The 144,179-nt window shown below is 43.6% G+C and overlaps 1 long non-coding RNA gene across 1 annotated transcript; it reads left to right on the forward strand.

Annotated features, from left to right (window-relative positions):
- The first annotated feature begins 4,411 nt into the window (after nucleotides 1–4,411).
- On the forward strand, nucleotides 4,412–82,524 carry LOC138361181 (uncharacterized). Its single transcript, XR_011226834.1, has 3 exons — nucleotides 4,412–4,849; nucleotides 7,436–7,478; nucleotides 82,481–82,524. It is a non-coding gene; the product is annotated as an uncharacterized lncRNA (long non-coding RNA).
- Nucleotides 82,525–144,179: the final 61,655 nt, after the last annotated feature.

Raw genomic sequence — 144,179 nt, forward strand, 5'->3', positions numbered from 1 at the left:
TAATTACGAAGCAATAAGATGCTTATCTTAAGATACTAACAAGGTTAGGTAAGGTCCGTGTTTTCTATGAATCTTTTTAAGGGTATCTATTATGTTAAGTATGTCACCTATGCACATATTTAATAAGTCAATATTGACTTATTAAATTTGCGAGAACGGGTTGCATATGTTGGGTATAAAAAATTCGCAATTTCAAACTACGAATACGTGCAGAGAGCCAGAATTTGGCTCCAAATATGGCTCAGGCCTCGAAATTGGGGATGTTTGGGATATTTTGAAAACTGCTGGGAGGTTTGGGACAAATGTGACCAAATGCCGCTTTCAGTACTTGGTATATGTTGGGTATAAAAAGTCGTAATTTCAAACTGCGAATACGTGCAGAGAGCCAGAATTTGGCTCCAAAATATGGTCTCAGGCCTCTTAATTGGGTTATTTGGGATATTTCGAAACTGCAGGGGAGTTTGTGCAAATGTCACTCACTGCCGCTTCAGGACTTGGCATATGTTGGGTATAAAAAGTCGTAATTTCAAACTGCGAATACGTGCATAGAGCCAGAATATGGCTCCAAAATACGGCTCAGTCCTCGAAATTGGATGTTTGGGATATTTTGAAAACTGCAGGGGGGTTTTGGAAAATATGACCAAACGCCACTTTCAGAACTTGGCATATGTTGGGTATAAAAAGTCCGTAATTTCAAACTGCGAATACGTGCATAGAGCCAGAATATGGCTCCAAAATACGGCTCAGGCCTCGAAATTAGGATATTTGAGATATTTTGAAAACTGCAGGGAGGTTTGGGACAAATGTGACCAAACATCGCTTTCAGTACTTGGAATGTGTTGGGTATATAAAGTCGTAATTTCAAACTGCGAATACGTGCAGAGAGCGAGAATTTGGCTCCACAATATGGCTCAGGCCTCGAAATTGGGATGTTTGGGTATATTTTGAAAACTGCAGGGGGTTTCGGACATATGTGTCCAAACGGCGCTTTCATTACTTGGCATATGTGGGGTATAAAATAGTCGTAATTTCAAACTGAGAATACGTGCAGGAGAGCCAGAATTTGGCTCCAAAATATAGCTCAGGCCTCGAAATTGGGATATTTGGGATATTTCGAAAACTGCAGGCGAGTTTGTCCAAAATGTGACTCACTGCCGCTATCAGGACTTTGCATATGCTGGGTATAAAAAGTCGTAATTTCAAACTGCGTATACGTGCATAGAGCAGAATTTGGCTCCAAATACGGCTCAGGCCTCTAAATTGGGATGTTTAGGATATTTTGAAAACTGCAGTGGGGTTTGGGACAAATGCACCAAACGCCGCTTTCAGTACTTCGCATATGTTGGGTATAAAAAAGTCGTAATTTTCAAACTGAAAATACGTGCAGAGAGCCAGAATTTGGCTCCAAAATATAGCTCAGGCCTCGAAAATTTTGATATTTGGGATGTTTCCAAAACTGCAGGGAGTTTGTGCAAAATGTGACTCACTGCCGCTATCAGGACTTGGCATATGCTGGGTATAAAAAGTCGTAATTTCAAACTGCGTATACGTGCATAGAGCCAGAATTTGCTCCAAAATACGGCTCAGGCCTCGAAATTAGGATGTTTAGGATATTTTAAAACTGCAGGAGGGTTTTGGGACAAATGTCACCAAACGCCACTTTCAGTACTTTGCATATGTTGGGTATAAAAAAGTCGCAATTTCAAACTTCGAATACGTGCAGAGAGCTAGAATTTGGCTCCAAAATATGGCTCAGGCCTCGAAATTGGGATGTTTGGGATATTTTGAAAACTGCAGAAGGATTGAGACAAATGTGACAAACGCCGCTTTCAGTACTTGGTATATGTTGGGTATAAAAAAGTCGTAATTTCAATCTGCGAATACGTGCATAGAGGCAGAATTTGGCTCAAAAATATGGCTCAGGCCTCGAAAATTGGGATGTTTGGGATATTTTGAAAACTGCGGGGAGGTTTGGGACAAATGTCACCAATCGCCGCTTTCAGTACTGGCATATGTTGGGTATATAAAGTCGTAATTTCAAACGTCGAATACGTGCAGAGAGCCAGAATTTGGCTCCCAAAATATAGCTCAGGTCCTCGAAATTGGGATATTTGGGATGTTTCCAAAACTGCAGGGGAGTTGTGCAAATGTGACTCACTGCCGCTTTCAAGTCTTGGCATATGCTGGGTATAAAAAGTCGTAATTTCAAACTGCGTATACGTGCATAGAGCCAGAATTTGGCTCGAAAATACGGCTCAGGCCTCGTAAATTGGGATGTTTAGGATATTTTGAAAACTGCAGGGAGGTTGGGTCAAATGTCACCAAACGCCGCTTTCAGTACTTCGCATATGTTGGGTATAAAAAAGTCGTAATTTAAAACTGCGAATACGTGCAGAGAGCCAGAATTTGGCTCCAAAATATGGCTCAGGCCTCGAAATTGGAATATTTCGGATATTTTGAAAGCTGCATGGGAGTTTGTGCAAAATATGACTCACTGCCGCTGTCAGTACTTGGCATATGTTGGGTATAAAAAGTCGTAATTTCAAACTGCGAATACGTGCAGAGAGCCAGAATTTGGCTCGAAAGTATGGCTCAGGCCTCAAAATTGAGATGTTTGGGATATTTTGAAAACTGTAGTGGGGATTGGGACAAATGTGACCAAACGCCGCTTTCAGAACTTGGCATATGTTGGGTATAAAAAAGTGATGTGGAAAGCATGGGGGATTTTTTTTATATTGCAGAATGGTGACTGGGGCTAGTGCGTGATGCTTTCCTACTAATCCAGAACCCACTCAGATGCACCTGCTATATTTAGATCAACAACACTGCTGATCTATGATTCATCCAGTGTCTAATGTCACTTAGTGGAGAGATTTAGCAAGAGGTCAGCAGCAGATCAACTTTTTCTAAATACCATGTTGGCGATCACAGCAAACAATGAGGGTGAAAAAAAGTTCATTTGCTGAGAGATTGTAATTCAGTAGAACTCCATTCACACTGACTGATGCCAAAATCTAGTACATCCATATCAGCCTGGATAGCTCCAGGGAGCCTCTGGCTCTCGCCATGTAAATGATGTTTCATTACATTCATTTTTTTTTTTTACCCTGTCTGTAAGACATCGTTTTCTACAGATAAAATAATAACTATTTGGTATTTTTGAACATCATTCTCATAAATTTCTGCTCTGTTTAATTGAAGCCTTTTTATTTCTGCCATCCAACTATTATGAAGCTAAATGAGCTACGTAACAGCAATCCACGATTAGCAGAACTCACTACCAAACAGGTCAGTAGGAGGGATGAAGTTTGATGCAAATGACAGATAAGGACACACTTTAAAAGGATTCAGTATAAGTAGACAAATAAACACACAATTTAACAGGAGCATCTCTAAGCAGTAGCGTATATACTAAGCCTACAAACATAGGATTATGCCTAAACAGTAGGAGTGAGTGCTCCCAAAGACACAAAGCCAGTGTTCTAAACACTTATATTCGTCGAGCCCTTACCCACTGCTCAGAATGGAGCAACGTGAGTACGGAGTTTGAAAGTTAACTGAAGTGTTGGTGAACAATGGATATAGCAACAAAGAAATAAACGCGACAGAAGATACCTGGTTGATACCTGGTACCTGGTTGATGGGGTTCTGGGAGTTCTTCTACTCCCCAAGCCCGGCCCGAGGCCAGGCTCGACTTGTGAGAGTTTGGTCCACCAGGCTGTTGCTTGGAGCGGCCCGTAGGCCCACATACCCACCACAGCCCGGTTGGTCCGGCACTCCTTGGAGGAATAAATCTAGTTTCCTCTTGAAAATGTCCACGGTTGTTCCGGCAATATTTCTTATGCTTGCTGGGAGGACGTTGAACAACCGCGGACATGATGACACCAGGACCAGGTACAATCCTGAACCTAGAACAGAAACCACAACACCTCCAATAATAATATATTACAAATCGGATTTGGAAGGAAGGATTGGGCTACAGGAAGAATTGGTCAACAAGAAGGATTGGGCTACAGGAAAGATTGGGCTACAGGAAGGATTGAGCTACATGAAGGATTGGTCTACAGGAAGGATTGGGCTACAAGAAGGATTGGGCTACAGGAAAGATTGGGCTACAGGAAGGATTGAGCTTCATCTCCAAATGTATATTTGCCAGATAATTTGGCACTAAAAACAAAACGCATATATTATTGTTTAGACTAAATCCGCTACTCATTACTTTCCTGAAGTTGTCGTATATACACTACAAAATCTGCGTGTAAATCACGACAATTAACACGTGATGAAAATGTGACAGTGTCAGACCACGAAGGAAGAATTGAAACAGGAATTTCCTTAAGTATTTTCGTATTTAATAATACATCTTCAGAAGGGTGTTTCAATTCTTCCTTCGAGGTCTGACACAGTCACTACAGAACATGAATGTATTTCAAATCAAATCAAATGTTTATTTAGGTAAGGTACATACATACAAGAGATTTTACAAAGAGTGATGGATTTATGGATAGGGCTAGTACATACAATGCCTAAAGCCACTATTACGCAAAGCGTTTCGGGCATGAAACGTTGCAACAATGAATAATGAGAGCAATTATTATATGGATGGCGTAATAACAGGGGAACATTAGCGCCTCTGGTGGTCAGATGCTTAACTGTATTAGAGGTTGACAGTTTAGATATTATAGTGAAGTAAGGGTGAGTGGCGCGTCTGGGAGTCCCACTTCTTAACGTGTGGCTCAGTTGTCGACCAGCCGCCGCCTGGCAAGGGTCACGTTGATTACCAGTGTGCAAAAAATAAATGTGTTACAGATATCATTAATCAATCATAATAAAGAAAGCATTGTTCGAGGTGTGTACTTCATGTTGTTATTCGTTATTATTTTGTATATTATATGTATTTAGACAAAATATAGAGGAGATTGTCAGGTGGCAGCCATAGGTGTACCCGCTAGTTAAGTCATTAGGGCGCTTGTGGTGGCCTTAATAGCCATGCCAGTAGTTAGCCAGCAATCTTAAGGTTATCTTGAGATGATTTCGGGGCTTAGCGTCCCCGCGGCCCGGTCCTCGACCAGGCCTTCTTTTTCTTACACATCCCCAGGAAGCAGCCCATAGCAGCTGTCTAACTCCCAGGTACTTATTTACTGATAGGTAAACAGGGTCATCAGGGTGAAAGAAAGTGCCCATTTGTTTCAGTCTCCACCGGGGATCGAACCCGGAACCTCAGGATTACGAATCCGAAGCGCTGTCCACTCGGCTGTCAGGCCCCTTAAAACAACCCAAAGAGAAATCTTCGACATATTTTGATGAAAATCTGAATGAAACGAGAAATTTTGGCCACAGATTGTGTGACGATGGTGGGGGGGGGGGGATTGAGGGGGTGCAGGTTAGTACGATGAGCATGATTCAGGATGATGGAAGGAGAAGGGCTCCTATGATGAATTGACCTAAGGGCCACCATCTACAGTGGCCTCGACGGGGACAGGATGGCGGCACCTTGTCAAAGGTCAGCCTTCCTACTCCCTCCACCCTTATTTTATTGAGGATTTGTCTTGTGTATATTGTGAACAAGAGGAATGACTCGGCATTTACGACTTGAGTGGTTAAGCGGGTTCATGGGTTAATAATCCCCTATGGGGGAAACAACACATCTATTTTCTGTGTTACATTGTGGCTTGTTGAGCTTGAAGCTGTTGTCCAGCCTGTCTGTGTCAAATATGACATTTTAGAGAAGTGGTCTGTATTAATAGCCTCCAATTTGGTCAGTATTATAATTTTTTTTTTTAATTTGTAATACTGACAAAGTTGGAGGTTATAAATACAAAGCACTTCTCTAAAAGACTTTACAAAGTATAAAGCAATGCATTAAAATAGTATTACAAAGGCCTCGGCTGTTATTTCATTTATTTATATATCTATAAGAAGTTACATTGGGTTTCTGAGAGTACACTGGCATGATGTGTTTACATTCTTGTAAAGCCACTAGTACGCATAGCGCTTCGGGCAGGGCCTTAATCTAACAGATAATATTAAGTAGGTAATTTCTAGCAAAATTTATAGGCTAATCTATCAAAATCTATAACAATTTAAACATTTATAGTGTTAGTCCTTCAAAGATTCGTGGTAGTGACAGTTGAACAAGTTCTGGCATGATTGTTGATGCTGTCTTGAACTTTCTCCAAAGCGGAAAATCATTGATGTGTTTTTGAAGTGAAGTTTCCATATTAGGACACAGTAGGCCAGATGGGACCACAACAGAGACTCGTACAGTTCAATATTCAATGTTGTTCGTTTAAGTCAATGATTCGTTTAACTATTCTTAAGGATTGTTTTCATATTAACTGTGAGTCCCAGATGTTCAATGGCTGGTACATCATAACTCCTAGGTAATATTGACTTAAATTTACCAGAGGGCCACCATTTCTCCATAGTGCCCTCTACGGCAACAGGAAGCCGGCGGCTTGTCAAAGGTTCCCCTACGGTTCCTGAGGAGTTTGTCTATCTGTATTTTAAGGGCGCAAACTGCTGCATTATGACATTAAAGGTAGTTTGATAATATGCACAACGTGTCTTGTAGCTAAGGTAATGGTGACTTGTAATGTTTAGCAACAAGTCGCCCTAGATTGTTTAGTGTGTTGACGACGACATTTCGATCCTGGACCATTCTCAAGTCGACTTGTGAATGGTCCAGGACGGACCGAAACGTCGTCATCCCTTCACCTGCTAGTGTGTGGTCTGGTCAAACTACTTCAGCCACGTTATTGTGACTCATCGCCTGCACTTAGTATGTTAACGACTGGGGCGATGGAGTGGTCATATCAGGATGGCAATTGTGCAAATAAGTGTGGAAGATAATTGTTTCCATCTTGTTTACTCTGCGATATGAAATGGTTTCACCTGTAAATGGTAATTTTTAACAATGTAATCACTAGGCTTCTAACGTTGGTTTGGTGCTCAGAGACCATATTCTGTACTTAAGAGGTTTTAAGCATGTTATTAATATAATTTAGGCCAATAAACAGCTAAATAAATTAATAATACACAGTACGTTTATCTAAGGTTAGCAAAAGGTTTGTTTTTAGTGGAAGACCCTAATAAGATAATGTGTTTCTATGTAACTTTAAAAGAACATTGATGCTTAACCATAGCCTCATGAGTCAGAGACAAAAATGTACTCCGTTAGGCTATTGCAGTCTTATCAGTCTTGCCTACTCGCTATTGTTGATACAATCTGTTATTAATCTCCATTGCAATTACACCTTTTCCAGTGATTGGTTCCAGTGTTCTTGAAATTCATAATTGTATTTTCCTACTCGATTGTATTTGAAATAAACTTTATACTTACCCTGGTGCTACATAGCCTTCCCGGTTTGGTGCATTCTTTTGATAATTACTTACTTATACTTGCCCTAAATATATGTAAAAAATATTTTTTCAGGAGTGTGGCCCGTGTGGACAAGTGTTGGATCAGAGGAGTCAAGGTAAAGTGCTTATTTAACAACTAGTTCTGGGGAGGAGCGGGTGGAACTAGATGGACGTAGTCAACTTCACATTCTTGTTACACTAACACTGGTTTGTGCCTCGGAGAGGCTGCAGGATCCAGTAAGTTCAGTAGAACTTCGGTTTCAACTCCTTTTGACCATGTCGTAGCTCAGTCGATTACGGCAGCGTCTGGGATGCTCTCGGACGCAGGTTCGAATCCTCGTCCCGGCCCTTGTGGATTTGTACACTCTTGTTAGCAGGCTGAGAGCTTTTCTTTCCCATAGATTTATTTAAAGAAGAGTTAGCAATAAGTCGGCTGGGTTTATTAACGTATTGTTTTTAGGCCCCATTTACATTATGCCGTTCAGTTTTGGTCGCCATACTAAAGAATGGACATAATTCACTAGAACACGTCAGTTAGGATGACAAAGTTAATCCCGCAAATTAGAAAGCTTCCGTATGAAGAGATGTTGGAAAAACCTTAACGTGACATGATTGAAGTGTACAAGTAGATGAATGGGCATAACAAGGAAGCTATTGATAAGGCTTTAAATGAAGATAAGTTTAGATTTAGGAAATACCTGGGTAAATACTGGTTTGGTAACTGGGTTGTGGATTTGCGGAACAAATTACTGGATCATGTGCAGACGACGAGTCACAATAACGTGGCTGAAGTATGTTGACCAGACCACACACTAGAAGGTGAAGGGACAACGACGTTTCGGTCCGTCCTGGACCATTCTCAAGTCTATTGTGGATCATACTACTGGATCACTGGATCAGTTTCTTGACTTACGTTCTACTAGTTTACACTCGGAACGCGACTCTCCAATCAGTTTACATCTGTATCCTCAATTGCTGCTAGGTGATCAAGGGCAAACATTTAACCTTGAATGTTTAATCCAAACCAAATGATGGGTAGCAAAGATGTATGGTAAGGTAAAAGTTGGGTGGCGAGGCAAGTTTTGGGGTGGTGAAGACTTAGAATATTGTTCAATGTGGGTGACAAAGACTTGCTGTGAAGAGTAGGTAAAGAATAAATTGAGAGATAGGAGAATTATCTTAAGATTAGGCTTGGACTGGCTGGCATATGCATTATATATCATTAATGCATACGCCAGGGGGGGGGGGGATGGGAGATCTCCCCAAAGGCATAAACTGCTAGGTCAGGTAATCCACAAACCCATATCCAATGACTCCAAGGTCATGGGAAGCTTGACCTTCCCCTGAAGTTGCACCCACCGTTATATCTGTCTGTATGGCCTGTTTTGCCGCAGTTTGCACAGTGTGCTTCATTATGGCAGGCGAGGCGACTGTGCCCCAATAGATAACAAGCGTAACATCGTTACACAGGGAAGTTGTAGGGCTGGACCTGATACGAGGTTCTGTGAGGTACCACCCGATCAGGGAGGGGCCCATCGAACTTTACACAGACCATGGATGTCGGGTTTGCTGCTCCGCGAATCCCGGTAACTTCCAATAATCCCGCTGATGCACCCCCCTAACACATGCAGAGCGGTCTGGATGTTATCCACATCAACACTCTGGTCATTGGGCCAATCTTCCCATACCGGGCCCGAGACTGCTCCTGCGACAATACCTGTCGGCACCTGACGGGCCAGTCCCCCAACTTAATAATGTCGGATACACGGATGTGTGATAGAGCCTCCTTTTTGATGTGTAGCTTCAGTGCTGCACCCCTACCCAGGGTACACGCGGTCTCAGGCAGGCAATGTGGCCACAATACCGAAGCCTCAATTGCTGCACCTAAGGTACGAGGATTTGCAACCACGCACTGAGCTGATTCTGACTGGATTAGGACAACCACAAACGAGGAATGAGGTACCACAGGAGAAAGGTCTTCTGAAGGCAAAGACATTCTCTTAGCATCTCGCTTTGGCGCAGCATCAGCCGACTCATTTTCCAGCAGACGTTTTCCTCTCTGGAACTTGCTGTCAACGTACATGGCGCCCCCGCTCGGGGAGGCGTCCATTAGTGAGGCTCCGGCCTCCCCCGGGGCTGTGAGCCCCTGGGTAGCTGCAGTGAGCACACACTGGCCCAAAAAAGCCATCTGAATTCAAAGATGAGTCCCAGGCGAGGTGTGGAAAGAAAGTCCAGCCAGGGGCGTTCAATCTGCGCGCCGAGATGGCCGACCTTCGGGCGGGAATCTCCTGCACAACCAAATCTTTAGTGTGGACCCCCTCCCCGCTCAGCTCGTTGTTGCCCTTGTGGGGGCTTAGTGGGCGGCTGCCAGAGTGTGATGCTCCTTGGGACAGTCCTCTGTCCTTTTCTAGCCTTGTGCTCCTGCTGCCGTCCTCTCCAATTCTGCTGGGCACCTTTTCCTTTTCCTTCTGTTTCGTTTTTCTCCCCCCTCTTCTCCTATCTGCTTGCCGTTTCCTGCCGACCTTTTGCTTGTTCTGGTTCTTCCCTTGGACTACTACTATTTTGACGCCCGGGTGCTTGAGGAGGCATACTCTTGCACCCGTAGAACTGTAGTACCCGACGTCGAGAGCGAGGGGAACCTTTTATTGTCAATCCTCCTTTCGTCACTGAACCCGATCTCGACGGACTGTCGGTTTCTTAAGGTGGCGTTTGTGGGGCGTATACTTACGACGCACACCTAGGAGGCCCCGGCAAGATCGGCGATAGCTTCTTGTTGGGTGTCCTGCCTCTAACTGTGGCTCCATGGTGGGTGTGGGGGCACATTCGTGAATGAATTCTTCTTTTCGTCATGATGATAAACCCTGTTTCGACTGCTTCTGGTTTACCTTCTCAGGCTCGTGGGGTGGGCGACCAAGCCCCCGAGTCGGTCCGTATTGGATGACCGGGCTCTGTAGCCTCCGCTGCATTGGGCCCCGACCTTGCTCCTCCTTTGGCTTCTCTGACTCCTTCCCCTGGCTCCCCTCCCTCCTCTGTGGTTGGGTCAAGCCCCAAGCCCCCAGTGGTGACTACCTCGTCCCCTGGCGCGGCTCCTTCTCTAGTTGTAACTACTGCGCCTTTTAACCCCTCTCTCTCTGGGGGTTCTCACCGCCGCCCTCGCTCGATTCCTTCCAGTTCTGCTACCTATCAAGCCTTGTTTGGTCCCGCTTCGTGGGCCAAATATTTTGATCTCCTCCCTCTTGATTCTGCGCCTCCTGACGATTTCTCCCTCCATCGACATCTCGTTGATTCCGTGGATGCCTCTGTTACCTCCAACCCCACTCGTCTCGGTACATGTGTCGTTGCTGCTCCTTCTCAGGATGCTGCTTCCCGCTTGGCTGCCTTATCCTGCCTTGGCGAGACCCCTGTTCGGGTCTCGAAGAACGCTCAGTTGAATGCCAGTGTTGGCACTATTCTGCTCCCGCCCCATGTTGCGACCGGTGTTCGGGACCTGCGCGACTGCCACGACGATATTCGACATATCCTCGCTGCCCAGGGCCATTCTATTCTCCAGGTGGACACGTTTACTCGTCCCCCTCGTGGTAGTCGCCGTCAACCCCTCCGGGTTGTGAAGATTACCTTTGATGGTAGGACCCTTCCGCCCTCTGTCATTCTTGCTGGTGCCAGGTGCTCTGTCCAGGAGTATATTCCTTCTCCTCGGCTCTGCAACAAGTGCTGGAGGTTTGGGCATGGTGCCCTCCGCTGCTCCGGGACTGTCTCTCTCTGTCCTTTGTGTGGTGGCGAAGGTCACTCTAAGTCGGAGTGCACTTCTCCCCAGGCTCGTTGCCTCAACTGCGGTGAGGCCCATCCTACCTTCTCCCGCGCGTGTGTCCATTACAAGCTTAAGGCGGCCGTCCTTAACCTGAAGCACCGGGAGCGTTTATCTTTTCCTGAGGCGAGGCGCCAGGTTCGCTGGCTCCCGCCTTATGCTAATATCTCTTATGCTCGCGTGTTGTGCTCTTCCTCTCCTCGTCCTTCCCGCCTTCCTCAGACTCACAACCGTTTCCGGGCCTTGGACCCTGATGCGCCCACTGCCCCCTCCTCTGTTCCTTTGGGTTCTGTCCCGAAGGATCCTCCTCCTGGTCCTCTGTCTGGGGTTCCCCTTCCTTCTACCCGGTCTGTCGTGTCTCCTGTGTCTTCTTCCTCGTCTCCCTCCGTTCCTCCTTCCCATCCTTCCCCTCCGTCTCTTGACTCTCCCCGCCGCCTGTCGGTGCGGGCTGATGTCCATCGCTCTCCAAACGGCTGTCGTGTGTGCTCTCGTTCAGCTTCTCCTGTTGAGACACTAGAATCCGTTGCCCAGTACGTGGTTGCTGGGACACCGGTCTCTTTACGTCAGAAGCGTAAACCTGGCTCCTCTCCTTCCTCCTCCCCAGCAGGTAAGAAGGTTTCGCTTTCTTCCTCGGCCCCTACTTCTGCCTCTCTCGCTCCTTCCCCTCCCATTTCGGTGGTTGCGCCCCCTGTTCCTGCTATGGAGGTTTCTTTAGCCCCCGCTTCCCTCTCAGTTGCTGCCCTTGCTGAGGTACGCTCCCCTCTTTCTACCCCTCCTCTTCCTGCTGCTGTCCTTGACTGCTCCTCTCCGTTGTCTCCTCCTCCTCCTCCTCCTCCGGACCCCGCCCGTCCACCTCTGATCTGTTCTCCCATTTCCTTCCCTCCGTCTTTGCTCAGTTTACCCATGCCCCCTAACCCTGACTTTGCTGACCCTGATCCCAACCCTGATATTCTTTAAAGTGCTCTGTTGCTCTTTCGCCTTTGTTTCTTCCTTGTTCTCTGTTTTTGTCCTTTCTCTTCTCGTCGTTGTCCATTCTTCAATGGAACGTTCGAGGTTATTACGCTAATTTCCTCGAACTCCAACTTTTGATTTCGCGGTTTTCACCCCTTTGTGTCTGTCTCCAGGAGCCGATGCTTGGTGCTCGTCCTGGTCGTTTTCGTGGCTATTCCTTTCTCTCCCCCCTCCCCCAGCCATTGCTGGGGCTTCTAATTCTTCTGCTCTCTTGATTCGGGCTGATGTTCCCTTTGTTCCTTTACTTTTTCCTTCACCTCTCCATTGTTCTGCTGATCGTGTCTTTGTGGGGAAATGGTACACTGTTTGTTCCATTTATCTCCCCCCGAGTGTCCCGCTTTCTCTCCTTGATTTGAAACACCTAGACTCCTTACTGGAGCCTGTGCTCCTGCTGGGTGACTTCAATTGTCGTCATTCTCTTTGGGGTGGCGTTCTGACGAATACCCGGGGTCGCCTTCTTGAGCCGTTTCTCCTCTCTTCTTCCCTGTCTCTTCTGAATTGTGGTGAGCCCACTCATTTGGACTCTCGGACTCGCACCCTTTCTTGTCTTGATCTTTCTCTCTGCTCTTCTTCTCTTCACTTAAATTTCACGTGGCAGGTTCTTGATGACCTCCATGGAAGTGATCATTTCCCCATCCTTGTTTCCTTTTTCTCTTTTCGCCCTTCCCTCTCTTTCCCTAGGTGGCAGTTTGCTAAGGCGGACTGGACCCTATTTACCCTCAGTGCTGCTCTCTCTGACCTCTCCCTTCTGCCTCTCTCTCGCGCTCTCCTCCTTTTTCATGACACTGTCTTCAACGCTGCCCTCCGCTCTATCCCTCGCTCTTCCTCCCGGGGTCCACGGAAGTGCGTTCCCTGGTGGAATGCGAACTGTGCTCGGGCTGTCCGCTGTAAGCGTGCAGCCTGGAAGAGGCACCGCCGTAGGCAGACGACCGATTCTTTTCTTTTCTTTCGGAAAGCGAGTGCGGTGGCCCGTAGGGCCATCCGTACGGCTAAACGTGAATGTTGGGCATCTTATGTCTCAACAATTACGTCCGAAACTCCTCTGGCCCAGATCTGGAAGCGTATCCGCAAGATAGCGGGTAAATTCGTTCCCGATGTTTCACCGGTCCTTCACCTCCATGATACTCTTGTGGCGGACCCGTTGCAGGTCGCTTCCGAACTGGGTTCCCACTTTTCTTCTGTTAGCTCTGGTCTTCATCTTCCCCAGTCTTTTCTTCTTCGTAAACCTGTTCTTGAGTCTCGTCCTTTAGATTTCTGCACTCGTCTTCAACTTCCCTATAATGATCCCTTCTCTCTCTCTGAACTTCGTTCTGCCCTGGCCCTCTGCGGTTCTACGGCGGCGGGCTCCGATGGTATTCATTATGAGATGCTTCGCCATCTCCCTCCGTGCACGTCTCAGTATTTACTGAGTCTGTATAATCGGATCTGGGAGTCGTCGTCAGTCCCTGAGGACTGGCTCGATGCCGTTGTCCTCCCTATTCGCAAACCGGGGTCTCTGGGTACTTCCCCTAAGGACTTTCGCCCTATTGCTCTCACAAGTTGTGTCTGCAAACTCTTTGAACGTATGGTTAACGTTCGTCTGATGTGGTTCCTGGAACACCATCACCTCCTCTCCCCTTCTTAATTTGGTTTCCGCAAGTGCCGCAGCACGACAGATGTCCTGGTGAACTTGGAGGTCTATATTCGTACTGCTTTTGTTGCGAAGACCTCCGTTGTTGCCGTCCTTTTTGACCTGGAAAAGGCTTACAACACCACTTGGCGATATCATATTCTATCTCAACTTCATTCTTTTGGCCTTCGTGGTCGTCTCCCTCTCTTTCTCCGCAGCTTCCTCTCTCGTCGTTCCTTTCGGGTGCGCCTTGGTACCGCGCTCTCTGCCTCTTTTCAGCAATATGAAGGTGTGCCCCAGGGTAGTGTTCTGAGCACTACTCTTTTTCTGGTTGCCCTCAATGGTCTTCTTTCCTCTCTTCCTTCTGGTGTCTTCTCCGCTCTCTATGTCGATGATCTTACCCTTTGCTGTCAGGGTGATGATTCGCCTCTCCTTCAGCGCCGGCTTCAACTTGCAATTGATGCCGTGTCGTCTTGGGCCACCGATCATGGCTTCAAGTTCTCTACTTCTAAGACTTGTGCCATGACTTTTACTCGGAAACGGGTTGTTCTTCGTCCCTCTTTGTCACTTTATGATCATCCCCTTGAATACAAAGAATCCGCAAAGCTTTTGGGGTTATTCCTTGACACTCGTTTGTCTTGGTCTCCCCATATCTCTTACCTTCGTGTTGAGTGCTCTAAGGCCCTTACCCTCCTTCGGGTCTTGTCCCATACTTCTTGGGGAGCGGATAGGCGCACTCTCCTTGCTTTACATTCCTCTCTCGTCCTGTCTAAGCTTGATTATGGTTGCCCTGCTTACTCGTCTGCTTCTCCTACTCTTCGCCGTCTTGATGCTTTGCACCATACTGGGTTGCGCCTCAGTTCTGGTGCCTTTCGTTCGACTCCCATCCTTAGCCTGTATGTTGACGCTGGCTTCCTGTCTCTCCAGGACCGCCGTGATCGCTACTGTCTTCACGATCTTGCGGGGTCCTTACAACATCCTTCCTCTCGCCTCTGTCGTGCTTTAACTTTTACCCCTCCTGCGGTTCCTGTTCCTCTTCATCAGCTCCCTCTTTCTGTCCGGTTATCTCGCCTGCAGGATTCTCTTTCCGTTCGTATTTCTAATGTTTCTCCTCGTGTTGTTCCTTCTTTGCCCCCGTGGAGAGTTCCTCTTCCGCGGTTTTGTACTTCCTTGACCCGTATCACTAAAGCTTTTACCCCTCTCACGGTTCTAAAACGCCTTTTCCTTGAGCACTTTTCTTCTCACTCCCGCTCCGTTTCTGTCTTCACCGATGGGTCTAAGTCGGCGGACGGTGTTGGCTACTCTGTTGTTTTTCCTGATCGCACTTATATGTGTCGCTTACCTCCGGAGACTAGCATCTTTACAGCGGAACTTTATGCTATTCTCTATGCTCTTCGTCTCCTGCTTTCTCGTTGTCAGTCTTCCTTTGTAGTTGTTGTTGACTCTCGTAGTGCCCTCATGGCTCTCGGGTCCTTTAATCTGGTTCATCCAGTAGTTGTCGAGATCCAACATTGGCTGTTTCTTGTTCACAGTAAATTTAAGTCGGTTGAGTTTTGTTGGGTTCCCAGCCATATTGGTGTGTCTTTAAATGAGCGTGCGGATGCTGCCGCCAAGGAAGCTGTCCGCTCTTGTCCCATCTCTCGTAAAGGCGTTCCGTATTCCGACTTTTACCCGGTTATCCATTCCTCAGTCCTTACCCCGTTGGCAGGCTTCTTGGTTGTCTGTTTCTGGTAACAAGCTACGTACTCTTAAATGTTGTGTTTCCTCGTGGCCGTCCTCCTTCCACCGTAACCGGCGGTGGGAAACAGCTCTGGCGAGGTTGCGTAGTGGCCATACTCGCTTAACCCATGGTCACTTGATGGAGCGCAGCCCTGCTCCTTATTGTCCTAGTTGCATTGTCCCTCTTACGGACGTGCATGTCCTTCTTGAATGTCCTGACTTCCAGGACGAGCGTGTCTTGCTTTCCGACCGTCCCTCGCGGTCACTTGTCCCTCGATAGAATTCTTGGTGACTCGGATACTTTTGATATCGTTCGCCTTATGCGTTTTTGTTCTCGTATTGGCATCCTTGGTGATATTTAGCGCCCTCTGATTATTTTGCGCATTTGATGGTGCTACATAGCCTTCTCGGTTTGGTGCCTTCTTTTGATAATTACTTACTTACTTCCTTATTCGTCAGCCTACTTCCAGCTGGAAATGTGGACGAGAGCACAGTTGACGGCCCATCAGGTTATCTTGAGGTGCTTCCGGGGCTTAGCGTCCCCGCGGCCCGGTCCTAGACCAGGCCTCCTTTTTGTTACACATCACCAGGAAGCAGCCCCGTAGCAGCTGTAACTCCCAGGTACCTATTTACTGCTAGGTGAATAGGGGCATCAGGGTGTAAGAAACTCTGCCCATTTATTTCCGCCTCCACCGGGGATCGAACCCGGAACCTCAGGACTACGAATCCCGAGCGCTGTCCACTCAGCTGTCAGGCGCCAACTGCGTCGGGGTCGAAGACAGCTCGCCAATATATGTCAAGGCACTCACTATTAGCATTAAGGCACACTCCTATTTTGTTTTCCTTAGTGTTGACTGTAGTGTGACTGCCACCATTCTAGTCCCAGACAGTTACGCTTAAATTCACTCTTTAACTCCTTAGAAACCTATTTGCTATTTTTTAATGGCTATTGTCGAACAGTTTTTCTTGACGTGGGCCTAAATTATGACATCTCCTGTAGGTATGCAACAGAGCTCCCTGACGGCTGAGAGGACACTGCTCGGGATTCGTAGTCCTAAGGTTATGGGTTCGATCGCCCGGTGGAGGCGGAAACAAATGGACAGTTTCTTTCACCCTGATTCACCTGTTCATCTAGCAGTAAATAGGTACCTGGGAATTACAGCTGCTACGGGGCTGCTTGCTGGGGATGTATAACAAAAAGAAGGCCTGGTCAAGGACCGGGCCGCGGGGACGGTAAGCCTCGAAATCATCTCAAGATAACCTCAAGATGCTGATATATCTGAAGGTTCCTGATGCTGGGCGCATGCTTCAACTTATTCATTCATGCAAGCAGTAGAGAGAAGTTCCGTACTACATTTCGCACACAGCCATAACCACTCTACTTGGCCTAGTAAGCAAGGCCTAATTTACTTAACAGGCAGAATGATTTTCTTAATGTTCAAATAATTATTTCCAAATTATTTAATTCTAAATTAATTTTTCATTCCAAATACAAATTATTTGTATATTACGTACCTTAATTACCGACGTTATCGTGATAGGTTAGATTAGGAGAGTTAAGTCGCTTAGGTTAGTTTGGCTCTGCTCGAATTGATTACACTCCCAAAAATTTTCATGTATAATGAAACTCTAAACCACATCATTTCATGTTTAAAAATGTATGAAAATTCAACTTTCAGGAAAATTCTGCTTGCTAGGCAACTCCCGCTATTAGGCACGACATATATACAAACAAAATAGATAATAACTGTACGGTTTATTTATCGTACACAGGTGGAACCTTCATGGGAATATGGATGGGTATATCATGGGTATATGTATCTACACCTTCATGAGTGTAGATGGATGAGTAGGAAAATGGGTCAAGCACGCGCACTGGGTCAAGCACGAACGCTGAGTCAAGTGCACACACACTTCCATCTGTTTACGTACATTCATTCACACAGGTGCTCAAATACAGAAAGAAAAAAACACCGATGGAAAACAAAGAATACACTTAGTTTCTCTCAGGGAGGCTCACATCCACACTGAAATCTCCGGCCATACTAGCGAGCTCCCTCGCTCCATCTCTCACTAACGTAACTATACATCTGCGTTATCAGCGGGAACTTCCAACAGGGCTCGTTATCTTGTCCCAGATCGCTGACCCGCCAAGGCAGATGCCAACTTGCCTCAACACTACACAAATTTCTGCTCATTTGTAGCACAGGGAACGTGAGGGGCGAATGTAACTCAAAGTCGCTGCACGATTTTTCTTAAGTCTCTTGAAGAGGGACTTAAGAAAATCTGTCTTCGTGAATTTTGAAAGATGGTCGTAATTCGCAGCTCTTGTAAAGTTTCGTCTCTTAGTGTGGAGTGAACGGAGATATGATCTCCAGTGTGAAGCTACCATCAAGGGACGAGAATGTAGACATTTAGTTACTCTGAACTGGATAACAATGTTAAAGAACGTTTATTGAGCCAATAAAATACATCTCGAGGGGATAGAGTAGCTTAGGCAATTTCTACCACCTCATAACACTTTTGTATCAGTATAAACATTTAATTATTAACTTGGTACAAAATAGAAGTAAAACTTGGTGATTGGTAGACATAAATAACATGAAAGTCCGCCCCCCCCCCTTCTAACAAAAACAGTTAGTCTTAATGATCATAACTCACGCTCACCTTATAATCTCAAAAATTATAAGCTAACTCTGCAATTTATTTCTCCAAGGGTGCCCTTCTACTTGAGGTTAATGTAATGTTGAGTTTGCTCAAATTATGCTCCATATTGCATATTATGTGTGTACTCCTGTGGTATATATATGTATTTCTTTTTAAATAATTAACCCGTCAACGTCAACTGTGGTGGTCAGTTTATCATTTTATTTTTACGTTGCCGTTGCCTGACGATGCCGGCTCTGTGGCGAGCAGTGGTGCCCTGACTTATGTCAGTGTCCATGGTGCGCCCCTGGAGTTCCCTGATGACCTCCTCCGGCGTTACTTCGGGGGTTTTGGTACTGTTGTCAGCGTGCGGGTGAACACGCTCTCCTCGGGGCGGTATGCTGGGAGGCGTACAAACATTTGCACGTTGGGGATGCGCCTGCGGTCGGATATACCTTCTTCTGTCCGGCTTATGGGGTACTACGTCCGGGTGTATTATGCCCGGCAGCCTCGTACTGGTTTCCGGTGTGGCCTGTTGGGGCATCAGGCTGCCGGGTGCTCTGCGGCCCCTGCAGCTCCTGTCAACTTGTTCCGCGACGAGGATTTCCCGCCGCTCCCTCTGGCGGCAGTCTCCGGTGATGTTGATGAGGTGGTGCGCGTCCCGTCTGCTGCTGCAGCTTCCCCGGCGGCGCCTGCCATTCCTCCGGTGGGGGCGAGTGGCGACTTCTCGCCTCAAGAGTTCTACCATCTGGGTCCCCAGTTTGCAGGTGTTTGTTGCCCCGGTTCCAGATGTTATGGCGTCCCCGGTGGATGGACGAGACCCTTGGCAATGGGTGCTCTGGGAGGCGTTCAATGTGAGGTTCCCGCGGGCCAAGTTCCCGGGCAAGTATGTGCTCTGATTTCTTGTGTGTTTGCTCTGACATGCTGTGTGTCCTTCTGGCTGTTTGTTTGCCCTGTTCTATTATGTGCTTCTGCCTCTCCCTTTGTGCGTAGCTTTGCCGTGTGGCATATTAGTTTCTAGTGCTTGGCGTCACTCGTTTCGCGTTTTGGCTTAGCATTTCGCCTTTCCTGGCTTTGCGATTTCACCCTTCACGGGTACGCCGGGGCGCATCCGATCCCACGATCGTCGTTGCCCCTAACTCAACAACGACAACACCGTAGAGGGTCCCCTCCACCTGGACTAGGTACAGGGACCTTCTACAGTGTAAGTTATTTTTTGGGGATGTATTCTGTGTATGAGGAATTTCAGTGTTAAAGCATGCCTTCCGAGTGTGTGTGTGTGTGTGTGTGTGAGAGAGGCGTGGTTAAGTATTTTAGAAGTGTAGAGAGAAGTGTACCACTCACAGCTTTAAAATCTCTAATACAAACAGTTGTGCAATGCATTTTAATAGGAAACATTATCCACTAGGCACCATTGCGCAATTATATTACTTGATACTATATGGATTATGCAGAACTGCTTAGAATGATCTTTAACACCTGGCTATATTGGTCATGTCATGTTAAATTTGTGCACTCTGAATGCTCAAAGACCCTTTCTTTATTCAGTGTTGTCACATACCTCATGGGGGTGTGGATAGGCAAACACTGAACCAGTTAAACTTGCCTCGTAGTACTTTCATAGCTCGGTAATTTGGAATCTGTTAAGCAGAATCTCCAAATAATTTTACCTTTAAAGTGAATTACTATTTGGGTTTAAAAGGTTCTACCGAATGAGTAAGTCGGATTAAATAGTCTAACACCAGAAATGTTATTCGGTTTGGTTGCCTAGAGCACATACAAACACTAGACATTACCAGGCAATCCAGGCTTCCTCTATACCTTACATTATGCTGTAAACATTGCCACAACCCTGTAATTTATTTATTTAAATGGCCACGGTGAGGCATACAAAACTGCAGATTATAATGTTGTTAGTTATCCACTGGGCTGAATGAAGTCCTTTGACACCTGTATCGTGCTTCAATTTACTCACTGGATCACCCTGTCACTGGACTCGTCTGTAGGAAGTATCTCAAATTATCTTGGATCATTAATAGATGACTTGGGGGGTAGAAGAGAGTTGCAGTGTTTGTCGTGGCCCTCAGTTGTTCCTGGTTTTAGAGTCGACTTAGTTTTCGAAATATTTTTGTTGGCCAGTGTTGAATTTTTTTGGAAGTGGGTATGTTTTTGTAAAGAGGGCAGGGAAAGGAGGGGGGGGGGGTTCTCCGAGCTTGGATACACTTATCTAAATGATTACTATGAGACTACTGTATTACTATACACCAGAGATTTATACATTAGAATAACTACCTTCTTTTCCTTAAAGTCAAAAGGTCGGTTGATTTTTTGTTCTCGGGGTTTTGTTAGTATTGTTTTTTCACTGCATCACCCCCTCCGTGGTGCCTCCTTGCCGTGGTGCCTCCTTGCCGTGGTGCCTCCGTGGTGCCTCCTTGCCGTGGTGAGGGGCTCACGTACACCTCCCAGGGACCGGTGTGGGTTGCCTTTGCCCCCTCTCCTGCCCCCTCTTTGTGTGGTGTACGTGCAGAAGGGACCCACGTAGGGGCTTTGTGAGGCATCGGACCACCCGCTGGAGGGGTCGCCTGTGAGGGGCCGCCCTGAGTGGATGGTTGGGTGTCCAGGCTGGTGCGATAGGGGGACTGGGGTCTTAGCACCAGTGTGGGAGAATGAACGATGTAGTAGGACTCCCCTGTTGAAAAGGGGGAGCACCGTTGGGGCTTCCTACACTGGCCAGCGCTCGGCCTCCCTGGCTGCCCTGGTAGGTGGTATCCCTTGGTTCCAGGTCCCAAACTTTTGAAATTGTTTGCTGCATGGATGACGACACGACTTCTCTCACCCAGGCTCATGGTGTGTGCGACCAGGCCCGTGAGTCGGACCGTCCTGGAAAACCGGGATCTGTAGCCCCGGCTACAGGGCCCGGTTTAGACCCTGACCGGGCTCTTGCTCCCTGCTCCCCTCCCTCCTCTGTGGTTGTGTCGAGCCCCAAGCTTGCTGTGGTGACCGCCTCGTCCCCTTGCACGGCTCCATCTCTTATTGTGACTACTGCACCTTATGATCCGTCTCTCTCTAAAGGTTCTCATCGCTGTCCCCGCCACGGCCGCTCTCGTATGCTCCCTTCCCATACCGTGCTTTCTTTGGTCCTGCTACGTGGACTAAGTACTTTCACCTCCATCCTTTAGATTCGACTCCTCCTGACGATTTTATCCTTCATAGGCATTTTGTAGATTCAGTAGATGTCTCTGTTACCTTCAACCCCACCTGTCTTGGTACCCGTTTCGTTGCTGCTCCTTCTCAGGATGCGGCCACCCACTTGGCCGCCTTATCCTGCATTGGTGAGACCTCTGTTCGGGTCTCCAAGAAAGCTCAGTTAAATGCCAGTGTTGGCACTATTCTCCTCCTGCACCATATTGTAACTGGTGTTAGGAATCTAAAAGACTGCCACGAGGATATCAAGCATAACCTCGAGGCCCAGGGTTATTCTGTCCTCCAGGTGGATACGTGTACTCGTCCCCCTCGTGGTAGTCGCCGTCAACCCCTCCGGGTTGTGAAGATTACCTTTGATGGTAGGACCCTTCCGCCCTCTGTCATTCTTGCTGGTGCCAGAAGCTCCGTCCAGGAGTATATTCCATCTCCTCGGCTCTGCAATAAGTGTTGGAGGTTTGGGCATGGTGCCCTCAAATGCTCTAGTCTTTTCTCCCTCTGTCCCATGTGTGGAGGCGAGGGTCACTCTAAGTTGGTGTGCACTTCCCCCCAGGCCCCCCGCTGCCTCAATTACGGTGAGGCCCACCTTACCTTCTCCCACACGTGTATACGTTACAAACTTGAGGCGGCCGTCCTAAACTTGAAGCACCGGGACCGTTTGTCTTTTCCTGAGGCTCGGCGCCAAGTTCATCGTCTCCCCTCTTTCGCTGGTGTCTCCTATGCTCGCGTGGTGCGCTCTTCCTCTCCTCGTCCTTCCCACCTTCCTCAGTCTCACAACCGTTTCCAAGCCTTAGACCCGGACATGTCCACCACCACCTCCCCCGTTTCCTTCCTTTCTGTCCCGTAGGGTCCCCCTCCTGGTTCTCTGTTTAGGGTTTCCCTTCTTTCTACCCAGTCTGTCATGTCTCCTGTGTCTTCTTTCTCCTCTCCCTCTGGTCCTCCTTCCCTTCATTCTCCTCTGTCTCTTGGCTCTCCACGCCGCCTGACTGTGCCGGCCGATGTCCATCGCTCTCCTGGTGGTCGTGTTGTTCGCTCTCGCTCTTCTTCTCCTCCTATTGAGACGCTAGAGTCTGTTGCCAGTACATTGGTGCTGGGACGCCAGTCTCTTTGAGTCAGAAGCAGAAACCTGGCTCCTCTCTTTCCTCCTCCCTGGTAAGTATGAAGGCTTTGCTTTCTTCTTCGCCCCTATATCTGATTTTATCGTTCCTTCCCCTCCCGCTTTGGTGGTGGAGCCCCCTGTTCCAACTGTGGAGGTTTCTTTAGCCCCCGGTTCCGTCTCAGTTTCTGCCCTTGCTGAGGTGCACTCCCCCTCTTTCTGCCCCTCCTCCTCCTCTTCCTCTTCTCCTCCTCGAGACCTTGCTCGTCCACCTCTGGTCTGCCCTCTCACTCCTTTCCCTCCTTCTATGCTCAGTTTACCCATGCCCCCTAACCCTGACTTCACTGACCCTGATCCTGTGCTTCTTTAACGTGCTGTGTTCCTTTTTCACCTTTGTTTCTTTTTTGCTCTCTGTTGCTATCCTTTCTCTTTTTGTCAATGTATATTCTTCAATGGAACATACGTGGATATTACGCCAATTTCCTTGACCTCCCACTTCTAATTTCACAGTTTTTGCCCCTTTGTGTCTGTCTCCAGGAGCCGATGCTTGGTGCTCGTCCTGGTCGCTTCCGTGGCCCCCCCCCCCCCCAGCTGTCGCTGGGGCCCATAACTCTTCTGCTCTCTTGATTTGCTCAGATGTTCCCTTCGTTCCCTTACTTTTTCCTCGCCTCTCCACTGTTCTGCTGACTGTGTCTTTGTGCTTAATGGTACACGGTTTGTTCCATTTATCTCCCCCCTGCTGTCCCACTTTCTCTTCCCCATTTTAAACACCTCCTGGACTCCTTGCCAGAGCCTGTGCTCCTGCTGGAAGATTTGAATTGTCGTCATGCCCTTTGGGGTGATGTGCTGACAAACACCCGGGGTCGCCTCCTTGAAACTTTCATCCTCTCTTCTTCTCTGTCCCTTTTGAATTCTCGTGAGCCCACTCATTTGGACTCTCGGACTCGCTCCATTTCCTGTCTCGATCTTTCTCTGTGCTCGTCATCCCTTTCCTTAGATTTCGGGTGACAGGTCCTTGATGACCTCCATGGCAGTGACCATTATCCTATCCTTGTTACCTTTTTCTCTTTTCACCCTCCTCTCTCCTTCCCTAGGTGGCGGTTTGCCGAGCCTGACTGGCGCCTCTTTACTCTCCGTGCTACTATTTCCGACCTCTCCATTCTGCCTCTCCCTCGCGCCCTCCTTCTTTTTCATGACATTGTCTTTGACGCTGCCCTCCGCTCTATTCCTCGCTCTTCCTCTCGGGGAACACAAAAGTGTGTTCCCTGGTCGAATGTGGACTGAGCTCAGGCTGTCCGCTGTAAGCGTGCAGCCTGGAAGAGACATTGCCGCCGGCAAACGGTTGAGTCTTTTGTTTTGTTTCGGAAGGCGAGTGCGGTGGCCCGTAGGACCACCCGTACAGCTAAATGTGCATCCTGGATGTCTTATGTCTCCACCGTTACGTCTGAAACTCCTCTACCACTGGTCTGGAAGCGTATCCGCAAGATAGCGGATAAGTTCGTTCCCGATGTCTCGCTGGTCCTTCGCCTCCGTGGTGCTCTTGTGGCGGACCTGTTGCAGGTCGCGACCGAACTGGGTTCCCACTTTTCATCTGTTAGTTCTGGTTCTCATCTTCCCCAATCCTTCCTTTTTCGTAAGCCTATTCTTGAATCTCGTCCTTTAGATTTCTGTACTCATCTTTGCCTTCCTTATAATGATCCCCTCTCTCTCTCTCTCTCTCTGAGCTTCAGTCTGCCCTAGCTCTCTGCGGTTCTACGGTGGCGGGCTCCGAAGGCATTCATTATTCATTATGAAATGCTACGCCATCTCCCTCCGTGCACGTCTCAGTATTTACTGAGTCTGTACAATCAGGTCTGGGAGTCGTCGTCAGTCTCTGAGGACTGGCTCGATGCTGTTGTCCTCCCTATTTGGAAACTAGGGCCTCTCAGGTCATTCCCCAAGGACTTCCGCCCTATTGCCCTCACGAGTTGTCTCCAAGCTCTTTGAATGTATGGTTAACGTTCGTTTGATGTGGTTCTTAGAGCACTATCACCACCTCTCCCCTTCTCAATTTGGTTTTCGCAAGTGCCGCAGCACAACGGATATCCTGGTAAACTTGGAGATCTATATTCGTACTGCTCTTCCTGCGAAGACCTCCGTTGTTGCCGTCCTTTTTGACCTGGAAAAGACTTAGACATTACCTGGCGGTATCATATTCTGTCTCAACTTCAATCTTTTGGCCTATGTGGGAATCTCCCTCTCTTCCTCCAGAGTTTCCTCTCTCGTCGTTCCTTTCGTGTGCAGCTTGGTTCCACTCTCTCTGCCTCTTTTAGGCAGTATGAGGGTGTACCCCAGGGTAGTGTTCTGAGCACTACTCTTTTTCTAGTTACCAAATTTTAAGTTTCTTTTTATACCCAACATATGCCAAGTACTGAAAGCGGCAGTGAGTCACATTTTGCACAAACTCCCCTGCAGTTTTCAAAATATTCCAAATATCCCAATTTCGAGGCCTGAGCCATATTTTGGAGCCAAATTCTGGCTCTCTGCACGTATTTGCAGTTTGATATTACGACTTTTTTATACCCAACATATGGGAAGTACTGAAAGCGGCGTTTGGTCACATTTGTCCCAAACCTCCCTGCAGTTTTCAAAATATCCAAAATATCCCAATTTCGAGGCGTGAGCCATATTTTGGAGCCAAATTCTGGCTCTCTGCACGTATTCGCAGTTTGAAATTACGACTTTTTTATACCCAACATATGCGAAGTACTGAAAGCGGCGTTTGGTCACATTTGTACCAAACCTCCCTGCAGTTTTCAAAATAACCCAAACATCCCAATTTCGAGGCCTGAGCCATATTTTGGAGCCAAATTCTGGCTCTCTGCACGTATTCGAAGTTTGAAATTGCGAATTTTTATACCCAACATATGCCAAGTATTGAAAGCGGCGTTTGGTCATATTTGTCCCAAATTGGGATGTTTGCAATATTTTGAAAACTGCAGGGGAGTTTGTGCAAAATGTGACTCACTGCCTCGTCCAGTACTTGGCATATGTTGGGTATAAAAATTCGTAATATCAAACTGCGAATACGTGCAGAGAGCCAGAATTTGGCTCAAAAATATGGCTCAGGCCTCGAAATTGAGATATTTGGGATATTTTGAAAACTGCAGGGAGGTTTGGGACAAATGTGACCAAACGCCGCTTTCAGTACTTGGCATATGTAGGGTATAAAAAAGTCCCAATTTCAAACTTCGAATATGTGCAGAGAGCCAGAATTTGGCTCCAAAATATGGCTCAGGCCTCGATATTAGGATGTTTGGGATATTTTGAAAACTGCAGGGGAGTTTGTGCAAAATGTGATTCACTGCCTCTTTCAGTACTTGGCATATGTTGGGTATAAAAAGTCGTAATTTCAAACTGTGAATACGTGCAGAGAGCCAGAATTTGGCTCCAAAATATGGCTCAGGCCTCGAAATTGGGATGTTTGGGATATTTTGAAAACTGAAGGGGGGATTGGGACAAATGTGACTAAACACCGCTTACAGTACTTGGCATATGTTGGGTATAAAAGAGTCGTTATTTCAAACTGTGAATAAGTGCAGAGAGCCAGAATTTGGCTCCAAAATATGGCTCAGGCCTCGAAATTGGGATATTTGGGATATTTTGAAAACTGCAGGGGAGTTTGTGCAAAATGTGGCTCACTACCGCTTTCAGTACTTGGCATATGTTGGATATAAATAGTCGTAATATCAAACTGCGAATACGTGCAGAGAGCCAGAATTTGGCTCCAAAATATGGCTCAGGCCTCGAAATTGGGATATTTGGGATATTTTGAAAACTGCAGGGGAGTTTGTGCAAAATGTGACTCACTGCCGCTTTCAGTACTTGGCATATGCTGGCTATAAAAAGTCGTAATATCGAACTGCGAATACGTGCAGAGAGCCAGAATTTGGCTATAAAATATAGCTCAGGCCTCGAAATTGGGATATTTGGGATATTTTGAAAACTGCAGGGAGGTTTGGGACAAATGTGACCAAATGCCGCTTTCAGTACTTGGCATATTTTGGGTATAAAAAGTCGTAATTTCAAACTGCGAATACGTGCAGAGAGCCTGAATTTGGCTCCAAAATATGACTCAGGCCTCAAAATTGGGATGTTTGGGATATTTTGAAAATGGCAGGGGGGATTGGGACAAATGTGACCAAACGGCGCATTCAGTACTTGGCATATGTTGGGTATAAAAAAGTCGTAATTTCAAACTGCGAATACGTGCAGAGAGCCAGAATTTGGCTCCAAAATATGGCTCAGGCCTCGAAATTGGGAAGTTTGGGATATTTTGAAAACTGCAGGGGAGTTTGTGCAAAATGTGGCTCACTGCCCCTTTCAGTACTTGGCATATGTTGGGTATAAAAAGTCGTAATTTAAAACTGCGAATACGTGCAGAGAGCCAGAATTTGGCTCCAAAATATGGTTCAGGCCTCAATATTGGGATGTTTGGGATATTTTGAAAACTGCAGGGAGGTTTGGGACAAATGTGACCATATGCCGCTTTCAGTACTTCGAATATGTTGGGTATAAAAAAGTCGCAATTTCAAAAAGCGAATAGGTGCAGAGAGCCAGAATTTGGCTCTAAAATATGGCTCAGGCCTCGAAATTGGGATGTTTGGGATATTTTGAAAACTGCAGGGGAGTTTGTGCAAAATGTGACTCACTGCCTCGTCCAGTACTTGGCATATGTTGGGTATAAAAAGTCGTAATATCAAACTGCGAATACGTGCAGAGAGCCAAAATTTGGCTCCAAAATATGGCTCAGGCCTCGAAATTGAGATATTTGAGATATTTTGAAAACTGCAAGGAAGTTTGGGACAAATGTGACCAAACGCCGCTTTCAGTACTTGGCATATGTTGGGTATAAAAAGTCGGAATTTCAAACTGCGAATAAGTGCAGAGAGCCAGAATTTTGCTCCAAAATATGGCTCAGGCCTTGAAATTGAGATGTTTGGGATATTTTGAAATCTGCAGGGGGGATTGGGACAGATGTGACCAAACGCCGCTTTTAGTACTTGGCATATGTTGGGTATAAAAAGTCGTAATTGCAAACTGCGAATACGTGCAGAGAGCCAAAATTTGGCTACAAAATATGGCTCAGGCCTCGAAATTGGGATGTTTGGGATATTTTGAAAACTGCAGGGGAGTTTGCGCAAAATGTGACTCACTGCCACTTTTAGTACTTGGCATATGTTGGGTATATAAAGCCATAATTTCAAACTGCGAATACGTGGAGAGAGCCAGAATTTGGCTCCAAAATATGGCTCAGGCCTCGAAATTGGGATGTTTGGGATATTTTGAAAACTGCAGGGGGGATTGAGATAAATGTGACCAAACGCATTGGCATATGTTGGGTTTAAAAAAGTCCTAATTTCAAAATGCGATTACGTGCAGAGAGCCAGAATTTGGCTCCAAAATATGGCTCAGGCCTCGAAATTGGGATATTTTGGATATTTCGAAAACTGCAGGGGAGTTTGTGCAAAATGTGACTCACTGCCGCTTTCAGGACTTGGCATATGTTGGGTATAAAAATTCGTAATATCAATCTGCGAATACGTGCATAGAGCCAGAATTTGGCTCCAAAATATGGCTCAGGCCTCGAAATTGGGATGTTTGGGATATTTTGAAAACTGCTCGGGGGGTTTGGGACAAATGTGACCAAACGCCGCTTTCAGTACTTGGCATATGTAAGGTATAAAAAAGTCGTAATTTCAAACTGCGAATACGTGCAGAGAGCCAGAATTTGGCTCCAAAATATGGCTCAGGCCTCGAAATTGGGATGTTTGGGATATTTTGAAAATTGCAGGGGGGATTGAGACAAATGTGACCAAACGCATTGGCATATGGTGGGTATAAAAAGTCGTAATTTTAAACTGCGAGTATGTCCAGAGAGCCAGAATTTGGCTCCAAAATATGGCTCAGGCCTCGAAATTGGGATATTTAGGATATTTCGAAAACTGCAGGGGAGTTTGTTCGAAATGTGACTCACTGCCGCTTTCAGGACTCGGCATATGTTGGGTATAAAATGTCGTAATTTCAAACCGCGAATACGTGCATAGAGCCAGAATTTGGCTCCAAAATATTGCTGAGGCCTCGAAATTGGGATGTTTGGGATATTTTGAAAACTGCAGGGGGGGATTGGGACAAATGTGACCAAACGCCGCTTTCAGTACTTGGCATATGTTGTGTATAAAAATTCGTAATTTCAAACTGCGAATACGTGCTGAGAGCCAGAATTTTGCTCCAAAATATTGCTCAGGCCTCGAAATTAGGATGTTTGGGATATTTTGAAAACTGCGGGGGGGTTTGGGACAAATATGACCAAACGCCGCTTTCAGTACTTGGCATATGTTGTGTATAAAAATTCGTAATTTCAAACTGCGAATACGTGCTGAGAGCCAGAGTTTGGCTCCAAAATATAGCTCAGGCCTCGAAATAGGAATATTTGGGATATTTTGAAAACTGCAGGGGAGTTTCTGCAAAATGTGACTCTCTGCCTCTTTCAGTACTTGGCTTATGTTGGGTATAAAAAGTAGAAATTTCAAACTGCGAATATGTGCAGAGAGCCAGAATTAGGCTCCAAAATATGGCTCAGGCCTCGAAATTGGGATATTTGGGATATTTCGAAAACTGCAGGGGAGTTTGTGCAAAATGTGACTCACTCCCACTTTAAGGACTTGGCATATGTTGGGTATAAAAAGTCATAAATTCAATCTGCGAATACGTGCAGAGAGCCAGCATTTTGCTCGAAAATATGGCTCAGGCCTTGAAATTGAGATGTTTGGGATATTTTGAAAACTGCAGGGGGGATTGGGACAGATGTGACCAAACGCCGCTTTTAGTACTTGGCATATGTTGGGCATAAACAAGTCGCAATTTCAAACTGCGAATATGTGCAGAGAGCCAGAATTAGGCTCCAAAACATGGCTAAGGCCTCGAAATTGGAATATTTGGGATATTTCGAAAACTGCAGTGGAGTTTGTGCGAAATGTGACTCACTGCCGCTTTCAGTACTTGGCATATGTTGTGTATAAAAATTCGTAATTTCAAACTGCGAATACGTGCAGAGAGCCAGAATTTTGCTCCAAACTATGGGTCAGGCCTCGAAATTAGCATGTTTAGGATATTTTGAAAGTTGCAGGGAGGTTTAGGACAAATGTGTCCAAACACCGCTTTCAGTACTTGGCATTTGTTGGGTATAAAAAGTCATAATTTCAAACTGCGAATACGAGCTGAGAGCCAGAATTTGGCTCCAAAATATGGTTTAGGGCTCGAAATTGAGATGTTTAGGATATTTTGAAAAATGCAGGGGAGTTTAGCAAAATGTGAGTCACTGCCACTTTCAGTACTTGGCATATGTTGGGTATAAAAAAGTCGTAATTTCAAACTGCGAGTACGTGCAGAAAGCCAGAATTTGGCCCGAAAATATGGCTCAGGCCTCGAAATTGGGATATTTGGGATATTTTGAAAACTGCAGGGGAGTTTGTGCAAAATGTGACTCACTGCCGCTTTCAGGACTTGGCATATGTTGGGTATAAAAATTCGTAATATCAATCTGCGAATACGTGCATAGAGCCAGAATTTGGCTCCAAAATATGGCTCAGGCCTCGAAATTGGGATGTTTGGGATATTTTGAAAACTGCTCGGGGGGTTTGGGACAAATGTGACCAAACGCCGCGTTCAGTACTTGGCATATGTTGGGCATAAAAAAAGTCGTAATTTCAAACTGCGAATACGTGCAGAGAGCCAGAATTTGGCTCCAAAATATGGTTTAGGCCTCGAAGTTGGGATGTTTGGGATATTTTGAAAACTGCAGGATAGTTTGTGCTAAATGTGACTCACTGCCGCTTTCAGTACTTGGCATATGTTGGGTATAAAAATCATAATATCAAACTTCGAATACTTGCAGAGAGCGAAAATTTGGTTCCAAAATAAGACTCAGGCCTCGAAATTGGGATATTGGGGATATTTTGAAAACTGCAGGGGAGTTTGTGCAAAATGTGACTCGCGGCTGCTTTCAGTACCTGGAATATGTTGGGTATAAAAAGTCGTAATTTCAAACTGCGAATACGTGCAGAGAGCCAGAATTTGGCTTCAAAATATTTCTCAGGCCTCGAAATTAGCATGTTTGGGATATTTTGAAAACTGCAGGGAGGTTTGGGACAAATGTGACCAAATGCCGCTTTCAGTACTTGGCATATGTTGAGTTCAAAATTTGCAATTAAAAACTGCTAATACGTGCAGAGAGCCAGAATTTGGCTCCAAAATATAGCTCAGGCCTCGAAATTAGGATATTTGGGATATTTCGAAAACTGCAGGGGAGTTTGTGCAAAATGTGACTCACTGCCGCTTTCAGTACTTGGCATATGTTTGGTACAAAAATCGTAATATCAAACTGCGAATACGTGCATAGAGCCAGAATTTGGCTCCAAAATATGGCTCATGCCTCGAAATTGGGATGTTTGGGATATTTTGAAAACTGCAGGGAGGTTTGGGACAAATGTGACCAAACGCCACTTTCAGTACTTGGCATATGTTGGGTATAAAAAGTCGTAATTTCAAACTGTGTATACGTGCAGAGAGCCAGAATTTGGCTGCAAAATATGGCTCAGGCCTCAAAATAGGGATATTTAGTATATTTCGAAAAATGCAGTGGAGTTTGTGCGAAATGTGACTCACTGCTGCTTTCAGGGTTTGGCATATGTTGGGTATAAAATATCGTAATTTCAAACCTCGAATACGTGCATAGAGCCAGAATTTGGCTCCAAAATATGGCTCAGGCCTCGAAATTGGGATGTTTGGGATATTTCGAAAACTGCTGGGGAGTTTGCGAATACGTGCAGAGAGCCAGAATTTCGCTCAAAAATATGGCTCAGGCCTCAAAATTGGGATATTTATGATATTTCGAAAATTGCAGGGGAGTTTGTGCAAAATGTGACTCACTGCCGCTTTCAGTACTTGGCATATGTTGGGTATAAAAATCGTAATATCAAACTGCGAATACGTGCAGAGAGCCAGAATTTGGCTCCAAAATATGGCTCATGCCTCGAAATTGGGATGTTTGGGATATTTTGAAAACTGCAGGGAGGTTTGGGACAAATGTGACCAAACGCCACTTTCAGTACTTGGCATATGTTGGGTATAAAAAAGTTGTAGTTTCAAACTGCGAATACGTGCAGAGAGCCAGAATTTGGCTCCAAAATATAGCTCAGGCCTCGAAATTAGGATATTTGGGATATTTCGAAAACTGCAGGGGAGTTTGTGCAAAATGTGACTCACTGCCGCTTTCAGTACTTGGCATATGTTGGGTATAAAAATCGTAATATCAAACTGCGAATACGTGCATAGAGCCAGAATTTGGCTCCAAAATATGGCTCATGCCTCGAAATTGGGATGTTTGGGATATTTTGAAAACTGCAGGGAGGTTTAGGACAAATGTGACCAAACGCCACTTTCAGTACTTGGCATATGTTGGGTATAAAAAATTCGTAATTTCAAACTGTGTATACGTGCAGAGAGCCAGAATTTGGCTCCAAAATATGGCTCAGGCCTCAAAATAGGGATATTTAGTATATTTTGAAAAATGCAGTGGAGTTTGTGCGAAATGTGACTCACTGCCGCTTTCAGGGCTTGGCATATGTTGGGTATAAAAGTCGTAATATCAAACTGCGAATACGTGCAGAGAGCCAGAATTTGGCTCCAAAATATGGCTGAGGCCTCGATATTGTGATGTTTGGGATATTTTGAAAACTGCAGGGAGGTTTGGGACAAATGTAACCAAACGCCGCTTTCAGTACTTGGCATATGTTGGGTATAAAAAAGTTGTAGTTTCAAACTGCGAATACGTGCAGAGAGCCAGCATTTGGCTCCAAAATATGGCTCAGTCCTCGAAATTGGGATATTTGGGATATTTCGAAAACTGCAGGGGAGTTTGTGCGAAATGTGACTCTCTGCCGCTTTCAAGACTTGGCATATGTTGGGTATAAAATGTCGTAATTTCAAACCGCGAATACGTGCATAGAGCCAGAATTTGGCTCCAAAATATGGCTCAGGCCTCGAAATTGGGATGTTTGGGATATTTTGAAAACTGCAGGGGGGTTTGGGACAAATGTTACCAAACGCCGCTTTCAGTACTTGGCATATATTGGGTATAAAAAATTCGTAATTTCAAACTGCGAATACGTGCAGAGAGCCAGAGTTTGGCCCAAAATATGGCTCAGGTCTCGAAATTGGGATATTTGGGATATTTTGAAAACTGCAGGGGGGTTTGGGACAAATTTGACCAGAAGCCGCTTTCAGAACTTTGCATATGTTGGGTATAAAAAGTCCTAATTTCAAACTGCGAATACGTGCAGAGTGCTTGAATTTGGCTCCAAAATATGGCTCAGGCCTCGAAATTGGGATGTTTGGGATATTTTGAAACTGCAGGGAGGTTTGGGACAAATGTAACCAAACGCCACTTTCAGTACTTGGCATATGTTGGGTATATAAAGTCGTAATTTCAAACTGCGAATACGTGCAGAGAGCCAGAATTTTGCTCCAAAATATGGATCAGGCCTCAAAATTGGGATATTTGGGATATTTCGAAAACTGCAGGGGAGTTTGTGTGAAATGTGACTCACTGCCGCTTTCAGGGCTTGGCATATGTTATGTATAAAATATCGTAATTTCAAACCGCGAATACGTGCATAGAGCCAGAATTTGGCTCCATAATATTGCTCAGGCCTCGAAATTGGGATGTTTGGGATATTTTGAAAACTGCAGGGGGGGGGGGGGGTTTGGGACAAATGTGACCAAACACCGCTTTCAGTACGTGGCATATGTTGGGCATAAAAAAGTCGTAATTTCAAAATGTGAATACGTGCAGAGAGCCAGAATTTGGCTCCCAAATATTGCTCAGGCCTCGAAATTTGGATATTTGGGATATTTTGAAAACTGCAGTGCAGTTTGTGTGAAATGTGTGTCTCTGCCGCTTTCAGGACTTGGCATATGTTGGGTATAAAATCGTAATATTAAACTGCGAATACTTGGAGAGAGCCAGAATTTGGCTCCATAATATGGCTCAGGCCTCGATATTGGGATATTTGGGATATTTCGAAAACTGCAGGGGAGTTTGTACAAAATTTGACTCACTGCCGCTTTCAGGACTTGGCATATGTTGGGTATAAAAAGTCGTAATTTCAAACTGCGAATACGTGCATAGAGCCAGAATTTGGCTGAAAAATATTGCTCTGTCCTCGAAATTGGGATGTTTGGGATATTTTGAACAACTGCAGGGGGGTTTGGGACCAAAGAGACGAAACGCCGCTTTCAGAACTTGGCATATGTTGCGTATAAAAAGTTGTAATTTCAAACTGCGAATACGTGCAGAGAGCTTGAATTTGGCTCCAAAATATGGCTCAGGACTCGAAAGTGGGATGTTTGGGATATTTTGAAAACTGCAGGGGAGTTTGTGCAAAATGTGACTCACTGCTGCTTTCAGTACTTGGCATATGTTGGGTATAAAAAGTCGTAATTTCAAACTGCGAATACGTGCAGAGAGCCAGAATTTGGCTCGAAAATATTGCTCAGGCCTCGAAATTGGGATATTTGGGATATTTCGAAAACTGGAAGGAAGTTTGTGCAAAATGTGACTTACTGCCGCTTTCAGGAATTGGCATATGTTGGGTATAAAAAGTCGTAATTTCAATCTGCGAATACGTGCATAGAGCCAGAGTTTGGCTCCAAAATATGGCTCAGGCCTCGAAATTTGGATATTTGGGATATTTCGAGAACTGCAGGGGAGTTTGTGCGAAATGTGACTCACTGCCGGTTTCAGGACTTGGCATATGTTGGGTATAAAATATCGTAATTTCAAGCCTCGAATACGTGCATAGAGCCAGAATTTGGCTCCAAAATATGGCTCAGGCCTCGAAATTGCGATGTTTGAGATATTTTGAAAACTGCAGGAGGGTTTGGGACAAAGGTTACCAAACGCCGCTTTCAGTACTTGGCATAAATTGGGTATAAAAAAGTCGTAATTTCAAACTGCGAATACGTGCAGAGAGCCAGAATTTGGCTCAAAAATATGGCTCAGGCCTCAAAATTGGGATATTTATGATATTTCGAAAATTGCAGGGGAGTTTGTGCAAAATGTGACTCACTGCCGCTTTCAGTACTTGGCATATGTTGGGTATAAAAATCCTAATATCAAACTGCGAATACGTGCAGAGAGCCAGAATTTGGCTCCAAAATATGGCTGAGGCCTCGATATTGTGATGTTTGGGATATTTTGAAAACTGCAGGGAGGTTTGGGACAAATGTAACCAAACGCCGCTTTCAGTACTTGGCATATGTTGGGTATAAAAAAGTCGTAGTTTCAAACTGCGTATACGTGCAGAGAGCCAGAATTTGGCTCCAAAATATGGCTCAGTCCTCGAAATTGGGATATTTGGGATATTTCGAAAACTGCAGGGGAGTTTGTGCGAAATGTGACTCACTGCCGCTTTCAGGGCTTGGCATATGTTGGGTATAAAATGTCGTCATTTCAAACCACGAATACATGCATAGAGCCAGAATTTGGCTCCAAAATTTGGCTCAGGCCTCGAAATAGGGATGTTTGGGATATTTTGAAAACTACAGTGGGGGGATTGGGACAAATGTGACCAAATGCCGCGTTCAGTACTTGGCATATGTTAGGCATAAAAAAGTCGTAATTTCAAACTGCGAATACGTGCAGAGAGCCAGCATTTGGCTCCAAAATATGGCTCAGTCCTCGAAATTAGGATATTTGGGATATTTCGAAAACTGCAGGGGAGTTTGTGCGAAATGTGACTCACTGCCGCTTTCAAGACTTGGCATATGTTGGGTATAAAATGTCGTAATTTCAAACCGCGAATACGTGCATAGAGCCAGAATTAGGCTCCAAAATATGGCGCAGGCCTCAAAATTGGGATGTTTGGGATATTTTGAAAACTTCTGGGAGGTTTGGGACAAATATAACCAAACGCCGCTTTCAACACTTGGCATATGTTGGGTATAAAAAATTCGTAATTTCATACTGCGAATACGTGCATAGAGCCAGAATTTGGCTCCAAAATATTGCTCAGTCCTCGAAATTGGGTAGTTTGGAATATTTTGAAAACTGCAGGGGGGTTTGGGACAAATATGACCAAACGCTGCTTACAGAACTTGGCATATGTTGGTTATAAAAAGTAGGAATTTCAAACTGCGAATACGTGCAGAGAGCTTGAATTTGGCTCCAAAATATGGCTCAGGCCTTGAAAGTGGGATGTTTGGGATATTTTGAAAACTGCAGGGGAGTTTGAGCAAAATGTGACTCACTGCCGCTTTCAGTATTTGGCATATGTTGGGTATAAAAAGTCGTAATTTCATACTGCGAATACGTGCAGAGAGCCAGAATTTGGCTCCAAAATATGGCTCAGGCCTCAAAATTGAGATGTTTGGGATATTTTGAAAACTGCAGGGGGGTTTGGGACAAATGTGACCAAACGCCGCTTTCAGTACTTGGCATACGTTGGGTATAAAAAAGTCGTAATTTCAAACTGCGAATACGTGCAGAGAGCCAGGGTTTGGCTCAAAAATATGGCTCACACCTCGAAATTGGGATGTTGTGGGATATTTCGAAAACTACAGGGGAGTTTGTGCAAAATGTGACTCACTGCCGCTTTCAGTACTTGACATATGTTGGGTATAAAATTCGTAATTTCAAACTGTGAATACGTGCAGAGAGCCTGAGTTTGGCTCCAAAATATGGCTCTCGCCTCGAAATTGGGATTTTTGGGGTATTTCGAAAACTGCAGGGGAATTTGTGCAAAATGTGACTCACTGGCGCTTTCAGTACTTGGCATATGTTGGGTATAAAAATCGTAATATCAAACTGCGAATACGTGCAGAGAGCCAGAATTTGGCTCCAAAATATGGCTCAGGCCTCGATATTGTGATGTTTGGGATATTTTGAAAACTGCAGGGAGGTTTGGGACAAATATAACCAAACGCCACTTTCAACACTTGGCATATGTTGGGTATAAAAAGTCGTAATTTCAAACTGCGAATACGTGCATAGAGCCAGAATTTGGCACCAAAATATTGCTCAGTCCTCGAAATTGGGTAGTTTGGGATATTTTGAAAACTGCAGGGGGGTTTGGGACAAATATGACCAAACGCTGCTTACAGAACTTGACATATGTTGGGTATAAAAAGTCATAAATTCAAACTGCGAATACGTGCAGAGAGCTTGAATTTGGCTCCAAAATATGGCTCAGGCCATGAAAGTGGGATGTTTGGGATATTTTGAAAACTGCAGGGGAGTTTGAGCAAAATGTGACTCACTGCCGCTTTCAGTATTTGGCATATGTTGGGTATAAAAAGTCGTAATTTCATACTGCGAATACGTGCAGAGAGCCAGAATTTGGCTCCAAAATATGGTTCAGGCCTCAAAATTGGGATATTTGGGATATTTCGAAAACTGCAGGGGAGTTTGTGGGAAATGTGACTCACTGCCGCTTTCAGGACTTGGCATATGTTGGGTATAAAAATCGTAATTTTAATCTGCGAATACGTGCATAGAGCCAGAATTTGACTCCAAAATATGGCTCAGGCCTTGAAATTGGGATGTTTGGGATATTCTGAAAACTGCAGGGAGGTTTGGGACAAAAGTGACGAAACGCCGCTTTCAGTACTTGGCATATGTTGGGTATATAAATTCATAATTTCAAACTGTGAATACGTGCAGAGAGCCAGAATTTGGCTCCAAAATATAGCTCAGGCCTCGAAATTAGGATATTTGGGATATTTCGAAAATTGCAGGGGAGTTTGTGCAAAATGTGACTCACTGCCGCTTTCAGTACTTGGCATATGTTGGGTATAAAAATCGTAATATCAAACTGCGAATACGTGCATAGAGCCAGAATTTGGCTCCAAAATATGGCTCATGCCTCGAAATTGGGATGTTTGGGATATTTTGAAAACTGCAGGGAGGTTTGGGACAAATGTGACCAAACGCCACTTTCAGTACTTGGCATATGTTGGGTATAAAAAGTCGTAATTTCAAACTGTGTATACGTGCAGAGAGCCAGAATTTGGCTCCAAAATATGGCTCAGGCCTCAAAATAGGGATATTTAGTATATTTCGAAAAATGCAGTGGAGTTTGTGCGAAATGTGACTCACTGCCGCTTTCAGGGCTTGGCATATGTTGGGTATAAAATATCGTAATTTCAAACCTCGAATACGTGCATAGAGCCTGAATTTGGCTCCAAAATATGGCTCAGGCCTCGAAATTGGGATGTTTGGGATATTTCGAAAACTGCTGGGGAGTTTGCGAATACGTGCAGAGAGCCAGAATTTGGCTCAAAAATATGGCTCAGGCCTCAAAATTGGGATATTTATGATATTTCGAAAATTGCAGGGGAGTTTGTGCAAAATGTGACTCACTGCCGCTTTCAGTACTTGGCATATGTTGGGTATAAAAATCGTAATATCAAACTGCGAATACGTGCAGAGAACCAGAATTTGGCTCCAAAATATGGCTGAGGCCTCGATATTGTGATGTTTGGGATATTTTGAAAACTGCAGGGAGGTTTGGGACAAATGTAACCAAACGCCGCTTTCAGTACTTGGCATATGTTGGGTATAAAAAAGTTGTAGTTTCAAACTGCGAATACGTGCAGAGAGCCAGAATTTGGCTCCAAAATATAGCTCAGGCCTCGAAATTAGGATATTTGGGATATTTCGAAAACTGCAGGGGAGTTTGTGCAAAATGTGACTCACTGCCGCTTTCAGTACTTGGCATATGTTGGGTATAAAAATCGTAATATCAAACTGCGAATACGTGCATAGAGCCAGAATTTGGCTCCAAAATATGGCTCATGCCTCGAAATTGGGATGTTTGGGATATTTTGAAAACTGCAGGGAGGTTTGGGACAAATGTGACCAAACGCCACTTTCAGTACTTGGCATATGTTGGGTATAAAATGTCGTAATTTCAAACCACGAATACGTGCATAGAGCCAGAATTTGGCTCCAAAATTTGGCTCAGGCCTCGAAATAGGGATGTTTGGGATATTTTGAAAACCACAGGGGGGGGGGTTGGGACAAATGTGACCAAACGCCGCGTTTAGTACTTAGCATATGTTGGGCATAAAAAAGTCGTAATTTCAAACAGCGAATACGTGCAGAGAGCCAGCATTTGGCTCCAAAATATGGCTCAGTCCTCAAAATTGGGGTATTTGGGATATTTCGAAAACTGCAGGGGAGTTTGTGCGAAATGTGACTCTCTGCCGCTTTCAAGACTTGGCATATGTTGGGTATAAAATGTCGTAATTTCAAACCGTGAATACGTGCATAGAGCCAGAATTTGGCTCCAAAATATGGCTCAGGCCTCGAAATTGGGATGTTTGGGATATTTTGAAAACTGCAGGGGGGTTTGGGACAAATGTTACCAAACGCCGCTTTCAGTACTTGGCATATATTGGGTATAAAAAATTCGTAATTTCAAACTGCGAATACGTGCAGAGAGCCAGAGTTTGGCCCAAAATATGGCTCAGGTCTCGAAATTGGGATATTTGGGATATTTTGAGAACTGCAGGGGGGTTTGGGACAAATTTGACCAAAAGCCGCTTTGAGAACTTTGCATATGTTGGGTATAAAAAGTCCTAATTTCAAACTGCGAATACGTGCAGAGTGCTTGAATTTGGCTCCAAAATATGGCTCAGGTGTCGAAATTGAGATATTTGGGATATTTCGAAAACTGCAAGGGAGTTTGTGCAAAATGTGACTCACTGCCGCTTTCAGGACTTGGCATATGTTTGAATAAATAGTCGTAATTTCAAACTGCGAATACGTGCAGAGAGCCAGAATTTGGCTCCAAAATATGGCTCAGGCGTCGAAATTGGGATGTTTGAGATATTTTGAAAACTGCAGTGAGGTTTGGGACAAATATGACCAAACGTCTCTTACAGTACTTGGCATATGTTGGGTATATAAAGTCGTAATTTCAATCTGCGAATACGTGCAAAGAGCCAGAATTTGGCTCCCAAATATTGCTCAGGACTCGAAATTGGGATATTTGGGATATTTTGAAAACTGCAGTGCAGTTTGTGTGAAATGTGACTCACTGCCGCTTTCAGGACTTGGCATATGTTGGGCATAAAATGTCGTAATTTCAAACCGCGAATACATGCATAGAGCCAGAATTTGGCTCCAAAATATGGCTCAGGCCTCGAAATTGGGATGTTTGGGATATTTTGAAACTGCAGGGAGGGTTGGGACAAATGTAACCAAACGCCACTTTCAGTACTTGGCACATGTTGGGTATATAAAGTCGTAATTTCAAACTGCGAATACGTGCAGAGAGCCAGAATTTGGTCCAAAATATGGATCAGGCCTCAAAATTGGGATGTATGGGATATTTCGAAAACTGCAGGGGAGTTTGTGTGAAATGTGACTCACTGCCGCTTTCAGGGCTTGGCATATGTTATGTATAAAATATCGTAATTTCAAACCGCGAATACGTGCATAGAGCCAGAATTTGGCTCCATAATATTGCTCAGGCCTCGAAATTGGGATATTTGGGATATTTTGAAAACTGCAGTGGGGGGGGGGGGGTTTGGGACAAATGTGACCAAACACCGCTTTCAGTACGTGGCATATGTTGGGCATAAAAAAGTCGTAATTTCAAACTGTGAATACGTGCAGAGAGCCAGAATTTGGCTCCCAAATATTGCTCAGGCCTCGAAATTGGGATATTTGGGATATTTTGAAAACTGCAGTGCAGTTTGTGTGAAATGTGTCTCACTGCCGCTTTCAGGACTTGGCATATGTTGGGTATAAAATATCGTAATTTCAAACCGCGAATACGTGCATAGAGCCAGAATTTGGCTCCAAAATATTGCTCAGGCCTCGAAATTGGGAAGTTTGTGATATTTTGAAAACTGCAGGGGGGGTTTGGGACAAATGTTACCAAACGCCGCTTTCAGTACTTGGCATATATTGGGTATAAAAAATTCGTAATTTCAAACTGCGAATACGTGGAGAGAGCCAGAGTTTGGCTCCAAAATAAGGCTCAGGCCTCGAAATTGGAATGTTTGGGATATTTCGAAAACTACAGGGGAGTTTGTGCAAAATGTGACTCACTGCCGCTTTCAGTACTTGGCATATGTTGGGTATAAAATCGTAATATTAAACTGCGAATACTTGGAGAGAGCCAGAATTTGGCTCCATAATATGGCTCAGGCCTCGATATTGGGATATTTGGGATATTTCGAAAACTGCAGGGGAGTTTGTGCGAAATGTGACTCACTGCCGGTTTCAGGACTTGGCATATGTTGGGTATAAAATATCGTAATTTCAAGCCTCGAATACGTGCATAGAGCCAGAATTTGGCTCCAAAATATGGCTCAGGCCTCGAAATTGCGATGTTTGAGATATTTTGAAAACTGCAGGAGGGTTTGGGACAAAGGTTACCAAACGCCGCTTTCAGTACTTGGCATAAATTGGGTATAAAAAATTCGTAATTTCAAACTGCGAATACGTGCAGAGAGCCAGAATTTGGCTCAAAAATATGGCTCAGGCCTCAAAATTGGGATATTTATGATATTTCGAAACTTGCAGGGGAGTTTGTGCAAAATGTGACTCACTGCCGCTTTCAGTACTTGGCATATGTTGGGTATAAAAATCCTAATATCAAACTGCGAATACGTGCAGAGAGCCAGAATTTGGCTCCAAAATATGGCTGAGGCCTCGATATTGTGATGTTTGGGATATTTTGAAAACTGCAGGGAGGTTTGGGACAAATGTAACTAAACGCCGCTTTCAGTACTTGGCATATGTTGGGTATAAAAAAGTCGTAGTTTCAAACTGCGTATACGTGCAGAGAGCCAGAATTTGGCTCCAAAATATGGCTCAGTCCTCGAAATTGGGATATTTGGGATATTTCGAAAACTGCAGGGGAGTTTGTGCGAAATGTGACTCACTGCCGCTTTCAAGACTTGGCATATGTTGGGTATAAAATGTCGTAATTTCAAACCGCGAATACGTGCATAGAGCCAGAATTAGGCTCCAAAATATGGCTCAGGCCTCAAAATTGGGATGTTTGGGATATTTTGAAAACTGCTGGGAGGTTTGGGACAAATATAACCAAACGCCGCTTTCAACACTTGGCATATGTTGGGTATAAAAAATTCGTAATTTCATACTGCAAATACGTGCATAGAGCCAGAATTTGGCTCCAAAATATTGCTCAGGCCTTGAAAGTGGGATGTTTGGGATATTTTGAAAACTGCAGGGGAGTTTGAGCAAAATGTGACTCACTGCCGCTTTCAGTATTTGGCATATGTTGGGTATAAAAAGTCGTAATTTCATACTGCGAATACGTGCAGAGAGCCAGAATTTGGCTCCAAAATATGGCTCAGGCCTCAAAATTGGGATGTTTGGGATATTTTGAAAACTGCAGGGAGGTTTGGGACAAATGTGATCAAACGCCGCTTTCAGTACTTGGCATATGTTGGGTATAAAAATTCGTAATTTCAAACTGCGAATACGTGCATAGAGCCAGAATTTGACTCCAAAATATTGCTCAGTCCTTGAAATTGGGATGTTTGGGATATTTTGAAAACTGCACGGACGGTTTGGGAAAAATGTGACCAAACGCCGCATTCAGTACTTGGCATATGTTGGGCATGAAAAAGAGCGTAATTTCAAACTGCGAATACGTACAATGAGCCAGAATTTGGCTCCAAAATATTGCTCAAGCCTCGAAATTGGGATATTTGGGATATTTCGAAAACTGCATTGGAGTTTGTGCGAAATGTGACTCACTGCCGCTTTCAGTACTTGACATATGTTGGGAATAAAAAAGTCGTAATTTCAAACTGTGAATACGTGCAGAGAGCCTGAGTTTGGCTCCAAAATATGGCTCAGGCCTCGAAATTGGGATATTTGGGATATTTCGAAAACTGCAGGGGAATTTGTGCAAAATGTGACTCACTGGCGCTTTCAGTACTTGGCATATGTTGGGTATAAAAATCGTAATATCAAACTGCGAATACGTGCAGAGAGCCAGAATTTGGCTCCAAAATATGGCTCAGGCCTCAAAATTGGGATGTTTGGGATATTTCGAAAACTGCAGGGGAGTTTGTGGGAAATGTGACTCACTGCCGCTTTCAGGACTTGGCATATGTTGGGTATAAAATGTCGTAATTTCAAACCACGAATACGTGCATGGAGCAAGAATTTGGCTCCAAAATATGGCTAAGGCCTCGAAATTGGGATGTTTGGGATATTTTGAAAAATGCAGGGGGGTTTGGGACAAATGTGACCAAACGCCGCTTTCAGTACTTGGCATACGTTGGGTATAAAAAAGTCGTAATTTCAAACTGCGAATACGTGCAGAGAGCCAGAGTTTGGCTCAAAAATATGGCTCACACCTCGAAATTGGGATGTTTGGGATATTTCGAAAACTGCAGGGGAGTTTGTGCAAAATGTGACTCACTGCCTCTTTCAGTACTTGGCATATGTTGGGTATAAAAATCGTAATATTAAACTGCGAATACGTGCAGAGAGCCAGAATTTGGCTCCAAAATATGGCTCAGGCCTCGATAGGTGATGTTTGGGATATTTTGAAAACTGCAGGGAGGTTTGGGACAACTATAACCAAACGCCACTTTCAACACTTGGCATATGTTGGGTATAAAAAGTCGTAATTTCAAACTGCGAATACGTGCATAGAGCCAGAATTTGGCACCAAAATATTGCTCAGTCCTCGAAATTGGGTAGTTTGGGATATTTTGAAAACTGCAGGGGGGGTTTGGGACAAATGTGACCAAACGCTGCTTTCAGTACTTGGCATATGTTGGGTATAAAAAAGTCGTAATTTCAAACTGCGAATACGTGCAGAGAGCCAGAATTTGGCTCCAAAATATGGCTCAGGCCTCGAAATTGGGATGTTTGGGATATTTTGAAAACTGCAGGGGAGTTTGTGCGAAATGTGACTCACTGCCGCTTTCAAGACTTGGCATATGTTGGGTATAAAAAAGTCGTAATTACAAACTGCGAATACGTGCAGAGAGCCAGAATATGGCTCCAAAATATGGCTCAGGCCTCGAAATTGGGATATTTGGGGTATTTCGAAAACTCCAGGGGAGTTTGTGCGAAATGTGACTCACTGCCGCTTTCAAGACTTGGCATATGTTGGGTATAAAATGTCGTAATTTCAAACCGCGAATACGTGCATAGAGCCAGAATTTGGCTCTAAAATATGGCTAAGGCCTCGAAATTGGGATGTTTGGGATATTTTGAAAACTGCAGGGGGGGGGGGGGGTTTGGGACAAATGTGACCAAACACCGCTTTCAGTACTTGGCATATGTTGGGTATAAAAAATTCGTAATTTCATACTGTGAATATGTGCAGAGAACCAGAAGTTGGCTCCAAAATATGGCTCAGGCCTCGAAATTGGGATATTTGCGATATTTCGAAAACTGTAGGGGAGTTTGTGCAAAATTTGACTCACTGCTGCTTTCAGTACTTGGCATATGTTGGGTATAAAATGTCGTAATTTCAAACCGCGAATACGTGCATGGAGCCAGAATTTGGCTCCAAAATATTGCTCAGTCCTCGAAATTGGGATGTTTGGGATATTTTGAAAACTGAAGGAGGGTTTGGGACAAATATGACCAAACGCCGCTTTCAGAACTTGGCATATGTTGGGTATAAAAAGTCGTAATTTCAAACTGCGAAAACGTGCAGAGAGCTTGAATTTGGCTTTTAAAATATGGCTCAGGCCTTGAAAGTGGGATGTTTGGGATATTTTGAAAACTGCAGGGGGGGTTTGGGACAAATGTGCCCAAACGCTGCTTTCAGTACTTGGCATACGTTGGGTATAAAAAAGTCGTAATTTCAAACTGCGAATACGTGCAGAGAGCCAGAGTTTGGCTCCAAAATATGGCTCACACCTCGAAATTGGGATGTTTGGGATATTTCGAAAACTGCAGGGGAGTTTGTGCAAAATGTGACTCACTGCCCCTTTCAGTACTTGGCATATGTTGGGTATAAAAATCGTAATATCAAACTGCGAATACGTGCAGAGAGCCAGAAGTTGGCTCCAAAATATGGCTCAGGCCTCGAAATTGGGATATTTGGGATATTTCGAAAACTGTAGGGGAGTTTGTGCAAAATTTGATTCGCCGCAGCTTTCAGGACTTGGCATATGTTGGGTATAAAAAAGTCGTAATTTCAAACTGCGAATACGTGCAGAGCCAGAATATGGCTCCAAAATATGGCTCAGGCCTCGAAATTGGGATGTTTGGGATATTTTGAAAACTGCTGGGAGGTTTGGGACAAATATAACCAAACGCCGCTTTCAACACTTGTCATACGTTGGGTATAAAAAATTCGTAATTTCATACTGCGAATACGTGCATAGAGCCAGAATTTGGCTCCAAAATATGGCTCAGTCCTCGAATTTGGGATGTTTGGGATATTTTGAAAACTGCAGGGAGGTTTGGGACAAATGTGATCAAACGCCGCTTTCAGTACTTGGCATATGTTGGGTATAAAAATCGTAATATCAAACTGCGAATACGTGCAGAGAGCCAGAATTTGGCTCCAAAATATGGCTCAGGCCTCGAAATTGAGATATTTGGGATATTTCGAAAACTGGAAGGAAGTTTGTGCAAAATGTGACTTACTGCCGGTTTCAGGAATTGGCATATGTTGGGTATAAAAAGTCGTAATTTCAATCTGCGAATACGTGCATAGAGCCAGAATTTGGCTCCAAAATATGGCTCAGGCCTCGAAATTGCGATGTTTGAGATATTTTGAAAACTGCAGGAGGGTTTGGGACAAAGGTTACCAAACGCCGCTTTCAGTACTTGGCATAAATTGGGTATAAAAAAGTCGTAATTTCAAACTGCGAATACGTGCAGAGAGCCAGAATTTGGCTCAAAAATATGGCTCAGGCCTCAAAATTGGGATATTTATGATATTTCATAAATTGCAGGGGAGTTTGTGCAAAATGTGACTCACTGCCGCTTTCAGTACTTGGCATATGTTGGGTATAAAAATCCTAATATCAAACTGCGAATACGTGCAGAGAGCCAGAATTTGGCTCCAAAATATGGCTGAGGCCTCGATATTGTGATGTTTGGGATATTTTGAAAACTGCTGGGAGGTTTGGGACAAATGTAACCAAACGCCGCTTTCAGTACTTGGCATATGTTGGGTATAAAAAAGTCGAAGTTTCAAACTGCGTATACGTGCAGAGAGCCAGAATTTGGCTCCAAAATATGGCTCAGTCCTCGAAATTGGGATATTTGGGATATTTCGAAAACTGCAGGGGAGTTTGTGCGAAATGTGACTCACTGCCGCTTTCAGGGCTTGGCATATGTTGGGTATAAAATGTCGTCATTTCAAACCACGAATACATGCATAGAGCCAGAATTTGGCTCCAAAATTTGGCTCAGGCCTCGAAATAGGGATGTTTGGGACATTTTGAAAACTACAGTGGGGGGTTGGGACAAATGTGACCAAATGCCGCGTTCAGTACTTGGCATATGTTGGGCATAAAAAAGTCGTAATTTTAAACTGCGAATACGTGCAGAGAGCCAGCATTTGGCTCCAAAATATGGCTCAGTCCTCGAAATTAGGATATTTGGGATATTTCGAAAACTGCAGGGGAGTTTGTGCGAAATGTGACTCACTGCCGCTTTCAAGACTTGGCATATGTTGGGTATAAAAAGTCGTAATTTCAAACTGCGAATACGTGCATAGAGCCAGAATTAGGCTCCAAAATATGGCTCAGGCCTCAAAATTGGGATGTTTGGGATATTTTGAAAACTGCTGGGAGGTTTGGGACAAATATAACCAATCGCCGCTTTCAACACTTGGCATATGTTGGGTATAAAAAATTCGTAATTTCATACTGCGAATACGTGCATAGAGCCAGAATTTGGCTCCAAAATATTGCTCAGGCCTTGAAAGTGGGATGTTTGGGATATTTTGAAAACTGCAGGGGAGTTTGAGCAAAATGTGACTCACTGCCGCTTTCAGTATTTGGCATATGTTGGGTATAAAAAGTCGTAATTTCATACTGCGAATACGTGCAGAGAGCCAGAATTTGGCTCCAAAATATGGCTCAGGCCTCAAAATTGGGATGTTTGGGATATTTTGAAAACTGCAGGGGGGTTTGGGACAAATGTGATCAAACGCCGCTTTCAGTACTTGGCATACGTTGGGTATAAAAAAGTCGTAATTTCAAACTGCGAATACGTGCAGAGAGCCAGAGTTTGGCTCAAAAATATGGCTCACACCTCGAAATTGGGATGTTTGGGATATTTCGAAAACTGCAGGGGAGTTTGTGCAAAATGTGACTCACTGCCCCTTTCAGTACTTGGCATATGTTGGGTATAAAAATCGTAATATTAAACTGCGAATACGTGCAGAGAGCCAGAATTTGGCTCCAAAATATGGCTCAGGCCTTGATATGTGATGTTTGGGATATTTTGAAAACTGCAGGGAGGTTTGGGACAAATGTTACCAAACGCCGCTTTCAGTACTTGGCATATGTTGGGTATAAAAAATTCGTAATTTCATACTGCGTATAAAAAATTCGTAATTTCATACTGCGAATACGTGCAGAGAGCCAGAAGTTGGCTCCAAAATATGGCTCAGGCCTCGAAATTGGGATATTTGGGATATTTCGAAAACTGTAGGGGAGTTTGTGCAAAATTTGACTCACTGCCGCTTTCAGGACTTGGCATATGTTGGGTATAAAAATTCGTAATTTCAAACTGCGAATACGTGCATAGAGCCAGAATTTGGCTCAAAAATATTGCTCAGTCCTTGAAATTGGGATGTTTGGGATATTTTGAAAACTGCACGGACGGTTTGGGAAAAATGTGACCAAACGCCGCATTCAGTACTTGGCATATGTTGGGCATAAAAAAGGTCGTAATTTCAAACTGCGAATACGTACAATGAGCCAGAATTTGGCTCCAAAATATTGCTCAAGCCTCGAAATTGGGATATTTGGGATATTTCGAAAACTGCAGGGGAGTTTGTGCGAAATGTGACTCACTGCCGCTTTCAGTACTTGACATATGTTGGGTATAAAAAAGTCGTAATTTCAAACTGTGAATACGTGCAGAGAGCCTGAGTTTGGCTCCAAAATATGGCTCAGGCCTCAAAATTGGGATATTTGGGATATTTCGAAAACTGCAGGGGAATTTGTGCAAAATGTGACTCACTGGCGCTTTCAGTACTTGGCATATGTTGGGTATAAAAATCGTAATATCAAACTGCGAATACGTGCAGAGAGCCAGAATTTGGCTCCAAAATATGGCTCAGGCCTCAAAATTGGGATGTTTGGGATATTTCGAAAACTGCAGGGGAGTTTGTGGGAAATGTGACTCACTGCCGCTTTCAGGACTTGGCATATGTTGGGTATAAAATGTCGTAATTTCAAACCACGAATACGTGCATGGAGCAAGAATTTGGCTCCAAAATATGGCTAAGGCCTCGAAATTGGGATGTTTGGGATATTTTGAAAATTGCAGGGGGGTTTGGGACAAATGTGACCAAACGCCGCTTTCAGTACTTGGCATACGTTGGGTATAAAAAAGTCGTAATTTCAAACTGCGATTACGTGCAGAGAGCCAGAGTTTGGCTCAAAAATATGGCTCACACCTCGAAATTGGGATGTTTGGGATATTTCGAAAACTGCAGGGGAGTTTGTGCAAAATGTGAATCACTGCCTCTTTCAGTACTTGGCATATGTTGGGTATAAAAATCGTAATATTAAACTGCGAATACGTGCAGAGAGCCAGAATTTGGATCCAAAATATGGCTCAGGCCTCGATATGTGATGTTTGGGATATTTTGAAAACTGCAGGGAGGTTTGGGACAAATGTTACCAAACGCCGCTTTCAGTACTTGGCATATGTTGGGTATAAAAAATTCGTAATTTCATACTGCGAATACGTGCAGAGAGCCAGAAGTTGGCTCCAAAATATGGCTCAGGCCTCGAAATTGGGATATTTGGGATATTTCGAAAACTGTAGGGGAGTTTGTGCAAAATTTGACTCACTGCCGCTTTCAGGACTTGGCATATGTTGGGTATAAAAATTCGTAATTTTAAACTGCGAATACGTGCATACAGCCAGAATTTGGCTCCAAAATATTGCTCAAGCCTCGAAATTGGGATATTTGGGATATTTCGAAAACTGCAGGGGAGTTTGTGCGAAATGTGACTCACTGCCGCTTTCAGTACTTGACATATGTTGGGTATAAAAAAGTCGTAATTTCAAACTGTGAATACGTGCAGAGAGCCTGAGTTTGGCTCCAAAATATGGCTCTCGCCTCGAAATTGGGATTTTTGGGGTATTTCGAAAACTGCAGGGGAATTTGTGCAAAATGTGACTCACTGGCGCTTTCAGTACTTGGCATATGTTGGGTATAAAAATCGTAATATCAAACTGCGAATACGTGCAGAGAGCCAGAACTTGGCTCCAAAATATGGCTCAGGCCTCGATATTGTGATGTTTGGGATATTTTGAAAACTGCAGGGAGGTTTGGGACAACTATAACCAAACGCCACTTTCAACACTTGGCATATGTTGGGTATAAAAAGTCGTAATTTCAAACTGCGAATACGTGCATAGAGCCAGAATTTGGCACCAAAATATTGCTCAGTCCTCGAAATTGGGTAGTTTGAGATATTTTGAAAACTGCAGGGGGGTTTGGGACAAATATGACCAAACGCTGCTTACAGAACTTGGCATATGTTGGGTATAAAAAGTCATAATTTCAAACTGCGAATACTTGCAGAGAGCTTGAATTTGGCTCCAAAATATGGCTCAGGCCATGAAAGTGGGATGTTTGGGATATTTTGAAAACTGCAGGGCAGTTTGAGCAAAATGTGACTCACTGCCGCTTTCAGTACTTGGCATATGTTGGGTATAAAAAAATCGTAATTTCAAACTGCGAATACGTGCAGAGAGCCAGAATATGGCTCCAAAATATGGCTCAGGCCTCGAAATTGGGATATTTGGGATATTTCGAAAACTCCAGGGGAGTTTGTGCGAAATGTGACTCACTGCCACTTTCAAGACTTGGCATATGTTGGGTATAAAATGTCGTAATTTCAAACCGCGAATACGTGCATAGAGCCAGAATTTGGCTCTAAAATATGGCTAAGGCCTCGAAATTGGGATGTTTGGGATATTTTGAAAACTGCAGGGGGGGGGGGGGTTTGGGACAAATGTGACCAAACACCGCTTTCAGTACTTGGCATATGTTGGGTATAAAAAATTCGTAATTTCATACTGTGAATATGTGCAGAGAGCCAGAAGTTGGCTCCAAAATATGGCTCAGGCCTCGAAATTGGGATATTTGGGATATTTCGAAAACTGTAGGGGAGTTTGTGCAAAATTTGACTCACTGCTGCTTTCAGGACTTAGCATATGTTGGGTATAAAATGTCGTAATTTCAAACCGCGAATACGTGCATGGAGCCAGAATTTGGCTCCAAAATATTGCTCAGTCCTCGAAATTGGGATGTTTGGGATATTTTGAAAACTGAAGGAGGGTTTGGGACAAATATGACCAAACGCCGCTTTCAGAACTTGGCATATGTTGGGTATAAAAAGTCGTAATTTCAAACTGCGAAAACGTGCAGAGAGCTTGAATTTGGCTTTTAAAATATGGCTCAGGCCTTGAAAGTGGGATGTTTGGGATATTTTGAAAACTGCAGGGGGGGTTTGGGACAAATGTGACCAAACGCTGCTTTCAGTACTTGGCATACGTTGGGTATAAAAAAGTCGTAATTTCAAACTGCGAATACGTGCAGACAGCCAGAGTTTGGCTCCAAAATATGGCTCACACCTCGAAATTGGGATGTTTGGGATATTTCGAAAACTGCAGGGGAGTTTGTGCAAAATGTGACTCACTGCCCCTTTCAGTACTTGGCATATGTTGGGTATAAAAATCGTAATATCAAACTGCGAATACGTGCAGAGAGCCAGAATTTGGCTCCAAAATATGGCTCAGGCCTCGATATTGTGATGTTTGGGATATTTTGAAAACTGCAGGGAGGTTTGGGACAAATGTAACCAAACGGCGCTTTCAGTACTTGGCATATGTTGGGTATTAAAAATTCGTAATTTCATACTGCGAATACGTGCAGAGAGCCAGAAGTTGACTCCAAAATATGGCTCAGGCCTCGAAATTGGGATATTTGGGATATTTCGAAAACTGTAGGGGAGTTTGTGCAAAATTTGATTCGCCGCCGCTTTCAGGACTTGGCATATGTTGGGTATAAAAAAGTCGTAATTTCAAACTGCGAATACGTGCAGAGAGCCAGAATATGGCTCCAAAATATGGCTCAGGCCTCGAAATTGGGATGTTTGGGATATTTTGAAAACTGCTGGGAGGTTTGGGACAAATATAACCAAACGCCGCTTTCAACACTTGTCATACGTTGGGTATAAAAAATTCGTAATTTCATACTGCGAATACGTGCATAGAGCCAGAATTTGGCTCCAAAATATTGCTCAGTCCTCGAAATTGGGATGTTTGGGATATTTTGATAACTGCAGGGAAGTTTGAGCAAAATGTGACTCACTGCCGCTTTCAGTTCTTGGCATATGTGGGGTATAAAAATTGGTAATTTCAAACTGCGAATACGTGCAGAGAGCCAGAATTTGGCTCCAAAATATGGCTCAGGCCTCAAAATTGGGATATTTGGGATATTTCGAAAACTGCAGGGGAGTTTGTGCGACATGTGACTCACTGTCGCTTTCAGGACTTGGCATATGTTGGGTTAAAAATGTCGTAATTTCAAACTGCGAATACGTGCATAGAGCCAGAATTTGGCTCCAAAATATGGATCAGGCCTCGAAATTGGGATGTTTGGGATATTTTGAAAACTGCAAGGGGGTTTGGGACAAATGTGACCAAACGCTGCTTTCAGTACTTGGTATATGTTGGGTAAAAAAAATCGTAATTTCAAACTGCGAATACGTGCAGAGATCCAGAATTTGGCTCCAAAATATGGTTCAGGCCTCGAAATTATGATGTTTGGGATATTTTGAAAACTGCAGGGAGGTTTGAAACAAATGTGACCAAACGCCGCTTACAGTACTTGGCATATGTTGGGTATAAAAAAGTGGTAATTTTAAACTGCGAATACGTGCAGAGCGCCAGAATTTGGCTCCAAAATATGGCTCATGCCTTAAAAATTGGGATATTTGGGATATTTCGAAAACTGCAGGGGAGTTTGGGACAAATGTGACCAAACGCTGCTTTCAGTACTTGGTATATGTTGGGTAAAAAAAATCGTAATTTCAAACTGCGAATACGTGCAGAGATCCAGAATTTGGCTCCAAAATATGGTTCAGGCCTCGAAATTATGATGTTTGGGATATTTTGAAAACTGCAGGGAGGTTTGAAACAAATGTGACCAAACGCCGCTTTCAGGACTTGGCATATGTTGGGTATAAAATGTCGTAATTTCAAACCGCGAATACGTGCATAGAGCCAGAATTTGGCTCCAAAATATGGCTTAGGCTTCGAAATTGGGATGTTTGGGATATTTTGAAAACTGCAGGAGGGGTTTGGGACAAATGTGACCAAACGCTGCTTTCAGTACTTGGCATATGTTGGGTATAAAAAAGTCGTAATTTCAAACTGCGAATACGTGCAGAGAGCCAGAATTTGGCTCCAAAATATGGCTCAGGCCTCGAAATTGGGATGTTTGGGATATTTTGAAAACTGCAGGGGGTTTGGGACAAATGTGACCAAACACTGCTTTCAGTACTTGGTATATGTTGGGTATAAAAATCGTAATATCAAACTGCGAATATGTGCAGAGAGCTAGAATTTGGCTCCAAAATATGGCTCAGGCCTCGATATTGTGATGTTTGGGATATTTTGAAAACTGCTGGGAGGTTTGGGACAAATATAACCAAACGCCGCTTTCAACACTTGGCATATGTTGGGTATAAAAAATTCGTAATTTCATACTGCGAATACGTGCATAGAGCCAGAATTTGGCTCCAAAATATTGCTCAGTCCTCGAAATTGGGTAGTTTGGGATATTTTCGATTCTTTGAACGATTCTTCGCAGCAGGTTAACGATTCTTCGCGGCAGGGGATCGTATTCCAGGGACCATAGGATTAAGGACTTGCCCGAAACGCTACGCGTACTAGTGGCTGTACAAGAATGTAACGACTCTTGTATATATCTCAAAAAAAAAAAAAAAAAAAAAAAAAAAATTTGAAAACTGCAGTTGAGTTTGAGCAAAATGTGACTCTCTGCCGCTTTTAGTATTTGGCATATGTTGGGTATAAAAAATTCGTAATTTCATACTGCGAATACGTGCAGAGAGCCAGAAGTTGGCTCCAAAATATGGCTCAGGCCTCGAAATTGGGATATTTGGGATATTTCGAAAACTGTAGGGGAGTTTGTGCAAAATTTGACTCACTGCCGCTTTCAGGACTTGGCATATGTTGGGTATAAAAATTCGTAATTTCAAACTGAGAATACGTGCATAGAGCCAGAATTTGGCTCCAAAATATTGCTCAGTCCTCGAAATTGGGATGTTTGGGATATTTTGAAAACTGCAGGGGGGTTTGGGACAAATATGACCAAACGCTGCTTTCAGAACTTGGCATATGTTGGGTATAAAAATTCGTAATTTCAAACCGCGAATACGTGCATAGAGCCTGAATTTGGCTCCAAAATATGGCTCAGGCCTCGATATTGTGATGTTTGGGATATTTTGAAAACTGCAGGGGAGTTTGTGCAAAATGTGACTCACTGCTGCTTTCAGTACTTGGCATATGTTGGGTATAAAAAAGTCGTAATTTCAAACTGGAAATACGTGCAGAGAGCCTGAGTTTGGCTCCAAAATATGGCTCACGCCTCGAAATTGGTATATTTGGGATATTTCGAAAACTGCAGGGGAGTTTGTGCGAAATGTGACTCACTGCCGCTTTCAGTACTTGTCATATGTTGGGTATAAAAATCGTAAAATCAAACTGCGAATACTTGCAGAGAGCCAGAATTTATCTCCAAAATATGGCTCAGGCCTCGATATTGTGATGTTGGGGATATTTTGAAAACTGCAGGGAGGTTTGGGACAAATATAACCAAACGCCGCTTTCAACACTTGGCATATGTTGGGTATAAAAAATTCGTAATTTCATACTGCGAATACGTGCAGAGAGCCAGAAGTTGGCTCCAAAATATGGCTCAGGCCTCGAAATTGGGATATTTTGGATATTTCGACAACTGTAGGGGAGTTTGTGCAAAATTTGACTCACTGCTGCTTTCAGGACTTGGCATATGTTGGGTATAAAAAGTCGTAATTTCAAACTGCGAATACGTACATAGAGCCAGAATTTGGCTCCAAAATATTGCTCAGTCCTTGAAATTGGGATGTTTGGGATATTTTGAAAACTGCAGGGACGGTTTGGGAAAAATGTGACCAAACGCCGCATTCAGTACTTGGCATATGTTGGGCATAAATAGGGTCGTAATTTCAAACTGCGAATACGTGCAATGAGCCAGAATTTGGCTCCAAAATATTGCTCAAGCCTCGAAATTGGGATATTTGGGATATTTCGAAAACTGCAGGGGAGTTTGTGCGAAATGTGACTCACTGCCGCTTTCAGTACTTGTCATATGTTGGGTATAAAAATCGTAATATCAAACTGCGAATATGTGCAGAGAGCTTGAATTTGGCTCCAAAATATGGCTCAGGCCTCGATATTGTGATGTTTGGGATATTTTGAAAACTGCAGGGAGGTTTGGGACAAATATAACCAAAGGCCGCTTTCAACACTTGGCATATGTTGGGTATAAAAAGTCATAATTTCAAACTGCGAATACGTGCAGAGAGCTTGAATTTGGCTCCAAAATATGGCTCAGGCCATGAAAGTGGGATGTTTGGGATATTTTGAAAACTGCAGGGGAGTTTGAGCAAAATGTGACTCACTGCCGCTTTCAGTACTTGGCATATGTTTGGTATAAAAAGTCGTAATTTCAAACTGCGAATACGTGCAGAGAGCCAGAATCTGGCTCCAAAATATGACTCAGGCCTCAAAATTGGAATATTTAGGATATTTTGAAAACTGCAGGGGAGTTTGTAGGAAATGTGACTCACAGCCGCTTTTAGGACTTGGCATATGTTGGGTATAAAATGTCGTAATTTCAAACCGCGAATACGTGCATGGAGCCAGAATTTGGCTCCAAAATATGGCTAAGGCCTCGAAATTGGGATGTTTGGGATATTTTGAAAACTGCAGGGGGGGTTTGGGACAAATGTGACCAAACGCCCCTTTCAGTACTTGGCATATGTTGGGTATAAAAAGTCGTAATTTCAAACTGCGAATACGCGCAGAGAGCCAGAATTTGGCTCCAAAATATGGCTCAGGCCTCAAAATTGGGATATTTGGGATATTTCGAAAACTGCAGGGGAGTTTGTTGGAAATGTGACTCACTGCCGCTTTCAGGACTTGGCATATGTTGGGTATAAAATGTCGTAATTTCAAACCGCGAATACTTGCATGGAGCAAGAATTTGACTCTAAAATATGGCTCAGACCTCGAAATTGGGTTGTTTGGGATATTTTGAAAACTGCAGGGGGGTTTGGGACAAATGTTCACAAACGCCGCTCTCAGTACTTCGCATATGTTGGTTATAAAAAAGTCGTAATTTAAAAATGCGAATACGTGCAGAGAGCCAGAATTTGGCTCCAAAATATGGCTCAGGCCTCGAAATTGGGATGTTTGGGATATTTTGAAAACTGCAGGGAGGTTTGGGACAAATGTGACCAAACGCCGCTTTCAGTACTTGGAATATGTTGGGTATATAAAGTCGTAATTTCAAACTGCGAATACGTGCAGAGAGCCAGAATTTGGCTCCAAAATATGGCTCAGGCCTAGAAATTGGAATATTTGGGATATTTTGAAAACTGCAAGAGAGTTTGTGCAAAATGTGACTCACTGCCGCTTTCAGGACTTGGCATATGTTGGGTATAAAAGTCGTAATTTCAAACTGCGAATATGTGCATTAGCCAGAATTTGGCTCCAAAATTTGGCTCAGGCCTCGAAATTGGGATGTTTGGGATATTTTGAAAACTGCAGGGGGGTTTGCGACAAATATGACCAAACGCCGCTTTCAGAACTTTGCATATGTTGGGTATAAAAAGTCGTAAATTCAAAGTGCGAATACATTCAGAGAGCCAGAATTTGGCTCCAAAAAAATGGCTCAAGCCTCGAAATTGGGATGTTTGGGATATTTTGAAAACTGCTGGGGGGTTTGGGACAGATGTAACCAAACGCCGCTTTCAGTACTTGGCATATGTTGGGTATAAAAAGTCGTAATTTCAAACTGTGAATACGTGCAAAGAGCTTGAATTTGGCTCCAAAATATGGCTCAGGCCTCAAAACTGGGATGTTTGGGATATTTTGTAAACTGCAGGGAGGTTTGGGACAAATGTGACAAAACGCCCCTTTCAGTACTTGGCATATGTTGGGTATATAAAGTCGTAATTTCAAAATGCGAATACGTGCTGAGAGCGAGAATTTGGCTCCAAAATATGGCTCAGGCCTCGAAATTAGGATATTTCTGATATTTTGAAAACTGCAGGGGAGTTTGTGCAAAATGTGACTCACTGCCGCTATCAGGACTTGGCATATGCTGGGTATAAAAAGTCATAATTTCAAACTGTGTATACGTGCATAGAGCCAGAATTTGGCTCCAAAATACGACTCAGGCCTCGAAATTGGGATGTTTAGGATATTTTGAAAATTGCAGGGGGGTTTGGGACAAATGTCACCAAACATTTCAGTACTTCGCATATGTTGGGTATAAAAAAGTCGTAATTTCAAAATACGAATTCGTTCAGAGAGCCAGAATTTGGCTCCAAAATATGGCTCAGGCCTCGAAATTGAGATGTTTGGGATATTTTGAAAACTGCAGGGGGAATTGGGACAAATTTGACAAAACGCCGATTTCAGTACTTGGCATATGTTGGGTATAAAAAAGTCGCAATTTAAAACTACGAATACGTACAGAGAGCCAGAATTTGGCTCCAAAATATGGCTCAGGCCTCGAAATTGGGATGTTTGAGATATTTTGAAAACTGCAAGAAGGATTGAGACAAATATGACCAAATGCCGCTTTCAGTACTTGGTATATGTTGGGTATAAAAAAGTCGTAATTTCAAACTGCGAATAGGTGCAGAGAGCCAGAATTTGGCTCCAAAACATGGCTCAGTCCTCGAAATTGGGATGTTTGGGATATTTTGAAAACTGCTGGGAGGTTTGGGACAAATGTGACCAAATGCCGCTTTCAGTACTTGGTATATGTTAGGTATAAAAAGTCGTAATTTCAAAGTGCGAATACGTGCAGAGAGCCAAAATTTGGCTACAAAATATGGCTCAGGCCTCGAAATTGGGATGTTTGGGATATTTTGAAAACTGCAGGGGGGGTTTGGGACATATGTGACCAAACGCCGCTTTCATTACTTGGCATATGTTGGGTATAAAAAAGAAGTAATATCAAACGGCGAATACGTGCAGAGAGCCAGAATTTGGCTCCAAAATATAGCTCAGGCCTCGAAATTGGGATATTTGGGATATTTCGAAAACTGCAGGTTAGTTTGTGCAAAATGTGACTCACTGCCGCTATCAGGACTTGGCATATGTTGGGTGTAAAAAGTCGTTATTTCAAACTGTGTATACGTGCATAGAGCCAGAATTTGGCTCCAAAATACGGCTCAGGCCTCGAAATTGGGATGTTTAGGATATTTTGAAAACTGCAGGGGGGTTTGTCACAAATGTCACCAAACGTTTCTTTCAGTACTTCACATATGTTGGGTATAAAAAAGTCGTAATTTCAAACTGAGAATACGTGCAGAGAGCCAGAATTTGGCTCCAAAATATGGCTCAGGCCTCGAAATTGGGATGTTTGGGATATTTTGAAAACTGCAGGGGGGTTTGGGATGTATGTGACCAAACGCCGTTTTCATTACTAGGCACATGTTGGCTATAAAAAATCGTAATTTCAAACGGCGAATACGTGCAGAGAGCCAGAATTTGGGTCCAAAATATGGCTCAGGCCTCGAAATTGGGATGTTTGGGATATTTTGAAAACTGCAAGGGGGTTTCGGACATATGTGACCAAACGGCGCTTTCATTACTTGGCATATGTTGGGTATAAAATAGTCGTAATTTCAAACGGCGAATACGTGCAGAGAGCCAGAATTTGGCTCCAAAATATAGCTCAGGCCTCGAAATTGGGATTTTTGGGGAATTTCGAAAACTGCAGGGGAGTTTGTGCGAAATGTGACTCACTGCCGCTTTCAGTACTTGGCATATATTGGGTATAAAAAAGTCGTAATTTCAAACTGCGAATACGTGCAGAGAGCCTGAGTTTGGCTCCAAAATATGGCTCATGCCTCGAAATTGGGATTTTTGGGGAATTTCGAAAACTGCAGGGGAATTTGTGCAAAATGTGACTCACTGGCGCTTTCAGTACTTGGCATATGTTGGGTATAAAAATCGTAATATCAAACTGCGAATACGTGCAGAGAGCCAGAATTTGGCTCCAAAATATGGCTCAGGCCTCGATATTGTGATGTTTGGGATATTTTGAAAACTGCAGGGAGGTTTGGGGCAAATATAACCAAACGCCGCTTTCAACACTTGGCATATGTTGGGTATAAAAAATTCGTAATTTCATACTGACGAATACGTGCAGAGAGCGAGAAGTTGGCTCCAAAATATGGCTCAGGCCTCGAAATTGGGATATTTGGGATATTTCGAAAACAGTAGGGGAGTTTGTGCAAAATTTGACTCACTGCTGCTTTCAGGACTTGGCATATGTTGGGTATAAAAAGTCGTAATTTCAAACTGCGAATACGTGCATAGAGCCAGAATTTGGCTCCAAAATATTGCTCAGTCCTCGAAATTGGGTAGTTTGGGATATTTTGAAAACTGCAGGGGAGTTTGGGACAAATATGACCAAACGCTGCTTACAGAACTTGGCATTTGTTGGGTATAAAAAGTCGTAATTTCAAACTGCGAATACGTGCAGAGAGCCAGAATTTGGCTCCAAAATATGGCTCAGGCCTCGAAATTGTGATGTTTGGGATATTTTGAAAACTGCTGGGGGGTTTGGGATATATGTGACCAAACGCCACTTTCATTACTAGGCACATGTTGGCTATAAAAAAGTCGTAATTTCAAACCGCGAATACGTGCAGAGAGCCAGAAGTTGGCTCCAAAATATGGCTAAGGCCTCGAAATTGGGATGTTTGGGATATTTTGAAAACTGCATTGGGGGTTTGGGACAAATGTGACCAAACGCCGCTTTCAGTACTTGGCATATGTTGGGTATAAAAAAGTCGTAATTTCAAACTGCGAATACGTGCAGAGAGCCAGAATTTGGCTCCAAAATATTGCTCAAGCCTCGAAATTGGGATATTTGGGATATTTCGAAAACTGCAGGGGAGTTTGTGCGAAATGTGACTCACTGCCGCTTTCAGTACTTGGCATATGTTGGGTATAAAAAAGTCGTAATTTCAAACTGCGTATACGTGCATAGAGCCAGAATTTGGCTCCAAAGTACGGCTCAGGCCTCGAAATTGGGATGTTTAGGATATTTTGAAAACTGCAGGAGGGTATGGGACAAATGTCACCAAACGCCGCTTTCAGTAATTGGCATATGTTGGGTATAAAAAAGTGGCAATTTCAAACTACGAATACGTGCAGAGATCCAGAATTTGGCTCCAAAATATGGCTCAGGCCTCGAAATTGGGATGTTTGGGATATTTTGAAAACTGCTGGGAGGTTTGGGACAAATGTGACCAAATGCCGCTTTCAGTACTTGGTATATGTTGGGTATAAAAAAGTCGTAATTTCAAACTGCGTATACGTGCATAGAGCCAGAATTTGGCTCCAAAGTACGGCTCAGGCCTCGAAATTGGGATGTTTGGGATATTTTGAAAACTGCTGGGAGGTTTGGGACAAATGTGACCAAATGCCGCTTTCAGTACTTGGTATATGTTGGGTATAAAAAGTCGTAATTTCAAACTGCGAATACGTGCATAGAGCCAGAATTTGGCTCCAAAATACGGCTCAGGCCTCGAAATTGGGATGTTTGGGATATTTTGAAAACTGCAGGGGAGTTTGGGACAGATGTAACCAAACGCCGCTTTCAGTACTTGCCATATGTTGGGTATAAAAAGTCGTAATTTCAAACTGCGAATACGTGCAAAGAGCTTGTATTTGGCTCCAAAATATGGCTCAGGCCTCGAAATTGGGATGTTTGGGATATTTTGTAAACTGTAGGGAGGTTTGTGACAGATGTAACCAAACGCCGCTTTCAGTACTTGGCATATGTTGGGTATAAAAAGTCGTAATTTCAAACTGTGTATACGTGCATAGAGCCAGAATTTGGCTCCAAAATACGGCTCACGCCTCTAAATTGGGATGTTTAGGATATTTTGAAAATTGCAGTGGGGTTTGGGACAAATGTCACCAAACGCCGCTTTCAGTACTTGGAATGTGTTGGGTATATAAAGTCGTAATTTCAAACTGCGAATATGTGCAGAGAGCCAAAATTTGGCTCCAAAATATAGCTCATGCCTCGAAATTGGGATGTTTGGGATATTTTGAAAACTGCAGGGGAGTTTGTGCAAAATGTGACTTACTGCCGCTTTCAGGACTTGGCATATGTTGGGGAAAAAAGTCGTAATTTCAAACTGCGAATACGTGCAGAGAGCCAGAATTTGGCTCCAAAATATGGCTCAGGCCTCAAAATTGGGATGTTTGGGATATTTTGAAAACTGCAGGGGGGGTTTTGGACAAATGTGACCAAACGCCGCGATCTGTACTTGGCATATGTTGGGTATAAAAAAGTCGTAATTTCAAACTGCGAATACGTGCAGAGAGCCAGAATTTGGCTCCAAAATATGGCTCAGGCCTCGAAATTGGGATGTTTGGGATATTTTGAAAAATGCCGGGTGGATTGAGACAAATGTGACCAATTGCCGCTTTCAGTACTTGGCATATGTTGGGTATAAAAATGTGGTAATTTCAAACTGCGAATATGTGCAGAGAGCCAGAATTTGTCTCCAAAATATGGCTCAGGACTCGAAATTGGGATTTTTGGGATATTTTGAAAACTGCAGGGAGGTTTGGGACAAATTTGACCAAATGCCACTTTCAGTACTTGGCATATGTTGGGTAAAAAAAGTCGTAATTTCAAACTTCGAATACGTGCAGAGAGCCAGAATTTGACTCCAAAATATGGCTCAGGCCTCGATATTGGGATATTTGGGATATTTCGAAAACTGCAGGGGAGTTTGTGCGAAATGTGACTCACTGCCGCTTTCAGTACTTGGCATATTTTGGGTATAAAAATCGTAATATCAAACTGCGAATACGTTCAGAGAGCCAGAATTTAGCTCCAAAACATGGCTCAGGCCTCGATATTGTGATGTTTGGGATATTTTGAAAACTGCAGGGAGGTTATGGACAAATGTAACCAAACGCCGCTTTCAGTACTTGGCATATGTTGGGTATAAAAAAATCTTATTTTCAAACTGCGAATACGTGCAGAGAGCCAGAATTTGGCTCCAAAATATAGCTCAGGCCTCAAAATTAGTATATTTGAGATATTTCGAAAACTGCAGGGGAGCTTGTGCGAAATGTGACTCACTGCCGCTTCAAGTACTTGGCATATGTTGGGTATAAAATTCCGTAATTTCAAACCGCGAATACGTGCATAGGGCCAGAATTTGGCTCCAAAATATGGCTCAGGCCTCGAAATTGGGATGTTTGGAATATTTTGAAAACTGCAGGGGGGGTTTTGGACAAATGTGACCAAACGCCACTTTCAGCACTTGGTATATTTTGGGTATAAAAAAGTTGTAATTTCAAACTGCGAATACGTGCAGAGAGCCCGAATTTGGCTCCAAAATACGGCTCAGGCCTCGAATTTGGGATATTTGGGATATTTTGAAAACTGCATGGGGGGTTTGGGACAAATGTGACCAAACGCCACTTTCAGCACTTGGTATATTTTGGGTATAAAAAAGTTGTAATTTCAAACTGCGAATACGTGCAGAGAGCCAGAATTTGGCTCCAAAATACGGCTCAGGCCTCGAATTTGGGATATTTGGGATATTTCGAAAACTGCAGGGGAGTTTGTGCAAGATGTGACTCACTGCCGCTTTCAGTACTTGGCATATGTTGGGTATAAAAAAGTTTTAATTTCGAACTGCGAATATGTGCAGAGAGCCAGAATTTGGCTCCAAAATATGGCTCAGGCCTCGAAATTGGGATGTTTGGGATATTTTGAAAAATGCCGTGTGGATTGAGACAAATGTGACCAATTGCCGCTTTCAGTACTTGGAATATGTTGGGTATAAAAAGTCGTAATTTCAAACTGCGAATATGTGCAGAGAGCCAGAATTTGACTCCAAAATATGGCTCAGGCCTCGAAATTGGATGTTTGGGATATTTTGAAAACTGCAGGGGGGGTTTTGGACAAATGTTTCCAAATGCCACTTTCAGTACTTGGCATATGTTGGGTATAAAAAGTCGTAATTTCAAACTTCGAATACGCGCAGAGAGCCAGAATTTGGCTCCAAAATATAGCTCAGGCCTCAAAATTGGGATGTTTGGGATATTTTGAAAACTGCAGGGGGGGTTTTGGACAAATGTGACCAAACGCCGCGTTCAGTACTTGGAATATGTTGGGTATAAAAAGTCGTAATTTCAAACTTCGAATACGTGCAGAGAGCCAGAATTTGTCTTCAAAATATGGCTCAGGACTCGAAATTGGGATTTTTGGGATATTTTGAAAACTGCAGGGAGGTTTGGGACAAATTTGACCAAATGCCACTTTCAGTACCTGGCATATGTTGGGTATAAAAATTCGTAATTTCAAACTTCGAATACGTGCAGAGAGCCAGAATTTGGCTCCAAAATATAGTTCAGGCCTCAAAATTGGGATATTTGGGATATTTCGAAAAACTGCAGGGGAGTTTGTGCAAAATGTGACTCACTGCCGCTTTCAGGACTTGGCATATGTTGGGTATAAAATGCCGTAATTTCAAACCGCGAATACGTGCATAGGGCCAGAATTTGGCTCCAAAATATGGCTCAGGCTTCGAAATTGGGATGTTTGGGATATTTTGAAAACTGCAGGGGGGGTTTTGGACAAATGTTTCCAAATGCCACTTTCAGTACTTGGTATATGTTGGGTATAAAAAAGTTGTAATTTCAAACTGCGAATATGTGCAGAGAGCCAGAATTTGGCTCCAAAATATGGCTCAGGCCTCGAAATTGGATGTTTGGGATATTTTGAAAACTGCAGGGGGGGGTTTTGGACAAATGTTTCCAAATGCCACTTTCAGTACTTGGCATATGTTGGGTATAAAAAGTCGTAATTTCAAAGTTCGAATACGTGCAGAGAGCCAGAATTTGGCTCGAAAATATGGCTCAGGCCTCGAAATTGGGATGTTTGGGATATTTTGAAAACTGCAGGGAGGTTTGGGACAAATTTGACCAAATGCCACTTTCAGTACTTGGCATAAGTTGGGTATAAAAAGTCGTAATTTCAAACTTTGAATACGCGCAGAGAGCCAAAATTTGGCTCCAAAATATTGCTCAGGCCTCTAAATTGGGATATTTGAGATATTTCGAAAACTGCAGGGGAGCTTGTGCGAAATGTGACTCACTGCCACTTTCAGGACTTGGCATATGTTGGGTATAAAATGCCGTAATTTCAAACCGCGAATACGTGCATAGAGCCAGAATTTGGCTCCAAAATATGGGTCAGGCCTCGAAATTGGGATGTTTGGGATATTTTGAAAACTGCAGGGGGGGTTTTGGACAAATGTGACCAAACGCCGCGTTCAGTACTTGGCATATGTTGGGTATAAAAAAGTTGTAATTTCAAACTGCGAATACGTGCAGAGAGCCAGAATTTGGCTCCAAAATACGGCTCAGGCCTCGAAATTGGGATATTTCGAAAACTGCAATGGAGTTTGTGCAAAATTTGACTCACTGCCGCTTTCAGTACTTGGCATATGTTGGGTATAAAAATCGTAATATCAAACTGCGATTACGTGCAGAGAGTTAGATCTTGGCTCCAAAATATGGCTCAGGCCTCGATATTGTGATGTTTGGGATATTTTGAAAACTGCTGGGAGGTTTGGGACAAATATAACCAAACGCCGCTTTCAACACTTGGCATATGTTGGGTATAAAAAATTCGTAATTTCATACTGCGAATACGTGCATAGAGCCAGAATTTGGCTCCAAAATATTGCTCAGTCCTCGAAATTGGGTAGTTTGGGATATTTTGAAAACTGCAGGGGGGTTTGGGACAAATATGACCAAACGCTGCTTACAGAACTTGGCATATGTTGGGTATAAAAAGTAGTAATTTCAAACAGCGAATACGTGCAGAGAGCTTGAATTTGGCTCCAAAATATGGCTCAAGCCTTGAAAGTGGGATGTTTGGGATATTTTGAAAACTGCAGGGGAGTTTGAGCAAAATGTGACTCACTGCCGCTTTCAGTATTTGGCGTATGTTGGGTATAAAAAGTCGTTATTTCAAACTGCGAATACGTGCAGAGAGCCAAAATTTGGCTCCAAAATATGGCTCATGCCTCGAAATTGGGATATTTGGGATATTTCGAAAACTGCAATAGAGTTTGTGCAAAATGTGACTCACTGCCGCTTTCAGGACTTAGCATATGTTGGGTATAAAATGTCGTAATTTCAAACCACGAATACGTGCATGGTGCAAGAATTTGGCTCCAAAATATGGCTAAGGCCTCGAAATTGGGATGTTTGGGATATTTTGAAAACTGCAGGGGGGGGTTTGGACAAATGTGACCAAACGCCGCGTTCAGTACTTGGCATAAGTTGGGTATAAAATGTCGTAATTTCAAACTGCGAATACGTGCAGAGAGCCAGAATTTGGCTCCAAAATACGGCTCAGGCCTCGAAATTGGGATATTTGGGATATTTCGAAAACTGCAAGGGAGTTTGTGCAAAATGTGACTAACTCCCGCTTTCAGGACTTAGCATATGTTGGGTATAAAAAGTCGTAATTTCAAACTTCGAATACGTGCAGAGAGCCAGAATTTGGCTCTAAAATATGGCTCAGGCCTCGAAATTGGGATGTTTGGGATATTTTGAAAACTGCAGGGAGGTTTGGGACAAATTTGACCAAATGCCACTTTCAGTACTTGGCATAAGTTGGGTATAAAAAGTCGTAATTTCAAACTTCGAATACGTGCAGAGAGCCAAAATTTGGCGCCAAAATATTGCTCAGGCCTCTAAATTGGGATATTTGAGATATTTCGAAAACTGCAGGGGAGCTTGTGCGAAATGTGACTCACTGCCACTTTCAGGACTTGGCATATGTTGGGTATAAAATGTCGTAATTTCAAACCGCGAATACGTGCATAGAGCCAGAATTTGGCTCCAAAATATGGCTAAGGCCTCGAAATTGGGATGTTTGGGATATTTTGAAAACTGCAGGGGGGGGGGGGGTTTGGGACAAATGTGACCAAACACCGCTTTCAGTACTTGGCATATGTTGGGTATAAAAATCGTAATATCAAACTGCGAATACGTGCAAAGAGCTAGAACTTGGCTCCAAAATATAGCTCAGGCCTCGATATTGTGATGTTTGGGATATTTTGAAAACTGCTGGGAGGTTTGGGACAAATATAACCAAACGCCGCTTTCAACACTTGGCATATGTTGGGTATAAAAATCGTAATATCAAACTGCGAATACGTGCAAAGAGCTAGAACTTGGCTCCAAAATATGGCTCAGGCCTCGAAATTAGGATGTTTGGGATATTTTGAAAACTGCAGGGGGGTTTGGGACAGATGTAACCAAACGCCGCTTTCATTACTTGGCATATGTTGGGTATAAAATAGTCGTAATTTCAAACGGCGAATTCGTGCAGAAAGCCAGAATTTGGCTCCAAAATATAGCTCAGGCCTCGAAATTGGGATATTTGGGATATTTCGAAAACTGCAGGGGAGTTTGTCCAAAATGTGACTCTCTGCCGCTATCAGGACTTGGCATATGTTGGGAATAAAAAGTTGTTATTTCAAACTGCGTATACGTGCATAGAGCCAAAATTTGGCTCCAAAATACGGCTCAGGCCTCTAAATTGGGATGTTTAGGATATTTTGAAAACTGCAGTGGGGTTTGGGACAAATGTCACCAAACGCCGCTTTCAGTAATTCGCATATGTTGGGTATAAAAAAGTCGTAATTTCAAATTGAGAATACGTGCAGAGAGCCAGAATTTGGCTCCAAAATATGGCTCAGGCCTCGAAATTGCGATGTTTGGGATATTTTGAAAACTGCAGGGGTGTTTGGGATATATGTGACCAAACGCCGCTTTCAATACTAGGCACATGTTGGCTATAAAAAAGTCGTAATTTCAAACGGCGAATACGTGCGTAGAGCCAGAATTTGGCTCCAAAATATAGCTCAGGCCTCGAAATTGGGATATTTGGGATGTTTCCAAAACTGCAGGGGAGTTTGTGCAAAATGTGACTCACTGCCGCTATCAGGACTTGACATATGCTGGGTATAAAAAGTCGTAATTTCAAACTGCGTATACGTGCATAGAGCCAGAATTTGGCTCCAAAATACGGCTCAGGCCTCGAAATTGGGATATTTAGGATATTTTGAAAACTGCAGGAGGGTATGGGACAAATGTCACCAAACGCCGCTTTCAGTACTTTGCATATGTTGGGTATAAAAAAGCCGTAATTTAAAACAGTGAATACGTGCAGAGAGCCAGAATTTGGCTCCAAAATATGGCTCAGGCCTCGAAATTGGGATGTTTAGGATATTTTGAAAACTGCAGGAGGGTATGGGACAAATGTCACCTAACGCCGCTTTCAGTACTTTGCATATGTTGGGTATAAAAAAGTCGTAATTTCAAACTGCGTATACGTGCATAGAGCCAGAATTTGGCTCCAAAATACGGCTCAGGCCTCGAAATTGGGATGTTTAGGATATTTTGAAAACTGCAGGAGGGTATGGGACAAATGTCACCAAACGCCGCTTTCAGTAATTGGCATATGTTGGGTATAAAAAATTCGCAATTTCAAACTACGAATACGTGCAGAGAGCCAGAATTTGGCTCCAAAGTATGGCTCAGGCCTCGAAATTGGGATGTTTGGGATATTTTGAAAACTGCTGGGAGGTTTGGGACAAATGTGACCAAATGCCGCTTTCAGTACTTGGTATATGTTGGGTATAAAAAGTCGTAATTTCAAACTGCGAATACGTGCAGAGAGCCAGAATATGGCTCCAAAATATGGCTCAGGCCTCTTAATTGGGTTATTTGGGATATTTCGAAAACTGCAGGGAGGTTTGGGACAAATTTGACCAAATGCCACTTTCAGTACTTGGCATAAGTTGGGTATAAAAAGTCGTAATTTCAAACTTTGAATACGTGCAGAGAGCCAAAATTTGGCGCCAAAATATTGCTCAGGCCTCTAAATTGGGATATTTGAGATATTTCGAAAACAGCAGGGGAGCTTGTGCGAAATGTGACTCGCTGCCACTTTCAGGACTTGGCATATGTTGGGTATAAAATGTCGTAATTTCAAACCGCGAATACGTGCATAGAGCCAGAATTTGGCTCCAAAATATGGCTAAGGCCTCGAAATTGGGATGTTTGGGATATTTTGAAAACTGCAGGGGGGGGGGGTTTGGGACAAATGTGACCAAACACCGCTTTCAGTACTTGGCATATGTTGGGTATAAAAATCGTAATATCAAACTGCGAATACGTGCAAAGAGCTAGAACTTGGCTCCAAAATATGGCTCAGGCCTCGATATTGTGATGTTTGGGATATTTTGAAAACTGCTGGGAGGTTTGGGACAAATATAACCAAATGCCGCTTTCAACACTTGGCATATGTTGGGTATAAAAATCGTAATATCAAACTGCGAATACGTGCAAAGAGCTAGAACTTGGCTCCAAAATATGGCTCAGGCCTCGAAATTGGGATGTTTGGGATATTTTGAAAACTGCAGGGGGGTTTGGGACAGATGTAACCAAACGCCGCTTTCATTACTTGGCATATGTTGGGTATAAAATAGTCGTAATTTCAAACGGCGAATACGTGCAGAAAGCCAGAATTTGGCTCCAAAATATAGCTCAGGCCTCGAAATTGGGATATTTGGGATATTTCGAAAACTGCAGGGGAGTTTGTCCAAAATGTGACTCACTGCCGCTATCAGGACTTGGCATATGTTGGGAATAAAAAGTCGTTATTTCAAACTGCGTATACGTGCATAGAGCCAAAATTTGGCTCCAAAATACGGCTCAGGCCTCTAAATTGGGATGTTTAGGATATTTTGAAAACTGCAGTGGGGTTTGGGACAAATGTCACCAAACGCCGCTTTCAGTAATTCGCATATGTTGGGTATAAAAAAGTCGTAATTTCAAACTAAGAATACGTGCAGAGAGCCAGAATTTGGCTCCAAAATATGGCTCAGGCCTCGAAATTGGGATGTTTGGGATATTTTGAAAACTGCAGGGGGGTTTGGGATATATGTGACCAAACGCCGCTTTCATTACTAGGCACATGTTGGCTATAAAAAATTCGTAATTTCAAACGGCGAATACGTGCGTAGAGCCAGAATTTGGCTCCAAAATATAGCTCAGGCCTCGAAATTGGGATATTTGGGATGTTTCCAAAACTGCAGGGGAGTTTGTGCAAAATGTGACTCACTGCCGCTATCAGGACTTGACATATGCTGGGTATAAAAAGTCGTAATTTCAAACTGCGTATACGTGCATAGAGCCAGAATTTGGCTCCAAAATACGGCTCAGGCCTCGAAATTGGGATGTTTAGGATATTTTGAAAACTGCGGGGGAGTTTTTGCAAAATGTGACTCACTGCCGCTTTCAGGACTTGGCATATGTTGGGTATAAAATGCCGTAATTTCAAACCGCGAATACGTGCATAGGGCCAGAATTTGGCTCCAAAATATGGCTCAGGCCTCGAAATTGGGATGTTTGGGATATTTTGAAAACTGCAGGGGGGGTTTTGGACAAATGTTTCCAAATGCCACTTTCAGTACTTGGTATATGTTGGGTATAAAAAAGTTGTTATTTCAAACTGCGAATATGTGCAGAGAGCCAGAATTTGACTCCAAAATATGGCTCAGGCCTCGAAATTGGATGTTTGGGATATTTTGAAAACTGCAGGGGGGGTTTTGGACAAATGTTTCCAAATGCCACTTTCAGTACTTGGCATATGTTGGGTATAAAAAGTCGTAATTTCAAACTTCGAATACGCGCAGAGAGCCAGAATTTGGCTCCAAAATATAGCTCAGGCCTCAAAATTGGGATGTTTTGGATATTTTGAAAACTGCAGGGGGGGTTTTGGACAAATGTGACCAAACGCCGCGTTCAGTACTTGGAATATGTTGGGTATAAAAAGTCGTAATTTCAAACTTCGAATACGTGCAGAGAGCCAGAATTTGTCTTCAAAATATGGCTCAGGACTCGAAATTGGGATTTTTGGGATATTTTGAAAACTGCAGGGAGGTTTGGGACAAATTTGACCAAATGCCACTTTCAGTACCTGGCATATGTTGGGTATAAAAAGTCGTAATTTCAAACTTCGAATACGTGCAGAGAGCCAGAATTTGGCTCCAAAATATAGTTCAGGCCTCAAAATTGGGATATTTGGGATATTTCGAAAAACTGCAGGGGAGTTTGTGCAAAATGTGACTCACTGCCGCTTTCAGGACTTGGCATATGTTGGGTATAAAATGCCGTAATTTCAAACCGCGAATACGTGCATAGGGCCAGAATTTGGCTCCAAAATATGGCTCAGGCTTCGAAATTGGGATGTTTGGGATATTTTGAAAACTGCAGGGGGGGTTTTGGACAAATGTTTCCAAATGCCACTTTCAGTACTTGGTATATGTTGGGTATAAAAAAGTTGTAATTTCAAACTGCGAATATGTGCAGAGAGCCAGAATTTGGCTCCAAAATATGGCTCAGGCCTCGAAATTGGATGTTTGGGATATTTTGAAAACTGCAGGGGGGGTTTTGGACAAATGTTTCCAAATGCCACTTTCAGTACTTGGCATATGTTGGGTATAAAAAGTCGTAATTTCAAAGTTCGAATACGTGCAGAGAGCCAGAATTTGGCTCCAAAATATGGCTCAGGCCTCGAAATTGGGATGTTTGGGATATTTTGAAAACTGCAGGGAGGTTTGGGACAAATTTGACCAAATGCCACTTTCAGTACTTGGCATAAGTTGGGTATAAAAAGTCGTAATTTCAAACTTTGAATACGCGCAGAGAGCCAAAATTTGGCTCCAAAATATTGCTCAGGCCTCTAAATTGGGATATTTGAGATATTTCGAAAACTGCAGGGGAGCTTGTGCGAAATGTGACTCACTGCCACTTTCAGGACTTGGCATATGTTGGGTATAAAATGCCGTAATTTCAAACCGCGAATACGTGCATAGAGCCAGAATTTGGCTCCAAAATATGGGTCAGGCCTCGAAATTGGGATGTTTGGGATATTTTGAAAACTGCAGGGGGGGTTTTGGACAAATGTGACCAAACGCCGCGTTCAGTACTTGGCATATGTTGGGTATAAAAAAGTTGTAATTTCAAACTGCGAATACGTGCAGAGAGCCAGAATTTGGCTCCAAAATACGGCTCAGGCCTCGAAATTGGGATATTTGGGATATTTCGAAAACTGCAATGGAGTTTGTGCAAAATTTGACTCACTGCCGCTTTCAGTACTTGGCATATGTTGGGTATAAAAATCGTAATATCAAACTGCGATTACGTGCAGAGAGTTAGATCTTGGCTCCAAAATATGGCTCAGGCCTCGATATTGTGATGTTTGGGATATTTTGAAAACTGCTGGGAGGTTTGGGACAAATATAACCAAACGCCGCTTTCAACACTTGGCATATGTTGGGTATAAAAAATTCGTAATTTCATACTGCGAATACGTGCATAGAGCCAGAATTTGGCTCCAAAATATTGCTCAGTCCTCGAAATTGGGTAGTTTGGGATATTTTGAAAACTGCAGGGGGGTTTGGGACAAATATGACCAAACGCTGCTTACAGAACTTGGCATATGTTGGGTATAAAAAGTAGTAATTTCAAACAGCGAATACGTGCAGAGAGCTTGAATTTGGCTCCAAAATATGGCTCAAGCCTTGAAAGTGGGATGTTTGGGATATTTTGAAAACTGCAGGGGAGTTTGAGCAAAATGTGACTCACTGCCGCTTTCAGTATTTGGCGTATGTTGGGTATAAAAAGTCGTTATTTCAAACTGCGAATACGTGCAGAGAGCCAAAATTTGGCTCCAAAATATGGCTCATGCCTCGAAATTGGGATATTTGGGATATTTCGAAAACTGCAATAGAGTTTGTTCAAAATGTGACTCACTGCCGCTTTCAGGACTTAGCATATGTTGGGTATAAAATGTCTTAATTTCAAACCACGAATACGTGCATGGTGCAAGAATTTGGCTCCAAAATATGGCTAAGGCCTCGAAATTGGGATGTTTGGGATATTTTGAAAACTGCAGGGGGGGTTTTGGACAAATGTGACCAAACGCCGCGTTCAGTACTTGGCATAAGTTGGGTATAAAATGTCGTAATTTCAAACTGCGAATACGTGCAGAGAGCCAGAATTTGGCTCCAAAATACGGCTCAGGCCTCGAAATTGGGATATTTGGGATATTTCGAAAACTGCAAGGGAGTTTGTGCAAAATGTGACTAACTCCCGCTTTCAGGACTTAGCATATGTTGGGTATAAAAAGTCGTAATTTCAAACTGCGAATACGTGCAGAGAGCCAAAATTTGGCTCCAAAATATGGCTCATGCCTCGAAATTGGGATGTTTGGGATATTTCGAAAACTGCAATAGAGTTTGTGCAAAATGTGACTAACTCCCGCTTTCAGGACTTAGCATATGTTGGGTATAAAAAGTCGTAATTTCAAACTTCGAATACGTGCAGAGAGCCAGAATTTGGCTCTAAAATATGGCTCAGGCCTCGAAATTGGGATGTTTGGGATATTTTGAAAACTGCAGGGAGGTTTGGGACAAATTTGACCAAATGCCACTTTCAGTACTTGGCATAAGTTGGGTATAAAAAGTCGTAATTTCAAACCGCGAATACGTGCATAGAGCCAGAATTTGGCTCCAAAATATGGCTAAGGCCTCGAAATTGGGATGTTTGGGATATTTTGAAAACTGCAGGGGGGGGGGGGGTTTGGGACAAATGTGACCAAACACCGCTTTCAGTACTTGGCATATGTTGGGTATAAAAATCGTAATATCAAACTGCGAATACGTGCAAAGAGCTAGAACTTGGCTCCAAAATATAGCTCAGGCCTCGATATTGTGATGTTTGGGATATTTTGAAAACTGCTGGGAGGTTTGGGACAAATATAACCAAACGCCGCTTTCAACACTTGGCATATGTTGGGTATAAAAATCGTAATATCAAACTGCGAATACGTGCAAAGAGCTAGAACTTGGCTCCAAAATATGGCTCAGGCCTCGAAATTGGGATGTTTGGGATATTTTGAAAACTGCAGGGGGGTTTGGGACAGATGTAACCAAACGCCGCTTTCATTACTTGGCATATGTTGGGTATAAAATAGTCGTAATTTCAAACGGCGAATTCGTGCAGAAAGCCAGAATTTGGCTCCAAAATATAGCTCAGGCCTCGAAATTGGGATATTTGGGATATTTCGAAAACTGCAGGGGAGTTTGTCCAAAATGTGACTCACTGCCGCTATCAGGACTTGGCATATGTTGGGAATAAAAAGTTGTTATTTCAAACTGCGTATACGTGCATAGAGCCAAAATTTGGCTCCAAAATACGGCTCAGGCCTCTAAATTGGGATGTTTAGGATATTTTGAAAACTGCAGTGGGGTTTGGGACAAATGTCACCAAACGCCGCTTTCAGTAATTCGCATATGTTGGGTATAAAAAAGTCGCAATTTCAAATTGAGAATACGTGCAGAGAGCCAGAATTTGGCTCCAAAATATGGCTCAGGCCTCGAAATTGCGATGTTTGGGATATTTTGAAAACTGCAGGGGGGTTTGGGATATATGTGACCAAACGCCGCTTTCATTACTAGGCACATGTTGGCTATAAAAAAGTCGTAATTTCAAACGGCGAATACGTGCGTAGAGCCAGAATTTGGCTCCAAAATATAGCTCAGGCCTCGAAATTGGGATATTTGGGATGTTTCCAAAACTGCAGGGGAGTTTGTGCAAAATGTGACTCTCTGCCGCTATCAGGACTTGACATATGCTGGGTATAAAAAGTCGTAATTTCAAACTGCGTATACGTGCATAGAGCCAGAATTTGGCTCCAAAATACGGCTCAGGCCTCGAAATTGGGATGTTTAGGATATTTTGAAAACTGCAGGAGGGTATGGGACAAATGTCACCAAACGCCGCTTTCAGTACTTTGCATATGTTGGGTATAAAAAAGTCGTAATTTAAAACAGTGAATACGTGCAGAGAGCCAGAATTTGGCTCCAAAATATGGCTCAGGCCTCGAAATTGGGATGTTTAGGATATTTTGAAAACTGCAGGAGGGTATGGGACAAATGTCACCTAACGCCGCTTTCAGTACTTTGCATATGTTGGGTATAAAAAAGTCGTAATTTCAAACTGCGTATACGTGCATAGAGCCAGAATTTGGCTCCAAAATACGGCTCAGGCCTCGAAATTGGGATGTTTAGGATATTTTGAAAACTGCAGGAGGGTATGGGACAAATGTCACCAAACGCCGCTTTCAGTAATTGGCATATGTTGGGTATAAAAAATTCGCAATTTCAAACTACGAATACGTGCAGAGAGCCAGAATTTGGCTCCAAAATATGGCTCAGGCCTCGAAATTGGGATGTTTGGGATATTTTGAAAACTGCTGGGAGGTTTGGGACAAATGTGACCAAATGCCGCTTTCAGTACTTGGTATATGTTGGGTATAAAAAGTCGTAATTTCAAACTGCGAATACGTGCAGAGAGCCAGAATATGGCTCCAAAATATGGCTCAGGCCTCTTAATTGGGTTATTTGGGATATTTCGAAAACTGCAGGGAGGTTTGGGACAAATTTGACCAAATGCCACTTTCAGTACTTGGCATAAGTTGGGTATAAAAAGTCGTAATTTCAAACTTTGAATACGTGCAGAGAGCCAAAATTTGGCGCCAAAATATTGCTCAGGCCTCTAAATTGGGATATTTGAGATATTTCGAAAACAGCAGGGGAGCTTGTGCGAAATGTGACTCACTGCCACTTTCAGGACTTGGCATATGTTGGGTATAAAATGTCGTAATTTCAAACCGCGAATACGTGCATAGAGCCAGAATTTGGCTCCAAAATATGGCTAAGGCCTCGAAATTGGGATGTTTGGGATATTTTGAAAACTGCAGGGGGGGGGGGGGTTTGGGACAAATGTGACCAAACACCGCTTTCAGTACTTGGCATATGTTAGGTATAAAAATCGTAATATCAAACTGCGAATACGTGCAAAGAGCTAGAACTTGGCTCCAAAATATGGCTCAGGCCTCGATATTGTGATGTTTGGGATATTTTGAAAACTGCTGGGAGGTTTGGGACAAATATAACCAAATGCCGCTTTCAACACTTGGCATATGTTGGGTATAAAAATCGTAATATCAAACTGCGAATTCGTGCAAAGAGCTAGAACTTGGCTCCAAAATATGGCTCAGGCCTCGAAATTGGGATGTTTGGGATATTTTGAAAACTGCAGGGGGGTTTGGGACAGATGTAACCAAACGCCGCTTTCATTACTTGGCATATGTTGGGTATAAAATAGTCGTAATTTCAAACGGCGAATACGTGCAGAAAGCCAGAATTTGGCTCCAAAATATAGCTCAGGCCTCGAAATTGGGATATTTGTGATATTTCGAAAACTGCAGGGGAGTTTGTCCAAAATGTGACTCACTGCCGCTATCAGGACTTGGCATATGTTGGGAATAAAAAGTCGTTATTTCAAACTGCGTATACGTGCATAGAGCCAAAATTTGGCTCCAAAATACGGCTCAGGCCTCTAAATTGGGATGTTTAGGATATTTTGAAAACTGCAGTGGGGTTTGGGACAAATGTCACCAAACGCCGCTTTCAGTAATTCGCATATGTTGGGTATAAAAAAGTCGTAATTTCAAACTGAGAATACGTGCAGAGAGCCAGAATTTGGCTCCAAAATATGGCTCAGGCCTCGAAATTGGGATGTTTGGGATATTTTGAAAACTGCAGGGGGGTTTGGGATATATGTGACCAAACGCCGCTTTCATTACTAGGCACATGTTGGCTATAAAAAAGTCGTAATTTCAAACGGCGAATACGTGCGTAGAGCCAGAATTTGGCTCCAAAATATAGCTCAGGCCTCGAAATTGGGATATTTGGGATGTTTCCAAAACTGCAGGGGAGTTTGTGCAAAATGTGACTCACTGCCGCTATCAGGACTTGACATATGCTGGGTATAAAAAGTCGTAATTTCAAACTGCGTATACGTGCATAGAGCCAGAATTTGGCTCCAAAATACGGCTCAGGCCTCGAAATTGGGATGTTTAGGATATTTTGAAAACTGCAGGAGGGTATGGGACAAATGTCACCAAACGCCGCTTTCAGTACTTTGCATATGTTGGGTATAAAAAAGTCGTAATTTAAAACTGTGAATACGTGCAGAGAGCCAGAATTTGGCTCCAAAATATGGCTCAGGCCTCGAAATTGGGATGTTTAGGATATTTTGAAAACTGCAGGAGGGTATGGGACAAATGTCACCTAACGCCGCTTTCAGTACTTTGCATATGTTGGGTATAAAAAAGTCGTAATTTCAAACTGCGTATACGTGCATAGAGCCAGAATTTGGCTCCAAAATACGGCTCAGGCCTCGAAATTGGGATGTTTAGGATATTTTGAAAACTGCAGGAGGGTATGGGACAAATGTCACCAAACGCCGCTTTCAGTAATTGGCATATGTTGGGTATAAAAAATTCGCAATTTCAAACTACGAATACGTGCAGAGAGCCAGAATTTGGCTCCAAAATATGGCTCAGGCCTCGAAATTGGGATGTTTGGGATATTTTGAAAACTGCTGGGAGGTTTGGGACAAATGTGACCAAATGCCGCTTTCAGTACTTGGTATATGTTGGGTATAAAAAGTCGTAATTTCAAACTGCGAATACGTGCAGAGAGCCAGAATTTGGCTCCAAAATATGGCTCAGGCCTCTTAATTGGGTTATTTGGGATATTTCGAAAACTGCAGGGGAGTTTGTGCAAAATGTCACTCACTGCCGCTTTCAGGACTTGGCATATGTTGGGTATAAAAAGTCGTAATTTCAAACTGCGAATACGTGCATAGAGGCAGAATTTGGCTCCAAAATACGGCTCAGGCCTCGAAATTGGGATGTTTGGGATATTTTGAAAACTGCAGGGGGGTTTTGGAAAAATATGACCAAACGCCGCTTTCAGAACTTGGCATATGTTGGGTATAAAAAGTCGTAATTTCAAACTGCGAATACGTGCAAAGAGCTTGTATTTGGCTCCAAAATATGGCTCAGGCCTCGAAATTAGGATGTTTGGGATATTTTGTAAACTGTAGGGAGGTTTGGGACAGATGTAACCAAACGCCGCTTTCAGTACTTGGCATATGTTGGGTATAAAAAGTCGTAATTTCAAACTGTGAATACGTGCAGAGATCCAGAATTTGGCTGTATAATATGGCTCAGGCCTCGAAATTAGGATATTTGAGATATTTTGAAAACTGCAGGGAGGTTTGGGACAAATGTGACCAAACATCGCTTTCAGTACTTGGAATGTGTTGGGTATATAAAGTCGTAATTTCAAACTGCGAATACGTGCAGAGAGCGAGAATTTGGCTCCACAATATGGCTCAGGCCTCGAAATTGGGATGTTTGGGATATTTCGAAAACTGCAGGGAAGTTTGTCCAAAATGTGACTCACTGCCGCTATCAGGACTTGGCATATGTTGGGAATAAAAAGTCGTTATTTCAAACTGCGTATACGTGCATAGAGCCAGAATTTGGCTCCAAAATACGGCTCAGGCCTCTAAATTGGGATGTTTAGGATATTTTGAAAACTGCAGTGGGGTTTGGGACAAATGTCACCAAACGCCGCTTTCAGTACTTCGCATATGTTGGGTATAAAAAAGTCGTAATTTCAAACTGAAAATACGTGCAGAGAGCCAGAATTTCGCTCCAAAATATAGCTCAGGCCTCGAAATTGGGATGTTTGGGATATTTTGAAAACTGCAAGAAGGATTGAGACAAATGTGACCAAACGCCGCTTTCAGTACTTGGTATATGTTGGGTATAAAAAAGTCGTAATTTCAATCTGCGAATACGTGCATAGAGCCAGAATTTGGCTCAAAAATATGGCTCAGGCCTCGAAATTGGGATGTTTGGGATATTTTGAAAACTGCAGGGAAGTTTGGGACAAATGTCACCAATCGCCGCTTTCAGTACTTGGCATATGTTGGGTATATAAAGTCGTAATTTCAAACGTCGAATACGTGCAGAGAGCCAGAATTTGGCTCCAAAATATAGCTCAGGCCTCGAAATTGGGATATTTGGGATGTTTCCAAAACTGCAGGGGAGTTTGTGCAAAATGTGACTCACTGCCGCTATCAAGACTTGGCATATGCTGGGTATAAAAAGTCGTAATTTCAAACTGCGTATACGTGCATAGAGCCAGAATTTGGCTCGAAAATACGGCTCAGGCCTCGAAATTGGGATGTTTAGGATATTTTGAAAACTGCAGGGAGGTTTGGGTCAAATGTCACCAAACGCCGCTTTCAGTACTTCGCATATGTTGGGTATAAAAAAGTCGTAATTTAAAACTGCGAATACGTGCAGAGAGCCAGAATTTGGCTCCAAAATATGGCTCAGGCCTCGAAATTGGAATATTTCGGATATTTTGAAAGCTGCAGGGGAGTTTGTGCAAAATATGACTCACTGCCGCTTTCAGTACTTGGCGTATGTTGGGTATAAAAAGTCGTAATTTCAAACTGCGAATACGTGCAGAGAGCCAGAATTTGGCTCGAAAATATGGCTCAGGCCTCAAAATTGAGATGTTTGGGATATTTTGAAAACTGTAGTGGGGATTGGGACAAATGTGACCAAACGCCGCTTTCAGAACTTGGCATATGTTGGGTATAAAAAAGTGATGTGGAAAGCATGGGGGATTTTTTTTATATTGCAGAATGGTGACTGGGGCTAGTGCGTGATGCTTTCCTACTAATCCAAACCCACTCAGATGCACCTGCTATATTTAGATCAACAACACTGCTGATCTATGATTCATCCAGTGTCTAATGTCACTTAATGGAGAGATTTAGCAAGAGGTCAGCAGCAGATCAACTTTTTCTAAATACCATGTTGGCGATCACAGCAAACAATGAGGGTGAAAAAAAGTTCATTTGCTGAGAGATTGTAATTCAGTAGAACTCCATTCACACTGACTGATGCCAAAATCTAATATATCCATATCAGCCTGGATAGCTCCAGGGAGCCTCTGGCTCTCGCCAAGTAAATGATGTTTCATTACATTCATTTTTTTTTTACCCTGTCTGTAAGACATCGTTTTCTACAGATAAAATAATAACTATTTGGTATTTTTGAACATCATTCTCATAAATTTCTGCTCTGTTTAATTGAAGCCTTTTTATTTCTGCCATCCAACTATTATGAAGCTAAATGAGCTACGTAACAGCAATCCACGATTAGCAGAACTCACTACCAAACAGGTCAGTAGGAGGGATGAAGTTTGATGCAAATGACAGATAAGGACACACTTTAAAAGGATTCAGTATAAGTAGACAAATAAACACACAATTTAACAGGAGCATCTCTAAGCAGTAGCGTATATACTAAGCCTACAAACATAGGATTATGCCTAAACAGTAGGAGTGAGTGCTTCCAAAGACACAAAGCCAGTGTTCTAAACACTTATATTCGTCGAGCCCTTACCCACTGCTCAGAATGGAGCAACGTGAGTACGGAGTTTGAAAGTTAACTGAAGTGTTGGTGAACAATGGATATAGCAACAAAGAAATAAACGCGACAGAAGATACCTGGTTGATACCTGGTACCTGGTTGATGGGGTTCTGGGAGTTCTTCTACTCCCCAAGCCCGGCCCGAGGCCAGGCTCGACTTGTGAGAGTTTGGTCCACCAGGCTGTTGCTTGGAGCGGCCCGTAGGCCCACATACCCACCACAGCCCGGTTGGTCCGGCACTCCTTGGAGGAATAAATCTAGTTTCCTCTTGAAAATGTCCACGGTTGTTCCGGCAATATTTCTTATGCTTGCTGGGAGGACGTTGAACAACCGCGGACATGATGACACCTGGACCAGGTACAATCCTGAACCTAGAACAGAAACCACAACACCTCCAATAATATTATATTACAAATCGGATTTGGAAGGAAGGATTGGGCTACAGGAAGGATTGGTCAACAAGAAGGATTGGGCTACAGGAAAGATTGGGCTACAGGAAGGATTGAGCTACAGGAAGGATTGGTCTACAGGAAGGATTGGGCTACAAGAAGGATTGGGCTACAGGAAAGATTGGGCTACAGGAAGGATTGAGCTTCATCTCCAAATGTATATTTGCCAGATAATTTGGCACTAAAAACAAAACGCATATATTATTGTTTAGACTAAATCCGCTACTCATTACTTTCCTGAAGTTGTCGTATATACACTACAAAATCTGCGTGTAAATCACGAAAATTAACACGTGATGAAAATGTGACGATAGTGTCAGACCAGGAAGGAAGAATTGAAACAGGAATTTCCTTAAGTATTTTCGTATTTAATAATACATCTTCAGAAGGGTGTTTCAATTCTTCCTTCGAGGTCTGACACAGTCACTACAGAACATGAATGTATTTCAAATCAAATCAAATGTTTATTTAGGTAAGGTACATACATACAAGAGATTTTACAAAGAGTGATGGATTTATAGATAGGGCTAGTACATACAATGCCTAAAGCCACTATTACGCAAAGCGTTTCGGGCATGAAACGTTGCAACAATGAATAATGAGAGCAATTATTATATGGATGGCGTAATAACAGGGGAACATTAGCGCCTCTGGTGGTCAGATGCTTAACTGTATTAGAGGTTGACAGTTTAGATATTATAGTGAAGTAAGGGTGAGTGGCGCGTCTGGGAGTCCCACTTCTTAACGTGTGGCTCAGTTGTCGACCAGCCGCCGCCTGGCAAGGGTCACGTTGATTACCAGTGTGCAAAAAATAAATGTGTTACAGATATCATTAATCAATCATAATAAAGAAAGCATTGTTCGAGGTGTGTACTTCATGTTGTTATTCGTTATTATTTTGTATATTTTATGTATTTAGACAAAATATAGAGGAGATTGTCAGGTGGCAGCCATAGGTGTTCCCGCTAGTTAAGTCATTAGGGCGCTTGTGGTGGCCTTAATAGCCATGCCAGTAGTTAGCCAGCAATCTTAAGGTTATCTTGAGATGATTTCGGGGCTTAGCGTCCCCGCGGCCCGGTCCTCGACCAGGCCTTCTTTTTCTTACACATCCCCAGGAAGCAGCCCATAGCAGCTGTCTAACTCCCAGGTACTTATTTACTGATAGGTAAACAGGGTCATCTGGGTGAAAGAAAGTGCCCATTTGTTTCAGCCTTCACCGGGGATCGAACCCGGAACCTCAGGATTACGAATCCGGAGCACTCTCCACTCGGCTGTCAGGCCCCTTAAAACAACCCAAAGAGAAATCTTCGACATATTTTGATGAAAATCTGAATGAAACGAGAAATTTTGGCCACAGATTGTGTGACGATGGTGGGGGGGGGGGATTGAGGGGGTGCAGGTTAGTACGATGAGCATGATTCAGGATGATGGAAGGAGAAGGGCTCCTATGATGAATTGACCTAAGGGCCACCATCTACAGTGGCCTCGACGGGGACAGGATGGCGGCACCTTGTCAAAGGTCAGCCTTCCTACTCCCTCCACCCTTATTTTATTGAGGATTTGTCTTGTGTATATTGTGAACAAGAGGAATGACTCTGCATTTACGACTTGAGTGGTTAAGCGGGTTCATGGGTTAATCCCCCCTATGGGGGAAACAACACATCTATTTTCTGTGTTACATTGTGGCTTGTTGAGCTTGAAGCTGTTGTCCAGCCTGTCTGTGTCAAATATGACATTTTAGAGAAGTGGTCTGTATTAATAGCCTCCAATTTGGTCAGTATTATAATTTTTTTTTTAATTTGTAATACTGACAAAGTTGGAGGTTATAAATACAAAGCACTTCTCTAAAAGACTTTACAAAGTATAAAGCAATGCATTAAAATAGTATTACAAAGGCCTCGGCTGTTATTCATTTATTTATCTATCTATAAGAAGTTACATTGGGTTTCTGAGAGTACACGGCATGATGTGTTTACATTCTTGTAAAGCCACTAGTACGCATAGCGCTTCGGGCAGGGCCTTAATCTAACAGATAATATTAAGAAGGTAATTTCTAGCAAAATTTATAGGCTAATCTATCAAAATCTATAACAATTTAAACATTTATAGTGTTAGTCCTTCAAAGATTCGTGGTAGTGACAGTTGAACAAGTTCTGGCATGATTGTTGTTGCTGTCTTGAACTTTCTCCAAAGCGGAAAATCATTGATATCTTTTTGAAGTGAAGTTTCCATATTAGGACAGTAGGCCAGATGGGACCACAACAGAGACTCGTACAGTTCAATATTCATTGTTGTTCGTTTCAGTCAAAGATTCGTTTAACTATTCTTAAGGATTGTTTTCATATTAACTGTGAGTCCCAGATGTTCAATGGCTGGTACATCATAACTCCTAGGTAATATTGACTTAAATTTACCAGAGGGCCACCATTTCTCCATAGTGCCCTCTACGGCAACAGGAAGCCGGCGGCTTGTCAAAGGTTCCCCTACGGTTCCTGAGGAGTTTGTCTATCTGTATTTTGAGCGCGCAAACTGCTGCATTATGACATTAAAGGTAGTTTGATAATATGCACAACGTGTCTTGTAGCTAAGGTAAAGGTGACTTGTAATGTTTAGCAACAAGCCACCCTAGATTGTTTAGTGTGTTGACGACGACATTTCGATCCTGGACCATTCTCAAGTCGACTTGAGAATGGTCCAGGACGGACCGAAACGTCGTCATCCCTTCACCTGCTAGTGTGTGGTCTGGTCAAACTACTTCAGCCACGTTATTGTGACTCATCGCCTGCACTTAGTGTGTTAACGACTGGGGCGATGGAGTGGTCATATCAGGATGGCAATTGTGCAAATAAATGTGGAAGATAATTGTTTCCATCTTGTTTACTCTGCGATATGAAATGGTTTCACCTGTAAATGGTAATTTTTGACAATGTAATCACTAGGCTTCTAACGTTGGTTTGGTGCTCAGAGACCATATACTGTACTTAAGAGGTTTTAAGCATGTTATTTATATAATTTAGGCCAATAAACAGCTAAATAAATTAATAATACACAGTACGTTTATCTAAGGTTAGCTAAAGGTTTGTTTTAGTGGAAGACCGTAATAAGATAATGTGTTTCTATGTAACTTTAAATGAACATTGATGCTTAACCATAGCCTCATGAGTCAGAGACAAAAATGTATTCCGTTAGGCTATTGCAGTCTTATCAGTCTTGCCTACTCGCTATTGTTGATACAATCTGTAATTAATCTCCATTGCAATTTCACCTTTTCCAGTGATTGGTTCCAGTGTTCTTGAAATTCATAATTGTATTTTCCTACTCGATTGTATTTGAAATAAACTGTTTATACTTACCCTGGTGCTACATAGCCTTCCTGGTTTGGTGCCTTATTTTAATAATTACTTATACTTGCCCTTAATATATGTAAAAAATATTTTTTCAGGAGTGTGGCACGTGTGGACAAGTGTTGGATCAGAGGAGTCAAGGTAAAGTGCTTATTTAACAACTAGTTCTGGGGAGGAGCGGGTGGAACTAGATGGACGTAGTCAACTTCACATTCTTGTTACACTTACACTGGTTTGTGCCTCGGAGAGGCTGCAGGATCCAGTAAGTTCAGTAGAACTTCGGTTTCAACTCCTTTTGACCATGTCGTAGCTCAGTCGATTACGGCAGCGTCTGGGATGCTCTCGGACGCAGGTTCGAATCCTCATCCCGGCCCTTGTGGATTTGTACACTCTTGTTAACAGGCTGAGAGCTTTTCTTTCCCATAGATTTATTTATAGAAGAGTTAGCAATAAGTCGGGTGGGTTTATTAACGTATTGTTTTTAGGTCCCATTTAGATTATGCAGTTCAGTTTTGGTCGCCATGCTAAAGAATGGACATAATTCACTAGAACACGTCAGTTAGGATGACAAAGTTAATCCCGCAAATTAGAAAGCTTCTGTATGAAGAGATGTTGGAAAAACCTTAACGTGACATGACTGAAGTGTACAAGTAGTTAATGGGCATAACAAGGGAGTTATTGATAAGGCTTTAAATGAAGATAAGTTTAGATTTAGGAAATACCTGGGTAAATACTGGTTTGGTAACTGGGTTGTGAATTTGCGGAACAAATTACTGGATCATGTGCAGACGACGAGTCACAATAACGTGGCTGAAGTATGTTGACCAGACCACACACTAGAAGGTGAAAGGACAACGACGTTTCGGTCCGTCCTGGATCATTCTCAAGTCTATTGTGGATCATACTACTGGATCACTGGATCATAATAGGCATAGGAATCTTTGATTGGTTGAAGCTTAGGTTAGACGTATATGAATGAGTGTGGGTGGATATAAATAGGAAGTGCCACGTGCAGAACAATAGGCCATCTGCAGTTTCTTGACTTACGTTCTACTAGTTTACACTCAGAACGCGACTCTCCAATCAGCTTACATCTGTATCCTCAATTGCTGCTAGGTGATCAAGGGCAAACATTTAACCTTGAATGTTTAATCCGAACCAAATGATGGGTAGCAAAGATGTATGGTAAGGTAAAAGTTGGGTGGCGAGGCAAGTTTTGGGGTAGTGAAGACTATGAATATTGTTCAATAAGAACATAAGAACATAAGAACAAAGGTAACTGCAGAAGGCCTATTGGCCCATACGAGGCAGCTCCTATTCTATAACCACCCAATCCCACTCATATACTTGTCCAACCCGTGCTTGAAACAATCGAGGGACCCCACCTCCACAATGTTACGCGGCAATTGGTTCCACAAATCAACAACCCTGTTACTGAACCAGTATTTACCCAAGTCTTTCCTAAATCTAAACTTATCCAATTTATATCCATTGTTTCGTGTTCTGTCCTGTGTTGATACTTTTAATACCCTATTAATATCCCCCCGGCTATGTCCATTCATCCACTTGTAAACCTCTATCATGTCACCCCTAACTCTTCGCCTTTCCAGTGAATGCAACTTAAGCTTTGTTAATCTTTCTTCATATGAAAGATTTCTAATTTGGGGAATTAACTTAGTCATCCTACGCTGGACACGTTCAAGTGAATTTATATCCATTCTATAATATGGCGACCAAAACTGAACTGCATAATCTAAATGGGGCCTAACTAGAGCAAGATATAGCTTGAGAACCACACCAGGTGTCTTGTTACTAACGCTGCGATTAATAAATCCAAGTGTCCGATTTGCCTTATTACGAACATTTATGCATTGATCCTTTTGTTTTAAATTCTTACTAATCATAACTCCCAGATCCCTTTCGCAATCCGACTTCGCAATCACAACACCATCTAGCTCGTATCTTGTAACTCTATCATCATTACCTAACCTCAGAACTTTACATTTATCAGCATTAAACTGCATCTGCCAATCCTTTGACCATTTCAAAACCCTATCTAGATCAACTTGAAGTGATAGTGAGTCCTCCTCCGAATTAATTTCCCTATCGATTTTCGTATCATCGGCAAATTTGCAAATGTTGCTACTCAAACCTGAATCTAAATCATTTATATATATTATAAACAACAGAGGTCCCAGGACAGAGCCTTGAGGCACTCCACTTACAACATTTTCCCACTCTGACTTGATTCCATTTATACTAACTCTCTGTTTCCTTTGGTATAGCCATGCCCTAATCCAGCTTAATATAGCACCCCCAATACCATGAGACTCTATTTTTTTAATCAGTCTTTCATGTGGCACTGTATCAAAAGCTTTGCTAAAGTCAAGGTATACAACATCGCAATCCTTACCACTATCAACTGCCTCAACAATGCTAGAATAAAAAGATAACAAATTTGTTAAACATGAACGGCCATTTATAAAACCATGTTGCGACTCAATTATTAATTTATGTTTTTCAAGATGAAGACGAATTTTATTTGCTATTATAGATTCGAGTAACTTTCCCACAATAGACGTTAGGCTAATTGGTCGATAGTTAGACGCAAGTGATCTATCTCCTTTCTTAAAAACTGGTATCACATTAGCAACTTTCCAAAACTCTGGCACTCTGCCTGACTCTATTGATTTATTAAATATGGTTGACAGTGGGTCACAAAGCTCCTCTTTGCATTCTTTAAGCACCCTAGCAAACACTTCATCCGGCCCTGGGGATTTGTTTGGTTTGAGTTTTACTATTTGTTTAAGAACATCCTCCCTGGTAACTGCTAAACTCGTCCACCTGTCCTCGTCCCCACCCACATAGACTTGTTCGGCTGAAGGCATATTGTTAAGTTCCTCTTTAGTAAATACAGATACAAAATATTTATTAAAAATACTACTCATCTCTTCATCACTATCTGTTATTTGACCTGTCTCAGTTTTTAATGGACCTATCCTTTCCCTAGTCTTAGTACGATATAACTGAAAAAACCCTTTAGGATTTGTCTTTGCTTGCCCTGCTATGCGAACTTCATAGTTTCTTTTTGCTTTCCTTATCTCTTTTTTAACATTTCTAACCAGTTGTACGAATTCCTGTTCTAAAGTGACCTCCCCATTTTTAATCCTTTTGTACCAAGCTCTCTTTTTACCTATAAGGTTCTTCAAATTCTTTGTTATCCACTTTGGGTCATTAGTATACGATCTATTCAATTTGTATGGTATACTACGTTCCTGTGCTTTGTTTAGAATATTCTTAAATAAGTTATATATTGAATCCACATCGAAATCCCCATTTAAGTCACCTATCGCTGGGTTCATGTCTCGCTCCAAGACCGGCCCACACCCCATACCCAAGCCTTTCCAATCAATTTGACCCAAAAAATTTCTTAGGCTATTAAAATCAGCTTTTCGAAAATCTGGCACTTTAACAGAATTTTCTCCTACTGGTCTATTCCATTCTATGCTAAATCTGATTTCTTTGTGATCACTGCTCCCTAACTCACTCCCTATTTCGATGTCATTAATTTGCGTTTCCCTGTTAGTTAACACTAAATCTAAAATATTATTTTCCCGTGTTGGTTCCTTAATGTGTTGCGTAAGAAAGCAATCGTCAATTAATTCTAGAAAATCTTCTGCTTCACTATTCCCTGTTTTGTTCAACCAGTTTATTCCGCTAAAATTAAAGTCACCCATGACATAAATACTGTTAGATCTAGATGCTCTAGATATTTCATCCCATAGATACTTTGCTTCCATTCTGTCTAAATTTGGTGGCCTATATATTACTCCTATTATAATATTATTAGCTTTTTCGTTTAATTCAATCCAAATAGTTTCTGTGTGTGGCTCTGTTTTGATTCCCTCTTTGAGACTACATTTCAAATTGTCCCTAACATATATGGCTACTCCACCTCCTCGTCTAATATATCTATCTGTGTGAAATAGTTTAAATCCATATATTTGATATTCAGCTAATAGTTCTCTATTTTCTACATTCATCCACGTTTCGGTAAGTGCAATAATATCTATTTTTTCTGTGCAGACAAGAGCATTTAATTCGTTAATTTTATTTCTTAGACTTCTACTGTTAGTGTAATATACCCTAAGTGAATTGTTATTTTGCGGACCTTCTCTTTCCCTGATCGTTTTGCCAATTCCTTTCTCCCACAAACACATACTTTTATTACCTCCTTCCTCCAAATCAATTCCCATACCACTATCTACTAACAGTTTAAACCCAAACAAACACCTCTAACCACTTCTTCTAGCGAGTTCGCAACAGCAACAACCCCAGCTCTCGATAGATGCACCCCATCACGAGCATACATTTCATTTCTTCCATAGAAGTGTTCCCAGTTGTCTATGAAAGATATTGCATTTGATTTGCAATATCTTTCCAGCCGGCAATTGACACCAAGTGCCCTCGATATCCATTCATTTCCCACTCCCTTTCTTGGAAGAATGCCACATATGATCGGGATTCCTCCCTTGCTCCTAACTAACTCTATGGCTGTTTTATACCTCTGAATCAGTTCCTCACTCCTGACTCGACCAACATCATTTCCTCCCACGCTAATGCAAATAATGGGATTGTTCCCATTACCAGCCATAATATCATTCATGTTGTTTATAATATCACCAATGCCAGCTCCGGGATAGCAAACCCTTAACCTGTTCCCCCTATCTCTAGCACAAAACGTTCTATCCAAATACCTTATCTGGGAATCTCCCACAACTAATGTTTGCTTAGGTACTTCCTTTACTTTCTGAGGGGCCTGCGCTTCCTTTCTCTTCGTTGCTTTCCCTTTTGCGCGATCCACAGTCTCTCCACAGCACTCGTCCTCCAAAACGTCAAATGAATTTGAAGTTGCTATGGCGTTTGAAGGCGGCTTTATCAAAGTCTTCTTAAGGCCCCTGTCTTTCGCAACTCTCCAAGACGAGGTCCCTTTACTGCTGGTCTCCTCCTTCGTTACTTCTCGTTGTTTTTTAAGCTGACGCACCTCCTCCCGCAGAGAGTCCAACTCTGTCCTCAGGGCTCCCACTAGAGTCACCAGGTCCTTCACTACAACTTCCATATTGCTATGATAATATAACAATGTGGGTGACAAAGACTTGCTGTGAAGAGTAGGTAAAGAATAAATTGAGGGATAGGAGAATTACCTTAAGATTAGGCTTGGACTGGCTGGCATATGCATTATATATCATTAATGCATACGCCAGGGGGGGGGGGGGATGGGGGAGATCTCCCCAAAGGCATAAACTGCTAGGTCAGGTAATCCACAAACCCATCTCCAATGACTCCAAGGTCATGGGAAGCTTGACCTTCCCCTGAAGTTGCACCCACCGTTATATCTGTCTGTATAGCCTGTTTTGCCGCAGTTTGCACAGTGTGCTTCATTACGGCAGGCGAGGCGACTGTGCCCCAATAGATAACAAGCGTAACACAGGGAAGTTGTAGGGCTGGACCTGATACGAGGTCCTGTGTAGTGCCACCCGATCAGGGAGGGGCCCATCGAACTTTACACGGACCATGGATGTCGGGTTTGCTGCTCCGTGAATCCTGGTAACTTCCAATAATCCCGCTGATGCACCCCCTAACACATGCAGAGCGGTCTGGATGTTATCCACATCAACACTCTGGTCATTGGGCCAATCTTCCCATACCGGGCCCGAGACTGCTCCTGCGACAATACCTGTCGGCACCTGACAGGCCAGTCCCCAAACTTAATAATGTCGGATACACGGATGTGTGATAGAGCCTCCTTTTTGATGTGTAGCTTCAGTGCTGCACCCCTACCCATGGTACACGCGGTCTCAGGCAGGCAATGTGACCACAATACTGAAGCCTCAATTGCTGCACCTAAGGTACGAGGATTTGTAACCACGCACTGAGCTGATTCTGACTGGATTAGGACAACCACAAACGAGGAATGAGGTACCACAAGAGAAAGGTCTTCTGAAGGCAAAGACATTCTCTTAGCATCTCGCTTTGGCACAGCATCAGCCGACTCATTTTCCAGCAGACGTTTTCCTCTCTGCGACTTGCTGTCAACGTACATGGCGCCCCCGCTCGGGGAGGCGTCCATTAGTGAGGCTCCGGCCTCCCCCGGTGCTGTGAGCCCCTGGGTAGCTGCAGTGAGCACACACTGGCCCAAAAAAGCCATCTGAATTCAAAGATGAGCTCCAGGCGAGGTGTGGAAAGTAAGTCCAGCCAGGGGTGTTCAATCTGCGCGCCAAGATGGCCGACCTTCGGGCGGGAATCTCCTCCACAACCAAATCTTTTAGTGTGGACTCCCTCCCCGCTCAGCTCGTTGTTGCCCTTGTGGGGGCTTAGTGGGCGGCTGCCAGAGTGTGATGCTCCTTGGGACAGTCCTCTATCCTTTTCTAGCCTTGTGCTCCTGCTGCCGTCCTCTCCAATTCTGCTGGACACCTTTTCCTTTTCCTTCTGTTTCGTTTTTCTCCCCCCTCTTCTCCTATCTGCTTGCCGTTTCCTGCCGACCTTTTGCTCGTTCTGGTTCTTCCCTTGGACTTCTTCTATTTTGACGCCCGGGTGCTTGAGGAGGCATACTCTTGCACCCGTAGAACTGTAGTACCCGACGTCGAGAGCGAGGGGAACCTTTTATTGTCAATCCCCCTTTCGTCACTGAACCCGATCTCGACGGACTGTCAGTTTCTTAAGGTGGCGTTTGTGGGGCGTATACTCACGACGCACCCCTAGGAGGCCCCGGCATGATCGGCGATAGCTTCTTGTTGGGTGTCCTGCCTCTAATTGTGGCTCCATGGTGGGTGTGGGGGCACATTCGTGAATGAATTCTTCTTTCGTCAAGATGATAACCCCTGTTTCGGCTGCTTCTGGTTTACCTTCTCAGGCTCGTGGGGTGGGCGACCAAGCCCCCGAGTCGGTCCGTGTTGGAAGACCGGGCTCTGTAGCCTCCGCTGCATTGGGCCCTGACCTTGCTCCTCCTTTGGCCTCTCTGACTCCTTCCCCTGGCTCCCCTCCCTCCTCTGTGGTTGGGTCGAGCCCCAAGCCCCCAGTGGTGACTACCTCGTCCCCTGGCGCGGCTCCTTCTCTAGTTGTTACTACTGCGCCTTTTAACCCCTCTCTCTCTGGGGGTTCTCACCGCCGCTCTCGCTCGATTCCTTCCAGTTCTGCTACCTATCAAGCCTTGTTTGGTCCCGCTTCGTGGGCCAAATATTTTGATCTCCTCCCTCTTGATCCTGCGCCTCCTGATGATTTCTCCCTCCATCGACATCTCGTTGATTCCGTGGATGCCTCCATTACTTTCAACCCCACTCGTCTCGGTACACGTGTCATTGCTGCTCCTTCTCAGGATGCTGCTTCCCGCTTGGCTGCCTTATCCTGTCTTGGCGAGACCCCTGTTCGGGTCTCGAAGAACACTCAGTTGAATGCCAGTGTTGGCACTATTCTGCTCCCGCCCCATGTTGCGACCGGTGTTCGGGACCTGCGCGACTGCCACGACGATATTCGACATATCCTCGCTGCCCAGGGCCATTCTATTCTCCAGGTGGACACGTTTACTCGTCCCCCTCGTGGTAGTCGCCGTCAACCCCTCCGGGTTGTGAAGATTACCTTTGATGGTAGGACCCTTCCACCCTCTGTCATTCTTGCTGGTGCCAGGTGCTCTGTCCAGGAGTACATTCCTTCTCCTCGGCTCTGCAACAAGTGCTGGAGGTTTGGGCATGGTGTCCTCCGCTGCTCCGGGACTGTCTCTCTCTGTCCTTTGTGTGGTGGCGAAGGTCACTCTAAGTCGGAGTGCACTTCTCCCCAAGCTCGCTGCCTCAACTGCGGTGAGGCCCATCCTACCTTCTCCCGCGCGTGTGTCCATTACAAGCTTGAGGCAGCCGTCCTCAACCTGAAGCACCGGGAGCGTTTATCTTTTCCTGAGGCGAGACGCCAGGTTCGCCGGCTCCCGCCTTATGCTAATATCTCTTATGCTCGCGTGTTGCGCTCTTCCTCTCCTCGTCCTTCCCGCCTTCCTCAGACTCACAACCGTTTCCGGGCCTTGGACCCTGATGCACCCACTGCCCCCTCCTCTGTTCCTTTGGGTTCTGTCCCGAAGGATCCTCCTCCTGGTCCTATGTCTGGGGTTCCCCTTCCTTCTACCCGGTCTGTCGTGTCTCCTGTGTCTTCTTCCTCGTCTCCCTCCGTTCCTCCTTCCCATCCTTCCCCTCCGTCTCTTGACTCTCCCCGCCGCCTGTCGGTGCGGGCGGATGTCCATCGCTCTCCTACCGGCCGTCATGTGTGCTCTCGTTCAGCTTCTCCTGTTGAGACGCTAGAATCCGTTGCCCAGTACGTGGTTGCTGGGACACCGGTCTCTTTAAGTCAGAAGCGTAAACCTGGCTCCTCTCCTTCCTCTTCCCCGGCGGGTAAGAAGGTTTCGCTTTCTTCCTCGGCTCCTACTTCTGGCTCTGTTGCTCCTTCCCCTCCCATTTCGGTGGTTGCGCCCCCTGTTCCTGCTATGGAGGTTTCTTTGGCCCCTGCTTCCCTCTCAGTTGCTGCTCTTGCTGAGGTATGCTCCCCTCTTTCTACTCCCCCTCTTCCTGCTGCTGTCCTTGACTGCTCCTCTCCGTTGTCTCCTCCTCCTCCTCCGGACCCCGCCCGCCCACCTCTGATCTGTTCTCCCGTTTCCTTCCCTCCGTCTTTGCTCAGTTTACCTGTGCCCCCTAACCCTGACTTTGCTGACCCTGATATTCTTTAACGTGCTCTGTTGCTCTTTCGCCTTGGTTTCTTCCTTGTTCTCTGTTGTTGTCCTTTCCCTTCTCGTCGATGTCTGTTCTTCAATGGAACGTTCGAGGTTATTACGCCAATTTCCTCGAACTCCAACTTCTGATTTCGCGGTTTTCGCCCCTTTGTGTCTGTCTCCAGGAGCCAATGCTTGGTGCTCGTCCTGGTCGTTTTCGTGGCTATTCCTTTCTCTCCCCCCCCCAGCCATTGCTGGGGCTTCTATTTCTTCTGCTCTCTTGATTCGTGCTGATGTTCCCTTTGTTCCTTTACTTTTTCCACCACCTCTCCATTGTTCTGCTGCTCGTATCTTTGTGGGGAAATGGTACACTGTTTGTTCCATTTATCTCCCCCCGAGTGTCCCGCTTTCTCTTCCTGATTTGAAACACCTCCTAGACTCCTTGCCGGAGCCTGTGCTCCTGCTGGGTGACTTCAATTGTCGTCATTCTCTTTGGGGTGACGTTCTGACGAATACCCGGGGTCGCCTTCTTGAGCCGTTTCTCCTCTCTTCTTCCCTGTCTCTTCTGAATTCTGGTGATCCCACTCATTTGGACTCTCGGACTCGCACCCTTTCTTGTCTTGATCTTTCTCTCTGCTCTTCTTCTCTTTACTTAGATTTCACGTGGCAGGTTCTTGATGACCTCCACGGAAGTGATCATTTCCCCATCCTTGTTTCCTTTTTCTCTTTTCGCCCTTCCCTCTCTTTCCCTAGGTGGCAGTTTGCTAAGGCGGACTGGACCCTATTTACCCTCAGTGCTGCTCTCTCTGACCTCTCCCTTCTGCCTCTCTCTCGCGCTCTCCTCCTTTTTCATGACACTGTCTTCAACGCTGCCCTCCGCTCTATCCCTCGCTCTTCCTCCCGGGGTCCACGGAAGTGCGTTCCCTGGTGGAATGCGAACTGTGCTCGGGCTGTCCGCTGTAAGCGTGCAGCCTGGAAGAGGCACCGCCGTAGGCAGACGACCGATTCTTTTCTTTTCTTTCGGAAAGCGAGTGCGGTGGCCCGTAGGGCCATCCGTACGGCTAAACGTGAATGTTGGGCATCTTATGTCTCAACAATTACGTCCGAAAATCCTCTGGCCCAGATCTGGAAGCGTATCCGCAAGATAGCGGGTAAATTCGTTCCCGATGTTTCACCGGTCCTTCACCTCCATGATACTCTTGTGGCGGACCCGTTGCAGGTCGCTTCCGAACTGGGTTCCCACTTTTCTTCTGTTAGCTCTGGTCTTCATCTTCCCCAATCTTCTCTTCTTCGTAAGCCTGTTCTTGAGTCTCGTCCTTTAGATTTCTGCACTCGTCTTCAACTTCCCTATAATGATCCCTTCTCTCTCTCTGAACTTCGTTCTGCCCTGGCCCTCTGCGGTTCTACGGCGGCGGGCTCCGATGGTATTCATTATGAGATGCTTCGCCATCTCCCTCCGTGCACGTCTCAGTATTTACTGAGTCTGTATAATCGGATCTGGGAGTCGTCGTCAGTCCCTGAGGACTGGCTCGATGCCGTTGTCCTCCCTATTCGCAAACCGGGGTCTCTGGGTACTTCCCCTAAGGACTTTTGCCCTATTGCTCTCACAAGTTGTGTCTGCAAACTCTTTGAACGTATGGTTAACGTTCGTCTGATGTGGTTCCTGGAACACCATCACCTCCTCTCCCCTTCTTAATTTGGTTTCCGCCAGTGCCGCAGCACGACAGATGTCCTGGTGAACTTGGAGGTCTATATTCGTACTGCTTTTGTTGCGAAGACCTCCGTTGTTGCCGTCCTTTTTGACCTGGAAAAGGCTTACGACACCACTTGGAGATATCATATTCTATCTCAACTTCATTCTTTTGGCCTTCGTGGTCGTCTCCCTCTCTTTCTCCGCAGCTTCCTCTCTCGTCGTTCCTTTCAGGTGCGCCTTGGTACCGCGCTCTCTGCCTCTTTTCAGCAATATGAAGGTGTGCCCCAGGGTAGTGTTCTGAGCACTACTCTTTTTCTGGTTGCCCTCAATGGTCTTCTTTCCTCTCTTCCTTCTGGTGTCTTCTCCGCTCTCTATGTCGATGATCTTACCCTTTGCTGTCAGGGTGATGATTCGCCTCTCCTTCAGCGCCGGCTTCAACTTGCAATTGATGCCGTGTCGTCTTGGGCCACGGATCATGGCTTCAAGTTCTCTACTTCTAAGACTTGTGCCATGACTTTTACTCGGAAACGGGTTGTTCTTCGTCCCTCTTTGTCACTTTATGATCATCCCCTTGAATACAAAGAATCCGCAAAGCTTTTGGGGTTATTCCTTGACACTCGTTTGTCTTGGTCTCCCCATATCTCTTACCTTCGTGTTGAGTGCTCTAAGGCCCTTACCCTCCTTCGGGTCTTGTCCCATACTTCTTGGGGAGCGGATAGGCGCACTCTCCTTGCTTTACATTCCTCTCTCGTCCTGTCTAATCTTGATTATGGTTGCCCTGCTTACTCGTCTGCTTCTCCTACTCTTCGCCGTCTTGATGCTTTGCACCATACTGGGTTGCGCCTCAGTTCTGGTGCCTTTCGTTCGACTCCCATCCTTAGCCTGTATGTTGACGCTGGCTTCCTGTCTCTCCAGGACCGCCGTGATCGCTACTGTCTTCGCTATCTTGCGCGGTCCTTACAACATCCTTCCTCTCGCCTCTGTCGTGCTTTAACTTTTACCCCTCCTGCGGTTTCTGTTCCTCTTCATCAGCTCCCTCTTTCTGTCCGGTTATCTCGCCTGCAGGATTCTCTTTCCGTTCGTATTTCTAATGTTTCTCCTCGTGTTGTTCCTTCTTTGCCCCCGTGGAGAGTTCCTCTTCCGCGGTTTTGTACTTCCTTGACCCGTATCACTAAAGCTTTTACCCCTCTCACGGTTCTAAAACGCCTTTTCCTTGAGCACTTTTCTTCTCACTCCCGCTCCGTTTCTGTCTTCACCGATGGGTCTAAGTCGGCGGACGGTGTTGGCTACTCTGTTGTTTTTCCTGATCGCACTTATATGTGTCGCTTACCTCCGGAGACTAGCATCTTTACAGCGGAACTTTATGCGATTCTCTATGATCTTCGTCTCCTGCTTTCTCGTTGTCAGTCTTCCTTTGTGGTTGTTGTTGACTCTCGTAGTGCCCTCATGGCTCTCGGGTCCTTTAATCCGGTTCATCCAGTAGTTGTCGAGATCCAACATTGGCTGTTTCTTGTTCACAGTAAATTTAAGTCGGTTGAGTTTTGTTGGGTTCCCAGCCATATTGGTGTGTCTTTAAATGAGCGTGCGGATGCTGCCGCCAAGGAAGCTGTCCGCTCTTGTCCCATCTCTCGTAAAGGCGTTCCGTATTCCGACTTTTACCCGGTTATCCATTCCTTAGTCCTTACCCCGTTGGCAGGCTTCTTGGTTGTCTGTTTCTGGTAACAAGCTACGTACTCTTAAATGTTGTGTTTCCTTGTGGCCGTCCTCCTTCCACCGTAACCGGCGGTGGGAAACAGCTCTGGCGAGGTTGCGTAGTGGCCATACTCGCTTAACCCATGGTCACTTGATGGAGCGCAGCCCTGCTCCTTATTGTCCTAGTTGCATTGTCCCTCTTACGGACGTGCATGTCCTTCTTGAATGTCCTGACTTCCAGGACGAGCGTGTCTTGCTTTCCGACCGTCCCTCGCGGTCACTTGTCCCTCGATAGAATTCTTGGTGACTCGGATACTTTTGATATCGTTCGCCTTATGCGTTTTTGTTCTCGTATTGGCATCCTTGGTGATATTTAGCGCCCTCTGATTATTTTGCGCATTTGATGGTGCTACATAGCCTTCCCGGTTTGGTGCCTTCTTTTGATAATTACTTACTTCCTTATTCGTCAGCCTACTTCCAGCTGGAAATGTGGACGAGAGCACAGTTGACGGCCCATCAGGTTATCTTGAGGTGCTTCCGGGGCTTAGCGTCCCCGCGGCTCGGTCCTAGACCAGGCCTCCTTTTTGTTACACATCACCAGGAAGCAGCCCCGTAGCAGCTGTAACTCCCAGGTACCTATTTACTGCTAGGTGAATAGGGGCATCAGGGTGTAAGAAACTCTGCCCATTTATTTCCGCCTCCACCGGGGATCGAACCCGGAACCTCAGGACTACGAATCCCGATCGCTGTCCACTCAGCTGTCAGGCGCCAACTGCGTCGGGGTCGAAGACAGCTCGCCAATATATGTCAAGGCACTCACTATTAGCATTAAGGCACACTCCTATTTTGTTTTCCTTAGTGTTGACTGTAGTGTGACTGCCACCATTCTAGTCCCAGACAGTTACGCTTAAATTCACTCTTTAACTCGTTAGAAACCTATTTGCTATTTTTTAATGGCTATTGTCGAACAGTTTTTCTTGACGTGGGCCTAAATTCTGACATCTCCTGTAGGTATGCAACAGAGCTCCCTGACGGCTGAGAGGACACTGCTCGGGATTCGTAGTCCTAAGGTTATGGGTTCGATCGCCCGGTGGAGGCGGAAACAAATGGACAGTTTCTTTCACCCTGATTCACCTGTTAATCTAGCAGTAAATAGGTACCTGGGAATTACAGCTGCTACGGGGCTGCTTGCTGGGGATGTATAACAAAAAGAAGGCCTGGTCAAGGACCGGGCCGCGGGGACGGTAAGCCTCGAAATCATCTCAAGATAACCTCAAGATGCTGATATATCTGAAGGTTCCTGATGCTGGGCGCATGCTTCAACTTATTCATTCATGCAAGCAGTAGAGAGAAGTTCCGTACTACATTTCGCACACAGCCATAACCACTCTACTTGGCCTAGTGAGGCTGAGCCACTACCAGAATATTCAGATTGTAAACTCTGTGATAAACCTTTAATGCATTCACTAGAACACTATATTGATGAATGTGAAACCGTAAAGGACTTTAGACCTCCTGGCCTATTGTACCACCAACTGTGTAACTATTTTATTGACTCAGGTGTTCTGGACGACATCCTAACAATTTACCCAAAATTTGCTTGTCCATTTTAAAGAATGAAGAACAATTTCTACTTATATTCTAAGCTGTATCACTTATAAACCCATCCCTGCACTTGTGTGGCAGTGCACAATAGAAAGTTGTTTCCACATATCCACACATTAAAACATTGATTGTAACCGTGATATATATGTGCTTCAGCCTACAGTTTAGGCCTATTGTCTTATGTATGACCCTCTGTCCTGCGTGACAGTGAATACTAGCATTAACCTCAATTTAATAAGACTATCAAAATCCTCAGATTAGGCAAAATTGTAATTAATTTTGTCAATAAAGATGTTAATAATAATAAGTTAAGTCGCTTAGGTTAGTTTGGCTCTGCTCGAATTGATTACACTCCCAAAAATTTTCATGTATAATGAAACTCTAAACCACATCATTTCATGTTTAAAAATGTATGAAAATTCAACTTTCAGGAAAATTCTGCTTGCTAGGCAACTCCCGCTATTAGGCACGACATATATACAAACAGAATAGATAATAACTGTACGGTTTATTTATCGTACACAGGTGGAACCTTCATGGGAATATGGATGGGTATATCATGGGTATATGTATCTACACCTTCATGAGTGTAGATGGATGAGTAGGAAAATGGGTCAAGCACGCGCACTGGGTCAAGCACGAACGCTGAGTCAAGTGCACACACACTTCCATCTGTTTACGTACATTCATTCACACAGGTGCTCAAATACAGAAAGAAAAAAACACCGATGGAAAACAAAGAATACACTTAGTTTCTCTCAGGGAGGCTCACATCCACACTGAAATCTCCGGCCATACTAGCGAGCTCCCTCGCTCCATCTCTCACTAACGTAACTATACATCTGCGTTATCAGCGGGAACTTCCAACAGGGCTCGTTATCTTGTCCCAGATCGCTGACCCGCCAAGGCAGATGCCAACTTGCCTCAACACTACACAAATTTCTGCTCATTTGTAGCACAGGGAACGTGAGGGGCGAATGTAACTCAAAGTCGCTGCACGATTTTTCTTAAGTCTCTTGAAGAGGGACTTAAGAAAATCTGTCTTCGTGAATTTTGAAAGATGGTCGTAATTCGCAGCTCTTGTAAAGTTTCGTCTCTTAGTGTGGAGTGAACGGAGATATGATCTCCAGTGTGAAGCTACCATCAAGGGACGAGAATGTAGACATTTAGTTACTCTGAACTGGATAACAATGTTAAAGAACGTTTATTGAGCCAATAAAATTCATCTCGAGGGGATAGAGTAGCTTAGGCAATTTCTACCACCTCATAACACTTTTGTATCAGTATAAACATTTAATTATTAACTTGGTACAAAATAGAAGTAAAACTTGGTGATTGGTAGACATAAATAACATGAAAGTCCGCCCCCCCCCCCTTCTAACAAAAACAGTTAGTCTTAATGATCATAACTCACGCTCACCTTATAATCTCAAAAATTATAAGCTAACTCTGCAATTTATTTCTCCAAGGGTGCCCTTCTACTTGAGGTTAATGTAATGTTGAGTTTGCTCAAATTATGCTCCATATTGCATATTATGTGTGTACTCCTGTGGTATATATATGTATTTCTTTTTAAATAATTAACCCGTCAACGTCAACTGTGGTGGTCAGTTTATCATTTTATTTTTACGTTGCCGTTGCCTGACGATGCCGGCTCTGTGGCGAGCAGTGGTGCCCTGACTTATGACAGTGTCCATGGTGCGCCCCTGGAGTTCCCTGATGACCTCCTCCGGCGTTACTTCGGGGGTTTTTGTACTGTTGTCAGCGTGCGGGTGAACACGCTCTCCTCGGGGCGGTATGCTGGGAGGCGTACAAACATTTGCACGTTGGGGATGCGCCTGCGGTCGGATATACCTTCTGTCCGGCTTATGGGGTACTACGTCCGGGTGTATTATGCCCGGCAGCCTCGTACTGGTTTCCGGTGTGGCCTGTTGGGGCATCAGGCTGCCGGGTGCTCTGCGGCCCCTGCAGCTCCTGTCAACTTGTTCCGCGACGAGGATTTCCCGCCGCTCCCTCTGGCGGCAGTCTCCGGTGATGTTGATGAGGTGGTGCGCGTCCTGTCTGCTGCTGCAGCTTCCCCGGCGGCGCCTGCCATTCCTCCGGTGGGGGCGAGTGGCGACTTCTCGCCTCAAGAGTTCTACCATCTGGGTCCCCAGTTTGCAGGTGTTTGTTGCCCCGGTTCCAGATGTTATGGCGTCCCCGGTGGATGGACGAGACCCTTGGCAATGGGTGCTCTGGGAGGCGTTCAATGTGAGGTTCCCGCGGGCCAAGTTCCCGGGCAAGTATGTGCTCTGATTTCTTGTGTGTTTGCTCTGACATGCTGTGTGTCCTTCTGGCTGTTTGTTTGCCCTGTTCTATTATGTGCTTCTGCCTCTCCCTTTGTGCGTAGCTTTGCCGTGTGGCATATTAGTTTCTAGTGCTTGGCGTCACTCGTTTCGCGTTTTGGCTTAGCATTTCGCCTTTCCTGGCTTTGCGATTTCACCCTTCACGGGTACGCCGGGGCGCATCCGATCCCACGATCGTCGTTGCCCCTAACTCAACAACGACAACACCGTAGAGGGTCCCCTCCACCTGGACTAGGTACAGGGACCTTCTACAGTGTAAGTTATTTTTGGGGGATGTATTCGGTGTATGAGGAATTTCAGTGTTAAAGCATGCCTTCCGAGTGTGTGTGTGTGTGTGTGAGAGAGGCGTGGTTAAGTATTTTAGAAGTGTAGAGAGAAGTGTACCACTCACAGCTTTAAAATCTCTAATACAAACAGTTGTGCAATGCATTTTAATAGGAAACATTATCCACTAGGCACCATTGCGCAATTATATTACTTGATACTATATGGATTATGCAGAACTGCTTAGAATGATCTTTAACACCTGGCTATATTGGTCATGTCATGTTAAATTTGTGCACTCTGAATGCTCAAAGACCCTTTCTTTATTCAGTGTTGTCACATACCTCATGGGGGTGTGGATAGGCAAACACTGAACCAGTTAAACTTGCCTCGTAGTACTTTCATAGCTCGGTAATTTGGAATCTGTTAAGCAGAATCTCCAAATAATTTTACCTTTAAAGTGAATTACTATTTGGGTTTAAAAGGTTCTACCGAATGAGTAAGTCGGATTAAATAGTCTAACACCAGAAATGTTATTCGGTTTGGTTGCCTAGAGCACATACAAACACTAGACATTACCAGGCAATCCAGGCTTCCTCTATACCTTACATTATGCTGTAAACATTGCCACAACCCTGTAATTTATTTATTTAAATGGCCACGGTGAGGCATACAAAACTGCAGATTATAATGTTGTTAGTTATCCACTGGGCTGAATGAAGTCCTTTGACACCTGTATCGTGCTTCAATTTACTCACTGGATCACCCTGTCACTGGACTCGTCTGTAGGAAGTATCTCAAATTATCTTGGATCATTAATAGATGACTTGGGGGGTAGAAGAGAGTTGCAGTGGTTTGTCGTGGCCCTCAGTTGTTCCTGGTTTTAGAGTCGACTTAGTTTTCGAAATATTTTTGTTGGCCAGTGTTGAATTTTTTTGGAAGTGGGTATGTTTTTGTAAAGAGGGCAGGGAAAGGAGGGGGGGGGGGTTCTCCGAGCTTGGATACACTTATCTAAATGATTACTATGAGACTACTGTATTACTATACACCAGAGATTTATACATTAGAATAACTACCTTCTTTTCCTTAAAGTCAAAAGGTCGGTTGATTTTTTGTTCTCGGGGTTTTGTTAGTATTGTTTTTTCACTGCATCACCCCTCCGTGGTGCCTCCTTGCCGTGGTGCCTCCGTGGTGCCTCCTTGCCGTGGTGAGGGGCTCACGTACACCTCCCAGGGACCGGTGTGGGTTGCCTTTGCCCCCTCTCCTGCCCCCTCTTTGTGTGGTGTACGTGCGGAAGGGACCCACGTAGGGGCTTTGTGAGCCATCGGACCACCCGCTGGAGGGGTCGCCTGTGAGGGGCCGCCCTGAGTGGATGGTTGGGTGTCCAGGCTGGTGCGATAGGGGGACTGGGGTCTTAGCACCAGTGTGGGAGAATGAACGATGTAGTAGGACTCCCCTGTTGAAAAGGGGGAGCACCGTTGGGGCTTCCTACACTGGCCAGCGCTCGGCCTCCCTGGCTGCCCTGGTAGGTGGTATCCCTTGGTTCCAGGTCCCAAACTTTTGAAATTGTTTGCTGCATGGATGACGACACGACTTCTCTCACCCAGGCTCATGGTGTGTGCGACCAGGCCCGTGAGTCGGACCGTCCTGGAAAACCGGGATCTGTAGCCCCGGCTACAGGGCCCGGTTTAGACCCAGACCGGGCTCTTCCTCCCTGCTCCCCTCCCTCCTCTGTGGTTGTGTCGAGCCCCAAGCTTGCTGTGGTGACCGCCTCGTCCCCTTGCACGGCTCCATCTCTTATTGTGACTACTGCACCTTATGATCCGTCTCTCTCTAAAGGTTCTCATCGCTGTCCCCGCCATGGCCGCTCTCGTATGCTCCCTTCCCATACCGTGCTTTCTTTGGTCCTGCTACGTGGACTAAGTACTTTCACCTCCATCCTTTAGATTCGACTCCTCCTGACGATTTTTCCCTTCATAGGCATTTTGTAGATTCAGTAGATGTCTCTGTTACCTTCAACCCCACCTGTCTTGGTACCCGTTTCGTTGCTGCTCCTTCTCAGGATGCGGCCACCCACTTGGCCGCCTTATCCTGCATTGGTGAGACCTCTGTTCGGGTCTCCAAGAAAGCTCAGTTAAATGCCAGTGTTGGCACTATTCTCCTCCTGCACCATATTGTAACTGGTGTTAGGAATCTAAAAGACTGCCACGAGGATATCAAGCATAACCTCGAGGCCCAGGGTTATTCTGTCCTCCAGGTGGATACGTGTACTCGTCCCCCTCGTGGTAGTCGCCGTCAACCCCTCCGGGTTGTGAAGATTACCTTTGATGGTAGGACCCTTCCGCCCTCTGTCATTCTTGCTGGTGCCAGAAGCTCCGTCCAGGAGTATATTCCATCTCCTCGGCTCTGCAATAAGTGTTGGAGGTTTGGGCATGGTGCCCTCAAATGCTCTAGTCTTTTCTCCCTCTGTCCCATGTGTGGAGGCGAGGGTCACTCTAAGTTGGTGTGCACTTCCCCCCAGGCCCCCCGCTGCCTCAATTACGGTGAGGCCCACCTTACCTTCTCCCACACGTGTATACGTTACAAACTTGAGGCGGCCGTCCTAAACTTGAAGCACCGGGACCGTTTGTCTTTTCCTGAGGCTCGGCGCCAAGTTCATCGTCTCCCCTCTTTCGCTGGTGTCTCCTATGCTCGCGTGGTGCGCTCTTCCTCTCCTCGTCCTTCCCACCTTCCTCAGTCTCACAACCGTTTCCAAGCCTTAGACCCGGACATGTCCACCACCACCACCACCTCCCCCGTTTCCTTCCTTTCTGTCCCGTAGGGTCCCCCTCCTGGTTCTCTGTTTAGGGTTTCCCTTCTTTCTACCCAGTCTGTCATGTCTCCTGTGTCTTCTTTCTCCTCTCCCTCTGGTCCTCCTTCCCTTCATTCTCCTCTGTCTCTTGGCTCTCCACGCCGCCTGACTGTGCCGGCCGATGTCCATCGCTCTCCTGGTGGTCGTGTTGTTCGCTCTCGCTCTTCTTCTCCTCCTATTGAGACGCTAGAGTCTGTGGCCAGTACATTGGTGCTGGGACGCCAGTCTCTTTGAGTCAGAAGCAGAAACCTGGCTCCTCTCTTTCCTCCTCCCTGGTAAGTATGAAGGCTTTGCTTTCTTCTTCGCCCCTATATCTGATTTTATCGTTCCTTCCCCTCCCGCTTTGGTGGTGGAGCCCCCTGTTCCAACTGTGGAGGTTTCTTTAGCCCCCGGTTCCGTCTCAGTTTCTGCCCTTGCTGAGGTGCACTCCCCCTCTTTCTGCCCCTCCTCCTCCTCTTCCTCTTCTCCTCCTCGAGACCTTGCTCGTCCACCTCTGGTCTGCCCTCCCACTCCTTTCCCTCCTTCTATGCTCAGTTTACCCATGCCCCCTAACCCTGACTTCACTGACCCTGATCCTGTGCTTCTTTAACGTGCTGTGTTCCTTTTTCACCTTTGTTTCTTTTTTGCTCTCTGTTGCTATCCTTTCTCTTTTTGTCAATGTATATTCTTCAATGGAACATCCGTGGATATTACGCCAATTTCCTTGACCTCCCACTTCTAATTTCACAGTTTTTGCCCCTTTGTGTCTGTCTCCAGGAGCCGATGCTTGGTGCTCGTCCTGGTCGCTTCCGTGGCCCCCCCCCCTCCCAGCTGTCGCTGGGGCCCATAACTCTTCTGCTCTCTTGATTTGCTCAGATGTTCCCTTCGTCCCCTTACTTTTTTCCTCGCCTCTCCACTGTTCTGCTGACTGTGTCTTTGTGCTTAATGGTACACGGTTTGTTCCATTTATCTCCCCCCTGCTGTCCCACTTTCTCTTCCCCATTTTAAACACCTCCTGGACTCCTTGCCAGAGCCTGTGCTCCTGCTGGAAGATTTGAATTGTCGTCATGCCCTTTGGGGTGATGTGCTGACAAACACCCGGGGTCGCCTCCTTGAAACTTTCATCCTCTCTTCTTCCCTGTCCCTTTTGAATTCTCGTGAGCCCACTCATTTGGACTCTCGGACTCGCTCCATTTCCTGTCTCGATCTTTCTCTGTGCTCGTCATCCCTTTCCTTAGATTTCGGGTGACAGGTCCTTGATGACCTCCATGGCAGTGACCATTATCCTATCCTTGTTACCTTTTTCTCTTTTCACCCTCCTCTCTCCTTCCCTAGGTGGCGGTTTGCCGAGCCTGACTGGCGCCTCTTTACTCTCCGTGCTACTATTTCCGACCTCTCCATTCTGCCTCTCCCTCGCGCCCTCCTTCTTTTTCATGACATTGTCTTTGACGCTGCCCTCCGCTCTATTCCTCGCTCTTCCTCTCGGGGAACACAAAAGTGTGTTCCCTGGTCGAATGTGGACTGAGCTCAGGCTGTCCGCTGTAAGCGTGCAGCCTGGAAGAGACATTGCCGCCGGCAAACGGTTGAGTCTTTTGTTTTGTTTCGGAAGGCGAGTGCGGTGGCCCGTAGGACCACCCGTACAGCTAAATGTGCATCCTGGATGTCTTATGTCTCCACCGTTACGTCTGAAACTCCTCTACCACTGGTCTGGAAGCGTATCCGCAAGATAGCGGGTAAGTTCGTTCCCGATGTCTCGCTGGTCCTTCGCCTCCGTGGTGCTCTTGTGGCGGACCTGTTGCAGGTCGCGACCGAACTGGGTTCCCACTTTTCATCTGTTAGTTCTGGTTCTCATCTTCCCCAATCCTTCCTTTTTCGTAAGCCTATTCTTGAATCTCGTTCTTTAGATTTCTGTACTCATCTTTGCCTTCCTTATAATGATCCCCTCTCTCTCTCTCTCTCTCTCTGAGCTTCAGTCTGCCCTAGCTCTCTGCGGTTCTGCGGTGGCGGGCTCCGAAGGCATTCATTATTCATTATGAAATGCTACGCCATCTCCCTCCGTGCACGTCTCAGTATTTACTGAGTCTGTACAATCAGGTCTGGGAGTCGTCGTCAGTCTCTGGGGACTGGCTCGATGCTGTTGTCCTCCCTATTTGGAAACTAGGGCCTCTCAGGTCATTCCCCAAGGACTTCCGCCCTATTGCCCTCACGAGTTGTCTCCAAGCTCTTTGAATGTATGGTTAACGTTCGTTTGATGTGGTTCTTAGAGCACTATCACCACCTCTCCCCTTCTCAATTTGGTTTTCGCAAGTGCCGCAGCACAACGGATATCCTGGTAAACTTGGAGGTCTATATTCGTACTGCTGTTCCTGCGAAGACCTCCGTTGTTGCCGTCCTTTTTGACCTGGAAAAGACTTAGACATTACCTGGCGGTATCATATTCTGTCTCAACTTCATTCTTTTGGCCTATGTGGGAATCTCCCTCTCTTCCTCCAGAGTTTCCTCTCTCGTCGTTCCTTTCGTGTGCAGCTTGGTTCCACTCTCTCTGCCTCTTTTAGGCAGTATGAGGGTGTACCCCAGGGTAGTGTTCTGAGCACTACTCTTTTTCTAGTTACCAAATTTTAAGTTTCTTTTTATACCCAACATATGCCAAGTACTGAAAGCGGCAGTAAGTCACATTTTGCACAAACTCCCCTGCAAATTTTCAAAATATCGCAAACATCCCAATTTCGAGGCCTGAGCCATATTTTGGAGCCAAATTCTGGCTCTCTACACGTATTCGCAGTTTGAAATTACGACTTTTTATACCCAACATATGCCAAGTACTGAGAGAGGCATATGATCACATTTGTCCCAAACCTCCCTGCAGTTTTCAAAATATCCCAAACATCCCAATTTCGAGGCCTGAGCCATATTTTGAAACCAAATTCTGGCTCTCTGCACGTATTCGCAGTTTGATATTACGACTTTTTATACCCAACATATGCCAAGTACTGAAAGCGGCAGTGAGTCACATTTTGCGCAAAACTCCCCTGCAGTTTTCAAAATACCCCAAACATCCCAATTTCGAGGCCTGAGCCATATTTTGGAGCCAAATTCTGGCTCTCTGCACGTAATCGCTGTTTGAAATTACGACTTTTTATACCCAACATATGCCAAGTACTGAAAGCGGCATTTGGTCACATTTGTCCCAAACCTCCCTGCAGTTTTCAAAATATCCCAAACATCCCAATTTCGAGGCCTGAGCCATATTTTGCAGCCAAATTCTGGCTCTCTGCACGTATTCGCAGTTTGAAATTACGACTTTTTTATACCCAACATATGCGAAGTACTGAAATCGGCGTTTGGTCACATTTGCCCCAAACCTCCCTGCAGTTTTCAAAATATCCCAAACATCCTTATTTCGAGGCCTGAGCCATATTTTTGAAGCCAAATTTTGGCTCTCTGCACGTATTTGCGGTTTGATATTAAGACTTTTTATACACAACATATGCCAAGTACTGAAAGCGGCAGTGAGTCACATTTTGCACAAACTCCCCTGCAGTTTTCAAAATATTCCAAATATCCCAATTTCGAGGCCTGAGCCATATTTTGGAGCCAAATTCTGGCTCTCTGCACGTATTTGCAGTTTGATATTACGACTTTTTTATACCCAACATATGGGAAGTACTGAAAGCGGCGTTTGGTCACATTTGTCCCAAACCTCCCTGCAGTTTTCAAAATATCCAAAATATCCCAATTTCGAGGCGTGAGCCATATTTTGGAGCCAAATTCTGGCTCTCTGCACGTATTCGCAGTTTGAAATTACGACTTTTTTATGCCCAACATATGCGAAGTACTGAAAGCGGCGTTTGGTCACATTTGTCCCAAACCTCCCTGCAGTTTTCAAAATAACCCAAACATCCCAATTTCGAGGCCTGAGCCATATTTTGGAGCCAAATTCTGGCTCTCTGCACGTATTCGAAGTTTGAAATTGCGACTTTTTTATACCCAACATATGCCAAGTATTGAAAGCGGCGTTTGGTCATATATGTCCCAAATTGGGATGTTTGCAATATTTTGAAAACTGCAGGGGAGTTTGTGCAAAATGTGACTCACTGCCTCGTCCAGTACTTGGCATATGTTGGGTATAAAAATTCGTTATATCAAACTGCGAATACGTGCAGAGAGCCAGAATTTGGCTCAAAAATATGGCTCAGGCCTCGAAATTGAGATATTTGGGATATTTTGAAAACTGCAGGGAGGTTTGGGACAAATGTGACCAAACGCCGCTTTCAGTACTTGGCATATGTAGGGTATAAAAAAGTCCCAATTTCAAACTTCGAATATGTGCAGAGAGCCAGAATTTGGCTCCAAAATATGGCTCAGGCCTCGATATTATGATGTTTGAGATATTTTGAAAACTGCAGGGGAGTTTGTGCAAAATGTGATTCACTGCCTCTTTCAGTACTTGGCATATGTTGGGTATAAAAAGTCGTAATTTCAAACTGTGAATACGTGCAGAGAGCCAGAATTTGGCTCCAAAATATGGCTCAAGCCTCGAAATTGGGATGTTTGGGATATTTTGAAAACTGAAGGGGGGATTGGGACAAATGTGACTAAACACCGCTTACAGTACTTGGCATATGTTGGGTATAAAAGAGTCGTTATTTCAAACTGTGAATAAGTGCAGAGAGCCAGAATTTGGCTCCAAAATATGGCTCAGGCCTCGAAATTGGGATATTTGGGATATTTTGAAAACTGCAGGGGAGTTTGTGCAAAATGTGGCTCACTGCCGCTTTCAGTACTTGGCATATGTTGGATATAAATAGTCGTAATATCAAACTGCGAATACGTGCAGAGAGCCAGAATTTGGCTCCAAAATATGGCTCAGGCCTCGAAATTGGGATATTTGGGATATTTTGAAAACTGCAGGGGAGTTTGTGCAAAATGTGACTCACTGCCGCTTTCAGTACTTGGCATATGCTGGCTATAAAAATTCGTAATATCGAACTGCGAATACGTGCAGAGAGCCAGAATTTGGCTATAAAATATAGCTCAGGCCTCGAAATTGGGATATTTGGGATATTTTGAAAACTGCAGGGAGGTTTGGGACAAATGTGACCAAACGCCGCTTTCAGTACTTGGCATATTTTGGGAATAAAAAGTCGTAATTTCAAACTGTGAATACGTGCAGAGAGCGTGAATTTGGCTCCAAAATATGGCTCAGGCCTCAAAATTGGGATGTTTGGGATATTTTGAAAATGGCAGGGGGGATTGGGACAAATGTGACCAAACGCCGCATTCAGTACTTGGCATATGTTGGGTATAAAAAAGTCGTAATTTCAAACTGCGAATACGTGCAGAGAGCCAGAATTTGGCTCCAAAATATGGCTCAGGCCTCGAAATTGGGAAGTTTGGGATATTTTGAAAACTGCAGGGGAGTTTGTGCAAAATGTGGCTCACTGCCCCTTTCAGTACTTGGCATATGTTGGGTATAAAAAGTCGTAATTTAAAACTGCGAATACGTGCAGAGAGCCAGAATTTGGCTCCAAAATATGGCTCAGGCCTCAATACTGGGATGTTTGGGATATTTTGAAAACTGCAGGGAGGTTTGGGACAAATGTGACCATATGCCGCTTTCAGTACTTCGAATATGTTGGGTATAAAAAAGTCGCAATTTCAAAAAGCGAATAGGTGCAGAGAGCCAGAATTTGGCTCTAAAATATGGCTCAGGCCTCGAAATTGGGATGTTTGGGATATTTTGAAAACTGCAGGGGAGTTTGTGCAAAATGTGACTCACTGCCTCGTCCAGTACTTGGCATATGTTGGGTATAAAAAGTCGTAATATCAAACTGCGAATACGTGCAGAGAGCCAAAATTTGGCTCCAAAATATGGCTCAGGCCTCGAAATTGAGATATTTGGGATATTTTAAAAACTGCGGGTGGGTTTGGGACAAATATGACCAAACGCCGCTTTCAGAACTTGGCAAATGTTGGGTATAAAAAGTCGTAATTTCAAAGTGCGAATACGTGCAGAGAGCCAGAATTTGGCTCCAAAATGTGGCTCAGGCCTCGAAATTGGGATATTTGGGATATTTCGAAAACGGCAGGGGAGTTTGTGCAAAATGTGACTCACTGCCGCTTTCAGTACTTGGCATATATTGGGTATAAAAAGTCGTAATATCGAAATGCGAATACGTGCAGAGAGCCAGAATTTGTCTATAAAATATAGCTCAGGCCTCGAAATTGGGATATTTGGGATATTTTGAAAACTGCAGGGAGGTTTGGGACAAATGTGACCAAACGCCGCTTTCAGTACTTGGCATATGTTGGGTATAAAAAGTAGTAATTTCAAACTGCGAGTACGTGCAGAGAGCCAGAATTTGGGTCCAAAATATGGCTCAGGCTTCGAAATTGGGATATTTAGGATATTTCGAAAACTGCAGAGGAGTTTGTGCAAAATGTGACTCACTGCCACTTTCAGGACTTGGCAAATGTTGGGTATAAAAAGTCGTAATTTTAAACTGCTAATACATGCATAGAGCCAGAATTTGGCTCTAAAATATGGCACAGGCCTCGAAATTGGGATGTTTGGGATATTTTAAAAACTGCGGGTGGGTTTGGGACAAATATGACCAAACGCCGCTTTCAGAACTTGGCATATGTTGGGTATAAAAAGTCGTAATTTCAAAGTGCGAATACGTGCAGAGAGCCAGAATTTGGCTCCAAAATGTGAATCAGGCCATAAAATTGGGATGTTTGGGATATTTGGAAAACTTAAGGGGGGATTGGGCTAAATGTGACCAAACGCCGTTTTCAAGACTTGTCATATGTTGGGTATAAAAAAGTCGCAATTTTAAACTGCGAATATGTGCAGAGAGCCAGAATTTGGCTCCAAAATACGGCTCAGGCCTCGATATTGGGATATTTAGGATATTTCGAAAACTGAAGGGGGGTTTGGGACAAATGTGACCAAACGCCGCATTCAGTACTTGGCATATGTTGGGTATAAAAAAGTCGAAATTTCAAACTGCGAATATGTGCAGAGTGCCAGAATTTGGCTCCAAAATATGGCTCAGGCCTCGAAATTGGGATGTTTGGGATATTTTGAAAACTGCAGGGGAATTTGTGCAAAATGTGACTCACTGCCGCTTTAAGTACTTGGCATATGTTGGGTATAAAAAGTCGTAATATCAAACTGCGAATACGTGCAGAGATCCAGAATTTGGCTCCAAAATATGGCTCAGGCCTCGAAATTGGAATGTTTGGGATATTTTGAAAACTGCAGGGTGGGTTAGGGACAAATGTGACCAAACGCCGTTTTCAGTACTTGGCATATGTTGGGTATAAAAAAGTCGTAATTTCAAACTGCGAATACGTGCAGAGAGCCAAAATTTGGCTCCAAAATATGGCTCAGTCCTTGAAACTGGGATGTTTGGGATATTTTGAAAACTGCAGGGGGGTTTTGGACAAATGTGACCAAACGCCGCTTTCAGTACTTGGCATATGTTGGGTATAAAATAGTCGATATTTCAAACTGCGAATACGTGCAGAGAGCCAGAAATTGTCTATAAAATATGGCTCAGGCCTCGAAATTGGGATATTTGGGATTTTTCGAAAACTGCAGGGGAGTTTGTGCAAAATGTGACTCACTGCCGCTTTCAGGACTTGGCATATGTTGGGTATAAAAAGTCATAATTTCAAACGGCGAATACGTGCAGTGAGCCAGAATTTTGCTCAAAAATATAGCTCAGGCTTCGAAATTGGGATGTTTGGGATATTTTGAAAACTGCAGGGGGGGGTTTTGGACAAATGTGACCAAACGCCGCAGATCAGTACTTGGCATATGTTGGGTATAAAAAAGTTGAAATTTCAAACTGCGAATACGTGCAGAGAGCCAGAATTTGGCTCCAAAATATGGCTCAGGCCTCGAAATTGGGATATTAAGGATATTTCGAATACTGCAGGGGAGTTTGTTCGAAATGTGACTCACTGCCGCTTTCAGGACTCGGCATATGTTCTGTATAAAATGTCGTAATTTCAAACCGCGAATACGTGCATAGAGCCAGAATTTGGCTCCAAAATATTGCTGAGGCCTCGAAATTGGGATATTTGGGATATTTCGAAAACTGCGGGGGGGTTTGGGACAAATGTGACCAAACGCATTGGCATATGTTGGGTATAAAAAGTCGTAATTTTAAACTGCGAGTATGTGCAGAGAGCCAGAATTTTGCTCCAAAATATGTCTCAGGCCTCGAAATTGGGATGTTTGGGATATTTTGAAAACTGCGGGGGGGTTTGGGACAAATGTGACCAAACGCCGCTTTCAGTACTTGCCATATGTTGGGTATAAAAAAGTCGCAATTTCAAACTGCGAATACGTGCAGAAAGCCAGAATTTGGCTCCAAAATATGGCTCAGGCCTCGAAATTGGGATATTTGGGATATTTCGAAAACGGCAGGGGAGTTTGTGCAAAATGTGACTCACTGCCGCTTTCAGTACTTGGCATATGTTGGGTATAAAAAGTCGTAATATCGAAATGCGAATACGTGCAGAGAGCCAGAATTTGTCTATAAAATATAGCTCAGGCCTCAAAATTGGGATATTTGGGATATTTTGAAAACTGCAGGGAGGTTTGGGACAAATGTGACCAAACGCCGCTTTCAGTACTTGGCATATGTTGGGTATAAAAAGTAGTAATTTCAAACTGCGAGTACGTGCAGAGAGCCAGAATTTGGGTCCAAAATATGGCTCAGGCTTCGAAATTGGGATATTTAGGATATTTCGAAAACTGCAGAGGAGTTTGTGCAAAATGTGACTCACTGCCACTTTCAGGACTTGGCAAATGTTGGGTATAAAAAGTCGTAATTTTAAACTGCTAATACATGCATAGAGCCAGAATTTGGCTCTAAAATATGGCTCAGGCCTCGAAATTGGGATGTTTGGGATATTTTAAAAACTGCGGGTGGGTTTGGGACAAATATGACTAAACGCCGCTTTCAGAACTTGGCAAATGTTGGGTATAAAAAGTCGTAATTTCAAAGTGCGAATACGTGCAGAGAGCCAGAATTTGGCTCCAAAATGTGAATCAGGCCATAAAATTGGGATGTTTGGGATATTTGGAAAACTGAAGGGGGGATTGGGCTAAATGTGACCAAATGCCGTTTTCAAGACTTGTCATATGTTGGGTATAAAAAAGTCGCAATTTTAAACTGCGAATATGTGCAGAGAGCCAGAATTTGGCTCCAAAATACGGCTCAGGCCTCGATATTGGGATATTTAGGATATTTCGAAAACTGAAGGGGGGTTTGGGACAAATGTGACCAAACGCCGCATTCAGTACTTGGCATATGTTGGGTATAAAAAAGTCGAAATTTCAAACTGCGAATACGTGCAGAGAGCCAGAATTTGGCTCCAAAATATGGCTCAGGCCTCGAAATTGGGATGTTTGGGATATTTTGAAAACTGCAGGGGAATTTGTGCAAAATGTGACTCACTGCCGCTTTACGTACTTGGCATATGTTGGGTATAAAAAGTCGTAATATCAAACTGCGAATACGTGCAGAGATCCAGAATTTGGCTCCAAAATATGGCTCAGGCCTCGAAATTGGAATGTTTGGGATATTTTGAAAACTGCAGAGTGGGTTTGAGACAAATGTGACCAAACGCCGTTTTCAGTACTTGGCATATGTTGGGTATAAAAAAGTCATAATTTCAAACTGCGAATACGTGCAGAGAGCCAAAATTTGGCTCCAAAATATGGCTCAGTCCTTGAAACTGGGATGTTTGGGATATTTTGAAAACTGCAGGGGGGTTTGGGACAAATGTGACCAAACGCCGCTTTCAGTACTTGGCATATGTTGGGTATAAAAAAGTCGATATTTCAAACTGCGAATACGTGCAGAGAGCCAGAAATTGTCTATAAAATATGGCTCAGGCCTCGAAATTGGGATATTTGGGATTTTTCGAAAACTGCAGGGGAGTTTGTGCAAAATGTGATTCACTGCCGCTTTCAGGACTTGGCATATGTTGGGTATAAAAAGTCATAATTTCAAACTGCGAATACGTGCAGTGAGCCAGAATTTTGCTCAAAAATATAGCTCAGGCCTCGAAATTGGGATGTTTGGGATATTTTGAAAACTGCAGGGGGGGTTTGGGACAAATGTGACCAAACGCCGCAGATCAGTACTTGGCATATGTTGGGTATAAAAAGGTTGAAATTTCAAACTGCGAATACGTGCAGAGAGCCAGAATTTGGCTCCAAAATATGGCTCAGGCCCTCGAAATTGGGATATTTAGGATATTTCGAAAATTGCAGGGGAGTTTGTTCGAAATGTGACTCACTGCCGCTTTCAGGACTCGGCATATGTTCTGTATAAAATGTCGTAATTTCAAACCGCGAATACGTGCATAGAGCCAGAATTTGGCTCCAAAATATTGCTGAGGCCTCGAAATTGGGATATTTAGGGATATTTCGAGAACTGCGGGGGGGTTTTTGACAAATGTGACCAAACGCATTGGCATATGTTGGGTATAAAAAGTCGTAATTTTAAACTGCGAGTATGTGCAGAGAGCCAGAATTTTGCTCCATAATATGGCTCAGGCCTCGAAATTGGGATGTTTGGGATATTTTGAAAACTGCGGGGGGGTTTGGGACAAATGTGACCAAACGCCGCTTTCAGTACTTGCCATATGTTGGGTATAAAAAGTCGTAATTTCAAACTGCGAATACGTGCAGAAAGCCAGAATTTGGCTCCAAAATATGGCTCAGGCCTCGAAATTGGGATATTTGGGATATTTCGACAACAGCAGGGAAGTTTGTGCAAAATGTGACTCACTGCCACTCACAGGACTTGGTATATGTTGGGTATAAAAAGTCATAATTTCAAACTGCGAATACGTGCATAGAGCCAGAATTTGGCTCCAAAATATGGCTCAGTCCTTGATATTGGGATTTTTGGGATATTTTGAAAACTGCAGGGAAGTTTGGGACAAATGTGACCAAACGCCGCTTTCAGTACTTGGCATATGTTGGGTATAAAAAGTCGTAATTTCAAACTGCGAATACGTGCAGAGAGCCTGAATTTGGCTCCAAAGAATGGCTCAGGCCTCGAAATTGGGATGTTTGGGATATTTTGAAAACTGCAGGGGGGGTTTGGGACAAATGTGACCAAACGCCGCTTTCAGTACTTGGCATATGTAAGGTATAAAAAAGTCGTAATTTCAAACTGCGAATACGTGCAGAGAGCCAGAATTTGGCTCCAAAATATGGCTCAGGCCTTGAAATTGGGATGTTTGGGATATTTTGAAAATTGCAGGGGGGATTGAGACAAATGTGACCAAACGCATTGGCATATGTTGGGTATAAAAAGTCGTAATTTTAAACTGCGAGTATGTGCAGAGAGCCAGAATTTGGCTCCAAAATATGGCTCAGGCCTCGAAATTGGGATATTTAGGATATTTCGAAAACTGCAGGGGAGTTTGTTCGAAATATGACTCACTGCCGCTTTCAGGACTCGGCATATGTTGGGTATAAAATGTCGTAATTTCAAACCGCGAATACGTGCATAGAGCCAGAATTTGGCTCCAAAATATTGCTGAGGCCTCGAAATTGGGATGTTTGGGATATTTTGAAAACTGCAGGGGAGTTTGTTCGAAATGTGACTCACTGCCGCTTTCAGGACTCGGCATATGTTGGGTATAAAAAGTCATAAATTCAATCTGCGAATACGTGCAGAGAGCCAGCATTTTGCTCCAAAATATGGCTCAGGCCTTGAAATTGAGATGTTTGGGATATTTTGAAAACTGCAGGGGGGATTGGGACAGATGTGACCAAACGCCGCTTTTAGTTCTTGGCATATGTTGGGCATAAACAAGTCGCAATTTCAAACTGTGAATACGTGCAGAGAGCCAGCATTTTGCTCCAAAACATGGCTAAGGCCTCGAAATTGGGATATTTGGGATATTTTGAAAACTGCAGGGGAGTTTGTGCAAAATGTGACTCACTGCTGCTTTCAGTACTTGGCATATGTTGGGTATAAAAATTCGTAATTTCAAACTGCGAATACGTGCAGAGAGCCAGAATTAGGCTCCAAAATATGGCTCAGGCCTCGAAATTGGGATATTTGGGATATTTCGAAAACTGCAGGGGAGTTTGTGCAAAATGTGACTCTCTGCCGCTTTCAGGACTTGGCTTATGTTGGGTATAAAAAGTAGAAATTTCAAACTGCGAATACGTGCAGAGAGCCAGAATTTGACTCCAAAATATGGCTCAGGCCTCGAAATTGGGATATTTGGGATATTTCGAAAACTGCAGGGGAGTTTGTGCAAAATGTGACTCACTGCCTCTTTCAGTACTTGGCATATGTTGGGTATAAAAATTCGTAATTTCAAACTGCGAATATGTGCAGAGAGCCAGAATTAGGCTCCAAAATATGGCTCAGGCCTCGAAATTGGGATATTTGGGATATTTTGAAAACTGCAGGGGGGATTGGGACAGATGTGACCAAACGCCGCTTTTAGTACTTGGCATATGTTGGGCATAAACAAGTCGCAATTTCAAACTGCGAATATGTGCAGAGAGCCAGAATTAGGCTCCAAAACATGGCTAAGGCCTCGAAATTGGGATATTTGGGATATTTCGAAAACTGCAGGGGAGTTTGTGCAAAATGTGACTCACTGCCGCTTTCAGGACTTGGCATATGTTGGGTATAAAAAGTCGTAATTTCAATCTTCGAATTCGTGCATAGAGCCAGAATTTGGCTCCAAAATATAGCTCAGGCCTCGAAATTGGGATGTTTGTATTATTTTGAAAACTGCAGGGAGGTTTCGGACAAATGTGACCAAACGCCGCTTTCAGTACTTGGCATATGTTGGGTATATAAAGTCGTAATTTCAAATTGCGAATACGTGCAGAGAGCCAAAATTTTGCTCCAAACTATGGGTCAGGCCTCGAAATTAGCATGTTTAGGATATTTTGAAAGTTGCAGGGAGGTTTAGGACAAATGTGTCCAAACACCGCTTTCAGTACTTGGCATTTGTTGGGTATAAAAAGTCATAATTTCAAACTGCGAATACGAGCTGAGAGCCAGAATTTGGCTTCAAAATATGGCTCAGGGCTCGAAATTGAGATGTTTAGGATATTTTGAAAAATGCAGGGGAGTTTAGCAAAATGTGAGTCACTGCCACTTTCAGTACTTGGCATATGTTGGGTATAAAAAAGTCGTAATTTCAAACTGCGAGTACGTGCAGAAAGCCAGAATTTGGCTCGAAAATATGGCTCAGGCCTCGAAATTGGGATATTTGGGATATTTTGAAAACTGCAGAGGGGTTTGGGACAAATATGACCAAACGCTGCTTTCAGAACTTGGCATAAGTTGGGTATAAAAAGTCGTAATTTCAAACTGCGAATACGTGCAGAGAGCCAGAATTTGGCTCCAAAATATGGCTCAGGCCTCGAAATTGGGATATTTGGAATATTTTGAAAACTGCAGGGGGGTTTGTGCAAAATGTGACTAACTGCCACTTTCATTACTTGGCATATATTGGGTATAAAAAATAGTAATTTCAAACTGCGAATACGTGCATAGAGCCAGAATTTGGCTCCAAAATGTGAATCAGGCCTTAAAATTGGGATGTTTGGGATATTTTGAAAACTGCAGGGAGGGATTGCTCCAAATGTTACCAAACGCCGCTTTCAGGACTTAGCATATGTTGGGTATAAAAAAGTCGCAATTTTAAACTGCGAATACGTGCAGAGAGCCAGAATTTGGCTCCAAAATTTGACTCAGACCTCGAAATTGGGATGTTTGGGATATTTTGAAAACTGCATTGGGGGTTTTGGACAAATGTGACCAAACGCCGCTTTCAGTAATTGGCATATGTTGGGCATAAAAAAAGTCGTAATTTCAAACTGCGAATACGTGCAGAGAGCCAGAATTTGGCTCCAAAATATGGCTCAGGCCTCGAAATTGGGATGTTTGGGATATTTCGAAAACTGCAGGGGAGTTTGTGCGAAATGTGACTCACTGCAGTTATCAGGACTTGGCATATGTTGGGTATAAAATGTCGTAATTTCAAACCGTGAATACGAGCATAGAGCCAGAATATGGCTTCAAAATATGGCTCAGGCCTCGAAATTGGAATGTTTGGGATATTTTGAAAACTGCAGGGAGGGGTTTGGGACAAATGTTACCAAACGCCGCTTCCAGTACTTGGCATATGTTGGGTATAAAAAAGTCGTAATTTTAAACTGCGAATACGTGCAGAGAGCCAGAATTTGGCTTCAAAATATGGCTCAGGCCTCGAAATTGGGATATTTGGGATATTTTGAAAACTGCAGTGGGGTTTGGGACAAATATGACCAAACGCCGCTTTCAGAACTTGGCAAATGTTGGGTTTAAAAATTCGTAATTTCAAACTGCGAATACGTGCAGAGAGCCAGAATTTGGCTCCAAAATATGGCTCAGGCCTTGAAATTGGGATATTTGGGATATTTTGAAAATTGCAGGGAGGTTTGGGACAAATGTGACCAAACGCCGCTTTCAGTACTTGGCATATGTTGGGCATAAAAAAAGTCGTAATTTCAAACTGCGAATACGTGCAGAGAGCCAGAATTTGGCTTCAAAATATTTCTCAGGCCTCGAAATTAGCATGTTTGGGATATTTTGAAAACTGCAGGGAGGTTTGGGACAAATGTGACCAAATGCCGCTTTTAGTACTTGGCATATGTTGAGTATAAAATTTGCAATTAAAAACTGCTAATACGTGCAGAGACCCAGAATTTGGCTCCAAATTATGGTTCAGGCCTCGAAATTGGGATATTTGGGATATTTAGAAAACTGCAGGGGAGTTTGGGCGAAATGTGACTCAATGCCGCTTTCAGGACTTGGCATATGTTGGGTATAAAAAGTCGTAATTTAAAACTTCGAATACGTGCAGAGAGCCAGAATTTGGCTCAGGCCTCAAAATTGCGATGTTTGGGATATTTTGAAAACTGCAGGGGAGTTTGTGCAAAATGTGACTCAATGCTGCTTTCAGGGCTTGGCATATATTGGGTATAAAAAGTCGTAATTTTAATCTGCGAATACGTGCATAGTGCCAGAATTTGACTCCAAAATATGGCTCAGGCCTTGAAATTGGGATGTTTGGGATATTCTGAAAACTGCAGAGAGGTTTGGGACAAAAGTGATGAAACGCCGCTTTCAGTACTTGGCATATGCTGGGTATATAAATTCATAATTTCAAACTGCAAATACGTGCAGAGAGCCAGAATTTGGCTCCAAAATATGGCTCAGGCTTCAAAATAGGGATATTTGGTATATTTCGAAAACTGCAGTGGAGTTTGTGTGAAATGTGATTCACTGCCGCTTTCAGGGCTTGGCATATGTTGGGTATAAAATGTCGTAATTTCAAATCACGAATACGTGAATAGAGCCAGAATTTGGTTCCAAAATTTGGCTCAGGCCTCGAAATATGGATGTTTGGGATATTTTGAAAACTACCAGGGGGGTTTGGGACAAATGTGACCAAACGCCGCGTTCAGTACTTGGCATATGTTGGGCATAAAAAAAGTCGTAATTTCAAACTGCGAATACGTGCAGAGAGCCAGAATTTGGCTCCAAAATATGGTTTAGGCCTCGAAGTTGGGATGTTTGGGATATTTTGAAAACTGCAGGATAGTTTGTGCTAAATGTGACTCACTGCCGCTTTCAGTACTTGGCATATGTTGGGTATAAAAATCGTAATATCAAACTTCGAATACTTGCAGAGAGCGAAAATTTGGTTCCAAAATAAGACTCAGGCCTCGAAATTGGGATATTGGGGATATTTTGAAAACTGCAGGGGAGTTTGTGCAAAATGTGACTCACTGCTGCTTTCAGTACCTGGAATATGTTGGGTATAAAAAGTCGTAATTTCAAACTGCGAATACGTGCAGAGAGCCAGAATTTGGCTTCAAAATATTTCTCAGGCCTCGAAATTAGCATGTTTGGGATATTTTGAAAACTGCAGGGAGGTTTGGGACAAATGTGACCAAATGCCGCTTTCAGTACTTGGCATATGTTGAGTATAAAATTTGCAATTAAAAACTGCTAATACGTGCAGAGACCCAGAATTTGGCTCCAAATTCTGGTTCAGGCCTCGAAATTGGGATATTTTGGATATTTCGAAAACTGCAGGGGAGTTTGTGGGAAATGTGACTCACTGCCGCTTTCAGGACTTGGCATATGTTGGGTATAAAAAGTCGTAATTTTAATCTGCGAATACGTGCATAGAGCCAGAATTTGACTCCAAAATATGGCTCAGGCCTTGAAATTGGGATGTTTGGGATATTCTGAAAACTGCAGGGAGGTTTGGGACAAAAGTGACGAAACGCCGCTTTCAGTACTTGGCATATGTTGGGTATATAAATTCATAATTTCAAACTGCGAATACGTGCAGAGAGCCAGAATTTGGCTCCAAAATATAGCTCAGGCCTCGAAATTAGGATATTTGGGATATTTCGAAAACTGCAGGGGAGTTTGTGCAAAATGTGACTCACTGCCGCTTTCAGTACTTGGCATATGTTGGGTATAAAAATCGTAATATCAAACTGCGAATACGTGCATAGAGCCAGAATTTGGCTCCAAAATATGGCTCATGCCTCGAAATTGGGATGTTTGGGATGTTTTGAAAACTGCAGGGAGGTTTGGGACAAATGTGACCAAACGCCACTTTCAGTACTTGGCATATGTTGGGTATAAAAAGTCGTAATTTCAAACTGTGTATACGTGCAGAGAGCCAGAATTTGGCTCCAAAATATGGCTCAGGCCTCAAAATAGGGATATTTAGTATATTTCGAAAAATGCAGTGGAGTTTGTGCGAAATGTGACTCACTGCCGCTTTTAGGGCTTGGCACATGTTGGGTATAAAATATCGTAATTTCAAACCTCGAATACGTGTATAGAGCCAGAATTTGGCTCCAAAATATGGCTCAGGCCTCGAAATTGGGATGTTTGGGATATTTTGAAAACTGCAGGGGGGGTTTGGGACAAATGTTACCAAACGCCGCTTTCAGTACTTGGCATATATTGGGTATAAAAAATTCGTAATTTCAAACTGCGAATACGTGCAGAGAGCCAGAGTTTGGCCCAAAATATGGCTCAGGTCTCGAAATTGGGATATTTGGGATATTTTGAAAACTGCAGGGGGGTTTGGGACAAATTTGACCAAAAGCCGCTTTCAGAACTTTGCATATGTTGGGTATAAAAATTCCTAATTTCAAACTGCGAATACGTGCAGAGTGCTTGAATTTGGCTCCAAAATATGGCTCAGGTGTCGAAATTGAGATATTTGTGATATTTCGAAAACTGCAAGGGAGTTTGTGCAAAATGTGACTCACTGCCGCTTTCAGGACTTGGCATATTTTTGAATAAATAGTCGTAATTTCAAACTGCGAATACGTGCAGAGAGCCAGAATTTGGCTCCAAAATATGGCTCAGGCGTCGAAATTGGGATGTTTGAGATACTTTGAAAACTGCAGTGAGGTTTGGGACAAATATGACCAAACGTCGCTTACAGTACTTGGCATATGTTGGGTATATAAAGTCGTAATTTCAATCTGCGAATACGTGCAGAGAGCCAGAATTTGGCTCCCAAATATTGCTCAGGCCTCGAAATAGGGATATTTGGGATATTTTGAAAACTGCAGTGCAGTTTGTGTGAAATGTGACTCACTGCCGCTTTCAGGACTTGGCATATGTTGGGCATAAAATGTCGTAATTTCAAACCGCGAATACATGCATAGAGCCAGAATTTGGCTCTAAAATATGGCTCAGGCCTCGAAATTGGGATGTTTGGGATATTTTGAAACTGCAAGGAGGTTTGGGACAAATGTAACCAAACGCCACTTTCAGTACTTGGCATATGTTGGGTATATAAAGTCGTAATTTCAAACTGCGAATACGTGCAGAGAGCCAGAATTTTGCTCCAAAATATGGATCAGGCCTCAAAATTGGGATATTTGGGATATTTCGAAAACTGCAGGGGAGTTTGTGTGAAATGTGACTCACTGCCGCTTTCAGGGCTTGGCATATGTTATGTATAAAATATCGTAATTTCAAACCGCGAATACGTGCATAGAGCCAGAATTTGGCTCCATAATATTGCTCAGGCCTCGAAATTGGGATGTTTGGGATATTTTGAAAACTGCAGGGGGGGTTTGGGACAAATGTTACCAAAACGCCGCTTTCAGTACTTGGCATATATTGGGTATAAAAAATTCGTAATTTCAAACTGCGAATACGTGGAGAGAGCCAGAGTCTGGCTCCAAAATAAGGCTCAGGCCTCGAAATTGGGATGTTTGGGATATTTCGAAAACTACAGGGGAGTTTGTGCAAAATGTGACTCACTGCCGCTTTCAGTACTTGGCATATGTTGGGTATAAAATCGTAATATTAAACTGTGAATACGTGCAGAGAGCCAGAATTTGGCTCCCAAATATTGCTCAGGCCTCGAAATTGGGATATTTGGGATATTTTGAAAACTGCAGTGCAGTTTGTGTGAAATGTGTCTCACTGCCGCTTTCAGGACTTGGCATATGTTGGGTATAAAATATCGTAATTTCAAACCGCGAATACGTGCATAGAGCCAGAATTTGGCTCCAAAATATGGCTCAGGCCTCGAAATTGGGAAGTTTGTGATATTTTGAAAACTGCAGGGGGGGTTTGGGACAAATGTTACCAAACGCCGCTTTCAGTACTTGGCATATATTGGGTATAAAAAATTCGTAATTTCAAACTGCGAATACGTGGAGAGAGCCAGAGTCTGGCTCCAAAATAAGGCTCAGGCCTCGAAATTGGGATGTTTGGGATATTTCGAAAACTACAGGGGAGTTTGTGCAAAATGTGACTCACTGCCGCTTTCAGTACTTGGCATATGTTGGGTATAAAATCGTAATATTAAACTGCGAATACTTGGAGAGAGCCAGAATTTGGCTCCATAATATGGCTCAGGCCTCGATATTGGGATATTTGGGATATTTCGAAAACTGCAGGGGAGTTTGTTCAAAATTTGACTCACTGCCGCTTTCAGGACTTGGCATATGTTGGGTATAAAAAGTCGTAATTTCAAACTGCGAATACGTGCATAAAGCCAGAATTTGGCTGAAAAATATTGCTCTGTCCTCGAAATTGGGATGTTTCGGATATTTTGAAAACTGCAGGGGGGTTTGGGACCAAAGAGACGAAACGCCGCTTTCAGAACTTGGCATATGTTGCGTATAAAAAGTTGTAATTTCAAACTGCGAATACGTGCAGAGAGCTTGAATTTGGCTCCAAAATATGGCTCAGGCCTCGAAAGTGGGATGTTTGGGATATTTTGAAAACTGCAGGGGAGTTTGTGCAAAATGTGACTCACTGCTGCTTTCAGTACTTGGCATATGTTGGGTATAAAAAGTCGTAATTTCAAACTGCGAATACGTGCAGAGAGCCAGAATTTGGCTCGAAAATATTGCTCAGGCCTCGAAATTGGGATATTTGGGATATTTCGAAAACTGGAAGGAAGTTTGTGCAAAATGTGACTTACTGCCGCTTTCAGGAATTGGCATATGTTGGGTATAAAAAGTCGTAATTTCAATCTGCGAATACGTGCATAGAGCCAGAATTTGGCTCCAAAATATGGCTCAGGCCTCGAAATTTGGATATTTGGGATATTTCGAAAACTGCAGGGGAGTTTGTGCGAAATGTGACTTACTGCCGCTTTCAGGAATTGGCATATGTTGGGTATAAAATATCGTAATTTCAAGCCTCGAATACGTGCATAGAGCCAGAATTTGGCTCCAAAATATGGCTCAGGCCTCGAAATTGCGATGTTTGAGATATTTTGAAAACTGCAGGAGGGTTTGGGACAAAGGTTACCAAACGGCGCTTTCAGTACTTGGCATAAATTGGGTATAAAAAAGTCGTAATTTCAAACTACGAATACGTGCAGAGAGCCAGAATTTGGCTAAAAAATATGGCTCAGGCCTCAAAATTGGGATATTTATGATATTTCGAAAATTGCAGGGGAGTTTGTGCAAAATGTGACTCACTGCCGCTTTCAGTACTTGGCATATGTTGGGTATAAAAATCCTAATATCAAACTGCGAATACGTGCAGAGAGCCAGAATTTGGCTCCAAAATATGGCTGAGGCCTCGATATTGTGATGTTTGGGATATTTTGAAAACTGCAGGGAGGTTTGGGACAAATGTAACCAAACGCCGCTTTCAGTACTTGACATATATTGGGTATAAAAAAGTCGTAGTTTCAAACTGCGTATACGTGCAGAGAGCCAGAATTTGGCTCCAAAATATGGCTCAGTCCTCGAAATTGGGATATTTGGGATATTTCGAAAACTGCAGGGGAGTTTGTGCGAAATGTGACTCACTGCCGCTTTCAGGGCTTGGCATATGTTGGGTATAAAATGTCGTCATTTCAAACCACGAATACATGCATAGAGCCAGAATTTTGCTCCAAAATTTGGCTCAGGCCTCGAAATAGGGATGTTTGGGATATTTTGAAAACTACAGTGGGGGGATTGGGACAAATGTGACCAAATGCCGCGTTCAGTACTTGGCATATGTTAGGCATAAAAAAGTCGTAATTTCCAACTGCGAATACGTGCAGAGAGCCAGCATTTGGCTCCAAAATATGGCTCAGTCCTCGAAATTGGGATATTTGGGATATTTCGAAAACTGCAGGGGAGTTTGTGCGAAATGTGACTCACTGCCGCTTTCAAGACTTGGCATATGTTGGGTATAAAATGTCGTAATTTCAAACCGCGAATACGTGCATAGAGCCAGAATTAGGCTCCAAAATATGGCTCAGGCCTCAAAATTGGGATGTTTGGGATATTTTGAAAACTGCTGGGAGGTTTGGGACAAATATAACCAAACGCCACTTTCAACACTTGGCATATGTTGGGTATAAAAAATTCGTAATTTCATACTGCGAATACGTGCATAGAGCCAGAATTTGGCTCCAAAATATTGCTCAGTCCTCGAAATTGGGTAGTTTGGGATATTTTGAAAACTGCAGGGGGGTTTGGGACAAATATGACCAAACGCTGCTTACAGAACTTGGCATATGTTGGTTATAAAAAGTAGGAATTTCAAACTGCGAATACGTGCAGAGAGCTTGAATTTGGCTCCAAAATATGGCTCAGGCCTTGAAAGTGGGATGTTTGGGATATTTTGAAAACTGCAGGGGAGTTTGAGCAAAATGTGACTCACTGCCGCTTTCAGTATTTGGCATATGTTGGGTATAAAAAGTCGTAATTTCATACTGCGAATACGTGCAGAGAGCCAGAATTTGGCTCCAAAATATGGCTCAGGCCTCAAAATTGGGATGTTTGGGATATTTTGAAAACTGCAGGGGGGTTTGGGACAAATGTGACCAAACGCCGCTTTCAGTACTTGGCATACGTTGGGTATAAAAAAGTCGTAATTTCAAACTGCGAATACGTGCAGAGAGCCAGAGTTTGGCTCAAAAATATGGCTCACACCTCGAAATTGGGATGTTTGGGATATTTCGAAAACTGCAGGGGAGTTTGTGCAAAATGTGACTCACTGCCCCTTTCAGTACTTGGCATATGTTGGGTATAAAAATTCGTAATTTCAAACTGCGAATACGTGCATAGAGCCAGAATTTGGCTCCAAAATATTGCTCAGTCCTTGAAATTGGGATGTTTGGGATATTTTGAAAACTTCACGGACGGTTTGGGAAAAATGTGACCAAACGCCGCATTCAGTACTTGGCATATGTTGGGCATAAAAAAGGTCGTAATTTCAAACTGCGAATACGTACAATGAGCCAGAATTTGGCTCCAAAATATTGCTCAAGCCTCGAAATTGGGATATTTGGGATATTTCGAAAACTGCAGGGGAATTTGTGCGAAATGTGACTCACTGCCACTTTCAGTACTTAACATATGTTGGGTATAAAAAAGTCGTAATTTCAAACTGTGAATACGTGCAGAGAGCCTGAGTTTGGCTCCAAAATATGGCTCTCGCCTCGAAATTGGGATTTTTGGGGTATTTCGAAAACTGCAGGGGAATTTGTGCAAAATGTGACTCACTGGCGCTTTCAGTACTTGGCATATGTTGGGAATAAAAATCGTAATATCAAACTGCGAATACGTGCAGAGAGCCAGAATTTGGCTCCAAAATATGGCTCAGGCCTCGATATTGTGATGTTTGGGATATTTTGAAAACTGCAGGGAGGTTTGGGACAAATATAACCAAACGCCACTTTCAACACTTGGCATATGTTAGGTATAAAGAGTCGTAATTTCAAACTGCGAATACGTGCATAGAGCCAGAATTTGGCACCAAAATATTGCTCAGTCCTCGAAATTGGGTAGTTTGGGATATTTTGAAAACTGCAGGGGGGTTTGGGACAAATATGACCAAACGCTGCTTACAGAACTTGACATATGTTGGGTATAAAAAGTCATAATTTCAAACTGCGAATACGTGCAGAGAGCTTGAATTTGGCTCCAAAATATGGCTCAGGCCATGCAAGTGGGATGTTTGGGATATTTTGAAAACTGCAGGGGAGTTTGAGCAAAATGTGACTCACTGCCGCTTTCAGTATTTGGCATATGTTGGGTATAAAAAGTTGTAATTTCATACTGCGAATACGTGCAGAGAGCCAGAATTTGGCTCCAAAATATGGCTCAGGCCTCAAAATTGGGATATTTGGGATATTTCGAAAACTGCAGGGGAGTTTGTGGGAAATGTGACTCACTGCCGCTTTCAGGACTTGGCATATGTTGGGTATAAAAATCGTAATTTTAATCTGCGAATACGTGCATAGAGCCAGAATTTGACTCCAAAATATGGCTCAGGCCTTGAAATTGGGATGTTTGGGATATTCTAAACTGCAGGGAGGTTTGGGACAAAAGTGACGAAACGCCGCTTTCAGTACTTGGCATATGTTGGGTATATAAATTCAAAATTTCAAACTGCGAATACGTGCAGAGAGCCAGAATTTGGCTCCAAAATATAGCTTAGGCCTCGAAATTAGGATATTTGGGATATTTCGAAAACTGCAGGGGAGTTTGTGCAAAATGTGACTCACCGCCGCTTTCAGTACTTGGCATATGTTGGGTATAAAAATCGTAATATCAAACTGCGAATACGTGCATAGAGCCAGAATTTGGCTCCAAAATATGGCTCATGCCGCGAAATTGGGATGTTTGGGATATTTTGAAAACTGCAGGGAGGTTTGGGACAAATGTGACCAAACGCCACTTTCAGTACTTGGCATATGTTGGGTATAAAAAGTCGTAATTTCAAACTGTGTATACGTGCAGAGAGCCATAATTTTGCTCCAAAATATGGCTCAGGCCTCAAAATAGGGATATTTAGTATATTTCGAAAAATGCAGTGGAGTTTGTGCGAAATGTGACTCACTGCCGCTTTCAGGGCTTGGCATATGTTGGGTATAAAATATCGTAATTTCAAACCTCGAATACGTGCATAGAGCCAGAATTTGGCTCCAAAATATGGCTCAGGTCTCGAAATTGGGATGTTTGGGATATTTCGAAAACTGCTGGGGAGTTTGCGAATACGTGCAGAGAGCCAGAATTTGGCTCAAAAATATGGCTCAGGCCTCAAAATTGGGATATTTATGATATTTCGAAAATTGCAGGGGAGTTTTTGCAAAATTTGACTCACTGCCGCTTTCAGTACTTGGCATATGTTGGGTATAAAAATCGTAATATCAAACTGCGAATACGTGCAGAGAGCCAGAATTTGGCTCCAAAATATGGCTGAGGCCTCGATATTGTGATGTTTGGGATATTTTGAAAACTGCAAAGAGGTTTGGGACAAATGTAACCAAACGCCGCTTTCAGTACTTGGCATATGTTGGGTATAAAAAAGTTGTAGTTTCAAACTGCGAATACGTGCAGAGAGCCAGAATTTGGCTCCAAAATATAGCTCAGGCCTCGAAATTAGGATATTTGGGATATTTCGAAAACTGCAGGGGAGTTTGTGCAAAATGTGACTCACTGCCGCTTTCAGTACTTGGCATATGTTGGGTATAAAAATCGTAATATCAAACCTCGAATACGTGCATAGAGCCAGAATTTGGCTCCAAAATATGGCTCAGGCCTCGAAATTGGGATGTTTGGGATATTTCGAAAACTGCTGGGGAGTTTGCGAATACGTGCATAGAGCCAGAATTTGGCTCCAAAATATGGCTCATGCCTCGAAATTGGGATGTTTGGGATATTTTGAAAACTGCAGGGAGGTTTGGGACAAATGTGACCAAACGCCACTTTCAGTACTTGGCATATGTTGGGTATAAAAAAATCGTAATTTCAAACTGTGTATACGTGCAGAGAGCCAGAATTTGGCTCCAAAATATGGCTCCAAAATATGGCTCAGGCCTCAAAATAGGGATATTTAGTATATTTCGAAAAATGCAGTGGAGTTTGTGCGAAATGTGACTCACTGCCGCTTTCAGGGCTTGGCATATGTTGGGTATAAAATGTCGTAATTTCAAACCGCGAATACGTGCATAGAGCCAGAATTTGGCTCCAAAATATGGCTCAGTCCTCGAAATTGGGATATTTGGGATATTTCGAAAACTGCAGGGGAGTTTGTGCGAAATGTGACTCTCTGCCGCTTTCAAGACTTGGCATATGTTGGGTATAAAATGTCGTAATTTCAAACCGCGAATACGTGCATAGAGCCAGAATTTGGCTCCAAAATATGGCTCAGGCCTTGAAATTGGGATGTTTGGGATATTTTGAAAACTGCAGGGGGGTTTGGGACAAATGTTACCAAACGCCGGTTTCAGTACTTGGCATATGTTGGGTATAAAAAGTCCTAATTTCAAACTGCGAATACGTGCAGAGTGCTTGAATTTTGCTCCAAAATATGGATCAGGCCTCAAAATTGGGATATATGGGATATTTCGAAAACTGCAGGGGAGTTTGTGTGAAATGTGACTCACTGCCGCTTTCAGGGCTTGGCATACGTTATGTATAAAATATCGTAATTTCAAACCGCGAATACGTGCATAGAACCAGAATTTGGCTCCATAATATTGCTCAGGCCTCGAAATTGGGATGTTTGGGATATTTTGAAAACTTCACGGACGGTTTGGGAAAAATGTGACCAAACGCCGCATTCAGTACTTGGCATATGTTGGGCATAAAAAAGGTCGTAATTTCAAACTGCGAATACGTACAATGAGCCAGAATTTGGCTCCAAAATATTGCTCAAGCCTCGAAATTGGGATATTTGGGATATTTCGAAAACTGCAGGGGAATTTGTGCGAAATGTGACTCACTGCCACTTTCAGTACTTAACATATGTTGGGTATAAAAAAGTCGTAATTTCAAACTGTGAATACGTGCAGAGAGCCTGAGTTTGGCTCCAAAATATGGCTCTCGCCTCGAAATTGGGATTTTTGGGGTATTTCGAAAACTGCAGGGGAATTTGTGCAAAATGTGACTCACTGGCGCTTTCAGTACTTGGCATATGTTGGGAATAAAAATCGTAATATCAAACTGCGAATACGTGCAGAGAGCCAGAATTTGGCTCCAAAATATGGCTCAGGCCTCGATATTGTGATGTTTGGGATATTTTGAAAACTGCAGGGAGGTTTGGGACAAATATAACCAAACGCCACTTTCAACACTTGGCATATGTTAGGTATAAAGAGTCGTAATTTCAAACTGCGAATACGTGCATAGAGCCAGAATTTGGCACCAAAATATTGCTCAGTCCTCGAAATTGGGTAGTTTGGGATATTTTGAAAACTGCAGGGGGGTTTGGGACAAATATGACCAAACGCTGCTTACAGAACTTGACATATGTTGGGTATAAAAAGTCATAATTTCAAACTGCGAATACGTGCAGAGAGCTTGAATTTGGCTCCAAAATATGGCTCAGGCCATGCAAGTGGGATGTTTGGGATATTTTGAAAACTGCAGGGGAGTTTGAGCAAAATGTGACTCACTGCCGCTTTCAGTATTTGGCATATGTTGGGTATAAAAAGTTGTAATTTCATACTGCGAATACGTGCAGAGAGCCAGAATTTGGCTCCAAAATATGGCTCAGGCCTCAAAATTGGGATATTTGGGATATTTCGAAAACTGCAGGGGAGTTTGTGGGAAATGTGACTCACTGCCGCTTTCAGGACTTGGCATATGTTGGGTATAAAAATCGTAATTTTAATCTGCGAATACGTGCATAGAGCCAGAATTTGACTCCAAAATATGGCTCAGGCCTTGAAATTGGGATGTTTGGGATATTCTAAACTGCAGGGAGGTTTGGGACAAAAGTGACGAAACGCCGCTTTCAGTACTTGGCATATGTTGGGTATATAAATTCAAAATTTCAAACTGCGAATACGTGCAGAGAGCCAGAATTTGGCTCCAAAATATAGCTTAGGCCTCGAAATTAGGATATTTGGGATATTTCGAAAACTGCAGGGGAGTTTGTGCAAAATGTGACTCACCGCCGCTTTCAGTACTTGGCATATGTTGGGTATAAAAATCGTAATATCAAACTGCGAATACGTGCATAGAGCCAGAATTTGGCTCCAAAATATGGCTCATGCCGCGAAATTGGGATGTTTGGGATATTTTGAAAACTGCAGGGAGGTTTGGGACAAATGTGACCAAACGCCACTTTCAGTACTTGGCATATGTTGGGTATAAAAAGTCGTAATTTCAAACTGTGTATACGTGCAGAGAGCCATAATTTTGCTCCAAAATATGGCTCAGGCCTCAAAATAGGGATATTTAGTATATTTCGAAAAATGCAGTGGAGTTTGTGCGAAATGTGACTCACTGCCGCTTTCAGGGCTTGGCATATGTTGGGTATAAAATATCGTAATTTCAAACCTCGAATACGTGCATAGAGCCAGAATTTGGCTCCAAAATATGGCTCAGGTCTCGAAATTGGGATGTTTGGGATATTTCGAAAACTGCTGGGGAGTTTGCGAATACGTGCAGAGAGCCAGAATTTGGCTCAAAAATATGGCTCGGGCCTCAAAATTGGGATATTTATGATATTTCGAAAATTGCAGGGGAGTTTTTGCAAAATTTGACTCACTGCCGCTTTCAGTACTTGGCATATGTTGGGTATAAAAATCGTAATATCAAACTGCGAATACGTGCAGAGAGCCAGAATTTGGCTCCAAAATATGGCTGAGGCCTCGATATTGTGGTGTTTGGGATATTTTGAAAACTGCAAAGAGGTTTGGGACAAATGTAACCAAACGCCGCTTTCAGTACTTGGCATATGTTGGGTATAAAAAAGTTGTAGTTTCAAACTGCGAATACGTGCAGAGAGCCAGAATTTGGCTCCAAAATATAGCTCAGGCCTCGAAATTAGGATATTTGGGATATTTCGAAAACTGCAGGGGAGTTTGTGCAAAATGTGACTCACTGCCGCTTTCAGTACTTGGCATATGTTGGGTATAAAAATCGTAATATCAAACCTCGAATACGTGCATAGAGCCAGAATTTGGCTCCAAAATATGGCTCAGGCCTCGAAATTGGGATGTTTGGGATATTTCGAAAACTGCTGGGGAGTTTGCGAATACGTGCATAGAGCCAGAATTTGGCTCCAAAATATGGCTCATGCCTCGAAATTGGGATGTTTGGGATATTTTGAAAACTGCAGGGAGGTTTGGGACAAATGTGACCAAACGCCACTTTCAGTACTTGGCATATGTTGGGTATAAAAAAATCGTAATTTCAAACTGTGTATACGTGCAGAGAGCCAGAATTTGGCTCCAAAATATGGCTCCAAAATATGGCTCAGGCCTCAAAATAGGGATATTTAGTATATTTCGAAAAATGCAGTGGAGTTTGTGCAAAATGTGACTCACTGCCGCTTTCAGGGCTTGGCATATGTTGGGTATAAAATGTCGTAATTTCAAACCGCGAATACGTGCATAGAGCCAGAATTTGGCTCCAAAATATGGCTCAGTCCTCGAAATTGGGATATTTGGGATATTTCGAAAACTGCAGGGGAGTTTGTGCGAAATGTGACTCTCTGCCGCTTTCAAGACTTGGCATATGTTGGGTATAAAATGTCGTAATTTCAAACCGCGAATACGTGCATAGAGCCAGAATTTGGCTCCAAAATATGGCTCAGGCCTTGAAATTGGGATGTTTGGGATATTTTGAAAACTGCAGGGGGGTTTGGGACAAATGTTACCAAACGCCGGTTTCAGTACTTGGCATATGTTGGGTATAAAAAGTCCTAATTTCAAACTGCGAATACGTGCAGAGTGCTTGAATTTTGCTCCAAAATATGGATCAGGCCTCAAAATTGGGATATATGGGATATTTCGAAAACTGCAGGGGAGTTTGTGTGAAATGTGACTCACTGCCGCTTTCAGGGCTTGGCATACGTTATGTATAAAATATCGTAATTTCAAACCGCGAATACGTGCATAGAACCAGAATTTGGCTCCATAATATTGCTCAGGCCTCGAAATTGGGATGTTTGGGATATTTTGAAAACTTCACGGACGGTTTGGGAAAAATGTGACCAAACGCCGCATTCAGTACTTGGCATATGTTGGGCATAAAAAAGGTCGTAATTTCAAACTGCGAATACGTACAATGAGCCAGAATTTGGCTCCAAAATATTGCTCAAGCCTCGAAATTGGGATATTTGGGATATTTCGAAAACTGCAGGGGAATTTGTGCGAAATGTGACTCACTGCCACTTTCAGTACTTAACATATGTTGGGTATAAAAAAGTCGTAATTTCAAACTGTGAATACGTGCAGAGAGCCTGAGTTTGGCTCCAAAATATGGCTCTCGCCTCGAAATTGGGATTTTTGGGGTATTTCGAAAACTGCAGGGGAATTTGTGCAAAATGTGACTCACTGGCGCTTTCAGTACTTGGCATATGTTGGGAATAAAAATCGTAATATCAAACTGCGAATACGTGCAGAGAGCCAGAATTTGGCTCCAAAATATGGCTCAGGCCTCGATATTGTGATGTTTGGGATATTTTGAAAACTGCAGGGAGGTTTGGGACAAATATAACCAAACGCCACTTTCAACACTTGGCATATGTTAGGTATAAAGAGTCGTAATTTCAAACTGCGAATACGTGCATAGAGCCAGAATTTGGCACCAAAATATTGCTCAGTCCTCGAAATTGGGTAGTTTGGGATATTTTGAAAACTGCAGGGGGGTTTGGGACAAATATGACCAAACGCTGCTTACAGAACTTGACATATGTTGGGTATAAAAAGTCATAATTTCAAACTGCGAATACGTGCAGAGAGCTTGAATTTGGCTCCAAAATATGGCTCAGGCCATGCAAGTGGGATGTTTGGGATATTTTGAAAACTGCAGGGGAGTTTGAGCAAAATGTGACTCACTGCCGCTTTCAGTATTTGGCATATGTTGGGTATAAAAAGTTGTAATTTCATACTGCGAATACGTGCAGAGAGCCAGAATTTGGCTCCAAAATATGGCTCAGGCCTCAAAATTGGGATATTTGGGATATTTCGAAAACTGCAGGGGAGTTTGTGGGAAATGTGACTCACTGCCGCTTTCAGGACTTGGCATATGTTGGGTATAAAAATCGTAATTTTAATCTGCGAATACGTGCATAGAGCCAGAATTTGACTCCAAAATATGGCTCAGGCCTTGAAATTGGGATGTTTGGGATATTCTAAACTGCAGGGAGGTTTGGGACAAAAGTGACGAAACGCCGCTTTCAGTACTTGGCATATGTTGGGTATATAAATTCAAAATTTCAAACTGCGAATACGTGCAGAGAGCCAGAATTTGGCTCCAAAATATAGCTTAGGCCTCGAAATTAGGATATTTGGGATATTTCGAAAACTGCAGGGGAGTTTGTGCAAAATGTGACTCACCGCCGCTTTCAGTACTTGGCATATGTTGGGTATAAAAATCGTAATATCAAACTGCGAATACGTGCATAGAGCCAGAATTTGGCTCCAAAATATGGCTCATGCCGCGAAATTGGGATGTTTGGGATATTTTGAAAACTGCAGGGAGGTTTGGGACAAATGTGACCAAACGCCACTTTCAGTACTTGGCATATGTTGGGTATAAAAAGTCGTAATTTCAAACTGTGTATACGTGCAGAGAGCCATAATTTTGCTCCAAAATATGGCTCAGGCCTCAAAATAGGGATATTTAGTATATTTCGAAAAATGCAGTGGAGTTTGTGCGAAATGTGACTCACTGCCGCTTTCAGGGCTTGGCATATGTTGGGTATAAAATATCGTAATTTCAAACCTCGAATACGTGCATAGAGCCAGAATTTGGCTCCAAAATATGGCTCAGGTCTCGAAATTGGGATGTTTGGGATATTTCGAAAACTGCTGGGGAGTTTGCGAATACGTGCAGAGAGCCAGAATTTGGCTCAAAAATATGGCTCGGGCCTCAAAATTGGGATATTTATGATATTTCGAAAATTGCAGGGGAGTTTTTGCAAAATTTGACTCACTGCCGCTTTCAGTACTTGGCATATGTTGGGTATAAAAATCGTAATATCAAACTGCGAATACGTGCAGAGAGCCAGAATTTGGCTCCAAAATATGGCTGAGGCCTCGATATTGTGATGTTTGGGATATTTTGAAAACTGCAAAGAGGTTTGGGACAAATGTAACCAAACGCCGCTTTCAGTACTTGGCATATGTTGGGTATAAAAAAGTTGTAGTTTCAAACTGCGAATACGTGCAGAGAGCCAGAATTTGGCTCCAAAATATAGCTCAGGCCTCGAAATTAGGATATTTGGGATATTTCGAAAACTGCAGGGGAGTTTGTGCAAAATGTGACTCACTGCCGCTTTCAGTACTTGGCATATGTTGGGTATAAAAATCGTAATATCAAACCTCGAATACGTGCATAGAGCCAGAATTTGGCTCCAAAATATGGCTCAGGCCTCGAAATTGGGATGTTTGGGATATTTCGAAAACTGCTGGGGAGTTTGCGAATACGTGCATAGAGCCAGAATTTGGCTCCAAAATATGGCTCATGCCTCGAAATTGGGATGTTTGGGATATTTTGAAAACTGCAGGGAGGTTTGGGACAAATGTGACCAAACGCCACTTTCAGTACTTGGCATATGTTGGGTATAAAAAAATCGTAATTTCAAACTGTGTATACGTGCAGAGAGCCAGAATTTGGCTCCAAAATATGGCTCCAAAATATGGCTCAGGCCTCAAAATAGGGATATTTAGTATATTTCGAAAAATGCAGTGGAGTTTGTGCGAAATGTGACTCACTGCCGCTTTCAGGGCTTGGCATATGTTGGGTATAAAATGTCGTAATTTCAAACCGCGAATACGTGCATAGAGCCAGAATTTGGTTCCAAAATATGGCTCAGTCCTCGAAATTGGGATATTTGGGATATTTCGAAAACTGCAGGGGAGTTTGTGCGAAATGTGACTCTCTGCCGCTTTCAAGACTTGGCATATGTTGGGTATAAAATGTCGTAATTTCAAACCGCGAATACGTGCATAGAGCCAGAATTTGGCTCCAAAATATGGCTCAGGCCTTGAAATTGGGATGTTTGGGATATTTTGAAAACTGCAGGGGGGTTTGGGACAAATGTTACCAAACGCCGGTTTCAGTACTTGGCATATGTTGGGTATAAAAAGTCCTAATTTCAAACTGCGAATACGTGCAGAGTGCTAGAATTTTGCTCCAAAATATGGATCAGGCCTCAAAATTGGGATATATGGGATATTTCGAAAACTGCAGGGGAGTTTGTGTGAAATGTGACTCACTGCCGCTTTCAGGGCTTGGCATACGTTATGTATAAAATATCGTAATTTCAAACCGCGAATACGTGCATAGAACCAGAATTTGGCTCCATAATATTGCTCAGGCCTCGAAATTGGGATGTTTGGGATATTTTGAAAACTTCACGGACGGTTTGGGAAAAATGTGACCAAACGCCGCATTCAGTACTTGGCATATGTTGGGCATAAAAAAGGTCGTAATTTCAAACTGCGAATACGTACAATGAGCCAGAATTTGGCTCCAAAATATTGCTCAAGCCTCGAAATTGGGATATTTGGGATATTTCGAAAACTGCAGGGGAATTTGTGCGAAATGTGACTCACTGCCACTTTCAGTACTTAACATATGTTGGGTATAAAAAAGTCGTAATTTCAAACTGTGAATACGTGCAGAGAGCCTGAGTTTGGCTCCAAAATATGGCTCTCGCCTCGAAATTGGGATTTTTGGGGTATTTCGAAAACTGCAGGGGAATTTGTGCAAAATGTGACTCACTGGCGCTTTCAGTACTTGGCATATGTTGGGAATAAAAATCGTAATATCAAACTGCGAATACGTGCAGAGAGCCAGAATTTGGCTCCAAAATATGGCTCAGGCCTCGATATTGTGATGTTTGGGATATTTTGAAAACTGCAGGGAGGTTTGGGACAAATATAACCAAACGCCACTTTCAACACTTGGCATATGTTAGGTATAAAGAGTCGTAATTTCAAACTGCGAATACGTGCATAGAGCCAGAATTTGGCACCAAAATATTGCTCAGTCCTCGAAATTGGGTAGTTTGGGATATTTTGAAAACTGCAGGGGGGTTTGGGACAAATATGACCAAACGCTGCTTACAGAACTTGACATATGTTGGGTATAAAAAGTCATAATTTCAAACTGCGAATACGTGCAGAGAGCTTGAATTTGGCTCCAAAATATGGCTCAGGCCATGCAAGTGGGATGTTTGGGATATTTTGAAAACTGCAGGGGAGTTTGAGCAAAATGTGACTCACTGCCGCTTTCAGTATTTGGCATATGTTGGGTATAAAAAGTTGTAATTTCATACTGCGAATACGTGCAGAGAGCCAGAATTTGGCTCCAAAATATGGCTCAGGCCTCAAAATTGGGATATTTGGGATATTTCGAAAACTGCAGGGGAGTTTGTGGGAAATGTGACTCACTGCCGCTTTCAGGACTTGGCATATGTTGGGTATAAAAATCGTAATTTTAATCTGCGAATACGTGCATAGAGCCAGAATTTGACTCCAAAATATGGCTCAGGCCTTGAAATTGGGATGTTTGGGATATTCTAAACTGCAGGGAGGTTTGGGACAAAAGTGACGAAACGCCGCTTTCAGTACTTGGCATATGTTGGGTATATAAATTCAAAATTTCAAACTGCGAATACGTGCAGAGAGCCAGAATTTGGCTCCAAAATATAGCTTAGGCCTCGAAATTAGGATATTTGGGATATTTCGAAAACTGCAGGGGAGTTTGTGCAAAATGTGACTCACCGCCGCTTTCAGTACTTGGCATATGTTGGGTATAAAAATCGTAATATCAAACTGCGAATACGTGCATAGAGCCAGAATTTGGCTCCAAAATATGGCTCATGCCGCGAAATTGGGATGTTTGGGATATTTTGAAAACTGCAGGGAGGTTTGGGACAAATGTGACCAAACGCCACTTTCAGTACTTGGCATATGTTGGGTATAAAAAGTCGTAATTTCAAACTGTGTATACGTGCAGAGAGCCATAATTTTGCTCCAAAATATGGCTCAGGCCTCAAAATAGGGATATTTAGTATATTTCGAAAAATGCAGTGGAGTTTGTGCGAAATGTGACTCACTGCCGCTTTCAGGGCTTGGCATATGTTGGGTATAAAATATCGTAATTTCAAACCTCGAATACGTGCATAGAGCCAGAATTTGGCTCCAAAATATGGCTCAGGTCTCGAAATTGGGATGTTTGGGATATTTCGAAAACTGCTGGGGAGTTTGCGAATACGTGCAGAGAGCCAGAATTTGGCTCAAAAATATGGCTCGGGCCTCAAAATTGGGATATTTATGATATTTCGAAAATTGCAGGGGAGTTTTTGCAAAATTTGACTCACTGCCGCTTTCAGTACTTGGCATATGTTGGGTATAAAAATCGTAATATCAAACTGCGAATACGTGCAGAGAGCCAGAATTTGGCTCCAAAATATGGCTGAGGCCTCGATATTGTGATGTTTGGGATATTTTGAAAACTGCAAAGAGGTTTGGGACAAATGTAACCAAACGCCGCTTTCAGTACTTGGCATATGTTGGGTATAAAAAAGTTGTAGTTTCAAACTGCGAATACGTGCAGAGAGCCAGAATTTGGCTCCAAAATATAGCTCAGGCCTCGAAATTAGGATATTTGGGATATTTCGAAAACTGCAGGGGAGTTTGTGCAAAATGTGACTCACTGCCGCTTTCAGTACTTGGCATATGTTGGGTATAAAAATCGTAATATCAAACCTCGAATACGTGCATAGAGCCAGAATTTGGCTCCAAAATATGGCTCAGGCCTCGAAATTGGGATGTTTGGGATATTTCGAAAACTGCTGGGGAGTTTGCGAATACGTGCATAGAGCCAGAATTTGGCTCCAAAATATGGCTCATGCCTCGAAATTGGGATGTTTGGGATATTTTGAAAACTGCAGGGAGGTTTGGGACAAATGTGACCAAACGCCACTTTCAGTACTTGGCATATGTTGGGTATAAAAAAATCGTAATTTCAAACTGTGTATACGTGCAGAGAGCCAGAATTTGGCTCCAAAATATGGCTCCAAAATATGGCTCAGGCCTCAAAATAGGGATATTTAGTATATTTCGAAAAATGCAGTGGAGTTTGTGCGAAATGTGACTCACTGCCGCTTTCAGGGCTTGGCATATGTTGGGTATAAAATGTCGTAATTTCAAACCGCGAATACGTGCATAGAGCCAGAATTTGGCTCCAAAATATGGCTCAGTCCTCGAAATTGGGATATTTGGGATATTTCGAAAACTGCAGGGGAGTTTGTGCGAAATGTGACTCTCTGCCGCTTTCAAGACTTGGCATATGTTGGGTATAAAATGTCGTAATTTCAAACCGCGAATACGTGCATAGAGCCAGAATTTGGCTCCAAAATATGGCTCAGGCCTTGAAATTGGGATGTTTGGGATATTTTGAAAACTGCAGGGGGGTTTGGGACAAATGTTACCAAACGCCGGTTTCAGTACTTGGCATATGTTGGGTATAAAAAGTCCTAATTTCAAACTGCGAATACGTGCAGAGTGCTTGAATTTTGCTCCAAAATATGGATCAGGCCTCAAAATTGGGATATATGGGATATTTCGAAAACTGCAGGGGAGTTTGTGTGAAATGTGACTCACTGCCGCTTTCAGGGCTTGGCATACGTTATGTATAAAATATCGTAATTTCAAACCGCGAATACGTGCATAGAACCAGAATTTGGCTCCATAATATTGCTCAGGCCTCGAAATTGGGATGTTTGGGATATTTTGAAAAATGCAGGGGGGGGGGTTTGGGACAAATGTGACCAAACACCGCTTTCAGTACGTGGCATATGTTGGGCATAAAAAAGTCGTAATTTCAAACTGTGAATACTTGCAGAGAGCCAGAATTTGGCTCCCAAATATTGCTCAGGCCTCGAAATTGGGATATTTGGGATATTTTGAAAACTGCAGTGCAGTTTGTGTGAAATGTGTCTCACTGCCGCTTTCAGGACTTGGCATATGTTGGGTATAAAATATCGTAATTTCAAACCGCGAATACATGCATAGAGCCAGAATTTGGCTCCAAAATAAGGCTCAGGCCTCGAAATTGGGATGTTTGGGATATTTCGAAAACTACAGGGGAGTTTGTGCAAAATGTGACTCACTGCCGCTTTCAGTACTTGGCATATGTTGAGTATAAAATCGTAATATTAAACTGCGAATACTTGGAGAGAGCCAGAATTTGGCTCCATAATATGGCTCAGGCCTCGATATTGGGATATTTGGGATATTTCGAAAACTGCAGGGGAGTTTGTACAAAATTTGACTCACTGCCGCTTTCAGGACTTGGCATATGTTGGGTATAAAAAGTCGTAATTTCAAACTGCGAATACGTGCATAAAGCCAGAATTTGGCTGAAAAATATTGCTCTGTCCTCGAAATTGGGATGTTTGGGATATTTTGAAAACTGCAGGGGGGTTTGGGACCAAAGAGACGAAACGCCGCTTTCAGAACTTGGCATATGTTGCGTATAAAAAGTTGTAATTTCAAACTGCGAATACGTGCAGAGAGCTTGAATTTGGCTCCAAAATATGGCTCAGGCCTCGAAAGTGGGATGTTTGGGATATTTTGAAAACTGCAGGGGAGTTTGTGCAAAATGTGACTCACTGCTGCTTTCAGTACTTGGCATATGTTGGGTATAAAAAGGCGTAATTTCAAACTGCGAATACGTGCAGAGAGCCAGAATTTGGCTCGAAAATATTGCTCAGGCCTCGAAATTGGGATATTTGGGATATTTCGAAAACTGGAAGGAAGTTTGTGCAAAATGTGACTTACTGCCGCTTTCAGGAATTGGCATATGTTGGGTATAAAAAGTCGTAATTTCAATCTGCGAATACGTGCATAGAGCCAGAATTTGGCTCCAAAATATGGCTCAGGCCTCGAAATTTGGATATTTGGGATATTTCGAAAACTGCAGGGGAGTTTGTGCGAAATGTGACTCACTGCCGCTTTCAGGGCTTGGCATACGTTATGTATAAAATATCGTAATTTCAAACCGCGAATACGTGCATAGAACCAGAATTTGGCTCCATAATATTGCTCAGGCCTCGAAATTGGGATGTTTGGGATATTTTGAAAAATGCAGGGGGGGGGGGGTTTGGGACAAATGTGACCAAACACCGCTTTCAGTACGTGGCATATGTTGGGCATAAAAAAGTCGTAATTTCAAACTGTGAATACTTGCAGAGAGCCAGAATTTGGCTCCCAAATATTGCTCAGGCCTCGAAATTGGGATATTTGGGATATTTTGAAAACTGCAGTGCAGTTTGTGTGAAATGTGTCTCACTGCCGCTTTCAGGACTTGGCATATGTTGGGTATAAAATATCGTAATTTCAAACCGCGAATACATGCATAGAGCCAGAATTTGGCTCCAAAATAAGGCTCAGGCCTCGAAATTGGGATGTTTGGGATATTTCGAAAACTACAGGGGAGTTTGTGCAAAATGTGACTCACTGCCGCTTTCAGTACTTGGCATATGTTGAGTATAAAATCGTAATATTAAACTGCGAATACTTGGAGAGAGCCAGAATTTGGCTCCATAATATGGCTCAGGCCTCGATATTGGGATATTTGGGATATTTCGAAAACTGCAGGGGAGTTTGTACAAAATTTGACTCACTGCCGCTTTCAGGACTTGGCATATGTTGGGTATAAAAAGTCGTAATTTCAAACTGCGAATACGTGCATAAAGCCAGAATTTGGCTGAAAAATATTGCTCTGTCCTCGAAATTGGGATGTTTGGGATATTTTGAAAACTGCAGGGGGGTTTGGGACCAAAGAGACGAAACGCCGCTTTCAGAACTTGGCATATGTTGCGTATAAAAAGTTGTAATTTCAAACTGCGAATACGTGCAGAGAGCTTGAATTTGGCTCAAAATATGGCTCAGGCCTCGAAAGTGGGATGTTTGGGATATTTTGAAAACTGCAGGGGAGTTTGTGCAAAATGTGACTCACTGCTGCTTTCAGTACTTGGCATATGTTGGGTATAAAAAGTCGTAATTTCAAACTGCGAATACGTGCAGAGAGCCAGAATTTGGCTCGAAAATATTGCTCAGGCCTCGAAATTGGGATATTTGGGATATTTCGAAAACTGGAAGGAAGTTTGTGCAAAATGTGACTTACTGCCGCTTTCAGGAATTGGCATATGTTGGGTATAAAAAGTCGTAATTTCAATCTGCGAATACGTGCATAGAGCCAGAATTTGGCTCCAAAATATGGCTCAGGCCTCGAAATTTGGATATTTGGGATATTTCGAAAACTGCAGGGGAGTTTGTGCGAAATGTGACTCACTGCCGGTTTCAGGACTTGGCATATGTTGGGTATAAAATATCGTAATTTCAAGCCTCGAATACGTGCATAGAGCCAGAATTTGGCTCCAAAATATGGCTCAGGCCTCGAAATTGCGATGTTTGAGATATTTTGAAAACTGCAGGAGGGTTTGGGACAAAGGTTACCAAACGCCGCTTTCAGTACTTGGCATAAATTGGGTATAAAAAAGTCGTAATTTCAAACTGCGAATACGTGCAGAGAGCCAGAATTTGGCTCAAAAATATGGCTCAGGCCTCAAAATTGGGATATTTATGATATTTCGAAAATTGCAGGGGAGTTTGTGCAAAATGTGACTTACTGCCGCTTTCAGTACTTGGCATATGTTGGGTATAAAAATCCTAATATCAAACTGCGAATACGTGCCGAGAGCCAGCATTTGGCTCCAAAATTTGGCTCAGGGCTCGAAATAGGGATGTTTGGGATATTTTGAAAACTACAGTGGGGGGATTGGGACAAATGTGACCAAATGCCGCGTTCAGTACTTGGCATATGTTAGGCATAAAAAAGTCGTAATTTCAAACTGCGAATACGTGCAGAGAGCCAGCATTTGGCTCCAAAATATGGCTCAGTCCTCGAAATTGGGATATTTCGAAAACTGCAGGGGAGTTTGTGCGAAATGTGACTCACTGCCGCTTTCAAGACTTGGCATAAATTGGGTATAAAAATGTCGTAATTTCAAACCGCGAATAGAGCCAGAATTAGGCTCCAAAATATGGCTCAGGCCTCAAAATTGGGATGTTTGGGATATTTTGAAAACTGCTGGGAGGTTTGGGACAAATATAACCAAACGCCGCTTTCAACACTTGGCATATGTTGGGTATAAAAAATTTGTAATTTCATACTGCGAATACGTGCATAGAGCCAGAATTTGGCTCCAAAATATTGCTCAGTCCTCGAAATTGGGTAGTTTGGGATATTTTGAAAACTGCAGGGGGGTTTGGGACAAATATGACCAAATGCTGCTTACAGAACTTGGCATATGTTGGTTATAAAAAGTAGGAATTTCAAACTGCGAATACGTGCAGAGAGCTTGAATTTGGCTCCAAAATATGGCTCAGGCCTTGAAAGTGGGATGTTTGGGATATTTTGAAAACTGCAGGGGAGTTTGAGCAAAATGTGACTCACTGCCGCTTTCAGTATTTGGCATATGTTGGGTATAAAAAGTCGTAATTTCATACTGTGAATACGTGCAGAGAGCCAGAATTTGGCTCCAAAATATGGCTCAGGCCTCAAAATTGGGATGTTTGGGATATTTTGAAAACTGCAGGGGGGTTTGGGACAAATGTGACCAAACGCCGCTTTCAGTACTTGGCATACGTTGGGTATAAAAAAGTCGTAATTTCAAACTGCGAATACGTGCAGAGAGCCAGAGTTTGGCTCAAAAATATGGCTCACACCTCGAAATTGGGATGTTTGGGATATTTCGAAAACTGCAGGGGAGTTTGTGCAAAATGTGACTCACTGCCCCTTTCAGTACTTGGCATATGTTGGGTATAAAAATCGTAATATTAAACTGCGAATACGTGCAGAGAGCCAGAATTTGACTCCAAAATATGGCTCAGGCCTTGATATGTGATGTTTGGGATATTTTGAAAACTGCTGGGAGGTTTGGGACAAATGTTACCAAACGCCGCTTTCAGTACTTGGCATATGTTGGGTATAAAAAATTCGTAATTTCATACTGCGATTACGTGCAGAGAGCCAGAATTTGGCTCCAAAATATGGCTCAGGCCTCGATATTGTGATGTTTGGGATATTTTGAAAACTGCAGGGAGGTTTGGGACAAATATAACCAAACGCCACTTTCAACACTTGGCATATGTTGGGTATAAAAAGTCGTAATTTCAAACTGCGAATACGTGCATAGAGCCAGAATTTGGCACCAAAATATTGCTCAGTCCTCGAAATTGGGTAGTTTGGGATATTTTGAAAACTGCAGGGGGGTTTGGGACAAATATGACCAAACGCTGCTTACAGAACTTGACATATGTTGGGTATAAAAAGTCATAATTTCAAACTGCGAATACGTGCAGAGAGCTTGAATTTGGCTCCAAAATATGGCTCAGGCCATGCAAGTGGGATGTTTGGGATATTTTGAAAACTGCAGGGGAGTTTGAGCAAAATGTGACTCACTGCCGCTTTCAGTATTTGGCATATGTTGGGTATAAAAAGTCGTAATTTCATACTGCGAATACGTGCAGAGAGCCAGAATTTGGCTCCAAAATATGGCTCAGACCTCAAAATTGGGATATTTGGGATATTTCGAAAACTGCAGGGGAGTTTGTGGGAAATGTGACTCACTGCCGCTTTCAGGACTTGGCATATGTTGGGTATAAAAATCGTAATTTTAATCTGCGAATACGTGCATAGAGCCAGAATTTGACTCCAAAATATGGCTCAGGCCTTGAAATTGGGATGTTTGGGATATTCTGAAAACTGCAGGGAGGTTTGGCACAAAAGTGACGAAACGCCGCTTTCAGTACTTGGCATATGTTGGGTATATAAATTCATAATTTCAAGCTGCGAATACGTGCAGAGAGCCAGAATTTGGCTCCAAAATATAGCTCAGGCCTCGAAATTAGGATATTTGGGATATTTCGAAAACTGCAGGGGAGTTTGTGCAAAATGTGACTCACTGCCGCTTTCCGTACTTGGCATATGTTGGGTATAAAAATCGTAATATCAAACTGCGAATACGTGCATAGAGCCAGAATTTGGCTCCAAAATATGGCTCATGCCGCGAAATTGGGATGTTTGGGATATTTTGAAAACTGCAGGGAGGTTTGGGACAAATGTGACCAAACGCCACTTTCAGTACTTGGCATATGTTGGGTATAAAAAGTCGTAATTTCAAACTGTGTATACGTGCAGAGAGCCAGAATTTGGCTCCAAAATATGGCTCAGGCCTCAAAATAGGGATATTTAGTATATTTCGAAAAATGCAGTGGAGTTTGTGCGAAATGTGACTCACTGCCGCTTTCAGGGCTTGGCATATGTTGGGTATAAAAATCGTAATATCAAACCTCGAATACGTGCATAGAGCCAGAATTTGGCTCCAAAATATGGCTCAGGCCTCGAAATTGGGATGTTTGGGATATTTCGAAAACTGCTGGGGAGTTTGCGAATACGTGCAGAGAGCCAGAATTTGGCTCAAAAATATGGCTCAGGCATCAAAATTGGGATATTTATGATATTTCGAAAATTGCAGGGGAGTTTTTGCAAAATGTGACTCACTGGCGCTTTCAGTACTTGGCATATGTTGGGTATAAAAATCGTAATTTCAAACCACGAATACGTGCATAGAGCCAGAATTTGGCTCCAAAATTTGGCTCAGGCCTCGAAATTGGGATATTTGGTATATTTCGAAAACTGCAGGGGAGTTTGTGCGAAATGTGACTCTCTGCCGCTTTTAAGACTTGGCATTTGTTGGGTATAAAATGTCGTAATTTCAAACCGCGAATACGTGCATAGAGCCAGAATTTGGCTCCAAAATATGGCTCAGGCCTCGAAATTGGGATGTTTGGGATATTTTGAAAACTGCAGGGGGGTTTGGGACAAATGTTACCAAACGCCGCTTTCAGTACTTGGCATATATTGGGTATAAAAAATTCGTAATTTCAAACTGCGAATACGTGCAGAGAGCCAGAGTTTGGCCCAAAATATGGCTCAGGTCTCGAAATTGGGATATTTGGGATATTTTGAAAACTGCAGGGGGGTTTGGGACAAATTTGACCAAAAGCCGCTTTCAGAACTTTGCATATGTTGGGTATAAAAAGTCCTAATTTCAAACTGCGAATACGTGCAGAGTGCTTGAATTTGGCTCCAAAATATGGCTCAGGTGTCGAAATTGAGATATTTGGGATATTTCGAAAACTGCAAGGGAGTTTGTGCAAAATGTGACTCACTGCCGCTTTCAGGACTTGGCATATGTTTGAATAAATAGTGGTAATTTCAAACTGCGAATACGTGCAGAGAGCCAGAATTTGGCTCCAAAATATGGCTCAGGCTTCGAAATTGGGATGTTTGGGATATTTTGAAAACTGCAGTGAGGTTTGGGACAAATGCACTGGGCCCATGCACTCGGCCCCAGGTCCAGACTCATGGAATTCAATATTTATAAAGAAATGCAAAGTGCCGGTAGCACAGGCACTCAGTATAGTGTGGAGGAAGAGCTTGGACACGGGGGAGATACCAGATGCACTTAAAGTAGCAGACATAGCCCCTCTTCACAAGGGAGGGAGCAAAGCATTGGCAAAAAATTATAGACCAGTTGCACTAACATCGCACATCATAAAAGTTTTTGAGAGAGTGATTAGGAGTCAGGTCACCAATTTCATGGAGACCAATGACCTTCATAACCCAGGCCAACATGGATTTCGAGCGGGAAGATCGTGCCTCTCACAGCTACTTGAGCACTACGACAAAGTCACTGAGGCATTAGAAGAGAAACAGAATGCTGATGTGATATACACGGACTTCGCAAAGGCCTTCGATAAATGTGACCATGGCGTGATAGCACACAAAATGAAGTCAATGGGAATAACCGGTAAAGTAGGACGCTGGATACTCAGTTTTCTGTCAAACAGGACTCAGCGAGTAACTGTCAACCATATAAAATCTAGTCCAAGTGCAGTGAAAAGCTCTGTACCTCAGGGTACAGTCTTTGCACCACTGCTTTTCCTTATTCTCATATCAGATATAGACAAAAATACAAGTCACAGCTTCGTATCATCCTTTGCA

The sequence above is a fragment of the Procambarus clarkii genome, unplaced genomic scaffold, assembly GCF_040958095.1.
Source record: "Procambarus clarkii isolate CNS0578487 unplaced genomic scaffold, FALCON_Pclarkii_2.0 HiC_scaffold_230, whole genome shotgun sequence".
Lineage (NCBI taxonomy): Eukaryota > Metazoa > Arthropoda > Malacostraca > Decapoda > Cambaridae > Procambarus > Procambarus clarkii.